The sequence below is a fragment of the Mercenaria mercenaria genome, chromosome 10, assembly GCF_021730395.1.
Source record: "Mercenaria mercenaria strain notata chromosome 10, MADL_Memer_1, whole genome shotgun sequence".
Taxonomy (NCBI): domain Eukaryota; kingdom Metazoa; phylum Mollusca; class Bivalvia; order Venerida; family Veneridae; genus Mercenaria; species Mercenaria mercenaria.
Window position 1 is genome coordinate 70957682 of NC_069370.1, and position 144179 is coordinate 71101860.

The 144179-nt window shown below is 33.8% G+C and overlaps 2 protein-coding genes across 2 annotated transcripts; both read left to right on the plus strand.

Moving 5' to 3' along the window:
* Positions 1 to 5115: 5115 nt before the first annotated feature.
* On the plus strand, positions 5116 to 73835 carry LOC123545253 (deleted in malignant brain tumors 1 protein-like). Its single transcript, XM_045331602.2, has 8 exons — positions 5116 to 5222; positions 36432 to 36842; positions 59544 to 59954; positions 60625 to 60648; positions 69373 to 69575; positions 71668 to 71803; positions 72545 to 72812; positions 73058 to 73835. Exons 1-8 carry the CDS (start codon positions 5168 to 5170, stop codon positions 73236 to 73238), a joined length of 1689 nt encoding a protein of 562 aa, XP_045187537.2. The 5' UTR covers positions 5116 to 5167; the 3' UTR covers positions 73239 to 73835.
* Positions 73836 to 75170: 1335 nt separating this feature from the next.
* LOC123522808 (uncharacterized) lies at positions 75171 to 77260 on the plus strand. Its single transcript, XM_053516970.1, has 3 exons — positions 75171 to 75783; positions 76553 to 76829; positions 77188 to 77260. Exons 1-3 carry the CDS (start codon positions 75171 to 75173, stop codon positions 77258 to 77260), a joined length of 963 nt encoding a protein of 320 aa, XP_053372945.1.
* Positions 77261 to 144179: the final 66919 nt, after the last annotated feature.

Below are 144179 nucleotides of genomic sequence, written 5' to 3' on the forward strand. Positions count from 1 at the left end.
TGTATTTCAGCATTGCGCCAACCGATTTTGAAAAACAAGGTATCGTTGGACTCGTCTCCTTGCGTGCTTAAACATCATTATATAATCTGTTCCTGATTTATATGCCATAGATTTTTAGAAAAAGAAATAGGTCAAATACAACTAACAGTGGTCAATTTCTGCACACACACAAAAACAAAAACAAAATATTGTCAGGTACAACGGTGGTGAGACTGAAAGGTCATTACAATATTCTGTATGTTTCTGTATGCCCTTACCTTATTACACCAGTTACCTCTTCTTGCAGTCTGAGCATTCAACTCCTGTACCAACCTCTAAATAACAATTCCATTCATTTCCCTTGGATTTTGCTTTTAATTAACAATGTTTTTATCCACACTGTTTATACTTGTAGTTTTGAACAGCTGTGGGATTCCAGCTTCTATGAATAGCTTCTCAAGTCTGAAACTCCAATTTCGAACCTATTGTTACTTTGTAAAGTAGACCACTGAAATACTTTGAATTTTGTTCTGTCATTCGACATTGCTCGAAGACTATACCAATGGTACAAAACTGTCGATAATTGTTTAACATGTACATTTAGCCATCCAACATCTCCATTCACAGCTACATTTGGCGTATACCGACCAGCTCCTATAAAAGTCCTCGCCGCTCTATTCTGTATTGCTGTTATACTTGAAAACTGAGGGATAGAGTCATACAGTTTTAAAAAACTATTGAATGACAGACCACTATAGCTTTTATGTTTTGAAATTATCATACCATCATTTGAGAATATCCAGCATTATCTGAAGATCACCCTCATTTTCACTTAGTAAAATAACGCCATCGGCGTAAAGAAAAATGGCAACTTTCTGTCCATCAATGTCTATATCAAGTTCCAGTGCTTTCATAGAAGGGACAAGGTCGTTTATTTTGAGGTTACATGTATATAGCAAAGGAGACGAACTACATCTCTGTTTCAGTTCACAATTCACTACAAACCAGTCTGTATTTCTGCCATTTATTCTTACACAAAATTTTACATCCCTATACAGTGAGAGTAATGCATTATACACATTACCATTACCAATACTTTCAAGTTTCATAAAAAAAACAATTTCAAGGTCAATGGTATCATAAGCTTTTTTGTAATCGATGGAGGCTGCAAACGCAGATGCCCGTTTTAATTTTCTTGTTTCTATAATGGATGTTAAACATGATAAATGATCAATCGAACAGATATCGGAATCTGGGTTACCTTATACCGTTAAATTTACGGGTAGAATGTACGTCATGCATTTATGTACATCAGTTTTTCAAAGGGGGAGGGGGGGGTCCCAGTTAGGTGTCTGCGCAAAATGTTTTTTGATTTTATTTATACTTTATGGTAATATACCTACATGTATTAAGTTTCATTAACAAGTGTTACTGTTACCAGTTTTGACTTACTTTTATAGATATTCACATTTAAAGTGGGTGGGGTAATCTGACATGTGACCAGCCAGGAACACGATTTCTGTTATTTTTTTAAAAATGGTTATAACTTTTTACCTGAAACTTTCATGATAAAATAACTAAGCAATGGACATTCACACAACATGTTGCATTTTAAATTGTACTGAATACTTTTTTCAGCACAGAGCCACAAAGTGGTCTAATCAAATTTATTGATTTTCAATGGACGAACTTCACCCAAAAGCTAAAACATTTTTTATTAGTTGAGATATTAAGGTGTTATTTGCAGCAGATATTGTAAACTAAATAAACATAAAAATGACAGTATATGAGTTTACTCTGATTAATATTGAAAGAGTGGTACACTCTCAAACTTGGTAAAAGTGGGTGGGGTAAATAAATATTCGAAGCAACATTACAAAAATTGTGCAGTTGTAACGAAATGTCATCAAATTGTCTATTACTCTAAATTGTGCCCCTCATGAGTGGTGGGGGCATATAGATTTGCTCTTGTCCGTGCGTCCGTCCGTCCATCCGTCCGTCCGTCCGTGCATCCGTCCGAAGTTCGTGACGCGCCTAGCTCAAAAATTATTTGATATAAATTGATGAAACCTTGCAAGAGTCTTTATCATGATATGAACTTGCACACCTTCTATTTTTCGTCTGGCTCCGCCCCCTAATTTTAGAGTTACTGCCCCTGAAATAGTAAAAGATGCACATTTTCACCTTGTGACACGCCTAGCTCAAAAAGTATTTGATATAAATTAATGAAATCTTGCATGAGTCTTTATAATGATATGAACTTGCACACCTCCTATCTTTTTGTCTGTCTCCGCCCCCTATTTCTAGAGTTATGGCCCCTGAAATAGTAAAAATGCACATTTTCACCTTGTGACACGCCTAGCTCAAAAAGTACTTGATATAGATTCATGAAACCTTGCATTAGTCTTAATCATGATATGAACTTGCGCATCTCCTATTTTTAATCTGGGTCCGCGCCCTATTTCTAGAGTTATGGCCCCTGAAATAGTCAAAAAGGCACATTTTCACCTTGTGACACGCCTAGCTCAAAAAGTATTTGATATAAATTGATGATTGTTTATCATGATATGAACTTGCGCACCTACTATTTTTTTTATCTGGGTCTGCCCCCTATTTCCAGAGTTATGGCCCCTGAAATAGTAAAAAAATGCACATTTTTACCTAATTATGTGCCTTATTCAGAAGTATTCTCGGTGCCTTACTCAGAAGTATTTAAATGTAAATTCATGAAACCTTGCTTGAGTCTTTATCATAATGTGACCTTTGCACACATGGCATTCTTCTTGAGAATTTTAGCATTCATTACAGAGTTATGGCCCTTGAAATAGCCAAAATAGTGGATTTTTTGTTTGTGATGTTCATAGCTCAAAAAGTATATGGTACAGTACAATGAATCCTTTTCATATTTCTTTTAGGCTATACCCCATTAAGACTGCAAACATTTTAATTATTTCCCCTTATTTGTGACAAATGTATCAGTCGGGGGGTGGGGGTGAGCGGGGCACACCCTGTGTCCTACAGACACATTCTAGTTTTATTAAATACAGACTTTGTTGGTAATTTTAACAAAAAAATTTTCTCTTTAAAAAGACTTTATACATGTGTGCCATGGAAAAATCAATGCAGAAAATTTAATGTTAATTTGAACAATTGAACAACAGCTTTCCTCAAAATATACTGCCTCAGGCAAAATCTTTTGTTAAATACTGTGAGCTTTCAGGGTTAATTTGGTTTGTCTACATGTCATGTTCAAGGGCCATGCTTTTTCCATGACACACATGTATAAAGTGGGAAATTTTTTGTTAAAATTTATCAATCAATGCTGTATTTGATAAAATTAAGATAGGTATAGACAATCTGAGGCCATTGCTTAACAACTGCACACTTTTTATAGTGTTGCTTCGAATATTTATTTACCCCACCCATTTTTTCCCAGTTTGAGAGTGTACCACTCTTTCATTATTAATCGGAGTGTACTAATATACTGTCATTTTAATGTTTATTTAGTTTACAATATCTGCTGAAAATAACACCTTAATATCTCAACTAATGAAAAATGTTTTAGCTTTTTGGTAAAGTTCGTCCATTGAAAATCAGTAAATTTGATTAGACCACTTTGTGGCTCTGTGATGAAAAAAGTAATCCACCCCACACCCCCGTTTCATGTTTCCATGCAAAGCCAAATATGAAAACTAGAGGAATAATCGAAAAGTCACTGTCAAGTTTTTTCTCACGGTCTGTTTATGTTCCATTGAAATATTGCCTGGTTCCTACGCATTGGTTCCTCTATAGTTCGCCCGGATGCTGCCTGGTGTGATCGTAAGGAGCAGGGGACATTAAATTTGAAAATTCCACAGAATTGCGTTGACCAATACTATAGCGAAAAAATAATAAAAGATACAGTTTTGAGAAATATCGGGGAAGATTTTGCATATTTTTAGCTCTTCAGCAGGTGACATTTTCAGCTGTTGTTTTTATTATAAAACGGGTAATATTTCGGTTACAGAACTTTTGAGGCAAAAATGGCCCATATTGCACACCTAGCGCGACCTGTCCCTATTCTCTTCAAATGACTGACCTAAGATATGTTTTAAAGCATGTGACCAGACAAAAATAATTGTGGTCAGAAAAGTGTCTCATAACTGTTTACTCTTTGTTTTTCGCAAATTTGAGCTGAATCTAGATGGATGGATGACAGTTTACGTTTTGTCTGACTTCTGTTACCTCAGATAATATTTTAGACCCGACCGTCAACAGACGTTCTATTCATAGAACGTTACGTCACTACTTTGCGTCAGTATGAAAGCGCTATCCGTAGGGAGTGTACACAATGGTCTACACGGAGCTAGGAAAATCTATTCAAGTGCCTTTAAAATACATCTAGATCTAGAAAGATCTACCTATTTTATTCAGAAAACGTGCAGTTATGCTAAGTATATTTCAGACTGTTAGATCTACTAACTAATCTTTACGTACTCATTATCACAACTTTTCAAATTTGTTTTATTTTCTTTAACTTCACAGTTTAATAAAAACAGCTTCCTTCAATGTAATGTATTTAAGATCGTATATCCAATAATGCTGCTGCCCCATGTTAACTTCTTGCTGTATTTGCTGCACAGTTGTATCAAATAACGGGGTCAACGTTTCCAGGTGATCTTGATATAACGGGGGTTTGAAAATTTGACAAGTTATCCATGTTTGTAAGAGTTTATCATTGATCATAACCCGGGGATTTTATCGGATTGCAGTGGACAGAATTTTTTGTTGAGTCGCCATTACTGTTTGACAATCTCTTTTTTCAGCTTAGCTACCTGTGTTTTCCTGTGACAAAAGCTCAGTATATTTATATGTATTTTATATGCATTAACAGTTAAAGTATTGATTATCTATGTTTTACAAAAATATTGTTCTTTTTCTGTGTCATTAACTCATTATGTATGTTTTCTGTATTGCACGTCTTATGTGAGTTATATGTCGATAGGGCCGGATGTGATTGTTAAATATTGTATGTAAATTATCAGGTTTATATGCGCTCTCAAGTCACGTTAATAAACACACTTCTCTAATCTTATCATATAACATTGAAATTGAATCATGTTTGATGATAATATTTTTGATTTTGGTTGTCCCTATCAGTGTTCCGCCATATTTGTTTTCAAATGTGAGAATCAGGTGGCAATAGAAAATGACGGGATTTCTTAAGTATTTCAGCCTCTGTGTTGTTCTGTTTGTAACGCAAGGTACATTTTCTACTTTCTTGTTCTGATACGCAACTTAAACATTATCATAATTCGTCTGTAATTATATGTAACTGGCTTGTATTTGTATGTGTCTTTCGCTGTTTTTCCCAACCCTGACTGCAATGTTAACTTCAGCAACGAATAAATAGTTTCCGCTAACACCGAACGTTTAATTTAAAACATAACCAAAATATCTTTTATAAGACTGTAACTGCAATCTGAAAATTGGAAAGGTATAACAATATATCAAGAAGATTCCTCAACTATTTCACGCGCTTCTTTCATGTGCTGCAGAGCGGTACAAAATATTGCGTAGGAAAACGAGAACGGTTAGACAAGCAACAAATTGGTAAATAATTAGTTGATAAGAGACAAGGGAATGAAATTCCAGAAACAATTGCCCAAAAAATAAACACAAATCTGAATATAAAATGGCTTCTAATGCGTAATGGAAAAAGGATGACACTGAAAAGTTAAATGATTTGAGCCGCGCCATGAGAAAACCAACATAGTGCGTTTCCGATCAGTATCCACGCAGTCTGGTCCATGCTGTTCGCTAACGGTTTCTCTAATTGCAATAGACTTTGAAAGCAAACATCATTGATCCTGACCAGACTGGGCGGATGCACAGGCTTGTCTGCATCCATGCTGGTCGCAAAGCCACTGTGTTGGTTTTCTCATTGCGTGGCTCATTTGTGTCATGCGTAATCAAATTCATGGGACATAAAAAGGTGAATATTATTTGTTATTATTAATGGTTACATTCTTTTCAGTACCTGATGCACTATGTTTACTAGGTAAATCTCTGTGATTTATATGGGAATGGAATACTGTCTGTATATGAAAAATGTACAATTTCAAAATTGTACATCTTTGAGATAATTAGTGTTGTACAACAAAAAACCTACCGTTTGTAGAGGGCTTAGTTATATTTCTAATACATGCATTAAACATTTCCATCTGATAAATGCATAATAATGCATCATAAATACATATGTTTATTTTTAATTCAGAGAGATACACGGTATCGCAGGGGAATGCCTTTCATTTTAAAAAAAACTACATAAACTTACAAAATTTAAACAACAACTGCTGTTTTTCAGGAAATAATTAAAACACACATAAATATTGAAAATGTATGCAACTTTTAACCAGGTACTTGTTACTTACCACTTTATCATAATGTACTGACTGTTTTGTTAAACAAACATCCACCCTCTCGGTGGAAATTTAAAGTACAATGATATTTAGGAACAGAACCGACATATTGTTTAAACCTCTGTACATAGTGCATTTATTATTTTTATACAGTAGATAACAACATAAAACATGATATACAAACCAAATTTGTATTCCATGGCGGTGCACTGTTACATAGGGGATTTAAATTTATGTGCTATAACAGTTCTATCAGACATTGCTGCGTGAATGTAATAAGGATAAGGTCATTTGGCGGCAGGGGAGCAGTTTCGAATTATGGCCCCGGTTGATTCTTTTTTTTAAATAATTAGGGTAGCTTTGTTCAAAGTGTATTAATATTAATGTTTTAATTACAGTGAAACACCGCTCGCTCGAGGTCGCAAGGGGATGAGCAAAATGCTCGAGTTATCCATGGTTTCGAGCGACCCAAACATTGACCAACATACGAAGAAAAATTGAAGTTTTATTGCATCAATTGTCATCGGGACCATTTGCAGAAGAAACGGTGTGGCGTAATAATAACAAACCCGTGACATTTAAAAAAAAACGTATCACAAACGTCATCTTTGATGTTATAAGTAAAAACATACTAAAGAAAACAGTAATTGATCAATATTTGATCAATAAAACTTTTCTTTAACCTTTCATGAATTATTAACCTCATTATCAGATCAAATATACCGACAAGCAAACATTTAAGATAGTCGGGGAATAGACAACGCAATTTTCACGGCGTGCAAAAATTTTCAATTAACCGATACATTCTGATCGCCAAAGCTGCGAAAAATTTTGATACCTCTGCTCGAGTTAGTCAGAAGCAACAAAGAGTAAACTTAAATACACAGGAACCAGGTGTCATGCTCGAGCGATCGAGTTATCGATGCTCGACCCAACCATGGTAATTTCACATAGAAAATAGAAGGAAATCGGCCGGGACCACATGAATTGCTCGAACAGCAAATGCGAGCGAGCGGTGTTTCACTGTATTGAAAGTTTATTGGAGAGGTCTATCAAGACCTCTCTATAGTGTTGGCTTTCAAAATAGGAGGATTTAGACTAATTTTACTAATTTTAAGGCGTTACATTTCACTTTCTAGCGCAAATTACGGTGAGCCAGTCTAAAATGACCCAATGCGCTTGCGCACAAGTAAATTTTGAAATCCTCTAAGACGAAAATAACTGTTCGTTTAAAATAAAGAAATGTAGTGTTACAAATGTTGGAAACGGTTCAGTTATTAACAAAAAAATATGGATATTTATTTACTATTCTTTGTTAGCAGTATTTAAAGATATGCATATGAATTGAATCACGTTAAAATGTATTTCGTTCAATCAAATAAATTTATTGTTTAACTGACAGGTTCGCTTGCTCCGTTCGGAAGATCTACCGGAATAAGAAGAGTTCTTCCGAGCTTCTGTGTCTTCCACCCGATAGTCGGAGATGATAATCACGTGACCGAAACAAGGCGGTAATTCGACATATAAACCTTACAAACTGAGTAATAAACTAAAACAAATAAAATGTTTAGAATTTCTTTTTCAAATAGCACATTAACAATAAATATATCTGAAAAAATACATTAAGAAAAGAATGATATATTTTTTAACTTTCGGCAGACGTCCGTTCGATTGGGATTTTCTTCTAAGCTTTTCAAAAGCTTCTTGGAAGTTATTCACTTGGGCACAAACAAACGGGGCAGTTGACAAACAAGCCTGTCAGGTGAGGTTCTCGCAAAAAATGGTAAGATGCTTATTTGGCAGCTTTCGCCAGGGCCAAGTTGAGTGTACAATTATTGCAGTGATAGCTTTTGAACATTTTTAAACGAAATTCAGTAACTAGGAAATGCTTGGGTCTACAGTCCTCGGATTGGCGGAGGTGGATCATAACCTGAAGATGACTTATTAATTTTGAGGTCATTAGGTCATGGTCACAGTGAATATGACCCTTAATAGGTCACAGTGACCTGCAACAGGGAAACTGTTTTTCGTCTATAGCACAACCTATCATATAACCAGAGACATAGAAATTGCTATCTATGTCTCTGATATAACTTTAAAAGGAGCAACACTGGACCTCTCCTAGGTTTCTTTTTTTAAAAGAAGCCTGATTGTTCTAAAAGAAATCAATGTGTACATGCGTGTACATGCATGTAGCTATAAATAGCAGATGCGAATATTTGGCTACACCTAGATCCATAAATTTTGTGAGTCATTATTTATGGAGGCAGATTTGAACGAATCATGTGTTCTCTACAGCAAAATCGTGGTCTTTGACCTGCTTTTTCTCCTGAAACTTGGTGGTTGGCAGACATTTTGCTTATCAGGGCTTTGCAACCTAAGGGTTGATTTATATGAAAACCTGGTGTAATTGTATGAAAGTTCACAAACGAGTGTATGGCATGTGTTGAAAGTAAGGAAAAAATGCTCAAATTTTCTTGATTTTAAGAGGGGTAGGCCGTAATGTCTACCCCTTTTAAAGGTGACCACACGGATTAAAATTAATGCTTTCATTTTGTAGCTTACCTTAGTGCCATATCACAATGTAAAGTAGAAGTACTGATTTTTTGTACTTATAACCTATAAAGGAAAACAGTTGCGAATCGTGGACTTGCTTAAAATCTAGCAAAATACTGCTCCCCTGCCACCTTTAAGTATGAATCTCTTTTATCGAATGTCAGCCAATTCTAACTACTTGGTCTTACAAAGTAGCATTTTAATATGTTTTTACGCATATCATTGTAGGGAGGTCATATCCAAGCACAGTGGTATTCATCGTTTTTATTATTCAAATCACGGTTTATAAACATCTTTCATTTCTAATAATTTTATTTTTATCATAACGACAAGTCTGTATAAGTTATGAGTGTAAGGACATCCTTGTCCTGCTAAAGTAAGTTCTAAGATTACCAAGTATCAGATCTAAATAAGTTTCATATAGTCTTATATTAATATTGTTATACAAATCGATAACGGAACTAATTTGTTTGTTTGTGTACCAGCTTTATACAAAACAGCCAAGTACTCATTTTTTTAAACTCCGAGATAATAGATTAGCTATAAAAAAACAATCTGTAAAACATTTTAAAACCATACGTAGAATATACATTTTTAACATTCGATAACCAATTTTACTTTCCATGACAACAGTCATTATAGGCCATGTTATAAACTTTTGTTTTGATAATCTTATCACTTTGTAATAATATGAACCAATTAAAAAATACCTTGTTATAAAAAGAAGATATGAGCAAGCTCGCCATAAACAGCTGCATTACGTGTTTTCAGTTTAATATTTATTGTTTTTGCATAGAATTTTATTTACAGCTGCCCCCAAATTTCAAACGCATAACTCAATATAGAGCCAGCAAAAAAGAAGAAGAAAAAAACAATGGCTGAAACAATATTTCAGGTACTGTCTATCAATACATTTAAGGCCTTTACGGTTTTAACTGACTAACTGTTCCTAAGTCAAAGCAATATTGCTTGTACAATTAAACACAACACCAAGATAGTTAAAATCATTTACGACGACCAGTGTTTGGTCATTATACAGAAACTCTTCATGTGGCAATAACCGTCAAGTTTTCTAAAAGCAACTGCCATAGTCTTATCTATATTGAGACCAAGGCATCCACTTTTTACAAAAGGTATGTTTTTATTCAGCTCTTTATGCAAATTTCCCAAAATGACCATGTCATCAGCAAATAATGATAATAGTATCATAACTACATTTATTGACAAACCACTAATTATATATCTTGCTGTATAACAATAAACAGGTGAAATAAAAATAGGCAAAATTTCCTCTCCTAGATGCAATCCGATTGCATATTAAAAAAAAAACAAGGAAATTCATTGATGCAAGCACCAAAAACGCCGCCAAGTGCAATATGAGAAATTACCTAATCATTACTGTATTGGACTGACTGGTTACAAATTATCAACATTAGCACATAATACAATATATGTTATAAACTGTTAAAACAGTCAAGAATAAACATGATAAAGAAATGTTACCATGCAATACAAATCCGCTAACTGCAATGACCTTGACATTGCGAGTAAGTGGTCCCTTTACATGTATACAAAATTTAAGTAATTATTTCATCAACTAAGGTCAGCACCTGTGGAAAGTTCTTATATGCAGGTGCATGTGTATGAAGTTTCACATAAATGCAGTTTGTTGGGATAGGAGGAAATGCTGAAAGTTAATTATTTCAGAGTTGTGGTTCTCAGAAACCATTATTTTTATTATCAAAATTTAATGAGTGTTTTCTATTCACTGATAAAGTTTCATGGAGCTTTGTCACCTGCATTATAGATTTCAGGATTTAGATTATGCACAGCATTTTACTGTTTCCGTTGCCAAAGCAATTAAACTTTTTGCCCAATAAAAGAATGATATAACATGCATAATCTCTATATTGCCCCTATACACAAAGCAAATGTCATGAACCTTTCTTATATACTTTTGGAATATCCATAGAATTCAGTTTTTCGGACGAACGGTAAACCTGAAGTCCTCTTTGGTTGACCCGTAAGGTTATTAGAAATATGTCAATGTCTGCTTAAAAGAAATTTAGCAAGCAAAATAACCCCCTGCCAGAGTGTAGAAAATGTTTTAATGAAAATATTTTTTTTTCTAGTTAGACAGGAATGGACAGATCAAAACTAACTATAATAGAAATTATATTTATAAAAGTAAAAAAAAAAGAAAGAAGTAACAAGATATAATACAACCAGAGCAACTGACTACTTATATAAAATTAAAGCAAATATAAATTCATCAAGGAAATGTATTTGAAAGTCACTGATGCTTTGATAAGTTATGGTCCCATGGCTTTTGATATTTCGATATAACCACATTTTGAAGAAGTATTAATTTGTCACTGTGTCGCTGACAAATTCAGGCAAATAATGGCCCTTTATTGCACACCTTAGTTGACAGTGAATATCTGTAGAAAATGAATACATGTATATGATACACAAGCAACAAATAGGAAATGAAGATCAAAGGTTAGAATCAAGATGAGTTTATAAAATATTTAGTAATATTCTGACCAGTTGAACATGTGGTTCCAAATGGGAGACTCTAGCTTCAATAACAAACAGCAAAGTAAAAGCTTCAAAGTAAAGGTAACAATAAAAATATTTTAAACATACAACTGTTAAAGGAATCTGCGAAAATGTGCGCATTCTCAAATTACATCACTGTACCTATCAACAAAGAAAATAAGAAAAAATGTTAAAAATAAGTTAACTGTGGTATAAATGTCATTGTATCAGGTACGTAGGTCATACTAATGTCAGAAATAGAAAACTTGACTTAGAGTAACCTTCTTTATCAATAAATCGGACCAACATTTTGACGAATTTTTAAATAAAAAATTATTTTCTGCTCTACAAATAAGGAGAGGAATGACAAAAAACATTGTTTTAGATCACATAATAATTTGCATTACATACATTTTTGATGTTTTCTTTTTGCCAGTTTTTGTTTATTCACTAAAATCTATTGTGAAATATCGTTGATCCTTAAACACACTATTCACTATGTTCTATTTATCGTTTCGAAACTATTCATAACAATCTTTACATGGTCCAAAATAAAAGTGTATCCCATATACACGACGCCGCCTCCTGGCGGCGTCGAATGAGAGTAATTGTCACACACTTTTATGCAAGATTTGAATATATTATACATACCTCTAATACATGATTTATATAATTTTCTACCTCTAATGCATGATTCATATAATTTTAGCCATAAAACATTCCTATGTACGCAGTGGAATGCTTTCTTAAAATCTAGAGAAACACAATAAAAACGTTTGTAATCATTTCAGTATTTTCGAACGAACTGACAATAAAATAAACAAAACATCTGCAGTTTATTTTCTTTTACAATTTAGCATCAGACAATATACTGTTTAATTCTGATGATAGAGGTAGAGTTGAGATAGACAGCTAGAATACAGTAAATTTAAATATCGTAAAAACAATCAAATGTTAATTATTTAAAAATCATTTCTAGGGGATGTTTTACTTTTTAGTTCACTTGAACAAAACATTAAGTGTGAGTTACTGTGATGGTGCTATGTCTGTCGTCCGTGATGTAAGTGTTTTATCTTTAAAAGACTTCTTCTCATGAACCGCTTGATGGATCATTACCAAACATGGTATGTAGCCTTCTTGTAATTTCGCTTGACTGATTTTATGGGTCGTCAGAGCTAAAATAGAAAAAAAATTAAACTACTTTTTCTCATGAACTATGATAGATCTTCACTAATCGTGGTCCGTTGCATCCTATAAGAGCGTCTTTCAAATCTGTTCAAAAGATTTCGATTGATTTATTTTAGGGGCCACCGTAGCTAACAAAACATCCCCAACTTTGAGCGTAAAATATACGAGAACCGCAACTCTTGTCGGTATTGACTTTTTGCCTTGTGCGTCGTTATAGTTGTTTCCCTTTACATTGAAATATCGATAAACCTGCTAATTGGCATATTTCACGCTCTACACTGTATATATGGTTTTTTGAACAGCGCATCTTGGTTAGATAGAATTATTGAAGTATGCAAATTAAAGCAGAATATAACGCATCTTTAAGCTACTGTAATTAATTGTATTTTAAAAGGGAAAAAAATTCGGACTTTGCTAGATACCGACATTGTACCATGAATTAAATATCTATATATTAAAAGTAGTATAAGAAATACCGCTTCTGGGAGACTTTGACCTCATTTTGACCCTTGCCCTCGACCTAAACAGACCACTGCTGACTAATTAAAAAAATATAAAAAAACAACACAGGTTTTAACAAATTACTGTGGAAACCTTTAGTTTGGTAAATTAAACACTTCTGCCAAACTTCTGCCAAATGTTTGCCACGAAGGCAGCAATGTGGCAGTGTCTCCCACAAAAGCAAAATTTTGGCAAAACTTTGGCAAGGTTATTTAATGTATTTAAATTTGATGAAACACTTATATTTAAATTTCTGCCAAATTTCTGCCACGAAGGCAACAATGTGTCAGTGTCTGCCACATTGGCAAACTTTTGGCAAATCTTTGGCAGGTTGTTTTAATTGATAAAGTGTAAAGGTATTGGTTTTATTTTCAATTAGTAACTACATTATTAGTTTTAAACTCATACTGAAAAAACAATTTACAATAGTTTTTAACCTTTTTTATTAAAATAATTTATAATTGTTTGTTCATTTGCTTTTTGATTGTTAACTTTTAGTATTTTATACGATAAATCATAAATGTTTATACCATCTGGTAACATTTTAATGAAAAAAAAACAATAATAACCACACAATACACTTGTTTTGTCTTGATATTGTATGCTGCTATACTTTACTCCAGGTATATATTTGATTACTTCTTTTGGTGGAGGAAGTCCAAATGGGTCAAAGTATATTTTATTTACATAACATACCCAGTGTGTTCCGGATCCGACAGAGTTGTCCAAATTTATAATTGCAGACTTTGTCTTTGGTAAAGTGTAACTTTCCGAAGACTTTGTCTTTGGTCCTTTTGTTTCTGGTAAATTATTTCTACTAAATACACCCCTAAAGTTTTTAATTTTTAATTGTTGTACTCCTTGTTCAATTTCAAAGTTAGAAATAGGTTTGTTTATAAATTTTACTCTTTTACAATAGGAATTCGTCTGTAAGGTCTCCGTTGAGAATCAATCTGTATACCCTGACCCTGTCGGTTGCTTGCAGCTTCCTTACCACTTAACAAGGATGTAATCAAAGGTATTCCGGGACTAGTAGCCAGCTTACCTAGGAATTCATCGTCTTGTTTTTGTTTTTGAGTTAGTTTTATTACACCAGTTCCCCTTAATTGTTTTCTTTGATTAGATACCGAAATCATACCATTTCCAAGTAACTTACTGACATCAGTACTGGCAAGAGAGTACAAAGCGCCAACACCTAACGGCCCTAATATTTTTGGAGCTATTTTTGCAGCTACCGGAAGTACTGTCCGACCTGACAGACAAGCCAAAGCTCCCAAAAATCCGCCATTTTGACCTTGACTGACCATTTATTTTTTTGAAATTGTAATTTCTAATCCCTTCTTATTCTTAATAGACTTTTCAATTTGATTGATCTGTGTTTTTGTTAAAAGTAAAAGGAAAGTTTCCACATAATTGTTTATATTTCAATCTAAAAGTATGTGGAATCTTATCATTATAGGCATGTGCTAAAAACATTTCTGTCCATCTGTTAAATTTACTTTATATCCAATATAATTTGATGCCATTATATATTTTATATATATTTATTTACACAATAACAAGTTCATTTCTAATAGTATTTATTTCAACTGTTTCTTCATACAATACAATTGCGTAAACACGGATATTAACTGCTGGCGGAATATTTAATTTAGCTGTTAATGTAATATACTTAGGATCTTCTGTTATTCCTTCCTTTTTAAATTCTAAGTTAAAATGAACTCTGGGAACTCTCTCCTTGACAATCTCAGAAAAGAGTCATCACTTAATTCATTCAAAAGAGCTCTCAAAACACACCTTTTCAAAATTTTCTACAACACATAGATACCAACTGTGACTGTTCTACCCATAATAAATATGCCATCGTTATTTTTGTGATACAGAACTACGGCAAGTCATTTGTCGCTGACGAAGATCTCTTAACTGTAAAATTCATCATGTAATTAACTAAATTGACAATTCATCTTTTATTTCATCATGTCACATTTTAAGTGTTATAACGTTCTATGTGTGTGTTTTTTGCAAGACTTGAGTTTCACTTGAAGTGTGTGGTATTTCTATCTAATACAGTATATGATGGCACCATTAACCGGGAGGTTGAACCTCTATATGCAGCCCGTCTGGGCGTACCAGGTGCTTAAAGCACTGGTATTGGCAATAGGGATACATCGGCCTCGAGGGGAGGGGTGCGTTCATGGCTGTTTGTTCCAATAAGGCTGTAAATCATTTGGATTTGACTCGGGGGTAACATGTTTTGTTCCAAACCCTGAAAAAATGAATAATTATTTAACGGAATTTTAGCATTTACATTATTATCACACTGGATTAATGCCTTTCTAGCAACAAAACCACTATATTATGTATCTTGATCTTTCCTGCTTTCAGCAACAGCATTTTAATCTAAATAAATAAATTCATTTGTTCCAGTTGATTCTGCATAATCATTAGATAATTCAACTAAATTTTTTACATTTTTTACCTTGTATAAATTATCACAATCATAGACAATTTTTCCATTTTGTTTAATTATTAGCTGGTCAATTATTGAAGCTGCATTATTAATTAAAGCAATTTGATCTCCATCAGCATAATAATTGCCATTAGGAAGTTTATTAACTTTATAACTTACTTCAAAATAGCCATTAAACCAATCAAAATATGAACTTCTATCATTAATTGTAAAGTGATAACCACTTTTTTGTTGTTTAACATTATTTCCCAAGAAGGATATTAAAGGTGTATCTAATTGAATAGGAGTTAGTTCGTATCTTTCACAATACTGTTTTGTTCTAAACATGTATATTATATATCTTTTTATTTTTTATAAATTAATCTGTTAATAAGTTTACGCCGAGCTGAAGCTACCGCAGACATGAGGGGACCAAGGTCCACTGCAGATCCTGACAATAATTTATTTATTCTTATATTAATATCCTCCTCATTATTTTTACTATTATTTGTTTTTTGTAATTCCTTGACAATTAAATCACCAACAGCAGGTTTTTTTAACGTCATTACGAGCCTGAGCGGGTTTTTTAAAACTTTTAATTTTTTCTGTAATTTTATCAGCAGTTAAATTTCCGACTTCTGTTCCAATCATTTTTGTTCCACTTTCAAGGGCAGTTTTTCCTGCAGTTTCCAGGTCTTTTTTTCCAGCACTACCAACTGAAGATGCAACAGAAGATGAAAACAATTTTTTAAAGTGTCAAAGATACCTGAACCTTGTATAATTTCTTCTCTCGTTTGAGCATCAACATAAATAAATATTCCATTATTTTTATCATAAACTTTTTTGTACATTATATATTTATATTTCTTTTAAAATTAGTTTAAAACTTGTTTCAACTCTACCAAATACATCTGTAATATATATTCTAATTGAATTTATAACATGTTTATTAATTTCAGAATATCCAACTCTGTTTGGCTCTTTCGTAAATGGATAAGCTCTTGTTAAATCTGCAGTACTTAAAGCATAGATAATATCACTAAAATTACCATCAACAAGTGAATTATCAATAAGATCACAATGAATGTTAATTGTATCCACAGAGATAGTTATATTTGGTGTTGTAGTTCCCCATTCGGTTTTGTTTATATTTTTTTCAAATCCAAGCAATGTATGAAAATTTGATTTCCCAAATGCAACTTAAAATTATCATGAATTGAAATTAAGAATTTAAAACTACTTAAATCAAATTCCAAATTTATTGGGGCAATGTCTGATTTATCAAATTAAAAATCACCATTGCTTATTAGTGTTTCTTTGATATAATAATTGATGTCCGTATAACTGTAAGAACCATTTGTAAATATAATATCTGTCCAATCTTCTTTACCATTATTATAACGAATTCTTTTATTATCGTATTCATCACTAATATTATGCCAAGAGTAAGTCATACTATCCAAACCAACAGCATAAGTTTTATTTTTATCTAAAATTAAGGAACGGCTGAATCTGACTGTAAAATCGCTTGGAGTATTTTTATTATCGTTTTTAACAGCTTCAGAACTTAACACTATTTTTTGTTCCATTTATATATTCAAGAAAAATATTTTTATAATACATTTCATGTTGTTCTGGTAACAATTTATTTATTTTTAATAGTTCATCAATTATGCTAATACCTTCATTTTTCATTTCTTCATGATTATTTCCAGGATCAATTGAGCCACAGATAAGTTCTAAGTCATCAACCAGTTCTTCTGGATTGCATGGACAAACGTTATAACCTTCACCCCTAATTACTTTTTTAAATTTCATAGATCTTTTATTGATAGGTAATCCTGATTTTTCTGTTAATTCTTTAAATATTTTTATAGAAAGTATTGAATGTTTTTTATTATTGTTATATCTTTTATTAATTAAATCAATCAAATCATTATCTACCTTAACGTTAATAACTTCTTTTCCAGTTGTTCGATCCTTTCCAATCAATTTGTTTTGTCTATAAAGTTTATTAAAATCAATCAATAAATTACCATATTGTCCATTTGATGAAACTTTATATGCATTTAGAACCTTTGGTTTTTTAGGAAAACTTTGTTTTCGATTATGATGTTTTATTCCTTGTCCATATGTAGGAGCCATATCAAGAATACCCATCAACCTAACTTTGTACTTTATTAGTTCGACTTGTTCATGTTTTAATTCTTTTGCTTCTTTTTGTTTATTTGGGTCTTTTGATCTTGATTTGCCAGCTATCGAACCATTTAGCTTTTTAATATCTTCATTAACATCATCTATTGTACCCTGGACTGTATTTTTATCTATTTTATCAGGATCAGATTTATCTGCAGTAAAAAAGTCAAACATTTCAGACGGTTTGTACTATTTATATTCTTCTAAAACATCATTATCCAAATTAACATCTAAATTAGTTTTAAATTCTTTTGACCTTGACCCCAGTTCTTTTTCATAATCTTCCAGTGTTTTTTCAACTTCTTCAGTAGGTTCTTTGCTTATTTCTTTAATTTACCCTTCCTTGTATTTTCTAAATACCCTCAACAGTTCTTCAGCTTCTTCAGGAGACCATGTAATTGGTTGCGGTTCTTGGAATAGCTTGATATGTTTGTATGTCTTTTATTTCATCGCCGAGTGACTCAAAGTGTTCTTTAATTCCTGGCAATACTTTTAACTGACTTGACAATTTTTCTTTTTGAATTTCTATTCCTTCTGTAATTGGTTTATAAATTTCACTATACATTTCTCGGCCAGTAGCTTTTCTTACTTTTTTTTCTCATTATTTCTTCCCTTTTAGCTCTTACTTTTTGTTCAGCTAGGTTGTTTATTTTTCTCACTTCTTTAAGTTTTGCTAGCATTTATATAATAATGTAAGATAATGTAAAATAATGTAAGATAATGTAAGATAATGTTAAATAGTGTAATATTATTATATAATGGAAATTCCTAATTATGATACAAAAAGTGATAAATCTAATAACTTTAAGCAAATTGAGCAATATCCTTTTATGCCAGATTCATGTTTTAGAATGTTAATATGTGGATCTTCCGGATCAGGAAAACCAAATACATTAATGCATATGCTTCGAAAAACTCTTTTATATTATGATAAATTATACCTGTATGCTAAAAACCTGGAACAATCTAAATATCAGGATTTAATAGACCACTGTAATGAAATTGCAGAAAAAATTGAAGTAGATCCAAATGAAATACTTGAATATTCTAATAATGAAATTGAACCTTGTGAGAATCTTGAATCAGAAAAACAAAAAGTAGTAATATTTGATGATTTTATATGTGAAGAAAAAAATATTCAAAATAGAATAACAGAATACTTTATTCAAGGACGTCACAAAAACTGTTCTGTTATCTATTTAAGTCAATCTTACTATAAAACACCAAAAGATATTCGAATTAACTGTTCACACTATATTTTATTTGAAAGTCCAGGTAAAAAGGAAAATGATATGATTTGTGATGAACAAAATATAAATCGTGATTCTTTTAATAATGCAACAAAACAAAAATCTGATTTCTTATATGTTGACAAACCAAGGAAGTTTTTAAGAAAAAACTTTACGGGAATTATATAATAATTATATAATGGGAGTTTTTAATGATGTAAAACAAATAAGTGAACCCGACAGTATAAGTAAAGTTAAATTTGATATTTATTTAAGTGATTATGCCACTAGAAAACAATTTAAAAAGCTTAAAAAGGACATGGACTCATATCTTCATAAAAATAAGGAACTTGATAACACAATGAACAGACCATTAGATATGGGAGGTAATGAAATAATCAACCTAGGAAATCCAGATAAACCCGGTGATGCAGTTTCAAGACGGTTTGTGTTTAAAAAAATCAAAGTTTAATAGAAGACTATAATCTTGAAGACATCAAAAGTATTAAACAGACACACGAAGCAGAAGTAAAGAATATTGAAGAATTAGAAAAAGGTTTTAAAAACAATTCATTATTAATAGTTCAATTACAAGGTAAATTTGAAGAAGAAATGAAAGCTATGATTGATTCTATTAAAGAACTGGAAGAGAAATCTGATTTGACAGATAGTCAGATAAAAGAAGTATTCAGAACCAATTTTGAATACTTATACAATCAAGTTCAGGAATTAAAAGATAGTATGATTAAACATGAAGAATTAAAAGACAAGATTGTTGAAGCCGAGAAAAAGTTACAAAGTATGTATCAGTTAGAAGTCAGAACAGAAATAAATAAACTAAATACTGACTTTACAAAAAAGTATCAAGATTTGCTAGATACATTTTCAAATAAATTTGCAGAATATAAATCTGAACTTGAAAAGGCAGCTTCACAAAGAGGTGATGATCATGACACTGTATTAGATAACCTTAGAAAAGATTTTAATTCTAACTTAACTTCTAACTTAGAAAATTTGAAGAAACAACTTCAAAATTGGATAAGTAATGTCGATGTACGTCAGTCACAATTTAAAGTACGCGGAGTTAATTACACTTACAGAAATAGTACAAAAAGATATTAACGAATTTAATGCTAAAATTGACAAAAAAATGATCTGGACTTTGTAGTTGAAAAGTCAGTTAAACAAGGAGAATTAATTACATCTAATGCTGAAGCAATTACCACTAATGCCGAAGAAATTACAAAAGTAAGAAATGCTTTTTTAAAACAAGAAACACGATTAGCTATAACAAAAAATACTGTTGACAATTTGTCTGCTTCTGAAGTTGCTACAACAAAACGAGTTGATGATTTAGCTGAAGTAATTCTTGAACATGAAAATAAATATAAAGCAATAGAAGAAGAACTAGAAAAAGTAAAACGTGAAGTGTTTCTTTTTGAATATTACAATAGCAAACAACTACATGTAACGGCTGTTTTTCCAGGAGTATATAATATTGAAGATAAACAGTTACAACAAAAAGTGACAAATACCCAAGATTATTTTTAATTATTTGGAATACGAGTTAATAAGATTACAGATTATAAACGTTTTATTAAAAAAGATAAAGATGTAGATGGGGATTATATAATTGAAATTAATATTATCATTGAATACTCTAGAAAAGAATTAGATCGTTTTATTTTTAGCTGGCGGGATGATCACACAAACGGACATGAGCATATAAGACCTGAGGTTAAAAATACAACACTGGTTTTTAAGAAAAAGATTGAAATTAATTTAAGCAAAGGAGTGGCGTTTAGAATTTATCCAGTATTTAAACAAGGTGTTAAATTTACTATAGAACCAGGAAGTTATTTCAAATTCTATCTGGTTAATCTAGTTAATTGATTTATTTCATTGTTTTTATATAATGGGAATATTCAATAATATAAATGAAAAAGTAAACAAAATAGAAAGTCAAATAGTAAGAAAAACTCTTTTGTTTTTAACATCTGCAACAGAAGATGTTGCTGGATTATTTCAATGGAAAGTTGGTAATGCTAGTCCTGGTTTAGTTCAAAATGGTAATAATGTAACAATCAAACAAAATTGCATTTTAATTATTCTTATAGATGCAATTAAGTTAGATAAAGGAGATGTTAAATTGGAATTAAAAAACAAAGAAAAGAAAATTCTTCAAAGATATTATGCAAAAAACAATAGAAAAAATTAATCTATTTCTATTAATTATGCTGATCAATTTAAAACAAATTCAGTTATTTATATAGATGGTTTAAACGTTAAGAATATTCAGTTAACAAGGACATTGGACATTATGGTAGGGATTTTGCCCTAAGTTCAATGCTATTTCTTGATTTCAATAGCTGATAGTTTTATATAATGGCTTCAAATACTGATAAATAAGTTATATTCCTATCAAACTGTCACAAAAAAATAATTTTATTTCATATTCGTTCTCTTGAAATTCTAACAGTTTGTAACTAAGGGTCATATTTTTGAAAATTTAAAATGTGTATTTTTAGTTAAAATAAGGATTGGCATTTAAGGTATGTCTACTATGAAATATTTTAACACAATAAGTAAACTTATACCATGCAGATTATCAGTTTTATTGACATTTTAAAAAATAAACGAAAAGGAAAAAATAAAAGTGGAACAAACCTTTTGGTCCCATAACTGTACTTTAGTTATTTCCACCCGAGTGCCCATGATAACTGATGCATTGATCATAAGTGTTGTGATATTCGTTCTGTCGTTAATTGTACATATTATAATAAATCCGTCGCGGTGATTCCAGAAATCGAGTATTTCTGCTTTACATAATGACCTCTCTGCTGGCCATCCTTCGACTATGGTTTGTTTCAAGATTTGCATAGATTTGTCTTGCGCTATAGCTTGCCTTATACTATCTAACCGCCTGTCAGTAACAAACAGTTGTTTTCTGACTGAATGTACATGTAAATCTAAGCCTTCTATCAGTGTCGGCATTGTGTCCGGTAATGACTGCCGTGATAAAAAGTCACTTACTGGAATATCTTTACCGCTTATATGTACTACAGTAAGCTTGTACTTCTGCAGCTGCAGTAACATTCTCTGCAGTCTGGGAGGGGCTGCAAAGAGGGGCTTTTTCATGATTGAAATGATAGGTTTATGTACCACTATGTCTCTACCATATGTATATTGGTGGAAACGCTTACAGCCAAATACGATAGCCAGGAGCTCTTTCTCTATCTGCGCGTACATTTTTTCACTTTTTGTGAAATTTTTTGAAGCATACGCAATAGGTCTACCTTCTTGCATAAGACAACAGCCAGTCCCATGTTGGCTCGAATCGCACTCAAGGACAAGCTGCGTGTTTGGGTCGAAGTAACCAAGAACTAGGGCATTGGTAATTATTCTCTTGACCTCTTGAAAAGCGCGCGTCTGGGGATCGTCCCATACAAACTCCACATCTTTCTGAAGGAGGTTCCGTAGAGGGGCAGTAACCTCAGCTAAGTTTGGCGCGAATTTAGCCATGTAATTGGCCACGTTTCTAGTTTCCCGCGCGCGTCTGGCATTTCTAACCTCTCAATTGCCTCTATTTTGCTTGGATCAGGTTTTAAGCCCTGTGCAGAGATTATGTGCCCGAAAACGGCACTTCAGACACACCTATTAGGATTAAACCTGATGCCCGCTTCTCGCGCGCGTTGCAGCGTGTTACGCAAGTTTTCGTCGTGTTCTGCCTTAGAACGGCCACTGATTAGAATGTCATCGACAATGGCATGTATACCAGGAAGATTTTGAAATATCTCATGAACTTTCCGTTGAAATATGTCACCGGATGAGGAAATACCAAACGGTAATCTGAGGTACCGCCATCTTCCGAACGGCGTAGAGAAAGTTGTCAACATTGACGACTCTTTCTCTAATTCTGTGCTCCAATAAGCATGCGTAATATCTAGAATACTAAAATGGGTCACATCTTCTAGTGTAGGCATAGGGTAATGTGGCCTGTTTTGGGCTTTTCTACGACAACTATAGAATTCACCCAGTCTGTAGGCTCCGTAACTCTCGTTATGATTTTATCTTTCTCCATTCGTAGGAGTTCCTGTTAAAGCCTTAATTTAAGAGCTTCCGGCACCTTGCGAGGGGCGTTAACCACAGGGACAGCATCTTCTTTCACATACAATTTACATTTCCCTGGAATTTTACCAATACCGTTAAAAAGGTCATCATACCCGGACATAACAGACTGTTTTGTCATGGCTTCTTGATTTTCCGTAGACGGGGATTTTTCTATGGCGTATGTCAATTGTAAGAGACCAAGGTCAAGGCAGGATCTCAACCCTAACAGAGGCGGGGCTACAGTATCCACTATATAGAAGGTTGTGACAATGCAGGAAGTGTTATATACACATTCCAGGCGTACTTTTCCGATGACCTGTATCATATCACCAGAATATGAGGTCAGTTTGCTATCTGGGGAATCCAAGGGGTTTCTCAGGCCAAGTGTTTCATACATTTTTGGCGGGAAATAATGTTAACAGCGCTGCCTGTATCACTCTTAAATTTGAAGCTTTGCTTTGTTGGGCCAACGAGAAGGGAAACAAAGGCACGGTTTGGGCTTTGAGATGGAAAAGATGAAGCGCTTACCGTATCAATGAAGTATTCAACGCTGTTTTCATAGCTAAATCCACATGCGCCATTGTTTTCACTTTCATGTTCATAGCTAAATCCATGAGCACTACAGTCCACATAATCCTTCTCAATATCATGTACATCCTTTGTTTTTGAGCGGCACATTTTAATGAAATGGTTTTGTTTTCTGCATTTTAAACACGTTTTCTCAAACGCGGGACAGGAAGCACGAGAAGTCGAGTTATGTTTCATTCCACAGTTTCCATATTGTTTGAATCCATAATTTTCGGGTCTTTGAGGGTATGTTGGTGGAGGATGTCTTCTTGTTCTCTGGACGGTATCCACATTATTCGGTTTTTCTCCAAGGGCCATGGATGCCATTTGCTGTTGACAGTATTCAGCGTTTTGTGAAATTTGTATAGCCCGGGGTAATGTTAATTTTTCCCCTTCATTGATTAATTTCTTACGAATTTTGGCTCTATTCGTGCCAAACACAATCCTATCACGAATCATTTTGTCTTCTTTATCCCCATATCGGCAATTCGTAGCACATATTCTTAACCTGGTAACGAGTTCGTCAATTGACTCCATTCCTTGCGTTTCATTGTTAAACTTATATCGAGCAAACACAGGGTTTAAGGTAGGCTGCACGTGCTTTTTGAATTTGTCAAAATGTGTTTGTAACGGTTTCTTTGCGTCTCCCGTCAATTTCCATGATTGCTGGATATCTCTGCCCTTATCGTCAACCCAAATGAGAAGATATGCCAGTCGTTCTTCTTCCTTTTTCGATTTTAGCGGTCCCTCAAAAATCAGTTCAACATGTCTTTGGAACCGATTCCATGCCTCTGGCAAGTTAGAACTTTCCCAGTCCATTCTGGGCGGTGTTATTCCTGACATATCCATTTTGATTTTAATCACAAATTAATACGCACTGCTTATAATCCGTTCAAAACTCCACAGAGTAATAGTCCATTTCTTCTGACACCATGTTGTGATATTCGTTCTGTCGTTAATTGTACATATTATAATAAATCCAAGGTTTACATATTTACAGTTTATTTACAGAATATATACAAGAGTTATGAATACATGTTGTATTAACTATATAAATACATGTTGTATTAAACTATCCACAAGCGTGGTCACTCTGCGACTGGCGGGAGGATCTGCTAGTTAAGATTATAAGGAGTCTCTGCTATAGTCTGTTTCACAAATATACTACAATAAGCTATTGTTTGTTTTCTATACATCTATTGCTATACTGTATTTACAGATGTACAATACTGACCGGGCATTATGTGAAGGATTATTATTGAATACAGGCAGTGGTGTAGCTGGCCATACATTGGCGTAGTTGGCCTTTTTCAGTTGAAGCGGAGGGGTGCAGGAGACTGCCTATTCCACTGTGGGTTCAGGGTGCCTTACTTTTAGCATTTTATATCAGTGGAACAGACCTTCACTAGCTAGTGTCAACATTTATGTCGATATTCTTTGGGTGTTTGTGTTAGTTCTTTGAGGTCTTTAATAGTATTTCGGTTGGCTTCGAAATAAGTTTCAGACGTGTGAGCGAATTGATGTTAATTCTGGGGGTGTCAGTATTAGTTCTAGGCAAGTCAGTACTAGTTCTATGGGCGTCAGTGTTAGTTCTGGAAGCAACGGGTCAGTTAAGGAGTTGGATGTCTGGTGTAGTTCTGTTGAAGTATAGGATGCTGGATAGAATAAAAGTAAATGTTGTTCTTTTGGTTTTTGTTTGTTTTCGGTTTAACGCCGTTTTTCAATAGTATTTCAGTCATGTAACGGCGGGTAGTTAACCTAACCAGTGTTCCTGGATTCTGTACCAGTACTAACCTGTTTTCCGCAAGTTACTGCCAAATTATCAGAGGTGGAAGACGAATGATTTCAGACACAATGTCTTTTATCAAATCGTCACGGAGAACATACGCCCCGCCCGAGGATCGAACTCGCGACCCCGCGATCCGTAGACCTACGCTCTCCCTACTGAGCTAAGCGGGCAGGTTTTAAATCTTGTTCTTAAAATGCATTCTAGGTTCGCTTCAATTGTGTCTTACAAAATTTACAAAATTTGCACCAAAGTGGCACTATTCCCATAGAAGTTCGTCTATACACATATATAATTATGTAATATGTCTAAGCCACTTGCTTGGTTCTTGACTTACGACAGACGCAGTTGTCTCAATCCTGATGACACTCAACCGACGGACTTAGACTGTCAAGAGGTAACAGATTTGATTGAAAAATTCATAAGATTAACTTATAAAGATCAGTCTGCTTTCTAGCTTGACTTTCTATGTTCGCTACTTAATTAGTTTAGTGTTTTTTATGCTTGCAATATTTACAGCAAGAGCTGTCAGTGGACAGCGCGCTCGACTATTCTCAGTGCTGGATAGTATAATATAAGCTATGAGTAAAACTTTAACATTACAATAAGCATATTCTAAGTCGAAAAGGGGCCATAATCCAGTCAAAATGATAGAGTTGCCTCCTCCTTTTTACAGACTGGGGTCATGATGGTAAACAATTATGCAAAATATGAAAGCAATATCTCAATGGACTTTGAAAATATTTGGGGTGGTACGCAAACTTTAACATTTATTCTTAGTCGAAAAGGGGCCATAATTCAGTCAAAGTGCTTGATAGAGTTGCCTCCTCCTTTTTACAGACTGGGGTCATGATGGTAAACAGGTATGCAAAATATCAAAGCAATATCTCAATGGACTTTGAAAATATTTGGGGTGGTACGCAAACTTTAACATTTATTCTTAGTCGAAAAGGGGACATAATTCAGTCAAAATGCTTGATAGAGTTGCCTCCTCCTATTTACAGACTGGGGTCATGATGGTAAACAAGCATGCAAAATATGAAAGCAATATCTCAATGGACTTTGAAAATATTTGGGGTGGTACGCAAACTTTAAGATTTGTGTGACGCTAACGCTAACGCTGTAGATATGTAAGGTTTAGGAAACACATGTAATAAGTGGCAAATATTTATGTAAAATTCATTTGCTGACACCCTGTACGTAGTTTTTTTTCAATTTTAAACACTTTCCCCACTGTGACCAAGTACCATTTTTGCAGCATATGTATATAATAATTATTTACAAAAGCATGTGAAATATTTTGTTGCGTCACTTGGGGGAAAGATGTTTAAAACGTATAAATGATTTATGTTCATATTTTAATAGAAAAGAGAATAATAAATGTCTACAAAGTCTTCTTTTGTGTTCATAAACTTGTAAAATGAAGTCGCATTTATCAAGAAATGGTCTTCAACTATCGTTACTATGCAATTTCTGAAGTCTAGCCCTATGTCACTTTTTCCTTAATTTGATAGGCAATCTTGATAGGAAAATGTCCGAAGTCCTTTATGGTTCTGTAACCGGGCTGTAAGCTAATACATTAATACCATTATCAAGAATATATCTTTTATCGTCATAACATGATAAAGACGTTTTATTAATAACATAACTAGAAAGATTGTGCTTATCAGAATGAATAACTTTAAAGGCATGGTTAATTTGGGTTGAATTAAATAAGGTGTCTTTGTAATTTTCATGAACTATTGTTTTCTTTACAATATGTTTTTTAATTCCTTTCCATTTTTTAATGTTAACTTCATTTTCTAATAAATATGAATACATTTTACTTCTTAATCCAACAAATTCAAGAATAGGAATACCGGCAGCCTCATCTTTGAATTTTCCAATTACTTTTTTGTTGTAATCAAAAGAAAACTCTGAAATACTATCATAATTACTATTATCAGACAGTTCTGAATCTTCATAAAAATCCTCATATGCATCTTCAGTATTTATTTCATAACATAATGAATCAGTGTCAGTGAATAAAAGCTTTGCTAAATTCTCATACTTTTCTTTAATGATATTATAATGAAAATCATACATTAAATATTTTGTTAAATCTAGAATGCATATTCCAACATAACAAGGTCTGTTTAATAATAAACTTTCTTTTACTTTATTAATACCAAACAAATTCTTATTAAACATTGTTGAACTAACAAATGAAGGTTTTGCTATATACTTCAATAAAAGATTTTCATCATGTGTTAATTAAATATTGATTCCTTTGCGTAAATTCTCCATCGTCTTATCGAATACAGAGTTGTTCATGAGTTTAAAAAAGTCTTTTTCAAAAGAATTCTTTGCTTTAGATCTTATTTGAGTATTAAAATCAATATACATTTTTAAACAAGGACTTTCGTCAAAGTTGATATTCTGTGTATTTTTGTTATTTTTAATCCTAATTGTGTATAAAGTTCAAGATTTTTAAAATGAACAACATAGTTTTGTTTTTTTCATTAAAGTTGGAACTAATATTTTTACATTATTTTTTTCCTATTTCAAATTCTTTTTTAATATTTTTACTGTATTTTGAAAGCCATCGATCTTGAATAAGTAGATATATTTCTAGTTATTGATTCAAAATCAGCATAAATTACAAAAGGTACTGCTAAGCCCTTATGATATTTTTAAAACTGTATTTTACTTCCCTCTTGGCATTTTTACAGCTTGAACATCATTAATAGCTAAACAATTTGGAATATGTTCATTTAATATTCTTTCTTGAGAAAAATTTTGTAAAAATGATTTGCAAAAATGTTTTATGCTGATGTTTGGTTTTGCTAAACATTAATCTATTAAAGTCTTTTATCCAAACATAATGTGTTTTTTTTTTTTGTTATTACTGATTAACAACATGTCACAATGTTCTTCATATTGATATTTTGAAATGTACAATGGATAAACATTATTATCTTCATAACCAAATATATTAAATGAAATATCATTCTGAGTTTCTATTTTAGGAATTTGATTTAATGTTACAGGAAATTTTATTCATTTATAATTAAGTTCTTCTATATATCTTTTGTAATTTGAAACTCTTTCGGAATGTTTTGTTACAGGAAATTTGTAAGCTAAATGACACCATCTAAAATATTCATTATCATCATTCTTTATATTTATTAATCCTATCTTAGGAGTCTGTAATGGTTTTGGTAATTCTAAATAACTTGAAGCAGCCAGTGGTGTGTATTTATATCTATTTATATAATGAGCATCAGCTGACTCTATTCTCCAGCCATTTCCTTCTGAAATCCAATTACCAATCATATTTATTATTTCATCAAACGCTTTTTTATTTCGTTTGTGTTAATAATAATTAAAGCCTTTGGTTGAAAGAAAAGCTGATTTATATATTGTATCTGTTTTACTAATTTTTGCAAAAGTTTTTTTTATACTTTTTAAAGTTTTAAGTTCAGATTTAAGAATATCAAATGAGTCTTCTATATTTAAATATAATTGATATTTTGGATCTTGTCTATATGTAATTTTAATTTCAAATTTCTTAATATATAGATTTGGAGACATCTCAATTTCTCTAACAGCCATCTATATGTTATATTTAGCAAAAAAATCGCTAAGTCAAAACAAAAAAAAAAGTTTAAGAAGAAATAAAATATTTAAATTTATATCTTTTTCCATTAGTTTTTGATATTCTACTTTTTACTTGAATTGGGTTTTAGGGTTATTTCGATGATTATTTGGTCTCGGGCAATCACATAATATTTCATTATTTTGCTTTTCTGTTAATAAACAACCACAATCCCATTCAAATAAATGTATATTCTTTTTTAAAAGATAAGGATTTATAACATTTTGTAATTTATCAATCACATGTCTTTTATAATCATCGCTAGCTATTTGATCAAGTTTTGATTTAATAACGTTTCTTCTTTTTAGTACTCTTTTATATGAATTTCTATCTTCATTTGTTATTTCTCCTAAAGTGCTAGATAATTCTGGCATAACCATTCTATCTACCTTTCTATTAACCATCTATATAATATACTTATAGAAAAAAAATTCTTTAAAAAACGCACGTAAAAAATAAATTCAGCAATCTAAATTTAATACAACTCTTCTTCTTTTTTATTTTTATATCTGTTAAGTTTAAATTCCTTCATATACATTTCAAGAGCCGTTGAATAGTTTTTTCTTTCTTTCTGCATTTCTAACAGTATTGTAGAAATATCCTGAATAACTTTTTTCTCATCTTCTTTATCTAATTTTCCAATTCGTGCTTTTGTTATTAGTTGTTTTATTTTTTTATGATGTAATTTTAAAATATCTTTTTAGTCTTCAACTTTTAGACTTTTAATAAATATAGTAATTATTGATGGAACAGCGCCAGCAAATGCTACAAATATAGGAATCGCAGGAACAAGTACTAATGCTGTCGAGCAACCAAAGATACCTGCTGTAATTTGTAATCCTGTATGTACTTTTCCACAAAATTCATAACTTTTTCTATAAGCAGCAGCGAGTTTAGTTAAGTGATCTATTAATTGATCTATTGTTTCTATTTCTATTCCATTAGAAATTAGATTTTTATTATTCATTCATATAATATATTTTTTTAATTTAATTTAAATATTAAATTTCTTCCAATTCACTAAATGGAACCCAACTATTAAATTTTTCACCATAACCTTTCCACTTTACTAAAGCTTGTTTTTTCTTATAGCATCGTCTAACAACTTTTTCTATTCTAAAAACCTCTTTTTTAGTAGGTAAAAGTTCTTGCTCATAAAATGAACCCTGAATAATTTCAGTATTCAAATCTTTTATAGTGTATCTTCTGGGATTTGTGTTATTAATTCCATAAATTATAAATATTTCCTCTGTCCAGTTTGGTGTATATCATTTTTCAAAATGTCGTTTAAGTTTGCTTAAGCGAACTCGATCACCAATTTTAAACTTTGGTTTACTCTTTGGTATCTTTAAATTACCATATAAATTAAAGTAAACAGTACCTTTATTTAAAATTTTACTGATTTCAGTTGATGCCATTTTTATACTAGAATGTTTTATTTAGTTATATTTATCAACCATTTCCTGTAAATTATGTAAATAAGTGTAAGTATTATTTGCTGTAAAATATTTCCACATTATTCTTTTTAAACTTCTATTAAATCTTTCGATTACTACAGCTTTTCCTTCATTAAATGCATGATACATGTTAGTCTTATTTTTCTTCAAAAATGATTCAAACCTTTTATTATAAAATTCTTTTCCTTCATCTACCCATAAATTTTTAGGTGTTCTACCTTTAGGCCGAGCTTGAAGCTCATCAGGAGCTTAAGCTCCAAAAACTATTTTTTCAAATGCTTCAGTAACAAATTCTCTAGTTTTATTCTTTAATGGAATAACCTAAGCATATTTGCTAAATATATCAATAACGGTTAATAAATACTTTACACCTTTATTATATTTTGAAAAAGATTGCATATAAACTAAATCAGCAGACCAAGTATCATCAATAACACTAACTATCACTCTTCGTTTAAAATGATTTCGTTTAATTGGTTTATGTAATTCTTCTGCTAATTCATCACTCCATGTTATTTCGGGGGTCTTTTTGAGTGAGCTTGTATTCACCTCCTTTTCCCGTTTTTTGACTTTTTACTGAGTGAGCTTCCAGCTCCCGAGGACCTACGTCCAAGTCCAAGTTTATATTTCGTTTTAATTGCTGGTTTTACGACTAAATGCTTTGCAATCTTTTCTCCAAATGTTTTTGATTGAGTGTTATTTAGGTTGGAAAGCATTTGCTTGTCACATATACATTTTTTTACACCACTGTCATAGCAAAAGTCATGGTTCATGCATACTGCGTCCAGTTCATTAACAGGAGGTCCATTATCTAAAGGATTTCCTGGTCCACAATAGTTATATCCTGGAACTGTTAAACCTTTCTTAGGTAATAAAGGTAACATTGCTTTATGAATATCTAAATTACCTCCTGTACTTTTAACAAACTTTGATTTCATTCTTCCACAAGATGAACAGGTAGTCATTATCATTTTTCTCCCGTTTTTTGCTGTAACATAATGAGGATTTATATTATCAGTAAATTTTCTTTCTTTCAAACAATATATCTTATTCTGTAAACTCATTTATATTATATGTATTTAAAATTATTTAAAGACTAATAATGTAGTTACTAATTAAAAATAAAACCAATACCTTTACACTTTATCAATTGAAATAACCTGCCAAAATTTTGCCAAAGTAGCAGACACTGACACATTGCTGCCTTCGTGGCAGAAATTTGGCAGAAATTTAAATATAAGTTTTTTTATCAAATTTAAATACATTAAATAACCTTGCCAAAGTTTTGCCAAAATTTTGCCTTTGTGGCAGACACTGCCACATTGCTGCCTTCGTGGCAGAAATTTGGCAGAAGTTTGGCAGAAGTGTTTAATTTACCAAACTAAAGGTTTTCACAGTAATTTGTTAAAACCTGTGTTGTTTTTTTTATTTATTTATTTTTTGAATTGGTCAGCTGTGGTTAGTTTAGGTCGAGGGCAAGGGTCAAAATGAGGTCAAAGTGTCCCAGAAGCGGTATTTCTTATACTACTATTAAACAACAAGTAAAATGTACAAAATATTCTGCCTTAATGCACACTGAAACTGCATGGATTTTACAGTAAAAATAGTTAAGTAAAAAATACTTGTTCAGTATGACCGAATCATTATGCGTATGTAATGTATTTTCTGTCATGTGTATGCTGGGTTAAGTTATAAGTTTCGTTTGAATGTATGGGCCGAAAATATGAAAATCAAAAATGCCACCTTTTAGTGGTAAAGGATATACATAAAACATCACACAAAACAAGTATTTTTTTTCAATTCCTTTTTTGAAAGCTTTGTTTTCCATTTTGCTGTGAAGCGTAATGTTGTAAAATTATGTTCTCAAGGTTTTTTTTTAATTTATCGCCCTGAAAATTTCAATTTTGACAATTACTGCATATTGACTGTAAGATTTTTACGCGTGATGTTTTATGGACCCTTATTTGCACTGTTTACGAATATACCGGATGGAGACGAGATAAACACCTCAGGCTATGCTAATTACCCCAAAATACGTCTGTAATAAAAGTCATCAACTGATACATAAATTAGAGATGTTCTGCCATATATATATATTACATCGTCTTATAGCTTAAACGCAAAAATAAATATTTATTTATTAAATTGTTAATCGGCAAATCAATAATAGATTATTTTAATGTGCTTCTTTTACTTATTTTGCATAAAATTTGAGATAGGCAATGTAAACTCATGCAGAAAATTATAAAAGAAATCTCAGAGGTGACGGTTAAGCAGTTTGTTTCAGAATAGTTTTGAACAGCTGAACAATACAACCTAAACTGAATTAAACACAAATATACAATTTAGGCAATTTCTAGTGTCATGTGTGATTTTTAAAGGCCCAGATCCACTACTATATAAGTGTCCCCCACCCCAATCCAATATACAACCCCGTTTCATCTGCAGCTTATCAGCGATTATGTAATAGTCGCTAATTGATGGGCAATTAGCACAACAGGGGTCCCCACTGGACCATGAAGATAGAATAATAATAACAATAATATAGTAATAATAATAAAACACAGATATAGTGAAAACTAAAAAATGTCTTTGTATTGACAAACAATATCTGCCAATATCATGTTAATGAAAAAGGTCATATACCGGCTAAAGTGATCATTGTATTTAATAAATATATACTTGTGTTTCATCTATACTGAATTTTCAATTTGAATAATAACTTGCATAAAGTGTATCTTTTTCATCTTTTACTTTATAACACTGAAATGCACACACGGGTAAATTAATCATATTATCATCACAATTAAAATCACCATCCTTCAATAATTTGTAATTTATACGTAAAGAAGCCATGGTTGTATGTAACATTTTTAAACTTTATTTTATTTTGCTACGTGTAGAGACAGCAGTGTACACAGTTTGTACAGCAATTACATAGAATTAATACCAGTTGCCTCTTTAATTTTATGCGGACTTTTTAAGACCAGTTATCCAATTAAGGATGTGACTTAAAGTTTGCCAATTCAAAAAAGCTTTACCTTTAATCGTAATATCAAACAAAATATATAATTTGCACTAGTGACGGATAAATAAATAAATGAATAAATGAATGGATAAAACGCTCGAACGGATGCAACACATTGATACACCTTACCGTGTACCGTCAAGTAATGTATATATTTATTGTTTATTAACGTCTCATCAATGTACATGCACAAACAACTGGTACGACATAAAACATCATAATTAATTAAAATATGAATATATAAAACAGTACATTGCCACTCTAAGCCGAGTTATAAGAGACAATAATTTTTCTGACAGACATAATTCACTTACATTGACATAAAACAGGTATAAAACATTTCTCCTGTATTTTTCTTAATTAATCATATATAACTGATTATTAAAACAACCTTACCCTTAAGATTTATATTAAGATAAACTGGCTATATATTACAAGGTTGTAAAATATCTTAAAATACAATGTTTGAATCAACTCTTTAAGAATGACTGAAGAACTGGTATTTGCAAAAAGTACGATAATCAGCAAGAGCTGTCGGAGGACAGCAACGCCTGGCCAATCAACAGCCTTGTCAATGTATGTGAAAAGCGTGTTCAAGATTGCGATTACTTCATTTTCAAATTAAAATGGAAGCAATTTGTCATTATTCAATTTTAAAAGAAAAAATACCCAGACAACGTTCAGACAATGGAGAGTACTTCACGATAGAACGTATTTTTATAGCCTTTTAAAACCTGACATAACCGATCTTTTCCACATTTGTATATACAAATGTAGAAATACATAGAAACCATAGTCATCAACTTCAAACAAAAATGGAAGCAATAAGTTTTTGTACCACATCGATAAAAACATTGAAATAAAGGGCAAAAAATGAAGATTACTTTACGAGGTTATACAATTTCGTTAAATAACGATAAAAGTACGTTTTTAATGTTCGAAATATATTTTCCTATACAAATCTATAGTAAAACTGTTTATCGATAAACGTTATCGGGTTCGCGATTCGTGTATATTCAAGGGAGACTACTTTTGCCGAAACAACTGGTCAATGTATTGGTATGTTGGCCATGATGAATAAAGTTTCCTTCCAAAGGAAAGGCTTGCCTGGTTTTGCAATCTAGGAAATATATCAAAGACTGCAAATATAGCAGCTTATGATCAAAACCAACCGAAAACATTGTGTCGTCCACTCGTTCTATTTATAGTCCAATTGAGGGGTTTCCTTTGTTACTATTTAAATCCAACGAAACCGGAAGTAGTCGACTTGTCTGTCTTTTTCGCAAACATAACAAAGCGGTGAAAACATGCACAAAAGCAGTCTAAAACCAGATACTCCTTAAAATAGCACCGTTTTGCAACAGTGTTTTGTCAGCTGCGTAACTAATCTGTTCTCCGCAAGTTACTACTAACAGTATAATATGAATTATAGGTTGAGGACAATTGATTTCATCAAAAGTTCGGAAGTCGAAAACGACCCCTCGATCCACGCTCTCTCTACTGAGCTAAGGTGGACCTAGTTAAATTAAGTTTGCTATACATTTACTGGTAACTGTTTTCATTTTTAAAACAAAATATCAAACTGTAATCTGACTGACACTTGCATAGAGGCAATGCATATGCTGTGTTTAAATTTCCCACAGTAAAACTTTTTAAATCATTTCTTCCCAAGTTACCTTTTCATAGATCTTCGTCAAACTCTGTAGCATCCTTACACGGACCCTCAAGTTTGTTCATACCACTGAGAACCGAATTACATGGGGAAACTTTAAAACAATTTCCTTCTCCAAACTTGGAAGAGTTAAGATTTTTTTTCAAGAATCCTTGGCTAGTGGATCCAAGTTTGTTTTTTCGGCGAATGCCGTCTAAGAACGAATTTGTGACCTGGACTAACCCATGCCACGTGACTTAAGTTTGCAAATCAGATTACTTGATAACGCATTATAGCTAATTTATCAAAGTGAAAGATTTATGCAACACTCTGCCTGATTGGACGAGAGTGTCTATTTTTTCACTCTGCTGATTGTGCAACGCTGAGTGAAATTTCAGACAAAGCGTTTATCCTTAACGACGCTGTTTACAGTTCGCTCAGTATATTTAGCAAGAATATTGATATATCAAAAAAAAAAGATAAATATGTTTAATAAGTATAATTATAACCTGTTCAAATACCAACAGATATCAATTTACAAAGATAGCTGGATACGGTCTGAGTATCACATGAATAAGGGTGTGATTAGCCGATCGATTAAAGTCTTCCAGGTTGAGAATTGTCTTCCAGACAACAGCTGCAATTATTCGTCGTTGAAAAAACGAAACAAAAATGCACACCTACGAAACCTTTGTGAAAAAAAATAAAAGAGAACCATTTAAATTGTTAAAGTGTTCTGTTTAGTTTTGCTATTTGCAAAATGTTAGATAGATGCATATGACAGAATAACACAAATGATATGAAAACCTCATAAACGTCTTGTCTTATTACAATTCGCCAACCATCTTCTTGTTACCGTCTCCAACAATACATGGCTTAGAGGTAAGTTTTTTACATGAAGCGTTCCTGCCAAGTTTATTCAAGGTCAATTTATGGGCCACCACAGGGGTCTGCGTTTTCTTACATAAAACTACATCAGAAAAACATTTTTCATAGTTACCATGACACATCATTTAGTTACCCACTAACACTCTTACCATTTAAAACATCATTGAAAATATTGGAATAAAGACACTACGAACGGTGATCATATTGTCGCTTAGTTGCAAAGTTTTATACATTAAATATATTGATCAATATTGCGTTAATTTTCAGTTTCGGGCATACAATTTACCTTTTCAAGGGGTAAAGTTGTGACTGGAAGTAACGGAACATTGACAATGAGATGTGATGTCACTGAAAACGATGTTGTCACCATTTACCTTATTCAGATGCGACGAGAAACTACGCCAGGATCAAATATTTTCGAAACATTAGTGCAAATGGAAAAAGGAGATGCAGCGTCTGAAACTCCTACATTAAGCGAAACAATTAACAACAACAAAGATTTCGTAGCTGGAGGCTCTTTTGACGAGACTACACCCAGTAACACATACCTGTTAGTGAGCATGAATATAAGTAAGTTGGTGTGCAACGATGCCAGGGCTTACATGTGTGACTTGATATATAAAAGAACTACCGGTAGTGTACTTTCAGTGGAAAAGAATGGTACTTTTTCAGCCTATGGTAAGTGTATCCTTTACTTGCGATTTTATAGAAGCAAACACATTGCCACTTTAAAATGACAGTTTCGAGAGCTATACATTGTTATAACCAACATTCTTTGACTTATGTAGTAATCAAAATCAGATTTTTTTCATAAAGCATGTGAAGCACATCTCGAAAATACAAGTTGTAATATATAAGAGTATTGAGAGTACTAAGTTGTAAACGCCTAAAATAAGTACAGTTCTACAATGAACTTTTTGGAAATCTTACCGACAGTAAATGTTACCCGTTCGCGTCTTAATATTTGGTCCGAGAGCTTATGGACTATTATTGCAACAATTGAGGCCAAAAGAAGTTTATACTTTCATATGCTCCGTGAAAACCCATTTCTTAAGTGTCAAAGCCGTGCCCATCTAAAGCTATGTTTTATTCACTAATGTTTGTGATAGGGGAGTTAAACTCGCATGTAAAGATATTAGTGGGTAGGGTAAAGTTTACCTCTACCAACTTTTCACTGTTTGATTACAGTAACTATTCGATTGTCAGTAAATGTATATATGACAGGCAATGTCAGCAATAAGAAATTCATTATAAAAGAATGAAGGTCAAACTTGATATTCAAGGTCAAATGTCAAATTTATGTAAAAATCACAAATATTGGCATATTTGAAATTTATTTTTATTCTTCAATACTAGTTTGTTATCATAAGTCACTCATCTTTATTTATGTAATACGATGTATCATTCAATATCAGCAATGCAAATCTTATTGCAAAAAATAAAGGTCAACCCTTATAATTGAAGGTCAAAGTTCATTTTCATGCAAAAATGTGAAAATATTACTTTTACTTTTTCGAATCTGTTTTATATGTCATAAAATTATTGATCGCTGAAGTTAATTCGTTTTAGTGTTGAAAGCACTGAAGGACAGTTGTTCTGGAAAGTGGCAAACCAACCGAGCAAAAATGAACATTTGCGTTATACATGTAAATGCTCAAAAGTCAAACTAGAGCTCACTTTAACAATTAGATGAATAACAGTAGGAGGCCTAGGTTTCTATTGTTCCTAGTGGGGCAAACGTGACAGATACAGGCTTCATCACTAGACACCATTGCCACAAAGAAGGTTAAGGGAAAGACTGTACAGTTGTACTCTGTAATAAAGGTTTCACTAGGAGGCTTGTATATATATTCTTTATATAGGCTAAATTAACCACTTCTACAGCAAACTCGTTTCAAACGTGGTTATAAGAGAAAAGAAAGGACATTGTACATTCTATATTCTTGCATACCAGACGGAGATTTCCGGTATTTTTACCGGTGCTGGAAAAATCCATCTTTTACCCCGGGATGTAAGATGACTCTCGTGCTTTAAATGACGTATTACGAACTACATATATGTAAAAGATTTATGTAGTTATTTCTATTCTATTTCGAAAAACGGAATAAAAATTCAATACCTTGACAGTTCCTCTTTGTTCCTGATAGTACATTTCTCGATTCAAAACACGATATTTTATCAAAAATTCATAACGTTACGCTGGAACTGATAAAACAAAACCGGAACTAAACATTGTTATTTGTCTTTGACGTCTTTCCTGTTTATGGACGTTGATTTCCCGCGCTTTGTTTAAATACGCTGCTATAAGAAATAGTTCTAAAAAGAAAGCCGTTCGACTGATTTTATTTTTATTATTATATCTTGATATCGGTATGCAAGAAAAAGATTCTGTCACTGGTTATAGGTGCAGATGGGAATTTCTCACTTATCGGACAGAAAAATCTCTATTTTTAGAAATGCTGGAAAATCTTATCTCACATGGGTTATCCCACACTCCTGTGACGGACTACTTCATGCACTGAATATACATATCATTTGTGTAAAATAATTAAAAATCAGGTACCTTTATCTTTTCTCTCCATTCCTTATAGTGTATTTCTCGATTCAAAATTCGTTACTTTTTGATAAGAACGTACCGTTACGCTACAAACGATAAAACTAAAGCGGAACTTTATTACTGTGCGTCACTGAAATGTCATGACGTCACTTCTGCTTACGGACGTCAATTTCCCGCGTTTTAAATAGTTCCATATTTTCATGCTTGTTTTCATTGTTTCTGTTGTTGTAAGTGAGAAATAGAATCCATCATTGGTGTTCGGTCAAGATCGGAAATCCCAACCCTCGGGCGCACCGCTCAAGTCTTAAACTCGGCACGCCCTCGGATTGGAATTTTCTGAAGCTAACCGAAGACCAATGACAGATTCTCTATATCCGGCTATAGGGTAACTGTTTAGGCGGTAACTCGGTAGGAACCTCGTTACCGCCTAAACAGTTACCCTCGAGGCCGGAAATTCCCATCTGCACCTATAACCAGTGAAAGAATCTTATAAACTTTAATTTAGTAATAAAACAATGTTAGACTAGTTTAAAGTGTTCTAAAATAAAATAGGATTTTTAGTATGAAATCATTTACAAAAAATAGTTTTAGGCAATACACATCTGGGCTAACATTCTTAAAGCATCTTTGTTTTTTAATTAATTGTTTTCCTAACTTTGTTTCCTTTCAATTGAGAGAAACTTTAATCACCTGACACCTGTTTAGTAGAGTAATGTATAGAGGATATTTGTTTGTTTCAGTGAAATATCAATTTTATTTCACAAGTGAGCATCAAAAACTGATATTTTCACGAGTGGCGTAGCCACGAGTGAAAATGACCTTTTTTGGAGCTCAAGAGTGAAATAAAATTGATATTTCAGTGACACAAACAAATTTTCTTTTTATTTCCTGTGTAAAATTCTACTTTTGTTGCGTAATCTATAAAATGTCGAAAATCGCGGGAAAGAACAACAGAAAGCATCCCACAAATGACGTCATTTTAACGACGTCATCGTCTTTATGGTCCCCGGTATTCATAACGCTCGGTATACAGTTTGACTTCAATCGCGACGGAGGACCGGAACTAGTTCGGCAAAAACAGTGAAAAATAAAAATGATAATCTACTGTTTCAAAACTGTGGATTATCACTTTTATTTCACTGAGAAAAATCTATAATTCACTGGAAAACATAAAATAAATTTGTTTTACATGCTGTTCAATTTTTAGTTGAAACAACCCTTTCTTTCTATGATTTTTTTTTTTTTTTTTTTTTTTTTTGGTGTTGTTTGATTTTTTTTCTCTCAAAACGGAAAGCTAATAATTGTATATCCTTAGGACACCGAGCACATTTTTATGCAATCTCGCAAGGCTAATAATATCTGGCATGTGTTTACGAGTCGGAGAACCGAGGGCACCTGCGCATTGGGCGGTAATGAGGCTTGCCGAAATACGTTTCTTGCACACCGGACTGGTGTTTCCGGTGATTTTACCCATGCCAGCAAAACCCATCTGGCACCCCCCCCCCCCCCCCCGCCAGATGACTCTCTAGCTGTTAATGACAACTAGTGGTTCATGCACTGATAATATATTATGCAAAATATGAAAAAAGCAGGTACCTCGGTAGTTTCTCTCCGTTCCTTATAGTATATTTCTCGATTCAAAATACGTTAGTTCACCATAAGAACATAACGTTACGCTACAAACGATAAAACTTAAGTGGAACTTTGTTATTGTGCGTAACGCAAAACATCATGACGTCACTTCTGCTTACGGACGTTAATTTCCCGCGCTCTTCTATAAGAAAGAGTGCTACAAAGAAAATATTTCTACCTGTTATTTGTAAAATACGGTATGCAAGAAAAATAATCTTCCAGAATAAAATGTTAACATGTAGACGATATGCAAGAAAAAATATCAGTCATGTGTTTACGAATCGGATGGAAATATCCGTCCCTCGGCCACCTGCGCATGGGCGGTAATTCGGCAAGTCTCATTACCGCCCAATGCGCAGGTGCCCTCGGGACGGATATTTCTATCCGATTCGTAAACACATGACAGATATTATTAATATGGCACGTCAATTGTCCAATAATAACGTGAACCAGGTTCACGGTCGAAAAACTAGGATTAACAACCGGTAAACTAGGTTTTTCGAACATAAAACCAGGTTTTCGATTTTCGAACGAAAACATAAGATAAAGGGCGTAAACCATAGTTTATGCCCGTGAACCCAGGTTAACGTTCGATGAACTTAATTCGATTGAACTATGAAATTCGGTCGTTATTCTAAGTTCACTAGCTGTAACGACAGATACATATAAGACCTTCCTGCTCATAGTAAGGGGGCCTTTGACAAAATAGACTGGATCCGCGCATGTCTAAAGCGTAACATATACTTTTTCATAAAAGGGCCGGACAACGAGTAAAACCTACATTTTGCATTTTTAAGGTCACTGATTTTTAACTATACAATAACATCTCTGATAGACGGAGGATTGGAGATTAGCACTGGTCTTTCCCATGTATGATGTTTCGGTAAGGCCTCACCAAATTAAAAAGTTGTTCATCGGATTTGCCGCTCCTATATTTTCAGAAACACAAAAAAAATAATTTTTTTTTGTTTTTGGCTTGCGCTCGCCCCATTGAAAAAAATCAATCCAAAATTTTTTGGTGCGCTACTTTTTACGGACGTAAAAGTGTATAAATGCTTATAATTCCAGTCCCAGATTGTTCTCAAATGGATTTTAATCAAAATAAATACATACAACACACACTTCGTCTATAATAAATCATAACACTTATATTTAGTTGCATTAAAGTTATTTCCCCTTTATGCAGTAACGCCATTTTCTTCAAATGTTTGCCAAATTACATGCTACAAAATCGATTTATTTCATTGAAAACTGGATGAAGAAAAACATACTAATTTATTTGATAACATCAATCTACATTATTTTGGTAAGGGTAAATACTTATTTATGCATGTCACTTGTCTGTTTTCTGTTTTTCCTGTCCAAATGATCAGCATTTGCATACGAAAGTTGGTGGGGTAAGGAATTTACATTATGAGTTGTTTTCAGAACAGTTTTGATTTTCAAATTTTCCAGTAATTTAGTAGACTAATGATAATGCATGTTAATCTCCATTTCAGACCTTAATTGCGACTTTGTTTCAACAAATGTAATATGTTATGAAAGTTTAAAGTTAGAAAAAGAGCTGTGCATAAGACATCATGCTCGACTTTTCTGAATCAGAGCTTTGCCAGTAATAGGGGCATAACAGTCAGAAGCTTTGAAAGTAACAGAGCTATTGGTCATTACATAAAAATTAATTAAAAATATTCTATGTTAAAAAGGGGCATAACTCCGTTTAGATTAAGACTTGAGTATTTTTTCTCCTGGTGTAGACTTTGACAGTAAATAACTATTCTAAGTTTCAAATCAAAAGCTTTAATAGATCTAGTAACACTCACAGAGATATTTGATGGATCAAAAACTTTGTAAAGTCAGCTAAAAATGCTACATTTTCACATAAGTATGGCGTAAGGTTATGCACTGTTGTTTATTACATATTTTCTAACAGCATTTTCAAAAGCATGCATTATTTGATAACAGTGTACTGTATGACAATGTTATTACTTTTTTTTCACGAGTTCGCTTTGTTGTGTGTCTGGAGGTCAGGTTTTCTCAATCCCTTTGGACTTGCTTTATAATTTAAAAGGGCTATACATTCTATTTTAAGGTTTTTATTAGTCAGCCGAGAGCCAAATATATTTCTTCGCTCTTCGCTCGCTCCTGATATTCTTGAAAACCAAAAAAAATATTTAAATTATTTTTTCGCTCGCCGCCTCAATTTTTTCAGAAAAAAATCCGATGAACAACTTATCAATTTGGTGTGGCCTAAACCGTCTTTCTGTGAAAATAGCCGAAATATTGTTGAAATCTAAAAGTAATCCAAAAGAACATAATAAAACTAGAAAATATGTTGCAGGCTATCGTTGATTAATCTGTTGAACATAACAGATCCATCATCGATCTCGTGTAAAGTCGTGAAAATTCCAAATGTAACAGTATTTAGTGCCTTTTAAGTTTAATACAGATAAAATGTAGCTGAAACTTTGACCCAAAACTTGCGCAATATTCAAGATGACGTATTTTTGTGTAAGTTTGCTGTTATATAACCTGTATAATGCGCACATTTTTTATTTGTACTTGCACTGGGATAGCGCAGATCTACGGAGTGTTCGATCCTCGGACGGGACGTATGTTCTTCGTGACGATTTGATGAAAGACAGTGCATCTGAAATCATTCGTTCTCCACCTTTTATTCATGTGGGGAAGTTGACAGTTACTTTCAGAGAACAATTTGTACTGATACAGAATCCATGAACACTGGTTTATTCTTGGGTTAGGTTAACTGTCCGCCAATACATAACTGAAATACGGTTGAAAAACGGCGTTAAACCCAAGACAAACAAACACTTTTTAGCTCGACTTTTCGAATAAAAAGTAGAGCTATTGCACTCACCCCGGCGTCGGCGTCGGCGTCGCCGTTGGTTAAAGTTTTTTATAAAGACAAATATCTCTGTTACTATCAAAGCTTTTGACTTGAAACTTAAGATAGTTATTTACTATCAAAGTCTACATCAGGAGAAACAATCCCTATAACTCTGTTTGAATTTTGACAGAATTATGCCCCTTTTTAACTTAGAATTTTTGGTTAATATTTTTGATAAAGTCAAATATCTCTGTTACTGTCAAAGCTATTGACTTGAAACTTAAAATAGTTATTAACCATCAAAGTCTACATCAGGAGAAACAATCCCCATAACTAGAATTTTTGGTTAAATTTTTTGTTAATGTCAAATATCTCTGTTACTATCAAAGCTTTTGACTTGAAACTTAAAATACTTATTTACCATCAAAGTCTTCACCAGAAGAAACAATCCCCATAACTCTGATTTGAATTTTGACATAATTATGCCCCTTTTTAACTTACAATTTTTGTTAACATTTTTGATAAAGTCAGATATCTCTGTTACTATTAAAGCTTTTGACTTGAAACTCAAAATAGTTATTTACTTTCAAAGTCTACACCAGCAGACACAATTTCCATAACTCTGCTTTGAATTTTGACAGAGTTATGTCCCTTTTTAACTTGGATTTTTTTTTACTAGCAAAGCTCTAATTCAGAGTCAAGCACTGAGAAAAGTCGAGCGCGCTGTCTTACGGACAGACATACAGTGCAAGAACAATATAATTTCAGCTTTAGAAAGTTTATGTACGGATACGGATCTCGCTAAAGTTATCAGATGCGACCATCAAACAATAGAAATAACGCCTGACCAACTTTGCTAACTAGAGCTAGATACTCCTGTGAAGAAAATCAAAATTCTGTCTGAAAAGAAATTCAAAACAAGAACTTTTTAAAAAGTTTTTAATCAGAGATTTACACAGTGAACATATGATGTTGAAAATTCATAAACCAACACAGTTTTGTCAAAACAGCTTTCGCTTTAATAAGCTTCTTCAGTTGACAATAACATACACAATGATACGTGAAATACAGAAATGACGTCGACGCGCCAAATGGACGTCGACGTTTAGACGCCACAAATGGCTGATAAAAGTGCATCATGAAATAATACGTCTATGTGTGTTAAATAATATACATTATTATACAATTTATTTCAATGTAATTGTTGTAGACGTTATAATTTAGATAAAACACATAAACTCCTCATTAATTAACTGGATCAAATGATACATGAATTTCCACAGAGACCCGGCCAGTAAATAATATTCAAAGAAGTGGAAATAACAGTTAATTTTGAAAATTTAAATACAAAGTTTCAAAGGTAACAGAGATTCATCTTAAAATTCATAATGCCATGATATAAAAGACACTTCTGACCTTTTGCGAAAATTGAAATCTGTGCCAAAATTGTCGAAAAAATCATTGCTTGTAACTTTGGATGTCACTTCACTGACATTCCTTGATATATATATATATATATATATATATAACAAAGTTTGCCTTTATCATGAACAGAACAGAACATATATTTTATTAGACCTGTACATAGTACATCGTCATAATCAAATAAACATAAATTATGTTTCAACATTTATTAGAGAACGTCTAACAGTTGATGCGACGTTAAGATACTTTGCTAAGTTTCTTAATATAGTCTTATTTGTACTTTCCATTAGTTCTATAAACTTAAACATAGATGGTCTATGGTAATAGTATTTCTTAATATACTTCTTTCTAAGATCAGCAAAACAAGGACAGATACAAATAAAATGAAACTCGTCTTCAATATCACGATAATTACAACATAAACAATATATTTCATGTCTCACTATTCTGTTTCTGCCAAAACGGCCAGTTTGGATTCTAAGCGAATGAGACGGTAATCGAAGCTGCGATAAATGTAGTTTAGAGCTTCAATTTAATACATCTAAATAATCTTCATATCTAAATTGCTTCTTAAAATACTTACATGTTTCCAGAACAGGACTACTTTCAACAGACACATGCCACTGCTGAATAAAACAATCAATAACACGCTGTTTAAACAAAGACTGAAACACCTGAACATATAAGTTGTTATGATCATAAAAAACATACGTGAAACCATATTCATTCAATAAGTTCTTAACTTTCGATACCCTGTTAATACGGCCTTTTTCACAATCCTCAACTCCTTGCTTATACATTGTTTGTAATAAAATGTTATCAGTCTTTATTAATTTGCACCAGTACTTTATGATTTTAAAGTGTCTCAACACATACATTGGGTACCGTCCAAGTTCACCATATAACCCGGCGGTACAAGTATTTTGTCTAACTTTAAGCAGTCTCTTGCAAAATTTTAAGTGAACTCTTTCTATTGGTTTGGATTTGGAAAATCCCCATATTTCGGCGCCGTAGCAAAGAATTGATCCTACAAAAGCATCAAACAATTGACATAGTATTTAAGGTTTAATTCTAATCTTACTACAGTTGAATAGCAAAGTATTTAGAGCTTTTAAAGCTTTACCAATTAAATGTTCCTGATTCAACGAAAAGTTGCCAGTATGATTAAATACTGTTCCAAGATAGTTAAAATCATTGGTAACTTGGATAACATGGCCATTACAGGACCAACATTCATTTGGGAGTAAACCTCCTCTTTTTCTAAAAACCACGATTTTGGTTTTGTCAGTATTAACTTCTAAGCCCCAGGTAGTGCAGTAAGTGTATGAAAGGTCTAAACTATGTTGCAGATCTTCCGGGCTGTTGCCTAAAATGGCCATGTCATCAGCAAACAGTAACACTATTAATACGATGTCATCTATAAGAAGCCCAGAATCAACATTATCTTGTATGAATAACTCTAGATCTTCTATAAATAGAGAAAATAATACAGGTGAGGTTATCTCCCCTTGACGCAAGCCGATTGCGCATTCAAAATAATCTGAGTATGTATTACATTGCTTTACACATGATTTCACTTTGCTGTACATATCTCTAATCACTCGTAATAACTTCCCCTGAATACCAGTTTTGTACAGTTTATACCATAATGCATTTCTATAAATGCTGTCAAAACATTTTTTCAAATCCACAAAGCATACAGATAAACGTTTGTTCTCGTTTAAATATCTTTGAATAACTGACCGTAATAAAAACATGACATCAACAGTACATCGACCTTTCCTAAATCCAAATTGAGCGTCTGAAATTTTACCGTTACTATTACAAAATGCTTCAATTCTTTTATTCTGTATAACTGTAAAGAGCTTTGACATGCAGCTCAGCCAAGTTATGCCTCTATAATTATTTAGACAATTGATATCGCCCTTTTTATGAACAGGTATGATAATAAAAATAGCCAGACTCCATGATTGCATTAAAATATCATATAAATGTGAACATAATATATCAGCACATTCAATGAAATATTCGTTCAGCAGGGAGTCAGGCCCTACTGATTTGCCTGTTTTCAAAGATTTTATAGCAGCCAAAATTTCTGCAACCGTAATAGGCGTGTCAAGTTCTTTAAAACAACAATTACTGTCATTAAAATTATGATCATTACAGAAATTCTCAGCTACATCATTTCTAACTTGAAACTAATCACTTTCTAAAGAGGAAAAAAAGTCATAAAATTGCTCAACTGAAATGTCATTTTCTTTCTGTTTCTTATTGCTTTTAAAATACTTCCAAAATTGCTTTGGTTTGCATTTTCTCAAATTTTCTTTTTCGTCGATTCGTTTAAGTTCAAAGACCCTTTTCTTTTTTCGACAAATGTCTTTATATTCCTTTTTACCTTCACATAAATATACTCTACTGTCTGTTGATCTGCAATTATTAAATACTCTAAGCGCATCTAAATTAATCATTTTGGCATTTAAGCAATCTTGATCAAACCACATTTTATTTCTTATACCAGAAGTGTCACTAAACTGGGAAAGTGTTTTTCGCCTAAAATGTTTTAAAAACAAAGGATCGGCAACTTCTCGGACTGCTGTTGTAAAGTTACTCATCACATCTTCAATCGAGGCACGCTGTGACAAGTCAATATCGTTTATAAGTCTATTAAACTCTGGCAACTTAGCAATAAGCCCCGATCGGAAATTGTCTCTTAAAGCACTGTTCCACATAAATTTGACCTCATTATACGCTTTGACATGGCAAAAAATATATGTTCTGTTCTTTAACATAAGACGGTAGGGATTTCATATGTGGTTGCAGTATAAAATCAACATATTTTGAAACATTATCTGTGTAACTGTTGCATGCGGAAACTATTGGTCTACCTGGGTATCCGATGGGCAAATTTTCATTGTAGTCTTTATGTATTTTTGGTAAAACATAAAACTGTGGCGTTCGTATGTTTTCTGGAAATGTGTCAAATTCCTCACTTATGACACTGTTTGATTCACTGATTTTATTTATACAATTCTGAATTAATTTCTTCTGCCGGGTTATGGTCTAGTTTAGTGTAATATTTTTCATCGTTTAATGTAGGGATAATACACGTTTTTTTGTGTATTAACGTCTGCAGAAGCCCGCGGGATTGTTTGTGACCGAGACCGAAGGTCGAGGTCACAAACATATCCCAAGGGCTTCTGCAGGCGTTACTACACAAAACAAACGTGTATTGTCGCTATTCTTGCATAAAAAAACATTACACGACGACTAAATGCATTGTTTTCATATGTGATGACTTGACGATTCCGGTACATTTTTTATTTACCATTCTTGTTGTTCTTGGAAACGGTAAACATGTTTTAAATATCCATAACCGGGGCACACATAACAACAACACTACTAAAAGCGTGATTTCAAGGTTTTTGAGCATCTTATTTTTATTTTTAGTTATTACAAACGTTACATTACACATAATTTTGCATATAACTTAAACATTTGATAAACAGGAACACAATTATTTTAAGAATAACAACTTTACATTCGAATTATTTTGAGTACGAACAAACAGAGTACGGATGAGTACGAAGCTAGTGACTAGCTTTCGATGTTTATTATATGTATTTTGCGAAAAATCAGATAAAAACAAACCGACTGATACTAACAAAAATCATTAATATAATACCTAAAAACGGGAAATAGCACAAGTTACACGCGATACTTATTTATTCAGTTATTTACAATAACTGAACAGACGCTTTGTAAAGGGAGTAAACTCTAAAAGAAGCTAGTGCGTACATTGATGGGGGCGGTACGTTTTGGGTTGGAAACTGATACAGCTAAACATACTATGAATTACATTGTATCTATAATGCTACAAGAAGAGGTTATTATGGAAGAAACAAGATGCAAATGCCAAATATCAGTCTGCGCAGAAATAAATACATACGTCCCTGGCAAAGCATTTCAAAAATAAAAATCATGTATTAACAGCACGTGAATTGCCTTGTTTGCACACGATTTTTCTCCCGTTTATACATGGGCGGATCCAGTAAAAAAAGTAGTTTTTATGCAAGAATTGACGTTCAACTTCCAGAATATAGTCAGCTTTGTTCATTATAACAATCATATTAGATTTGTCTGCTTTTTTAATCACGATAGAGTTAGCGAGTAAGATAAGGAACAAAAAATAGCAAAGATGTTCCCCTTCGTGAAGAAAGCACCAAATTTTGCATGAAATTACTTTAAGGTATCCCAAATCCTACAAGAGGAGGAGACACGCTATATCTGCCCTGGAACCTTCTTTTAAATCAATTTTAAAAAGGGAGGTAAAAATGTCTTGAAAATTATATTTTTCCTTTAAATTGAACTTTATCTATAAAGTAATGTTTCATATGATCTAAACATGGATAACATATTACTAGCATAGACAAACAACCATTTGGTATTGACAAATATACAAAGTTTACTACAAAATACTCTTATTTATCAAGATACACACTAAAAAGGGAGGTAATCAGATTTTACTGTAAGTTTAATTTCAGAACTGCGTGTGAAAAGATGTTTCTTATGAAGAAAGCATGAAAGTTTGTATTTAAGTATTATAAAGTATTCTGGATCAGAAATAGACTACATATACGATCTGTTGGCTTGAATAGACCAAAACATGAGGCCCCAAAGGGGAACTACCTTTTATTTATTTCAATTAAATATATCTATAACAATTTCAAAAATGATATTTCAATACCTTAACCAATTATAACCCTTGACACAAAATTTATTCAATTACATTTTATACACATTCAATATACATAACTCAGGAAAATAATATGAGGTCCTTAAAAGGGAAATTGTTAAAAATCACATTTTAAGGGCAAATTAATTTTTTTCAATCGTTAAAATATCATATTACTGAACTAAACTTAAGTAAAGAAACAGAATTCATGGATATTATGTATAAAATATAAAAAAGTGAAAAATATTCACATGTTTAGGTCCACCTACATATCTGTATTTATTAGCGCAATAGATTTATAAAAAAAAAAAGAGAGGCCCTTCAATGGATCATTTTAGTATGTTACATAACAGTATAATTATGACATAATCATGTTTTCAGATCTAATGACTCATCCAAAGACCCAAAAAATAAAGAAACTGTTAATTACACCCATTCAATAGATATCTAAGAATTGTAACAGGTTTCCCAGTACTTCTCTGATACATTTGTTTGACAATTTTATATTTGCACATAGTAATGAAAGTCAAGTGTCTTTACTGGTCAATCCAGATTCAACATAAGAAATGCAAGGGCCACAGTTAGGGTATACAGACACTAAATAGAAAACTGGCGCGGAAAAAGTCATGGTAGTCGCAAAATGGCGCATTCAAAGAGTCCTCCTTCTTTGCTCTGACTTTGCTTTTTTCCTTCCATTTTTTACATTTTCTTTGCTGAAATCACATAACTTGTAAACTTGTAAACTTGCATAACAGATCTATCCTTGACATATAGGAAGCATTTTCGCAATAATATGATAGCATGACAGGTTTGTTATTGAAATGTAGGTCATACAATTTGGGGTATCATTTTAGTTGATATTGTTGTTGGTTTGTTTGACTGAAGTACATGACCCCCATTTTTTTTTTTTGATGTTTTTTTTTCAGCACTGACAATATTCTTTAAGAAAATGTAAAAATGTAAGCTACATACATTTAAAATTGGTCATGCTCTGTGCTGTAGCTATTTGAAATTTGTCAATTTTATCTAGAATAAAGAAGGTCAGCTATTAAGTATGTTCATACCTTAATGTCTCTACCTAAACATGGCTTCATATATAAATGTTAGAAATGTGAACATCAGGTAATTTACATGTTTTCATGCTGTCTATTTCCTTTAGGAACTAGAAGTTTATCTATCACCATTTACTGTCTTACAGCTTGATACCTTTGTTTATAACATGACCATGTATTGTTCCAAAAGTTTGAAGTCACAACATGTGGTGCACTAACTGGTATGCGACATGGTACACATTTGTTTCCAGCAGATGCATAAAAACAAAACCACAAAGGGATAATGCTACGAGCAACCAACACTGATACACACTGTTATTTCCTATAGTAAAACAGTTTGCTAGTTGTTAGCTGTGGCTTCATTTGGTCGTTCCAAACAGTTCTGGTACATGCTGACTAATTCCGTAGTAAGCAGTCTTATTTGCATAAAACAAGGACAACATTCTACCAGGAAAAGACACACCAAAGAACGTAGACATGAAGCTAACAATCTTTGTAATGCATTATCTGGTTGTGATACTGTCTCAATACGTTTGTAAGGCAAAAGATATCTTTACATATGGTTAGGCCGTGTTAAAAGATTCAAGAAGCGCACATAACAATAGAAGGATAGGTTGTTCTGTCACGCAAAAACATATAAAAATGAAGCCAGAGAATATATTTTCTTAAGCAATTAGACGTATTGAAAGCACCCCCTTGAGAGATGTTCATGTATGTAGCAAAACATATTGCATCAAGCAGGTTGTAGACAGGACTTTATAGCATACATTGACTTTGCTAATCATGTCAACTGGAAATGGTCAAGAAAACTGGCACTTGGCTTTAATTACGTAATACGCTTCATAATTAGCTGCTGTAAGTTGGAGGAAACTCTTCAATGTAACTACAAGAATACATACAAAGGCAGATATAAATGTATCAAGCCAATCCCGTGTACTTAGACATTTTGAAGACATGTGTGCTAGAGAGTGAAATACTGGTAAATCTATTACAGTTTTTGTTAAATATTGAAAGGGTTGTTACACCTTAAATTAAAAGTTGTTTGTTTAGGGTATCTTGATTGTTACTTTTCTTTCAACTTTTGTAAGTTCACGAAAAAATGCTTGGGACATTATCCTAAACAAGTAACTATTCTAGGACTTATAATTGCGCTACTGAGAGGTATTCCTAACACAGTATTGGTCAAAGAGCACATATCAGCTATGATTATAACGAGGACGGCCTGTAATAGCCATTTTACTCTAGCTGAATGAGCTCCATCGGCTCTACCGAAATGCAGAGTATACTCAACTCTGACCCACAAGTACAATGTTCTGGATGATAATTTCTTTATCAGATACATGATATAATTATATAGGCCGATTTGGAACATAAGACAGAAAATACACCATTTCGTTATTTGTCAAAAGGCTTAATTAATATGCATGATAACTGTAGCTCAGTATATTTTAAGGAGACATTGTTTAAAAACTAATCGATATATCTTTACCTTCAAAAATTTGCATCTAACTCTATTTGGTATGACTTTCTTTATTTCTGTGTCATATTTTCATCTTAAACAATTTTTGTATGTAACTATTTGCGTTCTTGGGGTGTCTGCAGAAAATCACTGCACTGTAGAAATGTTTATAGTTATAAGCTCTGTGGAGGGGTTCAGTGAGTGTGACTGTCTAGTGGTAAAGGTGTTGTCAGATCAAAAGGAAGATCGTTGGTTCAAACCGTACAAAGGTTAATCTTTCATACAATACCAGTGCTATTTCCAAGACAGCAGAATTTAGACTGATTCTAAAACTTGAAATCTTAATCTAATTCAAAATAAATTAGTATCATTGAATAAAATATAAATTAGTAATAATAAATACAACAATACAATTAGTTCACATTCCATTTTCTTTTGTTGTAAAGAAAGCATTAGGATGACCGTATGCTTTAGCTTGAAGTCATTAATTGTCTTGAAAAGCATATATTAAATTATGTTTTGTGTAATAAGTTTTACATGAATTTAAATTAGACTGTTAGATATTGAATTAAAAGAAAAACACAAATAACCCCTTCTTTAGCTGCTCTTTTGACTGCCAATAATAGGGAAATCGAACTAACGGTACCCCATGTACAGTATAAGTACTGTAAAATCGATTATAATTATTAATAGTATGTACGTATATGTGAACTTGTTTTATAAAATACCCTTAATGAACCTCAGAATGTAAAGAATGTTTAAATAATATTTTGATATAATTTAACACCAAAATTAGTTTTGTTTATCTGAGTGATATAAAATTCACACTTAGAAATAAAGTCATCCTGTGAATGAACTTTTTAAACAATTTTCCCCCTTTTAGGGCCTCATCTATGTCATTTGTCAGTGTCATATATATTAAATGTGTATAATATGTAACTAAATAAATATCATGTCAATAGTAGTTACTTATTTAGGTTATAAATTAACCTTTTGGACATTGCTTTCAAAAATATATGATTAAAATAAATATAAAAAAGGTCCCTTTTTGGGGCCTCATTTTAAGCTAATTAATGTTAGCGAACTGTGTGTCTCCTCCTTGTTTTGGATTCAGCATACTTCAAAATAGTTACATACACAGTTTGGTGCTTTCTTCACAAAAGGAACAGCCTAGGTCTAGGGCTTTTTAAAGGTTTATACTTGTCATCTCTTTAGAGTAGGGGTGGAATATAAGTTCTCGTTTGTGCACTAACATTTTTTTCCTAAATGTAGATCTAAAACACTGGTCAGTGATTTCTAATAATTTGTGGAAGCAATATATGTGAATGGACAGCGTAGCAACAAGTGTTTTTCAAACATTTCACGCCTGATAATTTGAAACCCCTCTTTTTATAGTTTGATGAAGATTCTATTCAGACTACTGTACGTATGAAGTTGATCCACATTGAAATCGGACACAAAAACAAAACCGTTTTCGAAACAAAATTATTGTGACAATACTTGCAAAATTCATGTTAAATTCATTAGAAAAAAAAATAAATCTGGTGAAATTAAAAAAAAATTAATATGTTCTCAGTCGGGTTCGATCTTCAAACCTTTGGTGTGTAAAGCGAGCGCGCTACCACCAAGCTACAGCCCTGCACGATTATGACAGTGAATAAATATGTATATATCTATACATAACTGATTTCAGTTCCGGCAGCATACGTTGAAAATCAAGATAAATCAAAGAAATATAAAATAAATTATTTTATAGCTCTTTGTGTAAGTATATCGGGCACTGTTTTTTTAATTATCAAACACTCATTTACATTGTTATTCACAGTTCAAAAGAATAAGCGGGTCGCTATAAGGTATGAAGGTATTAAATGCCTCCGCTACTATTTTCTACATAAAATTAACAACTTATACCATATTTTTATCAAGATTTCTAGAGCCTTTCACTTCCTGCAAGACGACCCTTGCCTTGAAGGTCTGTCATTAGGCAATCAAAATATACCCACAAAATATGGGGTTGACCATAATGCAGTGAAACCATGGTCACGTGACTGAGACACGTGATGAAAACGCTAATATTGCGTAGGTAGACATCAGGAAATACCTACTTTCACTTTCATTTTACAAGGCAGCTTCAAATCAACTTTTGAAGCATATAACGTAGCTTAAAATCATCTGCGGACATTCCTTTTTACAATCGAGCAACAATAAAGCTTATATCTGGCATGAAAATGGCCTTTACTAGGCGGGAAAATTGCACTATATATTGATATGGACTACATTGGACCACGGAGGCATATCCGGCTAATTGCCCCCTTCATGCCATAATCATCCGTAATTGGCGTAAACTGCAAGCGTCTATTGACTCCGATTCAAACAAACATAATACTGTTAAAGTATAGAACTAGTTTATTTCAACGGGTTTTCGAAATCACAGGAGTAATAAAAACAATCGAAAGATTTTCCTCGTATGTATATTATTGGAGGGGGAAGAAGCATTTGTACAGGCCGGAATGTCGACAACAATATGGCGTTTTCCTCGGCAATGAAGCGAAGAAGGGGGTCATGTGACCCGTCATGTGGTCAGTTTTGGCGCGATCTTTTTGCATTAGAGCAATACTGGGCTATTGGCCTTTTGAAATTTATATAGATACACCACTTCGATATCTAACGTGTTCTCGGAGAATACGGAAATGCATCACAATGCATATTCCTACAACCAAAATCAATAAATAAAAGGACAACTTTTAATACAACTGTTTTGTTACAATATTTTGATAGATATTATAATAGATCTAATTTTGTAGACTCGCATTTTTTCAAGGCGACTCATGAAGGGAACTATTTTATTTCAACGGAGTTTTACCAGATCTTGAAGTGATTAAAAAATGGATTAAGGGAAAATATCGTCTATGTAAATTTTTGTGCAGGGGTGGAGAAGGTCGGGGGGGAGGGGGGAGTGTGGTTGCACTGGCCGGTTTGTCTTCCACAGCCGTCCAAAAATGGCATGAATAGCTTCCTGATTGCAATATAACAGATACTTTTTATCATTATTAGCAACTACTTGTGATTTTTTAATGTATATGTGTCCCACAATGTCAGTGATAAAGAGATCATCAAATGTGATATTAGGGGTCAAAGGTCATTTTCAAGTAAAAGTATAAAAAAAATAGCTTTTTATTTTTTCTCTTTGTTGATAATGTCTTGTCGATATTAGTCAATAATATCTGTTAGTTTTAATTTATAAATGTTAGGCGATGTCTGGTATGCATATCGTATCTCAAAACATTCAAGGTCAAGCATAATATCAAAGGTCAAAGGTCAAAAAGTATGTAAAATGTTACAATAACATCATCTTTTTGTAATAATTTTTACCGTTTAAAAGTAGTTGTTTTTGCCATTCTAGTAACTGATCGTTGATCATTTTACTGTATGCATGTCAGACGATGTCATGGAAGTTATTATCGAAAAAATCAAGGTCAAACCTGATATTAAAGGTCTGCGGTCATTTTTGTGTAAAAATCAAAATGTAGCATACCTACTCATTTCTTTGTTCAAAAATATCTTGTTGTTATTATTGCATGTCAAGCAATTTCAGCAATTTAGGTCTCATCCAGATCAGTCATGCAAACCTAGTAGCAAAGGTCAAAGGTCAAATTTGTGTGGAAATTCGCATAAACAGCATTTTTGCAATGATTTTTCTTTATCGTTTAATGGTATTTTTTGTCAAAACTAATAACTAATCATTATTCATTTTAAAGTATATATTACAGACCATATCACGGTTGGAATAATAATGAAAAATGGGTCAAGGTCATACCTGACATTAATGTCAAGTGTCATTTTCGTGTGAAAATTCAAAATACAGCATCTTTATATTTTTTCTTCGTTACAAATTATCTTGTCTTTCTTTCATTGAAAATAATCCTTTTCTATGTTCATTTGTAAAGCAATGCATATCTAATTTCAAAAACAGTGATTGGTAAAGCTTATATCAAAGGAAAAAGATCAAATTTGTGTGAAAGATCGTAAAAACAGCATTTTTATAATACTTTTATTGTTTAAAGGCTTTTTTTTAGAGATCGCAAAATTAGCATTTTTGTAATGATTTTATTGTTTAAATGTAGTTTTTACATTATTAGTAATTTAAAGTTGTTCCTTGAAGTTTCATAAAATGGGTCAATGTCAATGATGAAGATATCATCAGACATGAGTCTAGACCAGACCTGATGTTAAAGGTTAAAGTTCATTTTCGGGTAAAAATTCAAAAGATAGCACTGTTATTTTATTTCTTTGTTCAAAAATATTTTGTCCTTATTACTCATTGATGTTAATTCATTTAAATGTTAACGTGTTAAGCAATGTCAGCAACTAAGGTCATATACTAAAACAGTCAACTGTTAACGTAATAACAATGGTTAAATTTGTGTTAGAACATCGCAAAAAGGAGAATTGTTTAATAATAAATTACATTGTTCAATACTATTTTAAAGCCATTATTAGAGTCTGACCGTTACATATTTTGATACATATATACATATATAATCCAGAAATGAAGAGATCATAAAAATGAGTCACGTCAAAACTGATATTAAAAGTCAAAGGTCATATTCACTAAAAAATTTAAATTGCCATATTTTTTAATTTCTCTATAATTCTAAACTATTTCATCATTATAAGTCACTCATCAGTGTCTATTTCAATGTACTTATGTCATAACACTGTTGGCAATGAACTGTTCATAAATCTAACCTTTGCAACTTTGTTTGAAATGATTAACGAAAAACAGCATTTTTCGTAATTTATTAATTTGTGTTTGAAAAACAAAAGATGTGTTAAGGCTAAACCTGCCATTTAAACGTTAAACATATCATAACGTTAAAATCTAAAACAAACCTGACATATTTTGTTAAATTTACAAATTACTGTTCAAAAACATGTAGGGGGCTTCCGTTGCTGAGTGGTTAAGATCACTGACTTCAAATTACTCGCACCTCAGCGATGTAAGTTCGAGCTTTACTTGGAGTGTAGAAATATTCATGTGAGGAAGTCATCCAACTGACTTACAGAAGGTCGTTTTTATTTACCAAGGTGGCCACCTGTAATTAAATAGTGGCCAGAGGGGCACCTGGTGTCTTCCTCCACCATGAAAAGCTGGGAAGTCGTCATATGACTTATAATAGTGTCGGTGTGACGTTAATACATACAAAACAAAAACATATTTCTTTTGTCCCAGATATTAATTTTTAATAATGTCTTAACACTGATTTGATCTAAAAGCCACATTTTCAGATTTTGACATTAAAATGATGTTTGACATTTAAAAAAGTAGGTTCTACATTGAAATCTTTTTCGAACAAAACAAAATATTAAAATACAAGAAATTTCGATTTTCGTGATTTAACTTGCACGAAGCTTACCATTTAATTTAATTCCAGATCAGATCTTTGAACCCTTCATTGCTAACACACTAGTTTCATAACATAAATATGTTGAAATCTCTACAGATATGTGTTTTAAAATGATACAATATTTTTAAACAGATCAGGAAAATAAAAATAATATTTTGTTTTAGATTTTTATTAAGAAAATGACATTTGACTCCTAATATAAGGTTTGACCTTGACTCGTTTTTTATAATATTTTCTTCGATGACATTGTGAGACATATAAACATTGAAGCAAATACCGATCAGTTAATGATAATGATATAAAATAGTTTGGAACGGTTTTTTTTTTGCAATTTTCTTAAACAACTTTGATCCTTTTTTTATCACGTTTTCCTTTGACTGTTTTGGTAAACAACCTTCGTCACTGACATAAAGAATTAACATCAATGAGTAAAAACAACAAGATACTTATGAACAAAGAACTAAAATAACAGTGATATCTTTTTAAGTTTTACCAGAAAATGAATTTTAACCTTTAACATCAGGGCTGATCTAGACTCATGTCTAATGATATCTTCATCATTGACATTAAACCATATATATGAAACTTGCAGGAACAACTTTAAGTTACTTATAATGTAAACACTACATTTAAACAATAAAATCATTACAAAAATGCTAATTTTGCGATCTCTCACACAAATTCAGCCTTTTACCATTGATATAAGCTTACCAATCACTGTTTCTGAAATTAGATCTGCATTGCTGACATTGCCTTACAAAGAACTAATTATTTTCAATGAAAAAAAATGACAAGACAATTTTTAACGAAGGAACAAATAAAAATGCTGTATTTTAAATTTTTACATGAAAGTGACATTTGACCTTAATGTCAGGTTTGACCTTGACTCATTTTTCAATATTATTTCAAGTGATATCGTCTATATATACTTTAAAATGAATAATGATCAGGTACTCGTTTTTGTACAAAAATACCCTAAAACAATAAAGAAAACTCATTGCAAAAATGCTGTTTTTGCGAAGTTTTTACACAAATTTGATCTTTGACCTTTGATAATAGGTTTTCCTTTGCCTGATTTGGATGAGAGGTACCTGTTATAGAGTCCTAGAAGTGGTCGTCTGTGGAAGATAACGGTCAATGAAGAAAGGAATATTGTGGATATGTAAAACGTAGAAGGTTTGAAACTGCTGAACAATTTGCTTTCAACTTCCGAATGTCATCCGGGACAACGTCTGTGAATAAATACTTTTAAATAGATCACATTCTGATGTCCTTACACCATTAATTGACCCTAGAACACATAATGTTTAGATTACAGTCCTCTCCAACACATGGAAACGTTCCGCCGCTTGGCAGACTCAGATCTGTCCAGTTCAAAAATAACACTATATGCAATATACTGGCAACAACTACTCCATAGTCAGAAAAGTTCTTCGCGCAACACATCCACATTCACCCTTGATTCATACGCCAATGAAACCCCACGTATTATGGGATCGCCTGCGGTGGGGGACGGGTGAGATCTACAAAAGATGTCCAACAGTTCTTAAACAGTGTTCACCAAACTCAGTCAAAATATTTATGGGCATATCTCGGCAAAGTTTGATAACTAGCTGGATCCTTTAAGTCTCTGTTAAGTGATGACCTTTGAACTAGATTGTTTAGTTTTTATCAAATGTTCACAAACTTGATCATAATGTTTATGAACATAATATCTAGCACAAACTTGATAACCATCTAGAAAGTCTTAAATACTCTTTAGTTTTAACCCTTACATTGCTCAAAATTGCGAACATTGGCAGCGTCTTGCTAATAAAGTTAGCAGTTCTTATCCAATGTTCTCTAAACTTAGCCAGTTTGGCTTGGTAAAGTTCGATACCCCGTCTGACAGGGATTGTCGATCTTGAGTTTTGGCCGTTGATTTAGCCGAAATTGAGAAATTGACAAAAAGTCTGCTCAAAAGGATAAGTGGAGTTTTGTTGATTTAATGATCTGTATTCGTGTATTTACAATAAAACATATACATAAGTTAGCGAGTTCGCTACTGAAAGTTTTCACAAAAATGTGACCGTTTTAAGGATCATTATGGCAACGTAGGAAATCTAGAACAATATTGTTTTATTTACACGTCTTGTCAAACATGCAGAAGAGCGGATAAAGGGTCATTATGGACCTCTTTTTTCGTTTTCCAAAACTTTTAACATTACCACTGGGACTGAGTGACTTGTCTTTTGTGATACTATCAACTCGTAACCCTTCATTGTTTTAGCGTACCCTCATATGACACAATTAGAAGGGAAGAGAAATGGTTTTATAGTACAGGGATCGTCATCTTCAGATCAAGCAGCATTTGATGTTGGTGACGAATTGGAACTTACTTGCACCGCTAATATTGGAAGTTTACCAGCAACCACAATCAGATGGCGAAAGACTTCTGAAAAGGGAACAATGGATGACTTTATTGAGTATCATCCACCAGCAGGAACATTTGATCAGGGCACTGCAATAAGTGACAATCAGTGTAGTTATACCCGAATAGCAAGTATTACATACAACACCACAGCCGCTGATGCAAACAGGGATAACAACCTAGCATTTGAGTGCTATGTTTCTGTTAGTGGAAATCCTTACGGAACAACATATACAACACAAAACAATCCTCGATTTTATGCTGACATCAGTAAGTACTTCATAATTCTAGTATTGATGCAAATGTTACCTGCTACATCTGCAAATTTACTGAATAAAACTCCTTAAAGTCTTTATTTTGCGAATTTGCTCCGATTTGAGCTGTTTCTTTTTTTCGTAAAAAAAAATAGGTTCGCGACGTTTTAATAAGAAACCCCGATTTTTTTGCTTATTTTTTGTTGGTTTGGGGTAATAGGTGCGATATCGAAACGTAACAATCGTTGATGCGTCTGGAAGCAGTATACAGTTTACAATTGTTAGTGTCGTATTGATTAGGGACATCTGTTTGCAAATAAAATGCAATAAAGAAATTGTAGTGTATCTTTATACTTAAATATATTGACACAATTCCAGTTTCAGTTACCACATTACTGAGTTTAATCGTTTGGTCAATAACTTAGTAACTTAATTATGACTTATGTGTTTGCAAATGAGTGTTACTGGAGTACGAAACAATGTCGCATTCGGCTCTATTGTTTGCAAGAATTTTTTTGTAGCGATTTGAACATTGACAGTAGAGCTTTTTCGATCAGATTTCGTGACCGGGAGAAGCCAAATTTCAGGGAAGACAAAATTTAAAACCTGATGTTTGAAAAGTATTATTAATGGTTTGTAATAAGACACATGTAGTCGTAATAAAAAAAACAGTATGTTTGTTTCAGGTGGCGATGCCCAGGCAAACAGAGGTAAGTATCAGTAAATAACTCTGATCTAGCGGAGTGAAGTCCAAGACAGAACACCAGGTGCACAACTTCACATGCTGTATAACAATCCTCTAATGACATTTTGAGTCACATGGAACACAAAATTTATGCCCGTATTGCATTTTTTGTCTAAGTTAAATGCCATTTCTCTGGTCTTGCAGAAAAAAAATGTAAGTGCACAAAATTATTATGCTGAATACTATTCCTACGTAGTTTCATGAATCTAAGTGAAGTATATTTTAAGATATATATAACACAAACTTTTCATTACTTTATGTGTATTTTTCATTAAATCAAGGACGATAGCTCTTATCTGACTGAGTGAAACCCCAGAAAGTACAAAGCTTCACATCCTATTTAATAATCCCCTTTGAGTCAGATACTCTTTGAGATACATGCAAAACAATCTTGCATGTCATTTATGCATATAACAACTTAATCAAGGACCATATATCTCGTGTGACTGTCAGCAATCCAGAACAAAACTCCATTTTCACAACTTCACATACTGAATGATATTCCTTTTATGTTTCATGCCCTAGGTAAAACATGTTTTGGGATAAGTAAGACACAAACGTTTATCTCTTTTAAGCATATGTCAAAAGCCATACCTCTTGTCAGGCTGAATAAAGTCACAAACAAAAACTCAGTTGCACAACTGCATATGCTGAATGATATTCATGTAATGTTTCATAATTCTGGGTCAAATACTTTTTAGATACATGCAACACAAACTCTAAGGCCTTTTTATGCATAGTATGTTTTGACTACGTTAAGGGCCATAACTCTCGTCTGGCTGCGTGAGATCTTAACTGAAACACGAGGTGCACACTTCACATGTTGAATATTAATCCTGTGTAGTTTGATGACTCTGAGTCAAATGCTTTTTGAGCTAACGCACGACACTAACTCGGACAGACGGATGGACAAAACAGACTCAGAGTGCCACCACCCTCTTCCCCCCCCCCCCCACCACCCCCGGTAAAAAGCAGGGAGGAGGGGCTCAAAAACGAGAATGGCAATAGCCGCAATACGTACTCCATCTGAAACAAGGTTTGTTGCTTGCCTTAATTGTCAAATATTATAGCGTCCCCTTAATGCAAAAAAACTACCACGAGCATATGAATAAAGAAGGCACTGGCACCTTTTTGCATTAAGGGGGCGATAGTATCGGACGGCGACGATATTCAAACATGTACCGACATCATATAGGCCACTGTAGAATACAACATCATGCCTGAATGTTTTGTACACATTTCGGTTCGTCCGTGTCCGTGAGGGCGACCAGCCGACCAGCAATTGACCCAAAACCCTCAAATACTTGATATAATGTAAACTCAATGGTTCAGTTATGTTTTTTTTAAATGCTCATAAACAGACATACTAGTATTTCACCGAAAATGATACGTAGTTTAAATCATATTTTTTCCAACACACATACTAAGTTAGTGTTTCTGTCACAATCTGTCATCTGTTGTTTGCTGTACGATTTTGAAGACACGTCCAGGAATGGAGGACTCGGCCAGTAACACCTCCAACGTTCAACAGTCGTTGGTACACACTAAAATAAACTTAATATATTTCTTCTATTTTGAAAATATGACGCTTCTTATCCAATATTTGGTACCTAGTACTATTCGAACATGGCCAGTTTGAAATTATTTTAAACATTCCAGCTACTCCTATTTGTTTGCTCTACTGAACAGAAAAAAATCATATGTTGTCCATCGTCCGTGATCCGTCAATCAACGGCTTGTAAAATTTTACAAAAAAATCTTCTATACCAGATGTACTGAGACTTCATCAGACTGTTTTTCTGGACAATCCATTGCAATGATTATAAAAATAGGGCCAATATCTGAAGAAACTAACTTATGGAGAGATGTTAGCAAGTTTGAGAAAAATGTCCAATAATTCTTTACCAGGCAGTAGTGGTTTCACTGCAACGTTTTTTTTCAAATTCTTCTGGTCAGACATATGTCATTTCTTGGTCAGGTCAATAAATTGTGCTTTTGACACAGGGGAATTTTCCGTTTCTTTTATCCCCAAAGGAGATAAAGATAAGCGTTTTATTGAAAACTGGAGACCAATATCTCTACTTAATGTATCATATAAAATTGCTTATGCAAGTATCGCACATCCCCTGAAGTCAGTATTACATAAATTAATCAGTGAAGATCAAACTGGGTTTCTACCAGGAAGATATATGTTGTGCATTCCACAGAACAAAATCAAATTCCAGGAATGCTATTGTTAACTGATTTTGCAACTGCCTTTGATTCCCTTTCATGGTAATTTATGTATAAAGTGTTGAAAATTTTTAACTGTGGTGAAAAACTTATACATTGGATAAGAGTGTTTTACTGTGATATACATATATATCTTCTATTGCAATAAATGGTCACCTTTCAGACTGGTTCAGCATTCAGTGCGGCTGTCGTCAAGGCGATCCCTTATCCCTTACCTTTTTATCCTCAGTGCAATTTTGATAAGACAAAACCAAAACATTAGAGATACTAAACTTAATAACACAGAGTTTCTACTGTCCCAATATGCAGATGATACAACACTTCTATTAGATGGAACTGAAAAATCTTTTAGAAATGCCGTGAAAACACTGGATTATTTTGCCAAAATTTATTTCTGGATTAAAGGTAAATGTTGACAAAACAAAAGCTGTTTGGATTGGGTCTATGAAAAACAGTGACTTAAGGATTTGTCGACAAATAGGTCTTGTATGGGAACAGAAAACATTCAAACTGTTTGGTGTCATTTCACGCTAAATTTGAATGACATTATAAAAGCCAATTATAACCCTAAAATTGAAGAAATGATGAATTTTTTTATACAATGGTCAAAAAGAACAATAACTCCCATTGGCAAGAATGTAGTTATTAAGACCTTAGCAATACCTAAAATTAATTACATTATAATGAGTCTACCAATTCCTAATTTGGACTTAATCAAATCCATACAGAAACTTCTTTTTTATTTCCTATGGGATTCTGGCCTAGATAAAATAAAGAGAACTGTTATCACGCAGACATATGAATGGTTAATTAAGAAACATTCATGTTAGCTTTGAAAATTACATGGATTAGAAGAATTATGAACAATAATACAAAATACTTCAATTTTCTTTAAGCAGAATATCCATTGTTAACAACCTTTACAAAATATGGAGGTGATTATGTTAAAAATAAACTGAATAGGGTCAGTAACATGTCTTACATGGGTACATACAGTTGAGCTCCCAGCGACCAAAGACATAGAGTGACTTGTGCATCACCAGTTTGGCATAATAATTTCTTTAAAATTGTTGGAACAAGTGTTTACGTCCCGAGATTTGTTTCTAAAAAATGGAGTGATCTTGGTTAATGACTTTTTGGATAGGAACGGTATCTTAACTGTCTTTTAACAATTTCATGGAGAAATATAATATACAAACTAAATTCCTGCAGTATCAAAGCATTATTGAGTCAATTTGAGGGGCTTTAGATATTTTAAGATTTCCACACTATGCAATAAAGAAAGAAACCCCACTTCAGCCGTTTATAATGAAGGTTATTTATGCCTGGAAAAAAGATTGTAGGTTTATATATTACTTTATGTTAAAAACAAGTAATATGCCTATCTCCAGCAGGAAATGGAGAAACAAAATCTGAGTGTTAATTTTAATTTTAGATATACATACAAATTCCCTTTTGTTGTTACCAAAGACCCAAAACTACAATGGTTTCAGTTCAAAATAAACCATAGAATCAGGCAAACTACCTGTTACAAAACAAAAATTTGGGATAAAGAACGATAGTAGGTGCTCTTTTTGCCATACTGAAACAGAAACTATTGAACATTTATTTGCTGATTGTCAGGTATAAATTATTTTCTTTTTTTGTTTGGAGAACATTATTAAAGAGATGGATTAAGTCATTTTGCCCAAATGTCAATACAGACTTGTCAAGGACAGACATCTTGTTAGGGAATGAAAATGTAAATCTATTTATTTATTTTGCTGGGTTTAACGTCGCACCGACAGATTTATAGGTCATATGGCGACTTTCCAGCTTTGATGGTGGAGGAAGACCCCAGGTGCCCCTCCGTGTATTATTTCATCACGAGCGGGCACCTGGGTATAACCACTGACCTTCCGTATACAAGCCAGATGGATGGCTTCTTCACAAGAAGAATTCAACGCCCCGAGTGAGGCTCGAACCCGCATCGATGAGGGGCAAGTGGTTTGAAGTCAGCGGCTTTAACCACTCGGCCACGTAGGCCCCTTGAAAATGTGAAGGATGGCATAATGAATGTAATATTGATTGCTAAAGTCAACATATGTCAGTGTAAAATGAAGAATTTAGTTCCCAATCTGCAAATATTAAGAAATAGTTTTAAGCTTCTGTTTAGGACAGAGAGATATATTGCCAAAGTAGAAACAAACAATCTAAATGGGTTGAATTCATGCCAGTAGTTAAAAATGGCCAATCTTAGGTGTGTAATGATCAATCTTAAGGTGTGTCTCCAAGCCCCATCTCTTCAACATGTTTCCACCATGTAGGAGTTTAACGTATTATTCTCTGCTTTTCCTTTCTTCTGTCTTTTTCCTTTTTTCCCTGTTTTCCTCTTGGACTGATTGCACTTCATATGGGCCTTTTCACTTCTAATTATTTTCTCCTATTTTTGTTTGTTTTTTGTCTTTTTTTCCCACTCTGACAACGCAAATGAAACGTAACAGTACATTTCAAGCGGTAAGAAGCCCGAATAAATTGTTTCCCTTATAAACTAAAATCTATTGCAAGAAACATAATTGCTGACAGTATGTGTTAATAAACTATCGTAGTTGTTTCCCTTGAATACGAATTTTTTTCCTTGCAAATTTCGTTGTTTTTCGTCCTATTATTTTGCAAGGTTGTTTTATGTTTCAAGTTCATTTCCATTTTAAAATCACTTTCTTTTTACGATGTTTAATACCTGCTGGTTTGATTTCCTTGTCTTATCCATTTTTTCGTTTTTCGTTTCTGTTACAAGAAAGAGGGCATAAAACTCACTGGCTTTTCCAGTCAAACACAAGCATAAATTTTCCTTGCATTCTTTGGCTGTCCACTGCTTGGATTCTGCATATTTGCTGAACTTTAAAACGAATGCTCTCCAACTACCAGTTCCGTCAAACGTGAGAGATTTCGGCAAATCGCCGAATTTCTCCACAGACATAGCTCCAAAGCCGCCATAAGGTTGTCCACCTTCAAACCTGGTGGTAGGTGCAACCCTTAAATTTTCACATCCTGTGTTTTTTCCTACTGTTGTTGCTACTCTAGGAAAGACTGGACAGGATGCCATATAATCTGAATCCTCGAATGCTATTTCAGATTGGCTGGTATACCCAAAGTCTGTCCGAGTGCTACATGGTGGTGCAAGCCGATAAGCTGTATCGGGATATCACGAATCTCCATACTGCATCACATCCTCGAAGACAGCGGTAGTAGGCGTTGACCTCTCTTGTTTGCTCATGGGTGTAAGACCAGCAAATGTACCTGATGGCCATGCATCATAAACGAAAGTTTGTCGACAAGGGATTGTTGCACTCGTCCTTGGTTGAAAGTCCACTTTTTGATTTCCAGGGTATTCTTTCATTGAAGATGGATGAGCTTGGAAATCTAACCTCGACAGTAATGCAGATGATATCCGGATATATGGAATATCCGATAACTGCTCCTCTGTTAAAATAGGACCACACTTAGGTAGGAGGGTACACTTCGATTTTTTTTATGCCCGCCAGCTTAGCTCAGTAGGGAGAGCGTTGGTCTGCGGATCGCGGGGTCGCGAGTTCGATCCCCGGGCGGGGCGTATGTTCTACGTGACGATTTGATAAAAGACATTGTGTCTGAAATCATTCGTCCTCCACCTCTGATAATTCATGTGGGGAAGTTGGCAATTTCTTGCGGAGAACTGGTTTGTACTGGTACAAAATCCAGGAACACTGGTTGGGTTAACTGCCCGCCGTTACATGACTGAAATACTGTTGAAAAACGGCGATAAACCCAAAACAAACACACAAAAAAACACTTCGAATTTTGGCACCCGTCAATATTTGTAGTAATTAGAACTTCGTGATTTTGGATGTCTGTAAATTACAGTGAGAGATAATGATTGTTAATTCTTTAGAAAATTTAAACAGCTGATACATGTAAAATTCTGATGTCAGTTGTAAAACTAACTGCTGCTAGCTTTGTATGAGTCGATGAGTCATCTTGGCGCGGGAAATTCAAATCATAGAAGGGTTCCGTGCTTGTTGATTGACACTCGGGTACATTTTTGCTATTTTGTGAAAAAACGAGATGGCTAGGCCGACATTCCATTAATATCCTGTAGTTCAGTATGGACTATTAAATTGAGAAATGCAAAAAAAAATGGACATTGTTCATGCAACGGGATCATTGCTGGCTGTCCAAAAAGTGCAAAATTGATGATTGTGGCATGTTATTTTTAATGGATGGTGTAAAACTTTCGATTTGATAACTTTCTGTATTCTTGTACGAGTGTCCTGATTTTGTCATTTATTAAAAGCATGCACACAATTTATAAAATGGCCACCCTAATTCTGCACATTAGGGAAGTGCAATATTACGACTCGCTACATAAGCCTGGCCGTGCCCAAAATGTTTAAATCCAAGTGTACCCTGCTACCTTAGCGATATAATTCTTAATGTATTTTGCAGTTCGATTTCCTATACCCGGAAGAGAACAGAGTTCCTCAGCTGTTGCAAAATTTATCCTCACCCTGGTATCCATCCTCTCCTTTCAATGTTCTGCAGGTACAGTAAGGATTCAGTTCTAGAAAAACATTTAAATCAGAAAATCTGACTGAACTCTGCTGTCTCGGATGTCTATAATTAATGTAGGACTGCCATCAGTAGAGTTAAAGCGAAAGTAGATCTATTTTTGTTTGTGGGCTATTTATAACTTGTTCTAAAATAGCTTGCAGTCCAAGAAACAGGATATAACACAAATGCATGAAACATGCAATATAAATATTACAATAATGGTAATAAATGGAGAAAACACGGGAAAAGTGCTGGGAGATCGACCACCACGATCACAGAATTCACACTAGAAGTCTGCACATCGGCAACTGACCCGAGAAAAGTCTACCAGTTATCATTCACAAAATGCGCCGAATCAGTATTCGCATCGCCAATATAATGTTTAGCCGCGGTAGAAGGCGCCGAACGCTAGCTCAGTCCTTCCAGTGAGGAATGCAGCCGTGCTGTGAAACGCCGATGAATGCGGATAACCACTATGTTGTTTATGAAAGTAGAATGTTTCTTTCGTAACCGGATATCAAGTATGAACTTCCGTTGAAGTGCGCATGCGTCATGCATATATTGCGTACCCACAAAGAATCGTACCCATAAAGTCACCACATTTATATCTTTCTACCTCTCTAGTCAGAACATTGTTCTATAAACAAAATTAAAGATGTCTCGATAGTCAACAAAATAGTAATGAAGAAATGTAATAAAGCGAAACATTCTAGAAAATGTTTTTAATAAGTTTATGCTTTTTTATGTTATTATGGATCTGCTTAATCTTCATTCTTATGTCATTGAATCAAATTTATACAGAAATATCATGTTAGCTTATAATATTCACTACTAATATACCCCCATGCCTTTCATAAACGATCAAGGGGGTTATAGGTTAAAGCAAATATCTTTATCTTAGGGTCTACAGACTTTTCTTATATTTACTGGTCATAACGTAGTGTCTATATTTCAAATTTGTAGTTTTATTTTCTCTCAAAACGTAATTTAGGCACGCATTAGGTATATTGTGACAAAAACTAAATTCACAACATTTATACAATTACATGTACTAGTAACTTTTTTTAATATTCTAAAGAATACACTTTTACAATTATACACCACTAATTTACCAGCTCCTATGATTACTACATATTTTCATTTAAGAAATATATCAATTTGGGTCTGGAATAAATGGGAGTGTTAAAAGTGTGTGGATGCCAAATTCCTCTGCGCATATACTTTAAAACAGCCATGCATTTCATAGTATTATAGTATAATAACGAAATGGAAATACTTAAGCGGCAATTATAGCTTATATTAACAGTCTAGTTCCATTCTTATCCAGGGTTACCTATATTTGAAATAATAAATATCTGACACAGTATCGCTAACTAACTAACGGTGGTTGGAAAGCATTTTAACATTCTAACCACTCATTACAATGCAGTCAGGAATAATCTGCGGTATGGACAAATAGATGTCATGGGAATTTTATGTCTTTGCATGTTCAGTGACGCAGGGTTATACCCCTAAACCATACAAACAGCCATACAATTGGAAAAATAAGCAAATGTCTTTTTTTCAAAAATCTGTGACACGGCTACTTCAAGTCCATTACTAACATATCTGTAATATACTCAAAATTACTGTAACTAGTCTACAATACAAGAACCAATTATATTCTATTAAGGTATCCAGTTTCGCCGTCAAAATATATGACTGAAGTAATTCGTGTATACTATTATGGTCATCTTATTACTAATTCTTGTTCAGCAGACACAACTCTTTCAAACGATACCAAAAATGCATGTGGTCACATATTTAATTTAAGCACGATATGGACGCATAACAAACCTTTATACAACTGACAATTATATTAACTGCTCAGCACTATCACTGTTTACAGATTACAGTCTGAAGGGAGCTATACAAGTGGTATGCACTAACTATCACTGGTATATTACCGTGGACATGAACAAAATACGGCACGTTTACCCAACAGCAAAGGCATCTGATATATACCTTGGGGAGAATAAATGTAAAGGTGTGGAAAATGGTGACATTCTGATATTTCAACAAGACCTTTCCGAATGCTTAACTAGTGAACTGGTAAGTGTAACTAGTTTTATTACTGTTTCAGAATGGTAGACCCGGCATTTGGGTTCCATGTCTGTTGCTTGATAGCTTGTTGGTCTGGTTAGGAAGGTCGATTTTATCATTTGAGGTGTTTCTCAGGAATCCGTTTTGTATTTTATTGTGATCACGCTGTGTCCGTCGTCCGTCGTGCGTTCGTGCGTCCGTCAAGTTGTCCGTCCGTCGTCAACAATTGTGTTTAAACGACATCTCCTCCAAAACCACTGAATGGATTTTGACGAAACTTGGCCTGGTTGTTCCTTAGGTAGTCTTCTAATAAAGTTGTTCAAACGGTTTCACTTAGTTGCCACAAAGGAGCCACCAGAGCTAAAAATAGAAAAATCTTCAAACGACATCTCCTCCTAAACCTATGGTCAGATTTTGAAATAATTTCACACAACTGGTCCTTCTGTCACCCTCTACCAAGATTGTTCAAATTATTCTGATTTGTCAAAAAAACATGGCCGCTACGAGGCGTGGTCACTTTTCCCTATATGTATATAGTGGAAATTAACAAAATTTTCTTGTGTGAAACTGCTGGCCCGATTTTTAAATAATTTCACACAAATGGTCCTTGTGTGACCCTCTACCAAGATTGTTCAGATTATTCCGATTCGTCAAAAAATATGGCAGCCAGAGGGCGTGGTCACTTTTCCCTATATGTATATAGTGGAAACTTTAAAAAAAAAATCTTCTTGTGTGAAACTGCTGGCCCGATTTTAAATAATTTTACACAAATGGTCCTTGTGTGACCCTCTACCAATATTGTTCAAATTAGTTTGATTCATCAAAAAACATGGCCGCCAGAGGGCGTGGTCAGATTTCCCTATATGTATGTAGTGGAAACTTTGAAAATCTTCTTGTGAGAAACTGCTAGCCTGATTTTAAAATAATTTTATACAAATGGTGCTTGTATGACCCGCTACCAAAATTGTTTCCGATTCGTCAAAATAATGGCTACCAGGGGGGCGTGGTCACTTTTCCCTATTGTATATAGTAGAAACTTAGAAAATTTTCTTGTATAAAACTGTTAGCTCAATTTTAAAATAATTTCACACAAATTGTCCTTGTGTGACCTTCTACAAATATTTTTCAAATTTTTCTGATTCGTCAAAAAACGTGGCCGCCAGAGGGCGTGGTCACTTTTCATCAACAGTTTCTTTAAACAACATCTCCTCCAAAACCACAGAATGGATTTTGATGAAACTTTACACAGATGATCTCTGGGTAGCCCTTGTTCAAAGTTGTATAAATGGTTCCGGTTCATTGAACATATGGGTCGTTTTGCATAAAAATAGGTTTTCAGCTATCACCACAAAATCTTTTTCACTAGAGCTTTGATATTTGGCGTGTATTATAAGGGTTTGATTTTCTACCACAGTTGACCAAATTATTGCCCTAAGGTCAAAAATGGTCACGCCCCTGTGTGTGACATGTACTTACTATAAGCTTACAATAAGAAATTGAATCAATAATAGCTACAGCCTTGAAATCAGAGTTGTATTGTCTATAGTAATTGTTCAAATTATTGCCCTAGGGTAAAAATTATGTGTGACATGTATATAATATAGGCAACCTAACACTGTAGTTGTACCATTACGTTATACAAACACACTTAAAGCCTTGTACACAGGTGAGCGCTTTAGGGTCAATGACCCTCTTGTTTATGAGCCCCATTTGGTTCTGGGAAGAATTGGAACCACTGTCTTACCCTTGCATGATCGTAAGAGGCGACTAATAGGGTCTTAACACTTGGTTTTGCTGTAACTCTGTGATTCCAGCAGGTATACAAATTTTGATTCCATACCTCATGTTTTTATTCCGATGTAAATGAGATGTGAAACCAAAATTTGTAGTCCTGTTTGGCGCCAAATAACCTATACTGTGTTGGTGCGCCGTAAAACCTAAATTAAATCTTGTTTATGATAATAATATTTCAGCGGAACCCTGAATTCAAAGAAATTTAATGAGTGTATTTAAATGATTTTGTAAGCCCGTAATTTCAAATGCTTGGAAACATTATAACACCATGATAATTTAAAAAGTGGTACTTTTTTACTTTGAACAGCTTGTCGACGGAATTGAAGTGTACAACAACGAACTAATTTATGCGGAACACGATCCTGTATACCTGTTTATAGTGTTGCACTATAACTGGACAGTTGGAGTAGAATGTGACATAGGACAAAACGGAACTGCTATAGGTATGACGGATTTAAATCAATTTTTAGTAGATTTCAAATTGATTGTCTGGAAATTTAAAAGCCCTTCATATGTTTCTTAATTTGAGCACAGCGTGAAAATGTGTGCACGAGACTAGGTCGAGACCATTGTGGGTTTAAACATAATAATAATGATGATAATATTAATTTATTTTCAGAAAGTAACACACTAAGTACATAAAACACATACAATTTATTTCTAGTATGGCCTTCGATTTGAAGGTTAAAATGTAACCGACAGTTATACAATAAGCAGAAAACACATAAATAATACATAATTTGAAATGATTAGGATTTTCAAAATAAAATTAATCAATGAAGTAAGCCTTTATTTGACGTACATGTACATTCAAATACTGAAACATTTAAGTTGAGTGACCAGTGGTCTATTTTAAACACTGTTGCCTCATTGTACAATTTTGATTATATAAAATAGATCTTAATGATGCTCACGATACATATTAAGTGTAGAATTGTTCCTCTGCTTTCTTATCAGAATAAGCAGATACTAGTATAGTTCTTTCTTTCCTTAGAAAGTCATTTTCTATTATTGATGTCATTATTTTTAGTATCTCGGAATTCAAAATTTGGCTTTACCCTCTGCGTCTGTCAGATATGTCTTTGCCACTGACTGTTCCAAGGCGGTGCCCTGCTGTATTCCATCTTCATAAATGTTTCTGTCTGTTTGTTACTTCTATCTTGTTAACATCATTGGTTTTATAGGTGGATTTCCTAGTAATGCGACCAGTACAATAGCTCATAATGTCAGTAGTCCCCAATACCCCGTCAGCGTGTCCTTTTACAAAGATCAGGACTTCATCCACGAAATAGGTAAAGGAAATCCTTTGCATGCTGAGATAGGCTCGCACGTCTACGTCAAGGTGTTTACCACAGCCACTGACTGGAACATCAGGATGCGGGTTCACACGTGTTACACAAAACCGACTGAGCACGCACATGACCATATGAAGTACTTCCTAATAAAGGATGGGTATATACATTAATTCAACTCATATGTATCTGAATACAAAAATGTCTACAAATTGAGGAAAAAAACACCTATTAGAAATCTTTTTAAATAAAAAGGTTTGCCAGAAAATATTCAAAATATGTGTTAATATTCAGCGTTTCTGTGTTCAATTTGTTGATGTAGTGAAAGAAGATACAAAGAAACATTTAAAATTTTCAAATTTGTTTTTATTTTCCATATGAATTCAACTATAATTTGTCTTACAGGTGTGAAGTTAACACGAACACGCATATAATTTCCCAATCTACGCATGCGACTAGATTTGTGTTCGACAGTTTCGAGTACTCAAATAGCCACGAAGGAATCTATATGTTTTGTGACGCCCTATTCTGTGACTCCTCCGACTGGTCGGCACAGTGTCGTCAAACGTGCAACCCAGTAACATAAGGGAATCTTGCAACCTGAAAATAGAAAACTGATGGTTACGAAAACATTTCATAATGTAACTGATTTTAGTTTACTGATTATGTGTATTTATTTCAATGTAAAATTTCTTATCATGATAATATTATTATGTAGCAGTTAAAGTAGTTCTTTTTATTCAGACGGAATGTTATAATAGCTATTCAACATGTTAAGGAAATGAAAGCTGGTGAAAAGACTTGTGTACATGCATTGGAGCGATTTACATCACAAAATCATTTTGTCTTCCTTTCTGATGGAGATTTTACATTTTGGTAAATATATATTTTAGAGATAACTTATGAATTGAAACATTCAAACCTCAAGTTTATCGGATTTACAAATTATTCAACAATTCTATTGTTCACAATTCAGATTCATTTTCTTTAATATGCTTGTAAATTTACAATGAAAACATGCCTTAATCAATAACATTGTTATTAAAATGCAAATGATAGGATTCTAGAAATATCTAAAGTGTATGTAGATTTGTCTAAAAGGAAATGTGTATTCGCTGTTGATCTACAACCTCGTGTAAAATTCACTTCTACTTCATTGTGTCATTAAAACAGATGTAAGTAAGCAAGTCTCGTGATTTATCCATCATTATATCATGACTTTAAGGTAGCGTATGACGCTTTATGATCAACATTGAAAACACGGCTTACAGCTGTTAGGTCCCTATAGTTTAAAGTTTAAATGCATTTTATAAACAGTATCACCCGATTTTAAAAATTATTTGTTTCAAATTTATGATTTTCGTATGGTTAAGGGTCACTGCAAATAATATGAGAGTATAAACTGAAGGTGAAAACATACATTAAATTTTATATTATGGTTCCCTCAAACATGGAATAATACTTTATAAACTGCAGTAACACTTTTTAGTACAGGTGTACGCCTTGTTCAAATCTTGATGATAGATAAGACATTCTATTTAACTTTAGAACGTGACCTATATCTTTTTGTAAAAAGTCATGAAGCTACTAATTTCAAAAGTAATCTAAAGAAGGAAATCATAATGTATTTAATGGGGATGCTATTCAAAAACTTCGTAACATTTTGGATCATCAAATTGCTAAACTTATAAAATGTTTCACTAAAGGAGGCACATCGCATAACTGTGCTCAGCCTCTTTACTATTGGTCATACCATCACAGGAACAGTATGATACAAACCACAGGCAATCGGCGTGTGACTTTGACCCCTTATGAATGATGGACCCCCCCCCCCCGCCCAGTTCTCTACAACCCAGATCCCCAACTCTACAACCTCCATAGCATTATAAACCATCATAGCAACAAACATAATAACAGAAAAACACATTTCCAAAAAAAAAAAATGGTATGGTACTTTACGGCCAAACATTAAGGAAAAAATGGAATGGCCTCAGTAACGATCTCACTGCGTACACAATTTTCGGTCGATTTTTGAAAATCTGGTCTTAATCAACGCATAAAGCATTAATCTTAACGGTAAACATGCACTTTGGTCTCAAGGCTGCATCATTTTGATGCAGCGAGACGCTATTCTTTGACAAATATCATCTCGTACACGATGTGACCTAACCCGTATATTTCTCGGGCCAATAGACAAGTCAATGGCAGCCACCTATTCCCTTCGTTATTTCCAAGCACAATCGTGGCCAGCCTTTAGAAACATAAATAATTAGTCGCTTACCTATAATTACTTCGTGCAGTTTCCGTCAATAACGATGCATTGAGTCAATTTCCCAACGCTGTATTTCTCTCAAAACATCAGCTGCCATGTTTATACGGTGACCCGGAACTGGTTTACTGCGCAGCCTTTTTGCGATTGGTCGATTCTGGAGGTGTGTTCTCCACGTGAGCTGGTACCCTACTTCTACGTTATCTACCGTTCGTAAGCCTGTAATCAATTTCCCGCAAAAGTGTCAACATGGCTTCGTTAAACGCACAACAAAAAAGAGCGTTAGAATTCGTTTCTGGGGGTCACAATCTAGTACTGTTGGGTCCGGCAGGCACCGGTAAATCCTTCTTGGTGAATAGAGTTGTAGAAATATGTTCTACCACGGGGAAACAATGTGCAGTTACTGCCACAACAGGGATTGCATGTTCTGTGTATCCTGCCCAGCTCAAGCCAATGACCATACATCGTTGGTCAGGGATAGGTGATGGTCGTTATGGCTCATCTGAAATGAAAAGAACTGTGAAAAATAACGTCCGTTATAAAGACGTGATGGACAGAATTTCCAACACAGACGTTCTGATCATTGATGAATGCTCAATGCTTAGTAAAAGACTACTTGAAACTTTGCATGAAGTATGTTCTTTAAAACATCCACAACTTTATTTTGGTGGGATCCAAGTAATACTTGTTGGTGACTTCGTGCAACTTCCACCTGTGCCTTGTGCTAGATACAACGAGGATGGTTCATATTGCTTTGAAAGTGATATTTACAGAGCAGCTTTCCCTCACCATATTATTCTTAAAGATGTTATTAGACAGAAAGACAAATTAATGGTTGAGGCTATCCGTGAAATATCTTTAGGTGAAGTTTCAAACGACACTATCTCTTTAATCAAGCAATTAACACGCCCGTTAAATGGAGAAAGCATAAAACTTTTTGCAACTAATGACTTGGTTGATGATTATAATCGAGACTAAATACTGGATTTTCCTGGACATCTTGTTGAATTTAAATCAACTGACACAGGAGATAAAAAATACCTCAATGACATGCTGGCTGCCAAAAATTTGTGGTTAAAAAATACGAATTCCAGTTGTGTTAATTAAGAATTTATCCGATGTGTTAGTGAATGGACTTATGTGAGAAGTTTATGATATCTGTGATGACGGGAAGATTCTGGTGGAGTTCCCAAAAATGAATGAGAAAATTTATGTTGACAGGGTCAAATTTGAAGGTAATAAATTGTTTTTCAGCAATTTGATTTTGAAGGTAAATAGCTAAAAACCCATCTGTAACACTGAAAAATATGTATGTAGAAAGATAATGGTAAAAACTCATTTCGAAGGAAGTAAAGACATGGCATATATAGTCTAAAAATTATCGAACAAGTAATCACAAATCTATTTATTCTCAACTACAATGCATTCATACTTTAAATGATGCTAAATATACTTTAAGAATATCTGTCAATAATTCAAGAAGTGAGCTATATAGTTTTGCTTGCAATAAAACAAAGTTGTTTTAAGTTAAGATGGTGCACCAAATTAGCTGTGTCTTAAATCATTCTTGTATTTAACAATCCTCAAACATCAAGATTTTATAATGAAATTGTTTCTTCATTTTTTTCTAGTTTTTGATCCCCGGAAGAACAAAGTTGTTGCTACCCGAGAGCAGTTGCCCCTAAAGCCAGCATATGCTTTGACAATACAAGTCGACTGCAGGGATATTTTCAAACCGGGACAGCTTGGTGTAGCCATTGGTAGAGCTCGTTCCTTAGATGGACTTAGAGTTATAAATTTCAACAAGAATGCCTGTATCAAACAGCCAGAGAAAATCCAGAGGTTTCTCACTTTGGAAGATTCTATTGAGACAAAGGATGATAGAAGCTGTTGTAACAATTATGCCAGGTTAGACATGTCTAGTTTAAATATAATATATATATACTTTTAAGATGTTTACACACTTGATAGAAAGATACAGTATAACCTCTCTTTGAGCAAACACCTCTTTACAAAGACATAATTATGTCAACATTTGGTTGATTATCCTCTCAAGGGCAATAGATCACATATTGAATTAGTGTCATAGTTAGATTTGCACTTTACCTTTTATTAAAGAACACTGAAATAAGCAAAATTGTTTTGGTCAACCTTATGTACAGTTCGGAAAAAAAGTTTATTTTATCTTCAAGTTTATTACTACGGTACATTTTGTACTAGTTGTTATATCTTGACATGCATTTACCTTAATAGTTACTAATTTAAGTCTCAGATCAGATAACCAAGTGAAAGAAGTAATGAATGACAAAATCATTATGAGATGTATAGTTATTGCTTAGGTGTTTAAAATTACTTTACCTGTCAATTTTCTTCTTTTGTTGGGGTAATTCTTGACAGAAAAGTTGTATGGCATAGCAGCGTCACGTCCTTTACCAGCATTTGCCTTTCTTGATACAAGGTTTTGCCCCAAGATGACACTATTTAGGGTTCTTTTATACTGTAACGCATTTGGATTGGTGTTTGCACCATTGTAGGTAGACCTTTGCTGATTAAAGGTATTTTCTACTACATCTGAGTTTATTAAAGCTGGCGTCACAAATATTTCTTTTGTAGACTCAATCACCATTTTACACAGTTCAATAAATCCAGTAATACATGACTGTATGTCTTCATGACACTGATATGACATTAGACTGGATGCTTTTTCTTTTTGTGAAAGGTTACTACTGGCATTAATGTCATCTTGCCAGGTCTTGAACCAAGTACCTATTTCTGATAATTCCTGAATCATTGAGTCTTCAGTGTGTGAAATAGGCCTCATGTCCTTAAATATGTCTATCAGTTTTGAAGTTTGTTTCAAAAACTCAATGACTCCATTCAAAATTTCACCGTTTGATCCCAGGGATAACTGATAATATATCATGGTGTTTAACATTTCTGAATTTAGAATATCTTCTGCTAAGTGGTTACGCATTTTTGAATGACATGTTAAATAAATATGTTCTTTTGTAAGTTTCCTGTGAAGTTGTAGGCAGTTGTTTTTGTCCCAGTTGAAGCAATCAACAAACTTTTTCCACTGAATAGTATATGAAGATGGTAGAGTCAAAAGTCTTGTTTGTTTTTTAGATTTACCTTCAGTGCCACTACTAAAAATATTATTCCGTATCTTCTTTATCACATGGGAAATATCCATGATAAAGACAACATCATTAAAGTTACATGGACATGGTGTTTTAAATGATGTATTATTATTATCAAGGTTATATTTCATGAAGTTTCTATTACTCTGTGCACCATCTAAACTAGTGTAATATACTTTAAAGCCGAACATCTGAAGCTTATCAACTGCTTCCCAAAACAGAACGTATAGCTCAGCACCTTGGACCCCATTTGTAATGAAATGTGCAAAGGGAAATCTGAAGCCGGTTAAACCTAAAAATACAAATTGCAATGCATATGTTCTTAGTGTTTTTTTTTCATTTTTACCAGTTCTTAATATAGTGCATGCATTTCCCTCATCTCCAACATTAGAAAAGCCACACAGTTCCACAACATCTCCATTTTTTGATATCTGAATATCTGACTGTATAGCCATTTCATCTATAACGATTCCACCTACCCATCCATCTTGGTGAATTTCTTTCCTAACAGCCTCATTGTGCATCCATTCAAGAACATTATCATCAAACTCGACTTCATGCTTTACTTTATTTTTATAGAGCACTAGTGTAGAGGGACTAGGTTGTATGAGCATTTTTGTTTGCACGAAAAGACTTGTAAGATTGAGGGCTTCTGCAGTACCATTGTAGGCAAACGGAAATAATTTTTTCTGACCATCGTCTTCCTCGTGGATCTCGGCTGATATTCTCTGCCTGACTTAAAATGAGTTCTACAATATCTTCTGTTACATCTTGGATCAAATGTTTAATGTCATCTAAAGTTATTTTTCTTTTTGGCCTTTGGTCTTGCTTTTTAAAATTTTCAGTATTATTTTGTGACTCAGGATTAACATTTTCCTTGTTTACAGTATGCTCATTTAATGTTATTTTTTTGGCATTTTCTGCAAGTCATTTTGACACTATTTAAGGGAACAACTCTGTCACACAAAATAGTTCTAACAATTCTTTTTTTTCTTTTTGAATTGTTTCACAAACGTGGAACAACCCGTTTATTCTTTCATTTCAACATATACATTAGTAATAACATACATTGATATTTGAGTATGAGACAATATATGAGATATACATCTGAGCAATACTTTCTTGATATATAGTAACTTGAATACACAATCACATATTCTTTAAAAAAGCTTTCAAAGTATACGGATTAATATTCCTATTTTCATAATAGTTGATTAAAACTAAAATATCGTAATATAGAATGTTCCAAATGTTTAAAGCCTTTGTTCGTCTTTCGCTAATAAAATAAGTTTTGTATAAGCAATATGAAATACAATTTAATAATAAATTTATATTGTCATATTCACGGAGTTCTATCTTGTATCCAATAATCAAACATTTCAGATTCCTAAATGATTTATCAAAACCACATCTATTAAATGTAACTTCAGTTTTTGACCAGAAGGTATCTAAACAAACTCATTACAATATTTACATAATGGACTATTTTCTATGTTCCACTTAAATAGATTAGCTTTGTTGCTATTATTCTGTGTATAGTCTTATATTTAAATTGCTTTATTCGATTATCTACTACAACTTCATTTAATACATAGTAAAAAGGTTCCCATTTGATATTATTTGAAAATAGCTCTTCCCAATATTTGTGAATATACGGTTTGTTAAATTTGGCGTCGAGAAAAGAATTGTATATGTCTTTGTTTACTGTATTTTCGATTAATTTGTGTTTGACGTACATATTAAAAGATGTTTTTACCTTCGATTTTATTGACTCTTGAGAAGTAAGAATTTCTTTCCAATGACCAGGAATTGATTTTTTGAGTATGCTAATCTCAGCAATCCAGTTGTGTTTGTTTATAAGTTTTCGATATATACTGTTTGTATTAATTTCACCATTGTCAAATATAATATCGTTTATAAATATTAAACCAGAGTCAACCCATGATTGAAATAACAGACATTTTCCATTGTATTTTATATAACGATTCCCCCAAATGATTTGTTTCCTTATGTCATAAAATGTTTTTAGCGTTTTTGTATTTGCTTTGTCGGTTTGTTTTAATTCTATCCAAATTTCAATAAGGTTTTTGTAAAATGATGGAATAGACAAACTTGTTGTTGGTAAACTTTTAAAAGAATCAGTATTCATATTAAATACTAGAAAAATTTTACCATATTGGTTTAAGAAAAATTTGGGTATCAGTTTCCAATTTGCATTGTCTAATACTTTTAAGCTTTTAACCCATTTAGCTGTTATTGATTTGTAATAGGAATAAATATCAATCATATCTAGTCCTCCTTCTAATTTATGACCGATTGTTGTTGTTCTTTTGATTTTGTCGTTTTTGCCTTTCCATAGAAACTTAAAAAATAACGAATTGAATTCATTCAAAACAGACTTTGGAGGGATTAGATTTTGCAGTAAATATGTAATTTTGGGTAATAAAATTGACTTAATGATTAAGATTTTACCGTACATCGTCAAATTTCTTTTGTTCCAGGCGTTAATAAGAGACTGGCACGCTGCTAACTTTTCATCCCAATTTAATTTATCACTTTCATTTTTGTCATTTCCAAAATAAATTCCTAAAGCTTTAACATGTAGATTTGTAATTTTTATTTGGTTCAAAGTCTTAATAGTTTTCGTTTTTGACTTCCCTATCCATAGACCAATTGTTTTGTCTTTATTTAGTAGTAACCCAGAATTCATCAATTATTTGTAAAGCAACTGAGATATCATTTTCATGTTTTAGAAACAGTGTAGTATCGCCTGCTAGTTGTGTTATTTTGATTTTTCTAACATTACCATCATAATTTACAGAAATACCATTAATGTTTTCACAATCACGTACTTTTATTGCAAGAATTTCCGCTATAATGATGAATAATAGGGCTGATAAGGGACAACCCTGACGAATCCCACGTGATATTTTAACGAAATTTGATTTCCATCCATTATTTAAGACGCAACTTGAAATATTGGCATAAAGCACATGAACCCAGTGTAAAAAGGAATTTCCAAAGCCACAACGTTTTAAAATTTTAAACATAAAGCTCCATTCGACCGTGTCAAATGCCTTTTTGAAATCTAAAAAAAGAATAACTCCATCTATGTTTAATATTTCTGTGTAATCTATAATATCTTGAATTTGTCTAATGTTAAACCCTATGTATCTATTTTTTATATAACCTTGTTGGTCTAAACTAATGATTGTTGGGAGAACATGTTGCAATCTCTTTGCTAAAATTCTTGCTGCTATTTTATAATCGACACAGAGAAGGGAAATAGGCCTCCAATTTTCTAGATTTTCTGGATCACCTTTCTTGTAAATTAATGAGAAAACACTTTGTCTTTGAGTATTAGATAGTCGCCCATTATCATATCCTTCGTTTAATGAATGAGTTACTAATTTTCCAATTAAGTGCCAAAATTTTAGATAGAATTCGACGGTTAACCCATCTAGACCTGGACTTTTGTTAAGTTTCATATCTTTTAAAGCGAGATAGCATTCTTCGTGAGAAAATTTACCATCGCATATGTTAGCTTGTTCATCTTTTAAGACATTTTCAGGCATTGCGTTTTGCAAGTAAATATCAGTATCGTTATCTTCAACACTTGTTTTAGATTCATATAAAGATTTATAAAAGTTGACCTCTGCATTTAATATATCTTCTGTTTTTGTTATTGAATTATTATTAATTTTAAGTGATGTTATTACCTTTTACGTTTGTCTGGATTTTTCTAAGCTATAGAAATATTTTGAATTTCGTTCACCTTCTTCAAGGAATTTTACTCTTGACCTTATCTGAGCACCCTGGGTTTTCAGGTTGTATAATGATTCAATCTCGATTTCTAGTTTATTGATTTTTCTCTTCGTATTTTCGTCTAGATTTGCATCAGGTATGGAAAGTCATATTTTTAGTTCTTTTTCGAGTTGCTGTAGTCTGTTGTTCCTTTGTCTAGTTTTTACCTTTGAGAATCTTATTGAGGAGTCACGTATCTCTATTTTGCATAATTCCCATTTTGTTTGAAAGCTATTTATTGTTAAAGATTTTACAGAATTAATAATGTTAGTTATAATAGTTTCATACTCTGGATCATTTAAATGAGCATTATTTAATTTCCAAAATCCTTTACCTCTTTTATTTGGAACTTTTAATTTTAAAGAAATTGCCATGTGATCAGTGTGCTGAATAAGAGCTGGACGAATATCGGTGCTGGAAATAAGAGGCATTAAGTTTTTTTCAACTAGCCAAAAATCAATTCTACTTTTTTCTACACTATTTTTCCTTCTCAAAGTAAATTGAGATTTATCATTATTTTTATATTTCCATATATCAAGTAAATTTTGAGATTTGGTCATTTTTTCAAATTTGTTACAAGAACATTCTTTGGTTTATTATTATTTGAATTATAAATACGATCATTATGAGATAAGACATCATTATGGTCGCCCCCTATAATTTTAACTCCTTGGCATGAATTAATCAGTAAATCGGTCATTTCTTTGTATAATGAATTTCTATTCTTTTTATCGTTTGGTGAATATATATTTAAAAGTGTAAAAACATTTTCATACAATTCAATATTTAACAAAACGTATCTACCTTCAGTATCGTATATTTCATCTAATTTGTTGTAATCTAGCGACTTACTTATCAAAATTGTACAACCTCGACTGTTTGTATTACCAAAAGAATGATACAAATCCCAATTTTGAAATTCATTCCCAATGTCATTTTCTAAATCTTGCGAAAAATAAGTTTCTTGTAAAAAAGCAATATTAGATTTTTGATGCTTAAGCCATTGTATGAATCTACCTCGTTTTAATTTGTCTCTAAGGCCTTGCGTGTTTAATGAAATAAAATGGATAAATGAAAAATTACTATTTTCTTTGGAGGTCATTGAAATGTATAGATTTTGCTATGTGTATGTACAACTATATGTAATAATCAGACAATTCGATAAAATTAAAAGGCACATCCCATATATATAATATGAGTAAGAACAATATAAGTACAACTTGTACAACTTAATGTCACAGTAATAAGTACAATTTATACAACTTCATGTTATAGTAATAAGTACAATTTATACAACTTAATACAATAGTAATAATAGTCACGTAACCTCGTAAGTATCTTTAGATAAGTTCTCGAAGACACACTAAATAAAATTGTATCGTCTGTTGTGGTAGCGTACAAAAGTTGGTAAACTTTAATATGTTAAAATTTATTTTATGTTCGTATACGTAGTAATTAAACAAATGGAGAATAAAAGTCGTAAACTTGTTAGCTATACACATCTTAAACTAGCAAGCTAGAAGTACGTTGTGTAAATTTCACGAAACGAAATAGAAATCTTGTGCGTGCATGTATTGCTTGCTTATAAGTTGTAAACAACACGCGTCTATATATTCTTTTGGTAAGAGAAAAAGCAATATTACATGTATTTACGTTGTTTACAACAGTATGAAATAATATATACAATCTAATAAGCATGTTATTCATTATTATGACGTTTAATATAACTTTTAAAAACACTACTTATAGATATGCTACTTAATAGTACGATCAGTAGTCTAGACATATTATTAAGTAATACGATTATTAGTCCATTAATGTATAAACATGTCATCTAATATAACAATCTCAGTAATGCATATTCTGTATTTATAATACTCTAACCATACGTCTGGTTTCCTTAAATTATGTACATGTAAATACATGTGCACTAAGTGTTTTGTTTTTGTTTATACAAATATATAATCTATATTTTAACCTCAAAAGGTTACTTTTAATATTTATCATAATTTTCATATATTCTATATTGTGATAGTTTAAAACCGGTAATCTGATTCATTGTCCGTGAAACATTTCGTTCTTTACACTTAAAACTCGTAGTATTTTAAAAAAGTTATTTTTTCTTTTTATTTTGTCTCTTTGACCCTGTTTCAGTTGAGTGCTTGTCTCGCAGTTCTTCAACTGGTGTTGGGGGTGATCTGTCAGTCACGTTCATCTGTCTTCCTTTGTTCGGGGTTATGTATTTATCCATTGACTGTTGTGTATCAGCCGAGAATGTTACTTTACCTGTGATTTTCGTGCTATCACTAGCGGCTGTTGATATCGGAAAAGGACATTCCGATTTTGATGTTTGTTTTCCGGTATTTAGCAGCTGACTTTCGGTTTCGGGTGTTGACTCCGATTCCTCTGAATCCGTTTCCGAATCGCTGACAGGGCAGTCAGCTTTCTTGTGTCCGCTTGTATTACACTGTGTACATATCCAATCGTTTGGGCACGCCGCGAACACATGCCCCTCCTGTAAACATTTTGACATTTCTTTGGCCTATTGTCAGTTTTATTCTGGCCAAAATGTAGAACACGGCCATTGAATTTTCCAAATGACATAAAGGCAGGTAGGGGTTCCTTGAGGGTAATAGTTTTAACAATGATTATGCGATCTCCCGTTTCGCAGTTGGTCAGTTTATCGTTTACTCTTAGTTTTTCGCGAAAATGTGAGATTACTTCAAGTCCCTGTAATGTAAGAGTTCTTACTAATAAACCGTCATCTACTGATAAGGGAATATTTTTTATCCGTATTTTAGTAGAATTTTCGCTGTCCAGACGATCTGGGTTTGTGTTTAAGACCCTTATAGTTTTGCCCCTTAAAGGTACCCCTTCGGACATGAGTGTGACTTTATCCTCTATGTTGTCCGTGTAGACTCGCCACATCTTACGCACCCGTTGTAAACCTTTGATATGAGAGGCATCAATTCTCTCTCCGATAGCTTTATACAGTTCAACATGAGTAATCCATTCAGCCTTAGAAGGATTGCGGCTACCAAATATATCAGTCTCTTTCAAAAACACCAGAGGTATAGCATGTACGTGACTGTCCTGACTATTCTGACTGTCCGATAGCTGTGACACTAACGTGTCCTTATTTTCATTTATATTTCATTTATGGTAATTCAACAAAGTAAACAATACCGTTGAAGAATTATTCCGTTTTAGTCCGTTTTCTATCACTTTTCACTGTCACTATATGTCTCTAAATACTATATTGATCAATTTATCTCACAGAGCATAAAAACACCGCCATAGCGAATATCGGCATGCTCTCAGTCAGCAGTTCTAACAATTCTATGTTGAATGCCCTTGTCATTTTTAAGATGTTCAACACTGTGAAATCTTGTAACTATAAGGGATTTATTTACTGCTACACCTTCACACAATTTCAATCTTTTGACAATTTCACACACTACTAAGATGCTTTGTTTAGTGTTCTGATATTTATTTGACACATATAAACTGTCAAGGTTGACTTGCTTTCCACAGATGCTAAGACTCCATGAATTATCTTTTTGAAATGTCACAATTTTGTAAATTGGTTGGTCATGTAATGAATAACCACTTATTATTTGGCATGATATTGACAGTTCCTTTTCTTCCAATAAAATAAAGCCTGATGGCAAGTGATTCTTAATGTCTGACAGTTCTGTAAAATTAATGTGCTGTTCTTCGTGTGGTAGCCTACCTTAATGCCTTTGTAAATTGTCCTTGTTTCATGTGCGTTTGTCTTCCTTTCCTTTTTCACATTAGGATACACCTTCTGTATGTGTTCCGAGAAGGCACGTTTCTTAATGGTAATCCAGCTTCCTTGGTCTCAAATTCAAATATTTCAAGTAGCTTATTTATGTCAACTTCAGAATTACCATCTTCTTCCACCCTAGTCAATAGCCTGAAAAAAGTAAATGCAAGTAAATGTAATGAAATAGCTATTTTTTAAAGATTTTTTTGTCAGATGTATTAAATGTATAAGTTTGATAATGAAAAATGTCCCTTAAAGCAGAAAAGATGGGAACATTTAGCTTGTTAGAAATATTTTTGCTGTCATCAACAAGTTTTTTTAACAAATTTGCAATTTTTTTGCTCATTTGAAACAATTTTGGGACAGAAGCCAACATTTGTTCCATTTACTTGACACAATGACCAAGTCTTTTCCAGTGCATTTCTGTTCCAATAGTGTAAGCTCTTCTGTAAAAAATAGTGTTGGAATGCTGTTGTCATGAATTTCAAATAAAAGGGACTGTACGCATATAAAAATGGTCAAAAATTATTCCAACACATGTAGAGGTGGAGACAATTACAATTTTAAGTCTTTAAGTTGTTTCTGATTTTTGTGTTAATAGTCATAGCTGGCTAGTGTCAAAAAGATGATACGGCTGTACCACAGTATTTTTCCTGTAAGTTAAAGATGTTAAACAGACATAAATAGTGTCAAATATTCGGTAATTTGTTGTAATTGTGAGAACCGCTGTATGTGTTGTAATCCAAATTATGTACTGTTTTTTCTTGTTGGAATGCTATACTGGATGAATTTTTAAAAAAAAAGGAAAAAAAAAATTATGCCAACGCAGTAGAAGTGGTTACTATTACAACGCACTGGGATGTTTCCGTATCTTTTCGGTTAGTGAGGCAGAAGGGTGTCAGAAGGATAAAATAACTATTCCACAATCTATATCCTGTGAATGGTGCAATTTAATCAAGTCAAAAATGCTAAGAATACATAAACTGATGAGATAAACAGTAATGCGTTGTAATTGGAACCACTTCCTTATACGTTGCATTTCAACTGATTTTTTTTTTTTTTTTTTTTTTTTTTATGCATTCAATCTGACCATGAAGATAATTAATTTGTATGATAGCATCATACTAAAAAGTGTTATGCAAACACAATCAGACTTTTTGTACATTCTTACATCTTTTTATAAATACATACTGCACACAATTGTGTACATAACTGGTGCATTTTAACAGTGTTTGTTGCTAGAAAGGATCATATGCAGGCTTTTTTGTAACATGTTAAAAGCAAACTCAAAAGAAAATATACTGTTGACAGCAAAAATACCATTATCAAGCTATATTTATACTGTTTACCCTGAAACCACTGTTTCTGTGAAAGTAAGCTTTGGCCTGTATAAAATTTTTGTAGTCCTTTTCCATTGAACTTCAAAATTTCAATTTTGATTGTTTCATTAATCTTACACAAGTTTTATTTCATCTGATTGTCTTAATTCTACCATTAGTCTAAACATTTTATGTCAAAATTTTGTTGTATTTCTGCATCATCTGTGCACAAATTGCTTTACAAAAAAAAATTCAAGCTAAGTTTTTAAAATGACTGTCTTAAATATCAAATATATTTTTTCAGGGGACATTGCAGTAGACAGGGAATAGTAACAGTTGATGATCTTCAGGAACTTGAATACTTGTTTGATGCAGATGATGATCTTTCCCCAAATGCAGAAGATCTTGAAGATGACTTTAATGAAGTAATTGCAAATTTAGATAATGGGGACTATCAACAAAGAAAACTTCCAGAAGACCTAGATTTAAATGCTATCATTGATAGATTAACAGTGAAAAAAGTATTGCCTCCAATGCAGTTTGAAACAAACCAAATTTTATCATCAATGGATAAATCAAAATTGGAGTATTTTGCCAGAAATGAGTTCTATAAGCTTAGTTCTATAATGGATGAGTGCAATTCAACCGAAACAAGTCAAATTGTTTCAAAAGATCTTGGTTCCTTTTATTCAAAAATTCACCAACATGCAAACAGTTTAGAGTTTAGAATGAACTGCTTAAAATTGTTTCAAAATGAACAAAGTTATACTGTCAGTCACCAGCATATTTGTTTCAACATTTCTGTGGAGCTCAGAAAATACATTTTAAGTAAACAAGCCGAAAAAGTGACACCATCATCTAGGCAAATATCAAAAAGGACCATAACCCAAGCTTCTCGTGCTCGAGTGAGGTATGTTGGGGATATTGCATAGCAAAAGTTCGACACAAGTTTGTAAAAAAAAAATCTCATAGATATTCTGATAAACAGACCGATAAAGAAGAATATGAAGAAGAAAATTGTGCAGTGAAAATTTTAAATGATCTTAGAATTGAAGAGCAGAATGTTTTAGCCAGCACAGCAGAGCCAGATTCTCTTTTGGATATATCAAGACGGCAGAACTTTAACAAAGGACTTACAAACATCCCAGACAGCTTGTTTAATTTCTTTTTGAAGTTAACTGAAAAATGCTTAACCTTGTTCATAAATGAAAATTTGAATAAGATGGGAAGTCAAATGTTCCAGGAATGTCAGAGTGAAATTTTATCTTCTGTTCCGCTGTATGAAGAGTTTGTGAGGATTTGTTCTCAGCAAAATGAAGCGTGTGAAGAATTTCTTCAATCACAAGAGTCTGTTGATGATTTACTGAAAAGTATGACCTTACAAGTGTCTCAAATTGAAAAAATTTACAGATGTATTATAAAATACTATTTGATGGTAATTCTAAACCAATTTAGAAAGGATGTTCTCGACAGTTTCAAGATTGAGAAAAAGATGGCTCATAGAAAACAGGTCAGAGTGTCTACTAAAGGTATATCTACAGTGACCAGTAAAGGAAAGAGCACTGCTCCGAAGCAATCTAAAAACCAACAGGAACAACTGTCATCATTTCAACAAGAGTTACCCACTTCATCTGAAAAAATAGCAGTTGCATCTGCTGCTAGTACTTCAGTAATTCCTCAAGATATAGTTGCAGAGCCTGACCCATTATCTGATAATGAGGATAATGTAAAGTGCAAAATCTGTGATAGCCATGATCAGGGAATAGAATGGATTCAGTGTGATAGCTGTGATTCAAGGCTACATCCAAACTGTGCTGGACTAAAACACCACATCAAGTGGAAGAAATATCAGCGGAAAGGTGCACGCTTCTACTGTTCAGAGTGTGCATAACTATTTTGAAAATATTTGTACTAGAAGTTAAAAAAATTATGAAATGTCTGATGTACATACCCAAAAACATTGCAAACTAGGTAACAGTATTGTTAATAAGTTTGTTTTAAATGTTACTTCAACTTTATGTTGTCACTTTTTCAACATAACATATATACTACATATATACTTATCAATGAGAACTATTCTAAAATTTCATAATTTGAAATACACAAAGGTGGAAACTCCTAAAATCGCTCAACACAACAAATATGAAAAAAATGCAGAAGCAGTTTGATCCAGTCTGTTCATGGATGGTAGTGGAAATGCAAGCTACCATCAAAGCCCTCTAGCTCTGGTGGAGCAGAACACAACATTTAAGCATGCAAAAAGTACAAACGAACTTTAGATTCACCTGCAGATATTATTCGTATATTAACTGTTACCTTCATTGTTCTAAGTGGGTATTCAAGGAAAGTTCCAACAGACTGAGAATCAAACAGGCAGTTGTAGCATAACCTGTTCACCACTAGGCCTACCTTATATGAAATTCTAAAAACAGTGAAAATGTCTTTAACAGCAAAACTGAAATTTTATAATTATGCATGTAATCATTGGCATTATTAGACCAACAAAAGTATTGTTATATGTGACGTAACTGCAAATGACATCGCTGGAGAAAAAGGGAAAAGATATTTTACCATGTTAGTAATGACATGTTGTACAAATAACTGTTTGATTGCGTCGAAAACTGTATAGTTCGGAAAAGAAACACGCTACTTTTAAAAAATCCGCCAATGTTTTACTGTATATGGTTACCGATGTGTACACGGTAGATAACGTAGAAGTAGGGTACCAGCTCACGTGGAGAACAGACCTCCAGAATCGACCAATCGCAAAAAGGCTGAGCAGTAAACCAGTTCCGGGTCACCGTATAAACATGGCAGCTGATGTTTTGAGAGAAATACAGCGTTGGGAAATTGACTCGATGCATCGTTATTGACGGAAACTGGACGAAGTAATTATAGGTAAGCGACTAATTATATATATTTATGTTTCTAAAGGCTGGCCACGATTGTGCTTGGAAATAACGAAGGGAATAGGTGGCTGCCATTGACTTGTCTATTGGCCCGAGAAATATACGGGTTTGGTCACATCGTGTACGAGATGATATTTGTCAAAGAATAGCGTCTCGCTGCATCAAAATGATGCAGCCTTGAGACCAAAGTGCATGTTTACCGTTAAGATTTATGCTTTATGCGTTGATTAAGGTTTCGATGGAGGCCTTGAGAAACAAAAATCAAACAACACCAAATCATAGAAAGAAAGAGTTGTTTGACATGAAAATTGAACAGCATGTAAAATATGTATATTACTTTACAAAACAAGTGTCAGTATACTGATATAAACATTGAATTCCGGAAAAGGGCTGCCTAAAGGGGCTCCACTTCCGGACAGTTAAACGCCTTTAAAAACTCACCATTTTCAAAGAACAGTTACACATGTTCGTTTTGATGCATTTGCAATAGCGTGCGAGTGGTGAAATTTCGCATAACAAGGTTGAACACAGTTTTCAGCAATTGTTTATCTTTATTTCTTTACAAATGGCATTCATTTTCAAAGGGAGACAACTGTTCCCGATTATTTTAAGTACAAATGGCATTCATTTACAAAGGGAAACAACTTTTTCCGATTATTTTAAGTAATCTTTGAGAAAAAGTTGTCTCCCTTTGAAAATGAATGCCATTTGTAAAGAAATAAAGATAAACAATTGCTGAAAACAATGTTCCACCTTGTTACGTGAAATTTCACCACTCGCACGTTATTGCAAATGCATCAAAACAAACATGTGTATCAGTTCTTTGAAAATGGTGAGTTTTTAAAGGCGTTTAACTGCCCGGAATTGGAGCCCCTTTAGGCAGCCTTTTTCCGGAATTCAATGTTTATATCAGTATACTGACACTTGTTTCGTAAAGTAATATACATGTTTTACATGCTGTTCAATTTTCATGTCAAACAACTCTTTCTTTCTATGATTTGGTGTTGTTTGATTTTTGTTTCTCAAGGCCTCCATCGAAACCTTAAGACCAGATTTTCAAACATCGACCGAAAATTGTGTACGCAATGAGATCGTTACTGAGGCCATTCCATTTTTTTCCTTAATGTTTGGCCGTAAAGTACCATACCTTTATTTTTTTTATATATAGCATTTTTTTTTTTTTGGAAATGTGTTTTACTGTTATTATGTTTGTTGCTATGATGGTTTATAATGCTATAGGGGGTGGGGTTGTAGAGTTGGTGATCTGGGTTGTAGAGAACAGGGTTGGGGGTCTATCATTCATAAGGGGTCAAAGTCACACGCCGATTGCCTGTGATACAAACTTACTTTCGGATAAAACCTGTACATTTGTAATGCCCGTTAGCGATTAAAATAACTGTAGCAGGTCAGTAGATTTATCATTGATAATTCCGTTCTAAGCAATTTATAATCAAACAAGGGTTTGTTTTTTCAGTAAGGGATTAAAGATATCCAATACACATATATTTCACTAACACATTTTATCTTTAGATATTAACTTCTAATGTAGAAAATCCTTATCAAATTTATTTTTACTTTACTAAATTTATAAATTAAGCTACATTCGTATTTAAATTTCATGCAATAACAGTCGATTGTTTAAATACTACCAGATTTTAGTGTAGTAGAACACATTTATACTGTGTTTAGCTGTACATTGTGTACTATTCTAACCCCACTGCATAGAACATGTAGAACTGTTAACACACATAAACATGGTAATTTTATGTTAACAGAAATTATATGTAGATACTGTTTCTATTTTTAGATATAACATTAAAGACCCACCACGACCTAGTGACCTACTTTTTCCTCCTACATGAACTTCGTGCAAATAATTCTGATAATTCTGGTATAATACAGCTATTCTACAAGATGACAGGTGGACAATTTAGGCCCTCCCTGAATTAATGTGGTTTCACAACTTCACCTGCAAACTTATTCAGCCATTCTCTTTTCAGTATAGTTTTATAAACATAGAATAATAACTATCTTACCCTGTAGAAACAAAGCGTGGTCTAAACTCACCTTAATACATTAAGTACTGTGCATACTACTACATTAATTTAACAATATATTTAGACATTAAACACATTGTCTTGGCCTTATATATGTCATTGTCAAATTGTAACTAGATTACTTGTTTTTTCTCATTTTCTTCATGCAAAGCATGTATAATTACCATCATGGAAATACAAAAGAATACAGTTATTTTGTGGCGCGTCTTTAAGGTCAAGTATACCTGATATCAACGCTGTTGCGGGAATAAATGTTAAATGTTGTTATTGAAAGCCGGCTTTGGATTGGTTGAAAAAAAGTGTAGGGAAACCCGTAACATTCAATGAGACATCAGCTGATTGGTTGAAAATGTGTTGCCTTGAATCATGAAAATATCTTTTAAATCTTGAAATGTAATGTTTTCTATGCAATTTGAAGTATTTTACACAGACGCTTGGGGTTAGGTGAGCTGCTCTGGCCCGCAATAATATCTTACTTTTCCATTTTTTTTTTTGCAAATTATCATACCATAAGTACTGCAAACAACTATTAAAACGATTAAAATAGTATTTTGACGGCGTTTTAAAAATGCCACCAAATACCATCAAAGCACTAAATACTACAAGATGACAAACCATTCGCCATTGTTTACATGTAAAACCGAAATTCTTACCTGGTTTATGATCCCAATATTAAAAACACACGTATAATTCTGGTGTTGATAGATTCAGAAGGGTGTAATCTTTCTATTGCAATGCATGTCGTAACCCCATTTTGTCCACAACCTTCACATTTCTTCGAAAACTAACTCCCGTACCGGTACTGACAGCCCAAAAGCATCAACTTTCGACTCAATGTGGGGAATACCCAGTTTCTTAGCGCAAATTGTAAACCAGTCTGTAATATTGCTGACAATTTTAATCGAGCTGAATGAAATTGACCTCACACGTTATATTGGTATTCTGCGGTCAGATGTTGTTTATGTAGTATATACTTGTAGTAAATAACTAATATTTTTGTTATTTTTCCTTTATATAATAGTTTCAATAACATGTAGATTACTTCATACCGTTTTGTTATCTGTATCATTTATATTATAGTAATTATAACAACACGGTTCTCAATAGCTTAAAACTATGTACACTGCTTCACATTGCATTTTGTTTTTATAAACACTGTTCACACTTGTTTAATTTGAACTATGTACATTGTTTCACACTGTCTTATGTTGAGGCTTTTAGTACCCAATTTAACCTCCTCAAGCTAACTAGGCAAAAATTAATTTGCCACAACCCAAAATTTGTTAAGTCTAGACTTAAAAAAAAAGTGAGTGCATTTGCCACTTGATCTGGGAGTTGTTCCATGTATCAACCACCCTGAGACTAAAACATTTTTACCGAGTTTCTGTGCGGACCTCTTTTTGCATAATTCCTTGTTATAACCTCTAGTATTTCTGGAGAAGACTTGAATAAACATTTCATTATTTTCTTCATGATCTGTTTCATTAAAATTTTTGTACAATTCTATCATATCGCCTCTCACCCTTTTGTACTCTAGTGTAGGTAACCCAAGATGCTTAGTCTTTCGCTGTAAGTTTGTCCTACTAATGGTTTCACCATTCTCGTTGCCCTGCGTTGTACATTTTCAATGCTAATATACTTTTTAATCTTTGGGACCAGACTCGAGAAACAGACTCTAATGTTGCCGTATGAGTGCTTTATACTTGTACTTTATAGTACATATCATGAGATATGTGTGAAGGTTTTCATGATCAGACCTAAATTTCATTTTGCTAATTTCACTTTGTTAAGGATGTGTTCATCAAATTTCAGATTAATACAAAGTGTTACTCCAAGTTTCTCTGTTAAGACCGCTGGATTTCCGTAACTATACTGTGACTATTTTACATGAAGAACTATGTTCTTTGATCATTTCCAATAGTTACGACCTTACATATTTTGGTGTTGAAGACCATCTGCCATGTTTTGCCCACTCGCATGCATAAAAATGTTATTTTGCAAAAAATTCTCATCTTCTGGACCGTGATAAACCGAGTATGTTATACAGACCAGAAATTGCTATGGATGTATGTGTGACCACTCAGACTAAAAAGTAACTTATCGGTGAATAAAGTGCTTGTTTTCATTATACCATTAAGCTTTAATGCTGGAAATATTACCCCATTCTACAAGATTTACAAGTAGATCTATGAAATATGTATTTCTTAATTCTGAAAGTTATTGTTTTGAGTATAAATAACTATGTTTCCCTTTTATGTATAACATAACTTTTAGCTCAACTTGTCATATGACATTCATTGACTATTGAAATACTTTAATAGAACTGTTTTACATGCCTTCACCTGGACTTCGTTGTCATATAGAGCAAGACAACACAGGACCATAATCCAGATAATTAAAGAGCAATTAAAAAATGCACAACTCTGTATCTGTATTGATCATTGCTGATTTTTTTTTGTTGGGTTTAACGTCGCACCGACACAATTATATGTCATATGGCGATTTTCCAGCTTTTTAATGGTGGATGAAGACCCCAGGTGCCCCTCCGTGCATTATTTCATCACGAGCGGGCACCTGGGTAGAACCACCGACCTTCCGTAAGCCAGCTGGATGACTTCCTCACATGAAGAATTCAACGCCCCAGGTGAGGCTTAAACCCACATCGATGAGGGGCAAGTGATTTGAAGTCAGCGACCTTAACCACTCGGCCACGGAGGCCCATCATTGCTGAATAAATTATATGAAATACTGAATGAGGAATTCAGGTCACAAACATTTCTGAATGCCAGCTAAATTGCAAAAACGACGTTCCATAAATGCGATAAGCCAATCGTATATCGGTAAAAAGTCACGTGAAATCCCCCAGTTCCCATGTGCTTCAATACTTGTTGCTTCCGATATGCCTCCAGGCCGCAGGTAATCGCAAATGGACAAATGTTTTGCCGCAATTCATTGACATTTTGCGGTTAAAATTCTAAGCAGGACGGCCTAGACTGTGGCACGGTTTGTAGAGTCGAAAGTTGATGCTTTTGAGCTGTCAGTACCGGTACGGAAGTTAGTTTTCGAAGAAATGTGAAGGTTGTGGACAAAATGGGGTTACGACATGCATTGCAACAGAAAGATTACACCCTTCTGAATCTATCAACACCAGAATTATACGTGTGTTTTTAATATTGGGATCATAAACCAGGTAAGAATTTCGGTTTTACATGTAAACAATGGCGAATGGTTTGTCATCTTGTAGTATTTAGTGCTTTGATGGTATTTGGTGGCATTTTTAAAACGCCGTCAAATACTATTTTAATCGTTTTAATAGTTGTTTGCAGTACTTATGGTATGATAATTTGCAAAAAAAAAATGGAAAAGCAAGATATTATTGCGGGCCAGAGCAGCTCACCTAACCCCAAGCGTCTGTGGTATTTTATAGCTGCCTGGCTATATATTTAATTCTGAAATTAGCAATTTAGTGAAGTAAGTACTCGTTGGAAATTCACCACTAAATTCCATGCACAGTTGGGGGTGGTTGTCTTTGAATGGAAATAGAAAAAAATGGATCGGGCATGCCCATATAAAAATGGTATTTTTTGTGTGTGGAAGGCAGTACTACAGAGCCATTTCTTACCTATGGAAAAACTGATAGCAGAGTCTGACCATAACTACTAAGTGTCGCGTAAATATGTATTTTTTTTATTCTACGGATTCGAAGTAAATTTACCATGCGTTTTTGTAACATTAACTTCTTCGTAGTAAGTTTATTTTTATATTCTTAATATCCTAGCTATACCTTACTAACATGCATTAAATAAATCTTTAACCTTTTTTTGTTGTTAATATTGGTTGAACTGTTTCAAAAATACTGATGCTGTTAATGTTTACAGTTAAAGACACACACACTGGCCATTGAGGCAAAACATATCAGATACAGAAATCACGAAGTCAAACACTATATACACTTTTTGAAATTGATGCATTCTAGTGGCCTATATAAATGTTCAGAAAGAAATCATTTTATTAGCTGATTTTGAATATGTCTTTTGCTGGGTTCCTGATTGTTTAAAAAAAATGGCACATATGTTGCTCTGTATTTTAAACAATAGGCGAGCTTAGTTGACTTTTAAAGAGGCATACTTGCATGTCCTTCTAGAATTTATTTAAATCACAAAAAAAACATGCTTCCGAGAAACTGTATTTATCAAGGATAACAAATTAAAAACAATATTTAATTTAGCACAAAACGTTTCTGCATAAAACAATGAATATGTGAAAAAACACTTTGGAAGCATAGAATGCAGACCCGGTTTAATGAGTCTGATCATGAGATGTAATGAAATGTGCAACACCCTTCAAGCCCCCTAGCACCGGCTAAAGCGAAATACTATCATAGAAAAAATAATTTTCGATATACAAGTTTATTATTTTATGCGGATTAACTTTGAAAAGATATGTGCGTAACTTTTGCCTCAGTAAATTCCTTCTAGCTCTGATTAAAAACAATTGAACAAAACATACGGTCTGAATAAACGAGAAGCATTATGTTTAAGTCTAAAATAAAATGTTTGTTCTGTTAAATATATTTTATCAGATCAAGAGGCATGTATAGATTGTAGCATGTGTATTTTTATTTCCTTTTTCGAGGGCAATAAATGATCTTAAATATACATGGTATTAAACCTCAGAAGTGCAGTTGATTATTTTCCGAAAAGTGTGTATGGAAAATTTAGTTTGACATACAACTCATATCTAAACACAAGATAAAAAAATGTGAACCTCGCTTTTTATATCAGGGCAGTAGTTAATTACGTTAAGGTTAAACATTGATCTCTAAGCAGACACAATTTTTTATATATTGTTTCTTGTAATTCAAAAATAAATGTCTTTTACTCGGTGTTATATCATTTATTGTATATATACGTTGTTGAAATGTAAAAAGTAAATAAATACCAACAAATAAATACCACACACACACATATATGTATTTTCCAGTACCTGATTTTATTGCCTTACACATAGACTGTACGTTTAAAGCTAATCTCTGATATCAACTGGGTCAGGGAGTCGGCTCTTTGGCTCAGTGATTAGAGCACTGGACTAGCACCCGTGCGACCCGGGTTCGAATCCCGCCACAGGCAGTTGGGTTTTTTCGTCATACAATGCTATGCTCTACGCCCAAAAGTCGTGAGGTGGGGGAAATGGCACTTTCTATGCCAAAATGGCTTACACGTCATCATAAATGATGACTTCTTTGAAGATGGGAAGTGTTACGGTCGCTTGCGCATAGCTTGTACGTTTAAGTCAATCTCTGACTGCGTCAGGGAGTCGACTCTATTGCTCAGTGGTTAGAGCATTGAACTAGCACCTGAGCGATCCGGGCTCGAACCAGCCATGCTAAAATGATATGCACTTTATTTGTTACGGCTAAACGTCGTAGGACACTTAGCTGAGTTTTACATGTTATGTAATCCGACATTGGCGCCTGAATTAATTTTTCGTCTTTGAAAACATCAAAATAACTGCATCCTTAGTAACACCAAGGGTTCATCAGCTCATTGTCAGAAGCACTCCTTCTATACCAAATATACGAACAAAGATCCGGATTTGTTGCTCAGTGGGATACTGATTCTAATGAGTATAATCCAAGTACGGTATCAAATGCGCATAATCCATGCACAGTATTAAAAGCGCTTAATCCAAGAGAGATATTAAATGCGCATAATCCAAGTACGATATGAAATGCCCATAATCCAAGTTCGGTATTAAATGCGCATAATCCAGTTACGGTATTAAATGCGCATAATCCAGTTACGGTATTAAATGCTACGGTATTAACTGCACATAATTCAAGTAAGGTATTGACTGCTTAAGGTACTTCCGCCATCTTGAATTTAGAGTGACCTTCATTTGAGGTGTGAAAATATAATGAACTAAAGCTTTCGAATGCAGCTGTTCCATAGCACAAAAGCAGCTCAGTTTGCAAGACCTCAACTAAAAGTAGCTGTTTAAAAAGTGATACTAAAATTTGAAAATAAACAAAGCAGATATTTTACCTGTATTTTTCCAAATTTTTGGTTAGATTTATAAATCCTTTCAAAATACTTTATTAAAAATTCATGAATGGCAAAAGTTAGTTCAAAGTTTCAATTAGTGCATAGGAGAATTGTCTTACTGAATAGAACTAAACTTAATACAAAATCTGTTTCCAAATCTGACCACTTCATGTATTAAAACGAAATAAATTTGTACATATTGCTATTTTCAGCATACATAAAAGTAGTGCAATGTGCGGACAATGATTTTTCTATGTATGGTGTACCAAACTGCCTAAAATTGTAAGGCAAGTTTCAGACCTAATGTGAACAAGATTTGGCAACGATCTAAAATTCGTTTCAAGGATTGTGCAAGTATAAGAAAGGTTTAATTAAATATAGTGGAATTTATGTACTTACGCGCTGCTTATCTCACGAAAAATATGATGGAAATGGAATTTTCAGCACTTTCTGCGGTACATTTTTAGACAATCTTGAAACATTTGGCCACAGTATTTCCGCACACTGGTCCAGGACATGTTTGATGTGTATAGTGATTCCTGTTTAGATGTTTCATGCTTCGTAAACTATCCAATTGTGATCTATCGACTTTTTATACAATATGAGAATTTATGCAACATGATTAAAAAAAACACAGTGAGAATAAATCGCAGGAAAATGTACAGCCAAATAGGTTAGGAGGTAATACAATTTGTATACAATTGTAGATAACTACGAAACAAACAAAGTACAATCAACTTTTCACGCGGAAACCTGATGAATAAAATCAGCAATGTCTCAAAAGTAACTTTTCTTATCCTGGTTCTTCGTTAAACAATGACATTTTTAACACTTTCATAGATTTAAACTGATAACAAATGTCTACTGAAATTCCAGCATAGAAATGGACACTGACTTTACATTACAGCGGTGTTGATAGCGGAATTAGAGGTCCAGTACTATGACTATCTACGAAACCAAGGATAACGAGTTCTTCATCTGAAAATTACGAACATTGGGATCAGTGTTCAGTATACACCTGACAAAAATAGACTTGCTATTTGCTGACTGCACACTTGTTTTCTATAATCGTTAATTTAAAGTAGACTAGTAAATATTCGTACTCATGCATAATCTCATTAACACTTCTTTAATGTATGTTCTCTGAAATTAACAAATAACTGGCTCAACTGAGACACCATACTTTAAAGTAAATTCAGTTTATTCACCACGAGGTTCAAAATGCACGGGAGTCTCGTGATAGTACATGCCTTTAATTTCACATGGTTGAAGTGTAAACAAATAGTTAAATTTGCTTTGTTTATTTCTCACGGAAAAGATCGGACGGTTTTTGATGTTGGAATAATTATAGAACTTATATGCATTTAAAATTATTGTTTTCTACAGGATGTAAAACTGAAACAAGTAAGCACGTTTACATTTTGAGCAATGTCCCTCAGGTGAACTTTGACATTGTTTACAAAGAGAAATCATTTTTGTGTCGTCTTAAAATGCGTTGTTCGGCTGAAACGTATAGTTCCCGAAAAAGTTCTAAAATGGTTTATTTTTGGGATTTTTGTTTTATTTATAAATTCAACACAAATTGCAATATTTCTAGTTTTTGAAAATGATTGAAATTGAACTTTATTTTAGAAAAAGTTCCGATCTTTCATCAATATTTTGCCAGCGGATGCTTACAGATTTTAAGTGAAACGGCTTTCTTGTCCAAGACAGGTGTGTAAAGTGAAAAACTATCATTACACATTGCGTTTATTCTTTAAATGTAAAGGATCGGTAACACATTAAGGAGATCGGACAGTGCAAAACTATACTAAATGGATATCTCTAACCATGAATAAGGAGGAATATATATTTCAGAAAGGAAATCTGAGGTAAAAGAACAAACATATACTCAATTCCTTGAAATAAACATGGCGGCGAAATATTTTAGAAAAACTGTGCACGTGTTTTGCGGATTAGAATGTTTAACGACATTTTCTTGAAAAAGCAACGCTCGTGTGCACTATTTTGGCATTTCTTTGATTTGAAAATAAATATTTTATAGCAATTTAGGTTGCATACGATACCAAAATTTTGCACCAAAAATGTTCACTCTTTTTCTTCCAAAGCACTGGGGAGATAGGGTTCACCGTAGCTTTCATGCTTGCAAGTTTACCTACAGATATATCTTTTCTACTTTTATCATATATTTTTTGTGTCCTCGCACTTCGAAACCTGTTTCGAGGAGTCTGATTTTTCACATGAACTTCTAATTTTAATTTGCGGAAGTACCTTAAAACGTTGAGTAAGGGTCAATGTTAATGCATATAAGTTCTGTAATGTATACAAAACTGTTGACCACACGTGAGTAAAATAAGCCTACCTGTCTTGGAAAATATAGAAAGCTGATATGTGCAGTGTAATGTAATTAATTAGATGATTTTAGATGGACTTTGTTATATTGCCATGGATGGTCTAATTGGCAGAGTAGGATATTATTTCAGCCAATATTACTTAGTCAATTAACCAAAATGTCACATACAATTTCTAGTATACCATGTGCCATCGAAATAGTTTTCAAAATGATTGAGGTGTATTTTATTTCTTTGCAGCAAGGCCCAATATAAAACGCTCCAAAAGGCAGTTTGTACACCTCCTACTTACACTGCACTTACAACAGGTATCTAAAGTACTGTTTAAATTTAGTAAGTAATAAAAGGACACAAATATTGAAATGGAACCTATGTATTTACACGTGTTTAGTTTTTCTCTAGTCAGCTTCTTAGATGCATGCTTAATTACGTACAAAATCAACACAGAAATAAATTAACAGTATGAACACTGCAAAAATATACGGTAAGTCTTAGACAAGATTTTTGTAATTCATTGCAGGAACACTGAACAAAGACGGCGACCGGACATAGGCAAATATAGGAGTGGATAAAAGTGGAACAAGTCCGAAAAACGACACAGGGTTGTTATTTCATTGCAGTTTTTCACTGCATCAATTCTTTGAATTGGACTATACCTTATGCTTTTACTATAATGTTGGCCCAGATAAAATATCTTATGATATATATGACTTATAAATAAGGCAGACATGTTTAGATTTAGTCTGATATATCAACTTCAGTAGACTACAAAAAAAAAGATGAATAGGAAAATTTTGGACAAAAATATAAATGCATTTTTGGAAATCTGTATATTCACTGTTTAATGAACTCTAACCAGTGGCAGGGTGCATTTTTCTGTATAACCATACTATGTTGCTTACCAAAATAAAGAAGAATAAATGATACTTTTTGTTATGAGTATTTATTTTCCATCTTTCTTTTGAGAAGATACTATATGTAAAACTACCGTTGTCTTCAGACACAACGTAGATTCAACTCCTCCACCAATGAACAAACAAACAAAAATGTCCAGTGTGGGCGTTTCATGAACTACCAAAATTCCTAAATTAACAGAGATGCATATGTGTACACATAAATCAATTATTTTTGGGGTATCAATTTCCTTCCCTGCTGAATTAAATGCATTATAACTCAAGAACGGGTCTATTCGTTTAAAAGAAACTGTGACACCTTCTTACAGATTGCAATCTTTTTTATGCAACTTTATTCATAAATAAAGAAATTTAATCACATCAAATATATATTTATATATTAATATTTATAAAGATAATTATTCCATGAATTATACCCTCTAGTCCCGCCTACATTTAAGACTGGACTGTCCCACTTTTTTCTACCAAAAAAAAAACAACAACAGAAAACGAACTTCATTTTATAAGATCATGTATTAAATGGTTCCATAATTTATTTACATCCACATATAATAAATACTATTAACTCTAGAAGAGCCAGTCACAATTCCGTTATATTCATTTTATGAAAACCACACATATGATTTAAGTTATATCAAGGCAATAAAACTTCCATTACAGCTCCCTCTCGGGCCTTATCTCACCAGAACTGGTATTACAGGAAGCCACCCCGAGAGTGCTTCAAGTTTGTTTGAAGCTTTTACCATAATCGTGCTAAAATGAATGAGTTTAAACTAAACTGAACTATCTAAAACAGTCGCCAAAAGTCTACAATTATCCGACATAAATTGGACAAAACTAACTACTAGTATAAGTTCTCAGAAAAACAACTACAACAAAAATGAAATAAAACACACAACATTTTTCTCCATACGGACCTTATAAAAATTATTTGCCACCAGTTTAAACTTTTAGTGACATCACAGAATTACTAAGGTATTATGAATAGGTGTACATAGGACGTGTTGATGATGATTCCGAGTCATCCAGTTTGGATGGTATAATTTACAACTGTGTTCTTCATTTGCTAAGAGATAATGAGTACATAAATTCACTAATTCAATGTTTACGATAACCAATAAAGCACTTGAGACCTAATTGAATGATTAAACTATTTTTGAATGTATTACAAAGTTTATCACCATTTTAACAACATTTCAGGACTTTGATTAGAAGATCAATTACATCAAACATTATTTAAATGTTATAAAATAGACACTCCTTCATACTAATGCAAGAAACATCATTTTCACAATTGACTTAATCATTTTGGTTTTCTTTTGAAGTACACTATTTAGATAAAGGCTATTAGAGTATTCTAGAATTCATTACAATTGTTTCGAGTAATGAATATAGTCCTTTGTGCACGGGCAAGATTTTCATTTTTAGTTAAAAGAAAAAATATAATTTAAGTTAAATATGAATACTGGAAGTTTAGTTTTTAATGTTTATTTTGTTTGCTTAATAGGAATATCTTATGGAGCAGGTATGTTAAAATCTTAAGACAGTTCACTGTTAAAATAAATTTTACCTATAGACTTTTATATATTGCTTGTATTAATAATGAACTATACTGAAATTATGCAATTATATAAAATTATATCTTTTCATTTCCCCTGTTATACGAGTACTAGATTTTTTATCAACCGAAAATGAAAAGCTAAAAAATAAATGTATAAAAGTCTAACAAATTCTGAGGTTTGACCGTTCTTTCGTTAAGGAGGTAAGTTACCTTGTTACCAGGGTAAATTCAAATTAGTTAAACTGCAGTAATTTTTTGTATTTCGTGTAATTTAATGTTTTAACTGCTACAATCTCAATTCGTTTATCTCAGTCCCTTAGAGTAGAATTTTATCAAGGTTTGAAGTACATGACACTCCAAAGATATTTTATATTGAAATAAGAAGGAAAATACAGATATTTAACACTTTTCCGTGTATTTTGGTTTCATTGTTATCCGTAGAAGTCTGCATAATTGATAATTTTACTAGTATGCGCGTTATAATATAGCTTACTAATATAAGCTTAAAATGTATATGTCGCGGGGCTCGTGTTTCCAAGGTAACGCATTTTCTCTCATTTTTAAACAAATATGTCTGAAAACGGGTTTTTCGACGGCTTCAGTGCCATTTTGTTAATGACAAACTTTAACATGGAATATTTGGGTAATATTATAAACAAAATACCAAGCATTTTACATGGTACCCTATTTATGAAATAGTGATCATTATTCACAGCGAAAGACTCATAAAGATATTTCAGCAAGTAATGGCTGTTAAAGAAATAGTTCAAGTAAAGAAAATGCATAGAATTACGTACTTTCAAAATAAAAGCTATTCATACCGAAGAATATTCCTCCGGCCAATAATCGATAGCGGTCAGATTTTCTATATAGAAATAAGAAGGGCATGTACACATTTTACTTAATAACAAAATTACTAAAAATAAGAAACCTTAGGTGCAAACATATTACCAAAGTTCAACATTTGATTCATCACAAGGTTTTTTTAATTAAATTTAATCTTAATTTTTGATTCGTTCTTCGCATGAAGTTTGATGCCATCATTTCGTCATTTTTTCCCTTCTTTGTTTCCATATAAAATGTACAAAAAGCTCATACATGCGTTTCTTCAAAGCATTTTTTTGTATAAAACCATTGATATGAAAGCTTAGGTGCAAGAACTTTCCTACTCTCATTGAATTTATTTTTTGAATGATATTTATTTCATTTTTGTGAAATAAAAATTTGATTCGTTCTCAGACGGTTTATTTCCACTAATTTCGAAGAAAAATTGACTTCAGCGCGAAGTTGTTGTTGTAGCGTCATAAGCAGACGATATTATAGTATGCCGCGTGAACATACGGTATTGTGATCAAAAGGTTAAAGTAATGATTTAATCATTTAATGTAATTTTACTTCGCGAGTAATTCATTTTGTGTTAATATCACAAAAACAATATAAGATAAATATTGCATTTTAATATTTCGGTTCTAAAAAGAAAGAGATGCGCATTTCTTCTTATGTTGTTGTTCTAACCTTATTTCATATAAATTTAAATATCAAGTGTCAGTTATGCCAATTATGTCAATTAAACATTAAAAGAGATAGCTTTCCTATCGACCCTTGGATCACAAATGCAAACTGTCGTAAAAAAGTAAAATACAGAATTTTTTGTATATTATTAAGTAAAATCTTAATAAATTTGAGTAAATAAATTTCAAGGTCCGCCTTGATCAAATTAAAGCTGGAAAATATGTCCGGACCATTTTTTTGTGTACAAGAATGTTTTTGCAATGTAAATAATATCTGCATTTAAAACAGAATTGAATTTTACTTCAGTAACTTAATGATATATTTTTGTTTTCGCGAACATTTTACCTGGTTTCATGATCTTTTCAGTTATCATAAATGTCGTCGTGATTAACTTACTTTCATAATTTATTGTACATGTTCAATTCAAGATAATTTTACATGAAACAAATTTCTATATAGAAGTAATAAAATGTTGTATGCATCACGCATAAATCCTTTTTATTGGACCTGTAATAAGACTTGCCAATTACCTCTAAATAAGGAACGTTAAAACAACACAGACGTTTATAATACTGATAAGGCTATAATTGCGTTTTGAATTTAATACGGGTATTTGTTTTGTAATTACAAGGTAAAATTATCATGCGATTTTAATCTTTTGCATATTTTTTATTTTGCAAACAGTTTTCATATATTGGTGGAGTTATATTAAAATGAATAATGTCTGCCTGAATATGGCAAAATACCTGTACCACGCTGATTGCCACTATCTTTTTTTTTTTTTTTAATTTTACAAACATACCATAATTTTCGATTCATTAAACTTCCTATTTTGTCTATATGTTAAGAATTATTGAATTGATATACGTGTGATGTTCAACCATTTCAGATTAAAATAATTCAAAACCTAACCTGTGTAATTATAAATTGTAAACAGCTGTTTAAAAAAAAACAACAACAAAATAACTTATCAGTATCAGTTTATTTTTCAACGACAGCATATTTTATAGATGGGAGACGCCGTAAAAATATCAATGCTAGTGCTATATAAATATAAAAGGATGTGTCTTTGGGTACGAACATTTTCTAGAGATTAAGGGTCATTTACATTTCAGATTTGGTTGAAAATGAAAAAAAAATAAATAAATAAAAGACTTCATCGATATTTGCCTTTAACTTGAATCTAAATGGTTTACAGATAGCAATGTTCAGCCGATTTGTTACATTGTTTTTCGAAAATATGTTAAAATATACATTCTTCTTATATAGGAATATGTATGAAAATAATTTTATATGAAAATATGGTTTTTATTGCTGATAGATATGGTCTATTGATATAAAAATTAATTTAATTATTATAAAATAACATTTTAAAAATGCTATGGTTCAGAAAATTACATATTAAACATTCATTTGATAAAAATGACTTCTTTTATTTCTAATGAAAAATCCCTTTTCTATAATTTGTAACTCCAGTGATAATTCAAGCTTGTTTAATTATCTTATGAAAAACCTTCTCTTTTATTACACTTGATATTGAAATAAACATCCAGGTGACAATACCCGGAGGCAGTAGATATCGACATCGCAATACCGGTCACCTGTTACCAATATATGTTACCAATACCAAATAGCTGTTGTCTCCCCTGATATCGATTTTCTGCAATATCGGTCATGAGGTCAATTCTTCCTCATGTAATTTTGCGCGGTAACTGACACGTAGCGTCATGACTTCAATGGCGTCATTTTAAGGCAACAATGTTTTGAAGCGTTTCTGCGGCAATTTACTCATTATTTCTGCATTATTAAACTATTAAGCATCAGATCGGAGACAGGTTCATGATTATTTTTCAGAAGAATGGATATACAAACACATTTAGTTTGTCGTAAACATCGTCGTAAATCGTCACGTTAGCTTCCGGTTGGCATGCGCACATACAAATATTAAGGTAACCTACCTCCTTAATGTCGTTAATTCGATGGTATTGATATACTACATCATAGAGAATAAAAGTAGTGGTAATAGAAATTGTTACTTTTGTACAAATCATGTTTATTTGTTAAAATCTATTTATTAATGTATCATGATGGGGTATTTCAGTTTTAAATTTTAGCCATTTTGATTACCAAAACAATTTAAAATTGCAGATTTGACTCCACCTTGTAGAATTTAAAGAAACACAAACTTCAGGAAATCTTAGTTATGAAAGCAATGTCTTCTTGTAAAGTTACTTGGATCATTTGATGAAAAAAAAAGATGCAATTTTATATGTAAGACCAAAAGTTTCAACGAAAACATATCTTCACATTCCTGATATTACCCTTTGAGACTTGTAAAATTATATATTCAAACATTCTATTACAGTGTTTGTGAAAAACAGACAGTAAATGGTTAATCAATATTGTTACATTTCACTTCAAAGAATATGTATTTTTGTTGCTAAATAGATACATTTACTGTGCCAAATAAAGAATATACAGTACGCGATTCATATTGTAAATCTGTTTTTAAAAAACGTACATGTAAGAATATACTGTAGGGATATTGTTTCGCGAAATTCTATATAAATAAAACGTTCAGATGCTGAATTAGTTTTAGCATTTCAGTTCCGTTAGTTGTGTGTAAATGTTTGAAAGTGGGTGTAGTCCTTGAAGAAACATTGATTATGTTCAAGTGCGTGTGTAATTATCTGATTTCTCCTGGGCTCGTGGCCTTTTGTTATGCATGGGACGGTTAGGTTTCAGTAAAGAGGCCTCTATTTTCAATTGTATATTATGCTAAAATTTGGAAATGCTTCTCAAAAGAAGCAGATATACAACGACTCGAAATATAAAGTAAGTATTTAGTATGCTATCAGTAGATATCACAATTGTTCTGATGTGACAATACTTTATCCAAACAATGAACTAGAAGTTTATTGTCGACTCTTTCTTAACAAAGATCAAATGACTAACTGTGTTTCCAAGGCCAATAATCGCACCGTGTTTGTCTTTCGTTAATAATGGAGTTCAATATAACCTCTTTTTCAAGACTTTTTAAAGTTCACTTTTCCTGAAATTAAGTAGTTCGCATACATCTCATTACTAAATCAACTATAACCCTGTCTAGATTCCACGGAACTCTACCTATTCCCCTCCTATATGCAAGTGGAACTGCGTGGATCTGTTACTATCCCGGTGTCATGGAAACAGGCTTCGTCTGCGACTTTGACCATTGCGCAAGATGTCAGCGGCGTACTTACAGATGTATTCAAGGATAATGGCACGGAATACGAAATACTGAACTTCTGGGATAGCAAGGCCAGTGTGGAAGTATCGAATGCTACAGATATTAGATGGGCGAATATCACGCTGACAAACGTAGCTTTAGAAGATGAAGGGAACTATAAGGTGAAGGTCAGGGAGGAAGGCAAGGACCTGGAGACCCTGTATAATACTGGTCAATTCAGGATCGATACATACGGTTTGTAACATTAGATACTTTTAACGAATAAATTGAGTCTTTAGTATAGGGAGCAGTTTTGAATATTTCAATTTATGCAGTATGACGCATTATATATATATAAAGTACTGAATATAGAACAGTGTATAAGAGCTATACCTTTGAAAGAAAATAGTTTCCTTAAATAAATATAATTATGTACACTTTAAGCATAATGGAATAGCTCGAATGGTGTAAAGGTAAACTTGCTTTAGATGAACTGAATAAGTAATACGGCTAGTCAAAATCCGTGATTCGCTAGTTTTAAGGCTAGAATCGTTTATATTTGTAGTTTTCTTAAAAAAATACAAGATGGCGTTATTATACCCCCACCAAACATGTTTGAGGGGGGTATATAGGAGTCAGTTTTGTCGCGTCCCGTCGCGTCCCGTCCCGTCCCGTCGCGTCCCGATATCTATTATCTCAGTTATTACCAAATGGATTTGATTCAAACTTAAAATACATGTTCCACCTTACCACCCACATCATGTGACACAAGGTGCATAACTCTTGACACCAAGTTTTCATGAATTATGTCCCCTTTTACTTAGAATTTAAGGTTAATTTTGATGTATTTTCACTATATCTCAGTTATTACTAAATGGATTTGATTCAAACTTAAAATAGATGTTCCACCTCATCACCCACATCATGTGACATAAGGTGCATAACTCTGACACCATTTTTTTATGAATTATGCCCCTTTTTACTTAGAATTTAAGGTTGATTTTGATGTATTTTCACTTTATCTCAGTTACTACTGAATGGAGTTGATTCAAACTTGAAATAGATGTTCCACCTCATCACCCACATCATGTGACACAAGGTGCATAACTCTGACACCAAGTTTTCATGAATTATGTCCCCTTTTACTTAGAATTTAAGGTTAATTTTGTTGTATTTTCACTATATCTCAGTTATTACTTAATGGATTTGATTCAAACTTAAAATAGTTGTTCCTCCTCATCACCCAGATGATGTGACATAAGGTGCTTAACTCTGACATAAATTTTTTATGAATTATGTCCCCTTTTACTTTAAATTTAAGGTTGATTTTGATGTATTTTCACTATATCTCAATTATTACAAAATGGATTTGATTCAAACTTAAAATAGATGTTCCACCTCATCACCCACATCATGTGACACAAGGTGCATAACTCTGACACCAATTTTTCATGAATTATGCCCCTTTTTACTTAGAATTTAAGGTTAATTTTGATGTATTTTCACTATATCTCAATTACTACTGAATGGATTTGATTCATACTTAAAATAGATGTTCCCCCTCATCACCCACATCATGTGACACAAGGTGCATAACTCTGACACTATTTTTCTTGAATTGTGTCCCCTTTTACCTAGAATTTAAGGTTAATTTTGATGTATTTTCACTATATCTCATTCTGATTGGCTTAGAGCCAAAGGGAAGTAACCTTTTTTAACCTTTGTACTGAGTTTCTTCCCCTTAAATTCCAGGAATTAATCTATTTTTAGAAATCCTATTTTTAGATTTTCAATATTTTAGGTATTTTTCTAACTTTTTTATTATAAGTCCTATGTAAAAAGTAAAAACATTTTAAGATTCCTTATGGTTGCCATTCTTCTGTGACAAGACCGTATGGTGGGGGTATGAGTCACTCCTGTGACAGTTCTAGTTTTGATTTTGGGGACCGAAATCACTGTAACTGGTTTCCTGAATAGACGTGACATTGTGCGAGTACAAAAATGTGATATTGCCGCAATATAATACTGTCAAATTGAAAAAAAATGGCAATAAAGCAACCAAAGCCATTGCAAATTGTATTGAGAAAATACCCAGTTTGTAATTTCCAAAAACATTAACCAGATAAAATATTTCATGACTCTGGTTTAAATACCTTTAGAGATACGTGTGACACAAACATTTAGGCATTTTTTGCGTATTTGTAACTGTCAAGGGCATAACCCTGGACTTACTAGAAGTAAAATCCAAACAAATCTCCAGATGCACACCATTACATGCTGAATCACAATCCTGTGGCATTTGATGAGTCTAAATTGAATTCCTTTTTGAAATATGCATGAAGCAATTTAAGAAGTATAGATATCTGGATACGGACGTGTCCCCGCATCCACATCTGCGCCATCCCACCGACCAATACAAACACAACGAAAGGTCTAATATAACATAAATTTGTAATATAGATAAAAGACTTGTATACAACAGAACGCGAACGTTATATAGTAACCGTCCTTTACGGCCTTGTATCGTAAAAAGTACCACAATTTATGTCTGTCACACGCACTAGATAAACAACTGAGACTGCGCTTCATCCACTCCTTTAACTGTAAATGTATCAATTTTCCTCGACTGTGATATTGATAGCAAATGTGGAAATCGTGTGTTCGTCTTGTCTTTACAATGTCATTATATTCTTACAGCCATGCCAATCTATATCAACATAGCCGCCGACGACCTGCAGGTTAATGAAGGGACAGAGGTTAAAATCACTTGTACTGGAAACGTCGGTCGACCTCCCGGAAGACTAGAACTAGTTCAGTCATTTTCTCCGGACTACTCCTCTTCTATCGCCACTGAATTCTTACTGGATCTCCCGGAATCCAGTAGAGAAATGCTTCCTAATGGAACATATAGAGTTCAGCATGAATTCTACGTGAATTTAACCCGCAGAGACAATGGGACAACTTTCAGATGTCGTATTGTGCACCACATTCCAAACTTGAGCATGACTGAAAGCCAGGCGTCCCCGACTGCTTATGTGAATTGTGAGTACACTGTATTAATTTTACGTAGCCGTGGGCGCGATTATTTTCCATAAGTTGTTATTTCACCTGCAGTTCTAGGTTTTAACACTTGTTACGAGGTGTAAGGGAGAACGGGGTTAGGTGGAACACGGAGCAAGTAGAAATAGAAAGTAATCAATTCAGTGGTATCTTTATTTTTATCTTACGACATTTGTAAATGCTTTTGATATCACAAAAAATGTTTTCAGATATCTTAAAATCAAATAAGGATATGATAAAAATAATCCATTTTTGTGATATCAGGGACGTCATTATTAAAGATAATTTTAGATATCTTAAAGTCCATTTTGATGATATCATTGATTACTGATTCTTAAAATAAAGACTACTTTTTTGATATCTTAAAATCGACTTTATGGTGTCTTTAAATAAGTGTATTGGGCGCCGTTTAAGATATTGGACCCCTAATAGCAATGTATAAATCAAAGCGCTGAAAGCACAGAAAGGTTGAAACCTTTCGATTTATAATCTGAAGAAAAACATGTGGTTCTGGTAAGAAATTAAGTCAATAACATTAAACTTGCACAGGGCGCCTTTTAATATTTGGACGTTCAACATGTTCCTGTGTCAAGTTTAATTGAATGACAGCCACTTACATAGAAAAAATTTCAACCTTATCTTATTGAAGTATAATGTAGGGAAACTCTCAAACACGTGATATATTGGTTTACCGTAATTTAAACTGCACCAGCAATTACTTCCCCAACACATAACACAGACTATTCTAGCGTAATTTAATTGAAGATCATGAACAATACAACGCACTTGTAAAAAAAAATCTGCGGCCATTATTTAACGCACTTGTACCGCCGAATGCACGTAGACTAGGCTTTTATATGAACTTAAAACTTAATGAAATAAATTTTAATTTAATACAACCAATAAATGCTGGTTACATCCATCAATTATAATCATATGCACACTACACAGACAATACCTAAGTAACGGGCAGCTTTTTTTTGGATAAAATCCAACCATGAGAATACTTTTCGTCTAAAATAATTTTTATAATAAAGAAAACTGGACAGTTTCGTGTTGTGATGCAAAAGCGAATGGGTGTAAATTTCACTTTCAAAATGAGGATAGGTCTTCGCTAATTTCAGTAAGACAGTATGTTCAATGGATGTGTAAAGTAGGTTTTCTTTGTCCGTTGTTGGTATTTACCTATCACAGTTTAGTCACTTCCACCGTGAACTTTTAAAACCTTCCGCAAGATATTTTACGGAAAGGTCTACCGGGAAATTTATAAAATCTTCGATAAAACATCGGACTATATGAGATGTCAAAATCGTAAAATATTGAAGTCCGACGTTTACTTATCGAACTAGTAAGAAGTGTGTATGTAACCTTCACTTTCACAGGAGCTGGTATTTAAGGCATGAAGGTAGTTATTCGCCGGATATGCCGCCATGGTCTACTCGAATTTAGTCCATATTAATTGATTTTTCCCGACTAGTAAAACCTATTTTCATGTCAAATATCAGCTTTATTTATGCTTGTTTGTAAAGAAGAACGTCTGCTGAAGTTTTAAACTACGTTATATGTTTCAAAAAGTTTGTCGAAGCTGTTTGGTAATGTTAAAGTAAAGTTTGTATTTCCTGATGTCTACCTATACCATATTTGCGTTTCCAAACAATGTTTATTCAACAGAAACTACAATCTCATTGTGAACATAAATGCGCTCCCCTTGTTTCCAAACTGCGCTTATCATTAAAGAAAGATAAAACAAACAAAAGTGTCATTGTGGTCCTACTGCTCACCAGGGTATCTCTAAGTAACCAGATCTGAAATAGTTCAACTCCAATATTATTTATGTTTGCTATGTGTCAAGTTTTTTTTCTATAATTGAAAGTTGAAGCATATTTCCAAGAATGCTAAATTGTGGTGATCAATTAGTAAATCAAAAGAATTATCAAGCGTAAATTAGAAAGATATGAAAATAATATTGTAAAATCAGACGACTACAGGCAATGCACATCGTACAGTATCAGAATGCACTTACTGCAGGCACAACACCCAGAAAGTTCAACTCAAAACATTCAACACCTCAAAATTTAAACTCCAAGATCATTCTTCAAGTAATCAAATCGCCAAGATTTTAAGTTTGCTCACCCCCAAGACTGTTTGCTAGGTTTCAAGTATTTTTTTTGTACAGTTGCTAAATTGTGAGGCTTAATAGATAAATTAAACGAGAATTATGATTTGTTCTAGCAGGATTGGCATATAAGTGATAACTGTTCTAGAAAGGCTCAGAATTCAAAAGCTACACATGTATACCATCTTGGATGTACCTCTGCGTGTCGGTCTTTGGATTACAGTATGTTATAGTGTTTCGAAAACTAAAGAACAAATCTACAGTTGGCAGCAGGCAACAACAAATAATACACATTCTTTAAGGAATACATGTAATATAATTGAACAGTTCACTCTATAGATACACAATGATGTAATAATCATTTGCTATTGGATCCTTCCAAGCTAAACAGAAAAACAGAAGCTTGTGCGACGTAAGGGCTACCACCATCAACACAGTTGCCTCCCCTATACCACAAAGCCCCTATAATCAACTTCTGCTCAATTTAGACAGATCCAACACCATGATTATTGACATTGATACAAACATTTTATTCTATAATTTAATATTGAGTAGCAGGATTTTGCAGCGGTCTTGGCAACATGATTATTAGATAGAATACAAGACAATTTTTGCTCATCTGATAAATTTGGAAACCCATTACATATGCATGTTGCTTTATCATACAGTTCATTTCTAATGTCCAAATAAGCCGGACAATGTAAAAGAACGTGCATTTCTTTTTCTACACCATTTCTGCAGACTGGACAGATCCTGACATTTATAGAAAGACGCTCGTATCGACCCGTTTCCAACTTAATTGGTGCGACCCCACAACGAAATTTCGACAGTGCTGATCTGTGTTTATATGGCATTAACATTTTAACATACTGTTCTGTTTCGTATGCAAATTTAAAATTTCTGTATGTTCTTAATTTATTAAGCCCAGTTCCATTAGAACTGTTTACTGTATGGAGTGATTCTATCCACTGATCTACATATTCATTCATAACCTGCTCTTGTATTTTATCCAACAGTTCTTTTTTGTACAAATGAACATTTTCTCTACCTATATATTCAAAACAATTATATTTTCTAAGTAGTTCTATTACAATAAAATTCCAGTTTTTTACAATTTCTTCCATTAATTGCCTGATTGTAGTTAAAAACCAATTTATTTGTTCTGCTATTATCCATTCTAGAGAATCTACACCACAGATTAACTACAAATTTTAACTGTTTAGAAAACGTACAATCCCAGCCCATTTCACCAGCAACTGCGGCATTTGGAGTGTACCTGCCTGTCCCTAAGAAAAAGCGCATTGCTCGATTTTGTATTGCATCAATACATGTGAATCTTTTAGTGCCCCAAATTGAGGCTCCATACGCAATTACCGGCCAGACAAGATAATCGTACAACTTGGTATAGACATTGTAAGGCATACCACCTTTTAAACTTTGCAATTAGCAGTCCTAATGCTCTGCCATCTGCCTGTGAGACAAACTTTGCAGTTACATTATAGTCTAGAAACTCGTTCAAAGTAATCCCGAGATATGTATATTTATCCGTATACTTAAGTACATCATCTTTACATTTAAACACAAACTGTGACTGAAGCATAGAAATTGTTCTAAAATGCATTACATTACTCTTTGTCATATTAACAGTCATGTGGTTTACATCACACCAACCACACAAAGTATTTAACATAGACTGTAAACTAAACTCATCTTTAGTAAGTAAAACAACATCGTCAGCATAAAGCAAAATGGATAGTTTTTTTATCGCCACCAATATCAATGCCAAGATCTAAAGCATTAATTTTTACAGCCAAATCATTTATGAAGCAGTTAAATAAAACCGGTGACAAAATACATCCCTGACGTAATCCGATTTTAACGTCAAACCAGTAGGACATGTATCCATTCAACTTTATGCAAGACTTCACATTATCATAAATGGATATTACTGCTCTCAACATTTTGTTATTAACACCCATATGAGCCAAGCGACTCCATAAAAGAGATCGGTCAATGGTGTCGTATGCCTTTTTGAAGTCTATATAGGCTACGAATGTAGCATGTTTCTTTTTCAATCTTGACCCAATAATAGAGGTCAAACTAGACAAATGATCAATAATCCCTCTCTCCCTTCTAAAGCTATTTTGCTCATCACATAACAAATTATTACTTTCTAACCATTCAGACAGTCTATTGTTTAACACAGAGCAGTACAATTTGTACATTGCTGGCGCCAATGTTATACCTCGGTAAGACATTGGATTTCTAGGATCCGTTATACCTGACTTTGGTATGGGATTGATCATACCTTTTCCCCAATCAGTGGGAATTTTACCTGTATCAAAACAGACATTAAAAAGTCTATGTAAAACTGTTATAGCTGTACTATTTTTAAATATTTCATAAGGAATACCATCAAAACCACAGGCTTTATCTTTTCCTGCTTTAAATACGACTTTATCAACCTCTAGAATAGAAATATTACTGTTTAATTGTGCAGCAGGAGTATCCCCATGCTGTGTGTACATTGAATGAACATTTACATTTTCAATTATGTTATCAGCACTTGAAGTTGAACAAGTATTATGTAATATTTCAAAACTTTGTTTCCAGTGCTGTAAAACCTGATCTGGATTACTACTTACAGACTCATCGTCACATACAATTTCAAAGGGAATGCTTTTAACTTTATTGGAGTGAATACCAGTTTTACCTATAGATTTCCAAAACTCACTATTATTCTGTTCTACTTGGTTTAACATTTCTTCTTGAAGAGTGACCCAGTATTTTCGTTTGGCACGTTGAACTGCACCATAAAAATTTATTTTTCTACAAACAGTGTATTGAGCTTTAAAGCGTTTTTTTTTGGCATTAGAATCAGTACATTTAAGCCACTGTTTCTCAGTCAAACAAACATTATTCCACAGACAACTTAGCTCCTCAGACCACCAAGGTTTTCCAACCTTCCTCCTCTTGTTTGAAACAGAGCTATCATATACAATTGTTTTATGAGAAATTTTCTTTAACATGTCAGACTTTATCCCATTACATAAAGATATGTATGCTATATCAATACACTCTTGAGTACGAAGACTTTGCTCCAGACTATTTACTGAATGCATTAATTTATTCACAACATCAATATCATACAAAAAGTATTCTGGTATATTGTCTGTAAAGAATTTAACATGCTCAACTGGTTTTATTACTGAATCAACTTCTTGTTCAACACTAAAATTATGACAAATTTTCGAGACAAGTACAGAATGATCAGGAACACCTGTAGTTGGCTGAAAGCCCGACTGTTGCAAAAGATCAGTTACTTTTATAACTTTAAAATCTGTAAATAAGTGCAAGTCATCATGACTGACCAAACAGTAGTCTACTACAGAGGTACCTTGTGGTTTAATGCATGTAAAATCATTGTTAATATAGTTTCTTCCATTTAATATACAGAAACTTGAACTAAGTAAAAAGTCTAAGAACATTTCACTATATTCATTACATGTAAAATCAACTGTATTTCTAATGGGTACACAGTCAACACCTTCAATAAAATCTGACTCACCGCCACAGCGGCTATTAAAATCGCCACAAATAAAAAGTGTGCCCTGATTTTGATATTCATACACTGAACTTAAAAGATTAATAAAAAATCCAGCATCATCAACTTGCCTTGAGGAATATTTGGGTGGTAGGTAACAAACACAGATGTAATAACACTTGTTTGAAACAATATCCTGTAAAAGTTACCATAAAATATCATCATCATTTTCATCAATTACAGAAATATTAAAATAGCTAAACATCCACTTTTTGATAAAAAAAAACCCAACTCCACCAGAGCCTGACCAGACATTTCTATGTAATAAGTTCCGGTTTTTACCATACCAAACATTATTTTGCAATAATAACTTTTCATCAAATTTTAATTGAGTTTCCGCTATACCTATTATATCTAAGTCAAGAGTTTCTAAACAGGCTTCTCTAAGTTTAAAATTGTCAGATTCTGGGTTTAAAACCCAACTATTTACATTCCAAAATCCTGCTCTCCATTACCGCCTATTCCCTCTTCCGCCATGGCCTCTGTTATTTCTTTGACTGTTGTTATTTCTCTGGCTGTTGTGATTATTCTGACTGTTATTACCCCGACCGTTATTATTTCTAAAAAAGCCAGTGCTATTATTTCTGCAAGTAGCGTGGGACATTTTTACTAGACATGAAAAATTTATATATACATTTCTGACATTAAAATAAAATGTCAAATATATATATATTCCGAATAAGTACAAAAATAATATTTTCTGTGTGAAATATTATAGATTTTTGTTTTAAAAAAACGAGTAAAGTAAGAATTATAAACTTTTCTTAAATCCGCAAGTCCTATTTCTGTAACTATTTAATAGAAAATATAGCTTAAATGACTTAGCTCCAACTTATGACGTCGCTTTCACATTTGATTCTGCAGCATACCTTTACAAAATATGCCACTTCATATGCACTTTATAGAATCTTATACATTTTGCATTGTTTTACGTGTATGACATCTATAGCTTACGGCAGACGATCATTTCACGGAAATTTAATGAGCGTCAGACATGTTTTTGTTTTTCATATGTCTGTTTTATCGTAGATGCATGGAATTTCTGCAGCAGAATTTCTTTGTGTAAGTTCCTTTTAGGCCCACAAAAATCGCTAATAGCCTATTTAGATTAACTAAAAGCTATAAAATGAAATAGAGCTTGGTTTCTAGTTTCAGAAGATATATTACATAATATATATATTGTATCATAAATAGTGATAGTGGAACTTCTTTAATAGAAAATATGGCTTAAATGACTTAGCTCCAACTTATGACGTCGTGTTCACATTTGATTCTGCAGCATACCTTTACAAAAATATGCCACTTCATATGCACTTTATAGAATCTTATACATTTTGCATCTACCATCTTTGCGGAAAACCACAACTTGATACAAGAAGAGAGATAAAAACCATTTTTTGAGAATACTTGTTAATGACTAGACATTGCAGAATTATGGGGATTTTTCTGTGCTTTGACTGTGAAGTTACTTATTTGTCCTTGACTTCAGAAAAAGACATGAGAAAAATGCAGAAAATGCCAAATTTTCTTATTTCAGAATTTCAGTTAATTTATGTGTAAAAGTAACCCATGCTCAATGAATTGTACTGTACTTTACTCTAAAAATCGTGTTTTATTGCTCAGTTCCTATTAATTTGATATTGCCAAACAGCTTTTACACTCTCTAAGCATTGCTGTACTGGTGAAAGCAATGGAAAAAGATACAGACTTTTCAACCAAATAGAAGAGCTTGGTGTATATTTACTCCTTATGTTATGTTTCTGTTTGACCTTTCTGATATTTCTTTGTTTATATGTTATTCTGCATTACCATCAAGTGAGGAGTCATGCACTTTCGGTGTCCCATACCTCAGTGGCAGCATCTGTCAAAGCTTTCATGAATTTTTCATGTGTTTTTGGGTGGCTTTCTTTTTGCTGGTGACGTTCAAAATCTAAATAATAAGTATGATAATGCCTGTTTTTATAAAAGTGTCAGTTCCCTGTTTTGGTGAAAGCTTTCTCATATTGGCAGATTTATGTTTATGTCTGTCTTTTTGACACACATATGGCACTTCACAGAGGAAGGGGGTGATGGTGGATCTAGTTCTGAAGTGCTGGCATTATTATTGGATTGCCGTTCCCTTAAGATGGAGTTCGGCAAGGAGGAAGCTTGAATCCCATAACATTTAATATCACAAAACAGATTACCCTCACAAACCTTTGCTTTTAATACTGAAGGTAAAACACAAATATCATGTTCATTCAATCTTCTTAGTCGAGACCAACGCCCATACCTGACTTGGCAGACTTTGCAGATTTTGCCTCTTGACTTTGCCGTATATGTTTACAAATATAAACCTGTTATTATATATGCGAAACAATAACCTCCTAGGTTAAAAATTCAATTCCTTTGAATTAAAGTATTTACAGTGTATATACAGGTTATATATAAAATATTGTACAAATGAAGCACAAACAGATTCCTTGTTGATACAATATAAGAATTCACCAATGGTATCAAATAAAGCAAGGTCAACTTGTCCAATAAACAAAAGAAATTCAAAGCACATTTTAAACAGTTCCTGATAATTTCTTTATTGTGACATATCCTTATTCAAACAAGGCAAATCTTGGAAACACCACACTGCTGAAGACGTACCACAAGCATTTGCTAAATAGCGAAATGAAAGCTTAGTCATTATTTGACAATACAACATAGGTTTGAATGTATAAAGAGTTAGATATATTACTTGAGACTGGGTTCAAGGCAAAAGAAATTAAAATGAATCTTTTTCATACACTGAAGCAAAGATATGGGACACCAAATAGAACTGCTGAAATGAAAATGACACATATAATGCAGCAAATAAAATTGTATCAGGACGGCCAGAAGGCATACACAGCATAAAAACTTGGCCTACGTCAGAATTTTATATTTTGCTGACATTTCTGAATGCCTTTACTAGTAGAGAAATATGTAGAGAATTGGCAACATCAGATGAATAGAAGATTATCTCTATTTATGAAAGTGATGAATAAAAATGTTTTATAGTTAAATACAGTATGATTCACTGGGCCAGGATTTCTGTTACACATAAATGAATTGAAATTCTGAAATAAGAAAATTTGGTATTTTCTGCATTTTTCTCATGTCTTTTTCCGCAGTCAAGGGCAAATAAGTCACTTCACAGGCAAAGCACAGAAACATCCCCATAATTCTGCAATGTCTAGTCATTAACAAGTATTCTCAAAAAATGGGATTTATCTCTCTTCTTGTTTCAAGAAATGTTGTGGTTTTCCGCAAAGATGGTAGATGCAAAATGTATAAGATTCTACAAAGTGCATATGAATTGACATATTTTTGTAAAGGTATGCTGCAGAATCAAATGTCTTACATCATGTCAGTATGTGTTTATAGTGTACACATTTTACTCCTCTACTTTTAGTTCAGCTGATATAAAAACATTGAAATCCACCTATTTGTTCTGTAAGGCAGGACAGGTATGAAATTACCCCACCCACAATTAAGACATAATTCTCTCAAAACTAAAGCGCCGATTGGCTAACTATTTCCGGAATGTAAGGCCCATTTAAAAGGCTAACTGTTAGCAAAATGTATCAAAATCTGTTTGTACCAGGAAAACAGCCTTATGGAGACCAACCCTTCGATGGTATATCAAAGCTAGGTATATTTTAGGAATAAGTGGCCGAAAAATTTTCAGTGAGATTTATGATATATATGGACATAATTAAGTGTCGTAGAGCACAATTACCATGTGGATGTCTCGTTTCAAATCTGGAAAGGAACATTTCAAGACCTCTAAAAGTGTGGACGACTGAAATCAGTCTCGACTAAGCAAGGTGTTACGAAAATCAAGGAATTAATTGAGGAAGATGCTCGATTGACTTTGCACGAATTAGCCCATATCAGGGATATCAGCTGCACAAGTTCACTTTATTCTGCGCAAAGTATCGAAGGTAAATAAAATATGTGCACGTTGGATACCCCACTTGTTAACAACTGAACAAAAAGGTTATTAATAAAACCCGGCCCGACCCGGCTCCAACCACGGAAATAGCCGATTCCGATTGTACGGAAACCACCGGAAACTTACGGACGGAGGGCTAATATAATTACGAATGATGTCGTGTCGATATCAATTATATATTTAGAATTTAGAAAAACACTGAACTTTATGATGCCCGCGAGGAATAGATAGCGTTGTTTTCTATTGCAAGGAGCTTCTGAAATTGTGTATCGTTATCATAATATACTATTTCATAATCACGTTTTGTCCAAAAAGTTGTTATATTTTGAAGAAAAGAATTCCTCACGGGCCTCATAAAGTTCAATGTTTTCTTACTGTTTTTTTTCTGTAATTTTATTTCCACAATATCGGCACAAAGAAATGACGGACACCGAAAAAATGCTAGTCTATTAATTTATAATTTGCTTACTTTATAATAAAAAAAAAAGAAAAAAAAAAAGAGGTTTTTTTTGTTTCACATGTGCATTCTCAAGGCCTAAAAAGTTCTTTGTGCCCGGTAACATGCCTAAAAAAATATGTAGTAAGTGGGCAAGTTCTTTTTATTATTCTTGTTTAATTCAGTGAGACTTTCCGGATTTTTTTTTGTCAAAAAGAATGAATACGAATTATTTCTAACATCACTGACCATTTTTAAAGCATAGAATCAGCAGTTTTGAAACTTATTATTAAAAGATTGAAAAAAAATCTCAAACACCGAAACGGTGCCCGTAAGTCTTGTTTGGGTCTTTATACGGAAATGGGCTCGAATCCTTGTTACTGCTGTTATTCTCAGCGTCCAAGAGGTCTTGAGGATGAATCAAACCAGGTGGATATATTGCTGGTATGTATGTCCAAATAAAAGAATATATTTCATTGCCGACGGATATTAATTATACCGACGGCATGCGTCCAAAGAATACCACATCACGAAATTGGAACATGCTTTGGTGATCAGTTACTGTTGTTTTCTGCGCCGAAACGATGCCCTTAAAACAATATTTGGTCATCTTAAGTCATCATTAGGGCCTTTATGAGATATAAAATGATTTTCGTTTCAGCAATTTATGCATATGTGCCGACATCGAACAGTGTAATGTGTTGCAAATCGTAAGTTAAAGCATTTATCAGGTGTCAAAAATGGGCTCGAATCCTTATTACTGCTGTAAATCACAGCACCATGGTGGACTAGAGGATAAATAAATACATGTGGATATATTACTGCTATGTATGTCCAAACGATAGTATATATTTCATTGCCGACGGTGTTTCAGGTACCGACGTCATACGTCCAAAGAAGACTTCATCACGAAATCGAAACACGTTTTGGTGCTCAGTTACTGCAGTATTCTGCGTCGAAACGATGCCCTTAAAGGTCCATTACTAAGGGAAAGTGAGTTGGCAATTTTTTTCATAGTCAGTGCATAGACTTCTGCAAGACACTAAATAATGAAGATTGGCAGGTCAAAATTTACAGAAGGTCTTTGGAACTCAAAGAAATGTATGTGTATTATGTTGAAATTTCAATGAATCGACAGAATGACCCCCCAGGTCTTTTTAACTTTCTTCATACTTCATAGAAAAATAATTGTACATATACTGCGATTTATTTCGAATTACTACATACCAACTTTCATTTTCCAATAAAATGAAATAGTTTCTGTGCTTTTTAAAAGAAATTAAAATGTTCACTTTCCTTAGTATTGGACCTTTAAGCCAATATTTGTATTTGGCGCTGAAACGATCCCCTCAAACAACTATTTAGTCATTTAATGTCATTGTTGATACTTTTCGGAGATATAAAATGAATTTAGTTTTTGCAATTTATGCAGTATATGCCGACGAAGAACAGTGAAATGTATTAAAAAATCTTGATTTTAAGCAATTTTTAGGTGTCAGAAAATGGGCTCGAATCCTTGTTACTGCTGTAATCCAAAGCGTCCAGGAGGACATGAGGATGAATCAAACTATGTGGATACATTGCTGGTATGTATGTCCAAATAAAAGTACATATTGCATTGCCGGCGGATTTTCAGGATGCCGACGGCATACACCGAGAAAACGCCGCATCACAAAAATGAAACATAATTTGGTGCTTAGATGCTGATGTATTCTGCGCCGAAACGATACACATGAGACACGATTTGGTCTCCTAAGGTCATTGATGAAGTCTCTATTATATACAAAATAAAATTAGTTTTAGCAGTTCATGCTTTATGTTACTGCGAAGAACGGCAAAATCTGTTGAAAATCGTCCAGAAATGGTTACTGCTGTAAATCACAGCGTCCTGAAGGACTTGAGGATAAAAAAACCATGTGGATATATTGCTTGTGTATATGTTCAAATGATAGTAAATACAACATTGCCGCGGATTTGAAGAATGCCGACTAAAGAAGAACTCATCTGTAATCTGGAACAACACCACCTCGGTAGCCTAGTGGTAGAGCGCCCGCTTCGAGTGCGGGGGGTCGTGGGTTCGATCCCTGGCCGCGTCATACCAAAGACGTAAAAAATGGTACTAGTAGCTTCCTCGCTTGGCGCTCAGCATTTAGAGGATAGTACTAGGACTGGTCAGCCCGGTGTCAGTATAATGTGACTGGGTGGGATATCATGTCATGTGTCTATGGCGTGATATTCCAGTGAGGCAGCACTATAAAGTTGAGCATTGTGCTCACTGCTACAAGTAGACACCGTCGTTCATATGACTGAAAAATTGTTGAGAAAGACGTTAAACCCGAACACACACATAATCTGGAACATGTTTAGGAAGTCAGTTACTGCTGTATTTTGCGTCGAAACGATCCCCTCAAACCAATTATTTAGTCATCTAATGTCATCGTTGAGACTTTCATAATATATGAAGTGAATTCAGTTACAGCAATTTATGCAAAATGTGCCGACGAAGAACAGTGAAATGTATTGAAAATCTTGAATTTAAACAATTTTTAGGTGTCCGGAAATGGGCTCGAATGCTGTAATTCACAGCGTCCATGGGGACTTGAGGATGAATCAAACTATGTGGATATAATGCTGGTATATATGTCCAAATAAAAGTACATATTACATTGCCGGTGGATTTTCAGGATGCCGTCGGCCGACGTCGAAACAACGCCTCATCACAAAATTTGAAACATATTTTGGTGCTTAGATGCTGATGTATTCTGCGCCGAAACGATACACATGAGACACGATTTGGTCTCCTAAGGTCATTGACGAAGTCTCTATTATATACAAAATAAAATTAGTTTTAGTAGATCATGCTTTATGTTACTGCGAAGAACGGCAAAATCTGTTGAAAATCGTAATTTTAAGCATTTTTTAGAAGTAGTGTGTTCTTTAAAAACAATACAATTATCATAAAAATCTACTGAACTGTAAAATGAACGAAAAATACAAGGGGTCTCCTACTTCGTTTTTTTTGTCTTAATTTTCTCCTACCCTATTTTCACGCGCAGCTACTGCACACCAAATTTTTACATACGAATGCTTGTATCTTAGGGAAAAATAAATTAATCACCAAAAAAGTTTACAACAGCATAAATTTCATTTTAAGTATATTCCTATTTTGCTAGCCATTTTCGATTTCTTTCCGATTTTTATTGTTACATGTGTATACCTGAATGCATGTTACACACAAAAGCGGCGTAATGAAAAACATAATATATATACTTCTTTTTAAACATTTTACTGATCGTTCTCCATTCAATGTGCATCTTTTATTTTCTGAAAATGTTCCTGAAATGTTTTTGAATGGAATAGAATTATACAAAATAAAATTAGTTTTAGCAGTTCATGCTTTATGTTACTGCGAAGAACGGCAAAATCTGTTGAAAATCGTAATTTTAAGCATTTTTTAGAAGTAGTGTGTTCTTTAAAAACAATACAATTATCATAAAAATCTACTGAACTGTAAAATGAACGAAAAATACAAGGGGTCTCCTACTTCGTTTTTTTTGTCTTAATTTTCTCCTACCCTACTTTCACGCGCAGCTACTATAAAATGACTACCATGTTCATTTTCACGCTGTGGTGCTGGGAAAATTTTGACTGTGCATACCATAGTCTCGACCAACTTAAAAGTCAGAATTAGTCGGGAAGAATTATTGCCTGTTTTGGTCTTTTGGGATGTTAAGTCCATTTTCGTCAACAATTTATTATACATTTCCGTTGTAAGCACTAAACCCTTTCTCTACAGTAACTTACAACAGTCGCATTGAAAAATATTAGTCACGGATAGAGAGTCCATACCGGACGCCAACCCTATGATCGCTCGATTGACGGGCAAACGCTCCAACCCTTGTGACATAGACAAGAGATTATTGTCTACGAGTCAGTTGTATTTGAAGTTCCAAAAAACTGGAAATATTATGTAAATATTGCATCCCTGAGAAGGTGATATGAAAAACGTTCACCGCGAGATATATTAATATCGACCGAGGCGCCAGCCGAGGTCTGTATTCATATTTCGAGAGATCACCCTCTCATGAATACATTATTTATTTTATTATACCGAAAAAAAAAGATATAAAAGTAAAAACATTTGCTGGAAAATCAGCATAATTGATAAAATGATTTATTTAACATTAAAAAGTTATTAATTACCAAATAATGAAGACAGAATTAAGGAGACTTTACTAGTAAGCACTTAGTAACTGTGGCGACTTTGCTGTATAAAAAGACTTTTTGACAAGTATAGTGTAGACCTTTACATATCGCTTACCACTATTTCAACATAATCGGCAGCAGTAACATTCGAAAAACGGCGATAACTACGAAATATATAAGTGAGCACTCATTTTCTTAGTAGTAAGTTAATTTCCAGTCTGATGGTGATAGTTTCAATTTAATATTTGATGAAAAACTGTTTTCAAAATTTTGCATGTAGAACTAATAAATCATTCAAAAGCAGAAAAGAAAAATGGGTCAGGTTCGCACATGCATAAACAATAGAAAGTAATTGTATCGATCTCTCATAGGGAGATATAAAAATGTAATATCACATGCGCAGAAAAACAAAATAGTATTGCCGCGAAATTAGAAAGGAAAGGAAATTATTGTTTTTATTATTAAATCTATATTTATAGTCCTTTCCATTGTTCTAAAAGTAGTCACATGATCAATGATAAAAAGTCGTATTGACTCGAAGGCGGACCCAAAAACATGTATTGATACCAGCTTTGATGACAACACGTTATTACGTTAAAACAATGCGGCGGCGTACACAATTTACTATGAAAGATGACCAAAGGCTGCAGATATTTGTATTTAATGTTTATACTTATGACTAGGCTGGAGTTAATAATAATACAATTGTTGCCTTTTAAGTTGGTCGATATGTGGATTTATCGACCTGATAAAAGCGATATCAAGTCGATAAATTCGCTCGAGGTTGATATCGCTTTTATCAAGCCGATAAATCCACATATCGATCTCACCAAAAGGCAACAATTGTATATTCTAACACGATCTTTCCTATTGAACAAAGAAGGCAGAAAACAGTGAATTATATGACAACAAATCATTGTTCTGACGTCACAATTATTACGTTAAACGGCATAGCGGCGCGCTGGAAAAGAAACCGATTGAAAACGGGCAAATATTTATTGAATACCATCAAGGATGTACTTAAAAACCCTTGGTAACGTGTTAGAATCGAAATAATATATCTCATTTAGTGATTTGCTCTTGAATAAATCATTGTTTGTTGTTCAGATGCGTATTATTATATCACTCGGGCTGCGCCCTCGTAATATAATTCCTTCGCATCTGAACTCCAAACAATGATTTATTCAACGACAAATCACTGGATGAGATATATTATTTCTTAAATATCACATGCGCATGAATTGAAAATAACGATTTTGCGCATGAGATATAAAAAAGTTATTATTCTAGGTCTTTGCTTATGTCAAGTGCAATACCTCATCATACGTTTCATCAGTATTAAAGTAGCATGCCTCCAGATTTGGCTAAAAACAATCTTTCTGTCAAATTGAAGTTTTGGTCATATTATGAATATTTTAAAAATTCCAAATCGGGAAAAAAAGATGACCGCGTTGGGAATCGAACCCCGGACCGCCGCGGCAATAAAGACATTTTCCCGTCCTCGTAACCAATAGCGCTACAGCTGAAGTAGTGAATAATGACCTAAGAATATAGATATTTATAATGGAGACAGTTTACCTGGAGTAAAAGCGTGAAAAAACGCAGTAAAGTTGTAAAACAGCAAATTCTCATGTGTTTCCGTAACATAAAGTTTGTCAGTAATTAAGTTTAAAAGCCTCCTTAAGAAATATAGCATTTATTTCAAGATATCTAAAGAATATTTTTTTTTGTTGTCGAACGATCTGGAGGCATGCCGCTTTAAATACTTTGCTTATACTTTTGTAATAATGAAGCAAAATACACATAAATTTACATTGATTAAGATGACGGTGTTACCATTCGTAAATGTATTAGCCTTCCGTCCGTAAGTTTCCGGTGGTTTCCGTACAATCGGAATCGGCTATTTCCGTGGTTTCAGCCGGGTCGGGTCGGGCCGGGTTTTATTACTTACCGAACAAAAAGGAGACCGTGTTCAAAAGGCTAAACGTTAACTTAAGCTGTACCCGAAAGTTAAAAGTAAAACCTTTTCTAATTTAATAACTGGTGATGAAACATGGGTGCACCTTTTTAACCTAAAGGGAAATGTTCCAACCGTGTATGAGCCTCAAAGCATTCCATGAGACCTGGAACAACTGATACGTATTAGACCTTCCTGATGAGACCTGTAATTTTCAAGAGAACAGCAACTGTTCCATTCAGGGACCCGCCATCCAAGTTGTTGTTCCAGGAGGAAAAGGTGTGACTGCTAAGTATTATAATTTTTCCACGCGTTAAATACTACACATTAATTAATTCTGTTTTCGATAAGACAGATCAGTGTAACAGACTAAGTATTAATGTAGTTTTGAGGAAAGTGAATAATTATTTCAAGAAACGTCGACCTAAATGCGGCATAAAGCACGTATCTGGTCTCCATAATAATGCTTCTTCTCGTAAGGCTCACATTACCACTGAATATTTGGACAAACATTAAATAGGAGTCTTTGATCACCAGCCTATTCTCCAGATCTGTCACCCTGTAATTATTTTCTATTTCCGCGGCTGAAATAGGTGCTTTCTGGAAAATGTTATGGCTCACGAAGTGTATTGGGCTCAGCAATAAGTCGAACTAATCCGACTACAGTTTGTTTTATATTGTGACGGTCAAAGTCAGAAATTAAAAAGCAGCCACTCAGCGACAGTAAGCTTGTCTAGCTCAGCAATATGATCTAGATCTAGTTTTTTTATCCCCCGACGAAAGTCGGAGGGATATAGTTTTGGCGTTGTCCGTCCGTCCGTCCGTCCTTCCGTCCGTCTTTCCGTCCGTCCGGAGCCATATCTAGGAAATGGTTGGGAATATTTATTTAAAACTTCATATACATGTTCACCACTATGAGTTCTTGCGGCCCGTCAAGTTTCAGACAGATTGCCCAAGTAACACCAGAGTTATGGCCCTTAGAAGTTTTTAGTATTAACTATATAGGGTACTATAAATATGGCAATTTCTGCATCATAACTTTTGAACTTTTGATATATTTGACTATGAACTATGAAACTTAAACAGAATTTAGATCACCATAATGTGGTTGTGTACGCACAATTTCATTCGGATTTATTTTGTAAATTAAGAGTTATTGCCCTTTAATTGTATAAAAATCCACATATTTGTACATAACAAACTTACCATTTGGTAGAATTTCATTAAATTTCTTTCATTCTTTTCCATGAACATTTATTGTAAACATGTGAAGTTGTGTACCCACACCTGGTCACCCCCTTACCTTGATCACACACCTCCCCCTGACACCCCCCCCCCCCCCCCCCCAAAAAAAAAAAAAAAAAAAAAAATTCCTTATTTTAGATTTTTTTCAAACAAACTTCATATACATGTTCACCACTATGAGGTTATGGGGCCCATCAAGTTTCAGACAGATTGCCCAAGTAACATAGATATGGCAATTTCTGCATCGTAACTTTTGATATATTTTACGTAGAAATATGAAACTTTAACAGAATTTATAGCACTATAATGTGGTTGTGCACAGACAGTTTTGTACGGATTTCTTTTGTAACTTCAGAGTTATTGCCCTTTAATTGTCTAAAAATCCACATAATTTATTTGTACATAACAAACTTACCATTTGACAGAATTTTATTAAATTTCTTTCATTCTTTTATATGAACATTTATTATAAACATGTGAAGTTGCGCACCCACACCTGGTCACCCACTTTCCTTGGTCACACCCCCCCCCCCCTCCCCTCCCCCCCCCCCCCCCCCCCCCCCCAAAAAAAAAATAAAAAAAATATTTTCATTTCTTATTTTAGATTTTTTTCAAACCTTCCAAGTTGTACCACCTCACTTCTCCACCCAGTCATTGCCCACCACTGATCATGCATCCTCCCCCCCCCCCCCCCCCCCCCCACCAACTTCACCCTTTTACCCTTTTTTTTTTCATGTTGAATTTTCAATCAATATTTATAATCAACATGTGAAATTTTGTTTCCTCTCCCGTTCCCCTGCACCCCCACCCCCTAAAAAAATAAATATATACATATATGTATATATACATATATATATTTCCATTCCTTTTTTTTTTTTTTTTTTTAAATGTTCAAACCTTCAACATGTTAAGTTGTGACTGCACAAACCTTGCCCTCAGCCATGTTCAAGATATCTTACCTGTGTTCTCTTAAGGAAACTGTCCTTTTAAGTTCAAATGTACATGTTAAACAGCAACACCTGGTGCCAAACCACTCGAAGACAATATATTTCGTTCCAGTTAAACTTCAAGCTCATATTTCAATTAACTGCATTTAATTTTAAAAGCTAAGCTTATTACAGTAAGCATATCCCATTCAAAATAAATTCTTTAGTCAGGATCAAAGTATCATACATTTATTATATACTCTTTAATTAAACATTTGTTTTCTGTTAAATTGATTTTGACTAATGAAATTATTTGCTTCTTATTAACATCCTTTCACTTTTTGCTGGATATATCTTTTTGCCATTCCTCACCACAAACCCTTTCGGCGGGGGATACCAATTCATCGAATTTGCTTGTTTCTTCTTAAAGACCTTTCATACTTTATTTCTAAGATTTCCGGGGACGGCTGCTTCGGACTCTCCCAACGCCCCCGCCCTGCGTGGCGTCACGCTCTTGTAAGCTTACAGTACGACTCGCATAAAATTATATTTACTATGACATTTGTTTTCAGAAGGCATGCGGAATAATGCATAGTTTACCAAAATTAGTCATGCGTCAAAAATATGATGAGTCTTTGGACCAAAACTTTTGCTATTTTAAGAATGTGTATTCAAAACCAAGGTCAAAAATAGTCCGTTAGAAAAAGAAATGGTGCAAGCAAAATTGTAAATATTAAAGTAAATATAAAGTCCGACCCTAGATATGAAAAATATTGTAATAAGAAATTAGTGACATATTCTTACTGAGACAATGAATGTCACCCGCATCTGAACTCCTCGGACTATATTCTGTAAGTTGACAGTTACCTGGCGGAATGATACATGTCATTTTTCTATGTCAAGGTTGAGTCCCAATCAGCGTACCGCCATATTTGTTTTCAAATGTGCGAAGCAGGAAGCGACAGAAAATGACAGGATTTTTAAAGTATTTCGGCCTTTGTGCCATACTTTCTGCAGTATATGGTACTTGTTTTACTACTTTATCATTATTTATCAATTAATGGTAATTGAAATTTACCTGTTTCACTAATTTTGATGTTGTCTACCTTTCTGGACATGGGCACTGTTATTACAGTGCTTTAGTATAAAATATAAATTATATTTTCTATCATGATTCATGTTCTGACTAAATCGGTGTGTATGTAGATGTACTGGACTGTTTTTGAAAAGAGTATACATTATTTATTAGTATCTAGGGGTACGGATCCGTACCTGTAGAATGTGATTCTAGAGGTACGGATCCGTACCTGTAATCCGTACCTGTAGACAAGCCTGTTAGGGGTTTTCTAGGGGTACGGACCTCCTTTTTTTTTTTTTTAGATATTTAGGGTTATTTATATCTTAAATTTTGTTGAAAATGAAATAACAAATAAGACTTAACCAGTGTTCACTTAAAAACTTGGATTTAAATTAGTGTTTCCTGCAGGCCTTTTTAACATGGCGCAGCGCCATGCCCCGTTTGAAGTGCCGCCAAGGTGCCCTTCAAGCTGCCCGTTTGCGCCATGTGCCCTTTTATTTTATCAGGCTTTTGTATTTATCTTGAAAAGTGCCCTTTCAAAACCAGCCTGGATAGCCAATGTACGCGGGGCATGTTCCGTGTATTGTACCGTCAATTACCGGCTTTGATCAACAGGTCGACACGTGGATGCATCAACCGTGAATGACCCTGATTAAGAACTGACAGGATTATGCAATCAATTACTGTTTTATGATTATGAAACAGTAGATGAAAATTTGTTGTTTTTAGCACGTCGGCGGAGAAGCTACATTTAGCCTTTTTACGGAAGAGATGATTGAAAACGGTCAGTTAACACATGATTAAAGGATAATTATTTTAAAAGGTTGTAATCAGTTAAAATGTAGATTGATTGTCGCACATTTTTGATGCGCTCATTAGGCCTTTGAAAATAAAATGTTGAATGTTTGCCCTTTGCCGATCGCCGACCAACCCATGAAAAATGACCAGACTCAAAATGTTTTACATCGATTTTATCTACAAGATATATTTTATTCCTTCACAGGTATCATTTATAAAAATAATACAAGATAAACATTTAAGCTTCAGAATGATACCAAAATTCATTAAAATCGACAAATGTCTTGTTTAATAATTACGAAGTAGTACTTTCAAAAGCACATTCATGACACGCCGACGCAGAAGTCGCCACCATCTTGAAAATTTGAAAATGTACATCGGTATGAAAATAACCGATAACCTAGCGATTAAGTTATAAAACCTGATCGAGATTTAAATGAATAAACTAAAAATGCAAGGCCCTAGTTTTGTTTTAGTAAATAATTTGTCAAAATAATTTTATAAGGCTGAAATTCAAGTTGAAAGTGCACGGCCGCATTCAAGCAAGCCGAAATTTTGAATTATTATTCGCAATGAACCATAGGTATTCACATGTATGTTTATTTTACTTAATACTGTATGATTAGATAGAAAAAAAAACAGATTCATAGTCAATCATTGATTCAAACTAGTGTATGTATCGCAGAAACTTGATAAAAATAGTGGCAGACGATCTAATCTAGCAAATTTCACAGCATGTACTTTTTACGTGGCATTCTACTTTCGTTTTCGTATGCCCAAAACAAAAGAAAAATGTAACTTTCCATGTAGATTTGTCTTCTAAATCTTACTGATAACGAAGAACAATGGGTTTAATCAGCGATATAGGTACACACAGTCATTGATTTCATGTAGATTTGACGAACTGCCTATGCTCTTAACGTAATTCAATGGTGAAATGGTATGTGATGATTGACAAAATAAAGTAGGGCATTGATAGAACTTTGTTCAATAAAACTTGTTGCTTATTAAATATCACCTGATATCTGTCTCTGAAAATGCAAGCCAGCACTTCATGTTGGTAACAAAATAAGAATGTTTGAAAGTATGGTAAACATTATCTAAGGAATAATACAAAATATCTACCCCGTATCTGAGATATGAAAAATTCTCAAATGCAATGTGAAAATAGTATGTAAAATGGTGTCTGTAAAATGATGCCAGCAAGCGTACTTGGACAAATGCCCTTTCAGTGCCAAACCGCGCATTAAAAGTGCCCTTTTTCAAGGGAAGCACCATGCCCCTTTTAGAGTCTGCAGGAAACACTATAAATGGTTTACAGATACAAGCGTTCACCAGATTGTTTACCTTCTCTTTCAAAACCTAAATAACCGAGGAACTCCAAATGAATACACTGTTCCGTGCTGATTAGTTTGTTGTAAAATAAACTGTTGACAACAGATTAATGAGTGAATCTTACTCTTAAACATGTTAAATGAATTCTATTTGAAATTTAGCAAAAAATGAATTAATATATAAATTAGGCATTTATAATATATGCTGCTTTCTCCTTGATTCGAGCCTCTTAAATCTTTTAGGGTTGTGCATATTTTTGTAAACCTGTTCACTTAAATAATTTTTGTTTTTTGTTTAAAAAATATTTGCATTTAACAATGGGCAATAAGAATTACAATTTTATCATCTTTTATATGTATTTTTTTGCACGAGACTGAAGGAGGTCAAACTCCACATCATTTTAAAACTTTCTCATCGATTCGAGCCCTTTGTTTGGAAGGTCATTAAGTGTTAATGTTTGCATATTCTATTTCCATAAAGCAAATTTCTATCAAGATTGACTTCTTGTTCACTCGTTACAACAGTTGAAATATGCTCAGGACGCTTTTAATTTGAAATTTGGGCTCACAATATTACCCACTATGTAATTATGTCTCCCCCAGGAGACATATTGTTTTTGCCCTGTCCGTCCATCCGTACGTCACACTTCATTTCCGAGCAATAACTGGAGAACCATTTGACCTAGAACCTTCAAACTTTATAGGGTTGTAGGGCTGCTGGAGTAGACGACCCCTATTGTTTTTGGGGTCACTCTGTCAAAGGTAAAAGGTCACAGGGGCCTGAACATTGAAAACCATTTCCGATCAATAACTAGAGAACCACTTGACCCAGAATGTTGAAACTTCATAGGATGATTGGTCATGAAGAGTAGATGACCCCTATTGATTTTGGGGTCACTCCGTCAAAGGTCAAGGTCACAGGGGCCTGAACATTTAAAACCATTTCCGATCAATAACTGGAGAACCACTTGACCCAGAATGTTGAAACTTCATAGGATGATTGGTCATGAAGAGTAGATGACCCCTATTGATTTTGGGGTCACTGCGTCAAAGGTCAAGGTCACAGGGGCCTGAACATTGAAAACCATTTCCGATCAATAACTGGAGAACCACTTGACCCAGAATGTTGAAACTTCATAGGATGATTGGTCATGAAGAGTAGATGATCATTATTGATTTTAGGGTCACTCCGTCAAAGGTCAAGGTCACAGGGGCCTGAACATTGAAAACCATTTCCGAGCAATAACTGGAGAACCATTTGACCTAGAACCTTCAAACTTTATAGGGTTGTAGGGCTGCTGGAGTAGACGACCCCTATTGTTTTTGGGGTCACTCTGTCAAAGGTAAAAGGTCACGGGGCCTGAACATTGAAAACCATTTCCGATCAATAACTAGAGAACCACTTGACCCAGAATGTTGAAACTTCATAGGATGATTGGTCATGAAGAGTAGATGACCCCTATTGATTTTGGGGTCACTCCGTCAAAGGTCAAGGTCACAGGGGCCTGAACATTGAAAACCATTTCCGATCAATAACTGGAGAACCACTTGACCCAGAATGTTGAAACTTCATAGGATGATTGGTCATGAAGAGTAGATGACCCTATTGATTTTGGGGTCACTGCGTCAAAGGTCAAGGTCACAGGGGCCTGAACATTGAAAACCATTTCCGATCAATAACTGGAGAACCACTTGACCAAGAATGTTGAAACTTCATAGGATGATTGGTCATGAAGAGTAGATGATCATTATTGATTTTAGGGTCACTCCGTCAAAGGTCAAGGTCACAGGGGCCTGAACATTGAAAACCATTTCCGATCAATAACTGGAGAACCACTTGACCCAGAATGTTGAAACTTCATAGGATGATTGGTCATGAAGAGTAGATGACCTCTAATGATTTTGGGGTCACTCCGTCAAAGGTCAAGGTCACAGGGGCCTGAACATGGAAAACCATTTCCGATCAATAACTGGAGAACCACTTGACCCAGAATGTTGAAACTTCATAGGATGATTGGTCATGAAGAGTAGATGATCATTATTGATTTTAGGGTCACTCCGTCAAAGGTCAAGGTCACAGGGGCCTGAACATTGAAAACCATTTCCGAGCAATAACTGGAGAACCATTTGACCTAGAACCTTCAAACTTTATAGGGTTGTAGGGCTGCTGGAGTAGACGACCCCTATTGTTTTTGGGGTCACTCTGTCAAAGGTAAAAGGTCACGGGGGCCTGAACATTGAAAACCATTTCCGATCAATAACTAGAGAACCACTTGACCCAGAATGTTGAAACTTCATAGGATGATTGGTCATGAAGAGTAGATGACCCCTATTGATTTTGGGGTCACTCCGTCAAAGGTCAAGGTCACAGGGGCCTGAACATTGAAAACCATTTCCGATCAATAACTGGAGAACCACTTGACCCAGAATGTTGAAACTTCATAGGATGATTGGTCATGAAGAGTAGATGACCCCTATTGATTTTGGGGTCACTGCGTCAAAGGTCAAGGTCACAGGGGCCTGAACATTGAAAACCATTTCCGATCAATAACTGGAGAACCACTTGACCAAGAATGTTGAAACTTCATAGGATGATTGGTCATGAAGAGTAGATGATCATTATTGATTTTAGGGTCACTCCGTCAAAGGTCAAGGTCACAGGGGCCTGAACATTGAAAACCATTTCCGATCAATAACTGGAGAACCACTTGACCCAGAATGTTGAAACTTCATAGGATGATTGGTCATGAAGAGTAGATGACCTCTAATGATTTTGGGGTCACTCCGTCAAAGGTCAAGGTCACAGGGGCCTGAACATGGAAAACCATTTCCGATCAATAACTGGAGAACTACTTGACCCAGAATGTTGAAACTTCATAGGATGATTGATCATGAAGAGTAGATGACCCCTATTGATTTTAGGGTCACTCCATCAAAGGTCAAGGTCACAGGGGCCTGAACATGGAAAACCAGTTCCGATCAATAACTGGAGAACTACTTGACCCAGAACTAGGGCTGTCATCGATAGAAACGATATCGATGTATCAACGATATTTTTTTGTCGATCGATTATCGATTCCAATTTTCAAAAATCGATATTTTACAGAGAGAAAAAACTATCCAGATAAACACTCAGACCCTCAAAAACAATTAAGCTTACAAAGTTGTAAATTTAGATAAATGCAAAAGAGAAGTGAAGGCAAAATAAAAATGAAAGATTTTATTAATTTTTATTTGTTTCTTTTATTTTCATAAATACAAATACAACACAATCAAACAGTAATACGAAAAATAGGCAATAAAACTAAAAATAGCATTTACAGGAAGGTATATAGTATGCATATGAACAAATAGGTTGTTAATCTAACTCACTAATCGATATATCGATGTATCATCGATATTTGTCTTCTGATATATCGGTATTGTCGATATGCCTAAGACCCAATCAATGACAGCCCTACCCAGAACGTTGAAACTTCATAGGATGATTGATCATGAAGAGTAGATGACTCCTATTGATTTTGGGGTCACTCCATCAAAGGTCAAGGTCACAGGGGCCTGAACATGGAGAACCATTTCAGATCAATAACTGGAGAACCACTTCACCCAGAATGTTGAAACTTCGTAGGATGATTGTACATGCAAAGTAGATGACCCCTATCGATTTTGGGGTCACTCCATTAAAGGTCAAGGTCACAGGGGCCTGAACATTGAAAACCATTTCCGGTCAGTAACTTGAGAACCACTTGACCCAGAATGATGAAACTTCATAGGGTGATTGGTCATGCAGAGTAGATGACCCCTAATGATTTTGGGGTCACTCTATTAAAGGTCAAGGCCACAGGGGCCTGAACATGGAAAACCATTTCCAATCAATAACTTGAGAACCTCTCAACCCAGAATGTTGAAACTTCATTAGGATGATTGTTCATACAGAGTAAATGACCCCTATTGTTTTTGGGGTCACTCCGTTAAAGGTCAAGGTCACAGGGGCCTGAACATTTATAACCAGTTCCGATCAGTAACTTGAGAACCACTTGACCCAGAATGTTGAAACTTCATAGGATGATTGAACATGCAGAGTAGATGACCCCTATTGATTTAAGAGTCAGTCAATTAAAGGTCAAGGTCACAGTGGCCTGTTCATGTAAATCATTTTTTGGAAATAACTTGAGAACCACTGACCTACAATGTTGAAACTTAATAGGATGATTGGACATTCAGAGTAGATGACCTTTATTTATTTTGAGGTCACTTGATCAAAGGTCAAGGTCACAGGAGCCTGAACAGTGACTTGAGAACCACTAGGCCCAGAGTGTTGAAATTTAGCGGGATGACTGGACATGCCAAGTAGATGATCCCTATTGCAGCCAACCATCAGTGTCTCTTTGACTTTCGCTCCTGACCCCTATTGACTACTTGCCTATAGGACTTTGCATTTGGGGAGACATGCGCTTTTTTACAAAAGCATTTTCTAGTTTCCTTTTGAAATCAGCAATTTTTTATGCAAAAATATTAAAACACGTATTTACTCATTTTTTCAGTGGTTTCATGACTAATATTTTCCAAGGAATTTTAAAATGTAAATGACACAAGTTTCTGATGGAAAAACATGCTCAATGAACATGAATTTTACTAAAACACAAGGGCTCGAATCGATGAGAAAGCTCGAATCGACGAGAAACAGGCATACACCTATTTATTTTGTTATTTAGCAAACTATATATATAATCAGCACGGAACTGATTGTTTAATAATCGACTTGACTTTTTGTTGACAAATATTTATATGTATACATGTATCACAAAAAACTGTATAGTTTACGTGAATAAAATTATCTGTCTGTCTGTCTGACATCAAATGAAAGAAACTGTTTCTGAAAACCTCCCTTGTATATCGTAACGGCTACCAAATGTGTGGAAAACATAAAAACACTAAGAATTAATTATCATTAAAATATTTTCCCCAAAATATTTTACATTGTTTTGTTTTCTTAATCGTTATATCTTTTTTTGTGCCAGTTCAAATCCTCGTGATTTATTTCCAAGGTGTTCCTCGGTTATTTACGTTCCAAAAGAAAATGTAACAAATCGGATGAACTTTGTTATCTGTAAACCATTTAGATGCAAGTTTAAGGTGAATTCTGAGGAAGTCTTATTTGTTATTTAATTTTCAACAAAATTTGAACTGTAAATGGCCCTTAATCTCTAGAAAAACGGAGGTCCGTATCCCTAGAAAACCCCTAACAGGCCTGTCTAGAGGTACGGATCCGTACCCCTAGACACTTCCTATTTATTATTCTGATTCATCGGCTAGTCGAACTAATCCGACGTATACAGTTTGTTTTATATTCACTGTGATGGTCAAACTGTACGGGTGGCTGCAGAAGTCAGAAATTAAAAAGCAGCCACTCAGCGACAGTAAGCTTGTCTAATTCATCGGCATGTTTATTGTAATTAAACCTTCCCTTACAGAACAAGCCTTCTCCGGTGAATGAAACGTTAATAGAAAGTAAATGGAGCTATTCACCACAGCAGTTCGCTGTTCATTCACAACATCCGGTGAATGATTGGCGATCAAACTTCATTTTAGCATTCTATTCACCGCAGACACCAGTGTTCACTTCTTATTCACTGCAGGACTTGGTATTTTAAATATTGTATCATTAATTCACTTTCTATTCACCGGAGAAACTTGAATTTCATGATTTGTGAATAAAATAGTAGACAGGCTTACTGTCGCTGAGTGGCTGCTTTTTAATTTCTGACTTCTGCAGCCACTGCTACAGTTTGACCGTCACAATGAATATAAAACAAACTGTATACGTCGGATTAGTTCGACTAAATAAAATCGCTGCACCCATTTTGGCAGCAAAATGGTTTGTAGAGTTTGAAATTCTGGACCATGCAAAGTACAGCAGATTTATGTAAATAGCATGGTATCAGCTACAGTAAGTGCTTTTTAATTGTCTTTAGATGATATACACAAGGTATGTCATAATGTCAAAAGTTTGAAATGTGGTATTTTTTTCAATTTATTTGATTCATATAATTCTAAACAGATGTAGATTTATTTTTTATTATGCCCCCCTTTGAAAAAGGAGGGGTATATTGTTTTGCAGATGTCGGTCGGTCTGTCGGTCGGTCGGAATGTAGACCAATCCGTTTCCGGATGATAACTCAAGAACGCTTGGGCCTAGGATCATGAAAGTTGATAGGGAGGTTGGTCATCACCAGCAGATGACCCCTATTGATTTTGAGGTCTGTATGTCAAAGGTCAAGGTCACAGTGACCCTGAATAGTAAAACGGTTTCCGGATGATAACTCAAGAACACTTGGGCCTAGGATCATGAAAGTTGATAGGGAGGTTGGTAATGACCAGCAGATGACCCCTATTGATTTTGAGGTCAGTATGTTAAAGGTCAAGGTCACAGTGACCCTGAATAGTAAAACGGTTTCTGGATGATAACTCAAGAACACTTGGGCCTAGGATCATGAAAGTTGATAGGGAGGTTGGTAATGACCAGCAGATGGCCCCTATTGATTTTGAGGTCAGTATGTTAAAGGTCAAGGTCACAGTGACCCTGAACAGTAAAACGGTTTCCGGATGATAACTCAAGAACACTTGGGCCTAGGATCATGAAAGTTGATAGGGAGGTTGGTAATGACCAGCAGATGACCCCTATTGATTTAAAGGTCAGTATGTTAAAGGTCAAGGTCACTGACCCTGAACAGTAAAACGGTTTCCGGATGATAACTCAAGAACACTTAGGCCTAGGGTCACGAAAGTTGATAGGGAGGTTGGTAATGACCAGCAGATGACCCCTATTGATTTTGAGGTCAGTATGTCACAGGTCAAGGTCACAGTGACCAGGAACAGTAAAATGGTTTTCAGGCAATAACTCAAGAACGCTTGGGCCTAGTGTCAGGAAAATTGATAGTTAGGTTGGCCATGACCAGCAGATGACCCCTGTTGATTTTGAGGTCATTAGGTCAAAGGTCAAGGTTACATTGGCCAGGAAAAGTTAAATGGTTTCTGATCTTAATGTCCAAAACCATAGGGCCTAGGGCTTTGATATTTGGTATGTAGCAAAATCTAGTGGTCCTCTACCAAGATTGTTCAGATTATTTCCCTAGGGTCAAATATGGCCCCACTCCTAGGGTCACATGGTTTATATAGACTTATATAGGAAAAAACTTTGAAAAACCTCTTGTCCAAAACCACACGGCCTAGGGCTTTGATATTTTGTATATGACATCATCTAGTGGTCCTCTACTAAGATTATTCAAATTATTCCCCTAGGGTCAGATATGGCTCCGCCGTGGGGGTCACATGGTTTACATATACTTATATAGGGAAAACTTTGAAAATCTTCTTGTCCAAACCACAAAGACTATGGCTTTGGTAATTTGTAATGTAGCATCATTTAGTGGTTCTCTACCAAGTTTGTTCAAGTTATCCCTCTCGGGTCAAATATGGCCCCGCCCCAGAGGTCATATGGTTCATATAGACTTATACAGGGAAAAACTTAGAATCTTCATGTCCATAACTTACATCATTCAAATTTGGACCACATGTATAGTTTTGAGTGGCAAGATGAACCTTGACATGAGTTGACTTTGATCTTGACCTAGTGACCTACTTTCATATTTCTGTACCTACAGCCTTCAAATTTGGATCACATGCATAGGTTTGTGTACTGAAAAAAATTTTGACCTTGTTATTGACCTAGTGACCTACTTTCACATTTTTGAAGGTACAGGCTTCAAATTTGGACCACATGCATAGTTTTTTGTTCCAAAATAAAATTTGACCTTGATTAATGGAATTTGTGTTTACAGTGAGCAGATAATTTCTGTTCCTTGTGCAATTACTGAATGCATCAAGGGGGGCATTTCGTGTTCGACGAGCTCTTGTTGTCATCAGTTTCCATGACTTTGATTTCTTGTGCATGTAAATGTATATAGGTTTCCAGCAAATTCACTAGCTTATTGTCGAGCCCGCTTGCGTTGAGCTCGATATAATAGTCACCACTTTTGGCGGTTTGTTGAAAGTGCTTCCGTCCGTCCGGACCATAACTTTGACATGCATGGACCAATCTTGTTTATATTTTGCATGAATGTTAACCTCAATGAGAAGGTGTGTCATGCGCAGACCCCATGTTCCTATCTCAAAGGTCAAGGTCACAGTTGGAGGTCAAAGGTCAAATTGAAGTTTGTCCAGAGCATTTCTTCTTCATGCATGGTGGGATTTTGATGTATTTTGGCCTAAATGTTCACCATTATGAGACGGAGTGTCATGCGAAAGAACCAGGTCCCTAAATTCAAGGTCAAGGTCACACCTGATAGACCGCTGGCTGGCTCAACATTCTGCTCTACAAGATGAAAGCTAGCTTTCTGCAGACATGCAGCTCGCAGCTTATTCACCGCAGACTGTTCACAGTTCATTCACCACAGACTTCGCAGCTCATTCACCGCAGACTGTTCGCAGCTCATTCACCGCAGACAGTTCGCAAATCATACACTGCAGACCTCATTTGCATGTGAAAAGTTAATGGTCCCAACTTCATTCACTGCATCCATTCACCACAGACCATTTTTTTCTGTAAGGGTTTACATACTGGTTCGAGTCATAAATATTCGGCCAGGTCGTAAATATTCGGCCAACCACTTTAAAGCTTTTTTTTCGAGCCAAATGCTTGAGAACGCATCTGTGTCATCACAAGCATAAATTTTATTGCGTTAGCAACAAAGTTGGCAAAAAACAACAAGTTGAGGTTTAATAGTAGAAGAAAGTTGTCCTTCCCCAAAAGTTGCATGTGTACTCTAAATAGCAAATATTTTGTCTCGCGGGTTGTGTGACGTCATCGCATGCGCTTGTTTATGCTGAGGCCCGGCAAGGGTTAATTCAAATCTAATCTTTATAACAGGAAAAGAGCATGCGCTAAATATCAGAAAACACTTTAAAACCAAGTAAATGAATATATTGTCCCTCAACATCATTGAATTTCCATGTCTACATAATGTCATTGTTTTTTCATGTTGACGTCATTTCCTTTTGAATTATCCATGTTGGATCCGTAATACGTTTATGCTTTGCCATGGAACGTGCATATATAAAAAAGTGTTATAACAAAACGTGAGCGTGAGAATCTCTTAAATTTACTTGTTAAAACACCCCCAATAGCAAAAAGTGACAAAACAGCACTTTTAGAATGCAGTGCTAGAATGTGTGATAGACAGTGATGTAAAAATTAAACTATATCATGCTGGTGTGAGAAGGGTGACAGCCGCTTTTTAAATCTCTGTTGGCAAATATTTCCAACGAGGTATGCTATTGAAAACTGATTGCAGTTTGTTGAAAAAAGAACTATTTTGGCTGTAGCATCATTTTTTTTTTCCAAGACAATGTTGAAAATATTAATAACTTTATGTTCAGAAAGTGGCCGAATATTTACAACTTGTCCACACTCTAAGTCGAACATTTTTCTTCTGATCTTCACCAAACTTGAACAAAATGTGTTTGACCATGAGACCTTGACCAACTTTGATAACTAGCCAAATCGGTCCAGGCATTTTGGAGTTATGGCCCTTGAATTACCGAAAAATCTGACTTTTTACTCTTAGAATGTCCGCTCTCTAAGTCGAACATTTCTCATCCGATCTTCACCAAACTTGAACAAAATGTGTTTGGCGATAAGACCTTAGCCAAGTTTGATAACTAACCAAATCCGCCCAGGCACGTTTGATTTATGGCCCTTGAATTACTGATTGGATCCACTCGTCCAGACCATCTAATTGGAGCCACTCGTTTAAACCATCTAGAGAAACTAGACATTTTTCATAGGGGCAGTTGTGGGAGACATGCGCTTTTCTCAAAAGCATCTCTATTTTATTTTTAAATTATACAATCATTTATGAATATTTGAATTTGATTTTCATATCAGAATATTCGAACATTCGTTCCCATCACTAGGTTTATCTATAATAAGCTCTCACTCATGTTTTGAGGCATATTGAAGGGAATATAAAATTTAAAAGATTTGAATGGTATTTGGACACAATAACCCTTGGGGAAAGACCTACAGGTGACCCCTTTATGGGCAAGCACCATCAAGTGTTAGATATATATGAAACATTCATTGACTTTGTGTATTATCAATTTTAACCGAGTTTCCAAAAAAAAAGAGGAATTGACTGGCCTCTGTTTCATTTATTACAGTAAAATTGTTGGTGTATCAAGGGAGGCAGAGGCAATTTCATGACTTTGTTATGTGAAATTTTTAATATACAAAAGTAATAAAATTAAAATTAATTATTACCTTCTAATAATTGTATGTGAAAATGCATTAACCTTAGGCCAGAGTTTTTTTATTTTTCGTTTTACGGGAGCGCCGGTCCTAAATATTGCAAGAATGGAATAAAATTAAAATTCATTTTCCCGAGTTTTATTTTATTTTTTCCGCCGGTCGGTTGTTTACAGCCCCAAAGAAAATAAAATTAGTGTATTTTCACCTGGACGTAATTTCACAGGAAGGGAATTTAACGCGTGCAAAAATATCGTGTTTTGCAGTACACTTATCGGCATTAAAAGGGTGTAAAATTCCACTTGCCCGCTCGCATTGGCGAGTTAAGTCTGAGTAGGACGAGTGGACCTCGCTGTGTACTCGACCGATCGGGCGAGTGGTTTTTTTACGTCCTTACTTTACCAAAATTCAGAAATTACATCTATAAAACGTCAACAAACTTTGAGATGGTTCAGTCAATACCTAGATAGACTGTAATTTACCCGCGAATCGTAAAGATATCAAAACGTCATGCCGGTAATTTTCCATTCCACAAGCACGTGTGACCTGTCGTAAGATCTAATTTACATCGACACGTACACAAAAACCGTGCGTAGTGCATTCATTTTTTAATATTTTCGCTTCAAGTTTTCAACACCCCTTGAGAAATAATACTTGTTGAATTCTATAATGATTTTAATAAGATATCGACAGAAATGTAGGCAAAATTCTATAAAAACGGTCGAATTTTCATATAATCATTTGTAAAAATTCAAACAGCGCGAGCTTAGTTACTTATTTCTTTCAAAAAGTAAATAAATGATGAACACTATGGGCTTAAAATTCAGACTTTTGACCAGAAAGTACAAAAAAAAAAACGGAATAAAAAAATCTTAAATAATGAAAAAGCGGCAGCAATTACAATACATGGAGTAAAACGATTTCTGTTAGTGCGGCAGAATAGGTTACGTGACCTCGTGAACGTAAATAGAAATGCGATTTTAAAATAAAGCAATGTGATGTCACTGCGGTTTTTAATAAGTTTTAAATGAATCTTTGTACATGCATTTTTTGACCAACAATTTAAAAGTTTTTCTTGTCAAACAATAATGTAAATTCCTTGAGGGCAAATAGGTCACAGAGGTAGGATATCCACTATACCGTATTTTCCCGAATTAAGGCCCCCCCTCTAATTAACGCCCCCCCACCCATTTTGGAGGGGGAAAAGGTCAACAAGAACAGGAAAAAATCACCTACCTCATTTTTATAATAAGTAATTTACAGTACTAAAGTCCAATGTATTAAAAATTAAACACACTTTTAAATAGTCCATGTACCGTAAGTCCAAAACATTTGTACTAAGTACGGTACGTAACAGAAAATTAAACGGTAAATACATTTTTGATTTGTTTTTACACCACTCGCGCACACGCTTCCTGCCGACTTTAAACAAACTTGCAGCAATGTGTTTACGATATACCCTTTTCTTTGGCAGTTTTATGAACTTTTAATTTAAAAGCAGGCACAGCAGCGTGTCAAACCATTGACATTGTGTATTGCGCAATTAGCTACCCGCATGTACTAAGGAAAATGTTATCGGAGTACACAGCTGTTTGGGTCATGACATAATGTGTAGTGTC

What these genes read in the sequence shown, in the direction of transcription:
- LOC123545253 (XM_045331602.2), top strand. Translation starts at nt 5,168, where the DNA reads ATGACGGGATTTCTTAAGTATTTCAGCCTCTGTGTTGTTCTGTTTGTA. An exon ending in TGGTACTTTTTCAGCCTATG is followed by an intron (nt 36,843 to 59,543) that starts GTAAGTGTATCC and finishes TCATTGTTTTAG; the next exon opens with CGTACCCTCATATGACACAA. An exon ending in TCGATTTTATGCTGACATCA is followed by an intron (nt 59,955 to 60,624) that starts GTAAGTACTTCA and finishes TGTTTGTTTCAG; the next exon opens with GTGGCGATGCCCAGGCAAAC.
- LOC123522808 (XM_053516970.1), top strand. Translation starts at nt 75,171, where the DNA reads ATGGCTTCGTTAAACGCACAACAAAAAAGAGCGTTAGAATTCGTTTCT. An exon ending in TATCCGTGAAATATCTTTAG is followed by an intron (nt 75,784 to 76,552) that starts GTGAAGTTTCAA and finishes ATTTTTTTCTAG; the next exon opens with TTTTTGATCCCCGGAAGAAC. An exon ending in TGTTGTAACAATTATGCCAG is followed by an intron (nt 76,830 to 77,187) that starts GTTAGACATGTC and finishes TACTAATTTAAG; the next exon opens with TCTCAGATCAGATAACCAAG.